The sequence below is a fragment of the Globicephala melas genome, chromosome 11 (genome assembly GCF_963455315.2).
Source record: "Globicephala melas chromosome 11, mGloMel1.2, whole genome shotgun sequence".
NCBI lineage: Eukaryota > Metazoa > Chordata > Mammalia > Artiodactyla > Delphinidae > Globicephala > Globicephala melas.
In genome coordinates, this window is record NC_083324.2 from 46,460,483 (window position 1) to 46,604,661 (window position 144,179).

Here is a 144,179-nt window from a genome sequence, read left to right on the forward strand (position 1 = left end):
TTTAAAACTCATTTTATGAGGGCAGCGTCACACTGGTACCAAAGTCAAAGACACTACAAGACAAGAAAACAAAAAATCCTGAATAGGTAGCCAAAGCAATTTTGAGCAAGCCAGAGACAGCACACTTCCTTATTTTGAAATATATTACAAAGCTACAGTAAACAAAATAGTCAACACTATTGTTGGTACTTGCATAAAAACAGACATATAGACCAATGGAACAGAATAGAGAAACCAGAAAAATAAGCACACACATATATGGTCAACTGATTTTTGACAAAGGTGCCAAGAATACACAATGGGGAAAGAATAGTCTCTTCAATAAATGGTGTTGGGAAAACTGGATATCCACACACAAAGAATGAAATCAGACCCTTACACCATACACAAAATTTAACTCGAAAAGGATTAAAGTGCTTCCCTGGTGGTGCAGTGGTTGAGGGTCTGCCTGCCGATGCAGGGGACACGGGTTTGTGCCCCAGTCCGGGAAGATCCCACGTGCTGCGGAGCGGCTGTGCCCGTGAGCCATGGCCACTGAGCCTGCGTGTCCGGAGCCTGTGCTCCACAACCGGAGAGGCCACAACAGTGAGAGGCCCGTGTACTGCAAAAAAAAAAAAAAAAAAGGATTAAAGAGTTAAACAGGACACCTGAAGCCCTAAAATTCCTAAAAGAAAACATAGGGGAAAAGCTTCTTGACATTGGTCTTGGCAACGATTTCTTTGATATAACACCAAAAGCACAGGTAACAAAAGCAAAAATAGACAAGTAGGACTACATCCAACTAAAGAGCTCCTGCACAGTAAACAATCAACAAAATGAAAAGACAACCTACAAAATGGGAGAAAATATCAATATTTGCAAAACATGTATCTGATAAAGGGTTAGTATCTAAACATATATACTGTATACATCTATTGCCTATAGTTAACAATACAGTGTCATATACTTAAAAATTTGCTAAGAAGGTAGATCTTATTTAAGTGTTCTTATCACAAACTAATAATAAAAAAGAAGGTGGGAAGAAACCTTTAGATGTGATAGATATGTTTATGGCATAGATTGTGGTTGAGAGTGTCATAGGTATATACTTATCTCCAAAGTCATCAAGTTGTATACATTAACTATGCACAACTTTTTGTATGTCAATCATACCTCAATAAAGTGCTTTAAAAAAAATAACTCTCAAAACGTAACAGTAAAAAAACCCCAAAAAACTCTAATTAGAAAATGGGCAAAAAATGTGAACAGACAACACACAAAAAGGGGGATAGAGATGACAAACCAGCATATAAAAAATAATATCATTAGCCATCAAGAAAATGCAAATTAAAACCACAATGAAATATTACTACATTTATCAAAATCACTAAAATAAAAAATAATACCACCACCAAATGCTGTGGAAGATGAGGAGAAACTGAATCCTTCATATATTGCTGTTGGCACAGGCGCTCTGGAAAAGAGTATGGCAGTCTCCTACAAAACTAAAAATATGCTTACCATATGACCCAGCAATTGCCCTCTCAGGCATCTGTCCCAGAGAAATGAAGTTATCTTCACACAAAATCCTGTACACAAATGTTCCTAGGAGTTTTATTTGTAACAGCCCAAATCTGGAAACAACCCAGATGTCCTTCAGCAAATGAAGGGTTAAACGAACTGTTTACCTTTGTGGTAGCTGCATTCCATGGAATACCACCCAGCAATAAAAAGAAGAATCTACTGATACAGTGACTTGAATGAATGTTAAGGGAATGATGCTGAGTGAATAAAACCAGTCCAGAAAGATGACATTACTGTATAGTACCATTTATATGACATTCTTGAAATGACAAAATTATAGAAGAACAGATTAGTGGTTATCAGATACCCCTCCCCCAAGTGTGGTTATAAAAAGGCAACAAGAGGGATCCTGTGTGAGGGAGCGGTTCTGTACCTTGACTGTGATAGTGGATCTGGACCCACACATATGATAAAACTGAATAGAACTAAATACCTACACACACGAGTACGAGTAAAACTGGGCAGATCTAAATAGGATCAGTGGATTTGATCAAAGCCAATATCCTGGTTATGACATTGTACCACAGTTTTGGGAATTGTTACCATTGTAGAAAACTGGGTGAAGGGAGCACAACATCTCTCTATATTGTTTCTTAAGAAACTTCACGTGAATCTACGATAATCTCAAACTACTTTAATATTATTTTAAAAGTGTGAATTCCTCTGGGCTATTTATTTTTTTAAAATAAATTATAATCCTCTTAAAAATGTCATGGCCAGGGGCAGAAATCTATTTCATAATTTTTAAGAAACCACCTAGCTCCTGAGTGCCACTCCCTCACCTTGCTATCGGCTACGTGATGTGCACTGCATAGTGTTGGAATTAGGAGTTGGAGAGCGATCTTGGTCGTGGCCTCGTGGTGTTCAGGTGTGTGTGTCTATAGGTGGGCACGGGTGTGATGGTGAAAAAAGAGAAAGCAGAGGGAGAGCTATGCCTTCCCTACTGTCGGGGAGGGTGGCCAGCTGACGAAGGTGCTGTGCTGAAAGACAGGGAAGGGTTTAAGGAGGGTGCTGGCGCCTCAGGAACGCCTTCGTGCTGCACTCTCCAGGAGGCCGTGGGCGGTGGCTGAACAGCCGGGATGCAGTGACTGAACCCCACCTTGCACAGGAAAAGGTGAGTGCGGGACGCGCGCGGAAGGTGCGGCCTCTGAGTAGCGGCCCGCAGGCGTGCTGGGCAGCCCGGCTGGCAGAGGCGGCGCCCGGTTTTGGAAGCTGCAGCCGAGACGCCAAGGAGACTCCGAACGCAAGGAGCGAAGCGTGGCGGCCGGGGAGGGTGGGGCCGCCCAGAAATCCCGGCGGCGCCAGCCGGGTAGCTTCTGCGGGCCGGGGGCGCGCACACGCGAGGCACGTGGGTGTGGAGCAACCCGCGCAGCTGGGCCTCCTTCCTGCGGCGCCGCGGCGACCGGGTGCCGGCGCTGGAGGAACCGCGGGTGGGGCGCCCGCCCCGTGCAGGCGCCCCCCGCAGCCCCAGCCCGGCACCCAGCTGACAGGCCAGGGGCGGGGACCGCACCGAGGCCCGGCGCCTGGAGGCGCTCTCCGCGCGCCTCTCTTCCCCGTTGCGGGCGGCCTCCTTCCCGCGCCGGTGCGGGAAGCCCGGCGGCTTTGTCCGGGGATGTCTGGGAGCGCTGGCGGGGACGAAAGGGCTTCCCTGCCTGCCACACCCTGGCATGGGGGAAAGACTGGGATGGACAGAGCCTGGTGGGAGCGCCGAGGGGCTCGGAGAACTGCACCCGCAGCCGAGCTCCGGAGACTGGCTCCGGGGACCCGCGAGGGCCGGTGGGTTCTACATGGGTGGACCCCGAGCTGGGGGCAGTGGTGGGGTCGCCGTCGCGTGCGGTTCCCTATGCCAGCACACGAACGCGGGCACACAGCGTCCGGCTGCCATCCGCCGGTGGCGGGGCTGGCGCCGCGAGCGCGCGGGGGAGGGAAGGGGGGCGGGGATGGTTGGGGGCGGTCCGCGACTGAGGTGTGGCCGCGGGGGGGAGGGGGCGGGAGGCACCGGAAGGCTTTGGCCCTGCTGCCGCAGCAGCTCCGCAGTCCCCGCCCGGCGCGGGGGAGGCGGCGGCGGGCCGTGTGGTGCCTGCGGGCCACACTGCGGTCCGTGTCGGCGTTAACCTGTCCTCCGAATAAAAGGAAAAGGCAGAGTCCGTTTAAAGGGGCGTGGGCGGGCAAAGACTTTTGCTGGTTCCGGCCGGCGCGGAGAGGTTGGCCGCGTGGACGTGGGAGTTGCAGGGTACCGCCAGGTGTCATAACGCGGGGAGGTGACCGCCCGCGCAGCGGCGCTCCACTTGGGTTGAGCTTCCGAGAGCGCGACCCAAGATGGGGAGAGCTTTAAATTGGGCATTTCCCATAGTAGTCCTAAACCTAGCATTAACCCCTTCCCGCCCTCACGCCACACACCTCCAAATTCTTAGCAGTCTTCTAAGCGCTCGGTATTACCAGCCTAATTTTATGTGAAAAACCAGGACAAATTCGTCACTCTATTAACCTCTCCGTCCCCAAGACCCCAGAGGCAGCTTTCTATGGCCCTAAGACGTGGTCACTCGAAACCCACAGTCCTCGGCTTTTTGCTACGCAAACCCGGGAGGATGCCACCGGAGGACGCTGAAGGCAATGTCTCAGTGGCCGCCCGGCGCCGGTGAGACGGCCGCGCGAGCCGAGTGGGGACGAGCCTCGCGTCCCCCTCCCCAGGCGAGCGGGTCGGCCCTGCACGGACACTTGGTCTCTCTCTCTCTCTCTCTTTCTCTCTCTCTCTCTCTCTCCACCCCCTCTCTCCCTCTCCCCCCCTCTCCCCCTCTTTCCCTCTCCCCCTTCGGGTATCGCGCATTTTCTCAACAGAGCGTGACCTGGTAGACAATGAATCGAGAACCCGCCTGCCCTTGTCCGAGCTGCCTCCCGACATCTCTGCCCTTCACCGTGGCGGGCGCTGTGTGGGCACTTGGACCGCCCCGGTACCTCGGTCCCCAGCTCCCTACTCCCCGAGCGGCGGGAGAAGGACCTTTCCGAGTTACCTGACTCAGGTTCGAGGCCGTCCCCCTCGCTCTGCTTCCCAAGGGCAGAGTCCATGAAAGTCCGAAGCATCTGTGCCACTCACCTTCCCCCATGCGGGGCGACCCCCTGCGCGCGCGCGCGTATGTGTATGTGTGTGTGTGTGCGCGCGCGCGCGCGCGCGGTAAGCATTTAACAGCACAAAGTAAATTCCCAGACGTGCAAGACAAAGCATTTCAGGCAAAGATGGTCCAGCGTTCTAGTTTAAAAAAACCACCAACAACAACAACAACACAGACACACACGCATCTCGAGGCACTGAGTCAGTGCTCGCCGCCTGCCTCGGCTTCTGGAGCGTCCGCATCCCGGTGAAGGATTTTAACTGCATCTCCGCCAGATCCGCAGATCCGCTTGGAAATTACCTCCTCTGGCGGTGCCGCAACAAGTGGTCCCGCCGCCTACCCTGCGCTACAGCTTCCCGGTCCCCAGTCGGCCGGATGGGGGTGAATGCGAGGAGGAAGACTGCTGATTTTCGATTGTGAAAATGCTGTCTGCGTCCTGTGCGCTGCAATTCTCTTGTCACAATCAACCTTTTAATGTGGTGGTATCATTAACACCTGGAAATGTAAAACTTACCCATCTTCCTATTAAAGAGGTGTTGATTTTTAACCGAGCATTTTTTTTCCCGACGGACTTACACTTTACTGATGCGATTTCCCCAACCTTCTGTGGTTTGGAGAAGCGGGGGGGGGTGGGGGGGTGGGGGGGTGGGGGGGGGACGTAACGGCCGCCAGGCTTTTATTTTTAGAACAGATACTTCTCCCCCTTTCCCTACCCAATTTACAATGATTATATTCTCAGCTTCCTCAAAGGTTCCCTACCTAGGTTTTGTGCCAGAAGCTTTACGGTTAAACCTGCTCACCACTTGTTCCATGCCCAGCGAAGCCCAGGTACCAATGGGTCAAGGTTCCCTGGCTTCCACACTGTCACATTCCTGTTAGAATAGGCCCTCAAGGGCGAAAGACGGGTTGCTAGGCTGACCGAAGTGGCGAACAGAGGCTACAGCTTCCAGAGACAAGGGGCCTCGGTCTTCCTCCCGGCGGTTTCCTGGACTCCGCTGAGAGCCGCGGTGACCTCGGCTAGAAACCGATTCCCCGCCCTAATAGAGTACGAAATTCCTTTGGACAAAAGTTTGAGAGAATCCAATGTAAAGACAGACTTCCTCCAGTCTCGTTATAACACATTATCGTATAATTATACCCACATAACCACCCAAGTGGGGAGCAGGCACCCAGATTCGCGGTCCCCACGTGTTGCAGGAGTTGGCGCAGACGCGTCAGCGGGCACCGTGGGGAACGTGACACCGCATTTTCTCCGAATCCCTGCCTTCTCGGGTGGTGCAGCCGAGTGAGAGGGCCTCAGGGAGGTGGGGAAGAGGCTGCGGAATCCATTCGTTCTGTGGAACCACTGGGGCTTGAGAACAGCGCGCAACTCCGGGGGCTTTCCCACGGCCCCATTCTCCCACGTGAGAAAAGCAATGCTGGTTATGGGTGATTAATAGCCGGGCTTCCCACGACCGTGCGGCGCGTCGCTGCCAGCACCAGGAGCTTAGTCGTTTTAATTTGACCCTTATTATTAGCAACGTTTTCCCAGAGGCTGGAAGCTGGATTCGCACCCCGATGGCCGTCCTCTCCCCCCCTCCACCGGCCTGCTTCCTAGGCAGGGTAAGAGACTTGCAGCTCCTGCGGCGCCCCTTCCTCCTCCAGAGGAAGTAGGCCCCGAGACCCTCTGCGACTAGCTCGGGGGCCATCAGACATCCCCGGGGGTCTCCCGGGCCTCCGAGCTGGGCGGTGTCTGCAATGCCTCGTCGTGGGTTCTCTCTGGCACATTGTGCCGGTGTGCAAAGAGAAAAACACAAAACAAAACACACTCCTAAGTGCCACCGGCATCCATGGAGTGGCGATGGTCTATACCGAGTGCCTGTGCCCGGACTTGTGGGGGAGGGTACTGCGGTCCAGGGCAGCGTGGGAGGACCTTGAAGGCCGGCTGGCCGCACGGGAACCCTTCCTCTCCGGGTTCAGCGGCCGGGAGCACCCCGGGCGGCGGCAAAAAGGGTTGGTAGGCTCTCCTGCACCCCGTGTGCTCCCCCGCCTTCCCTGTGTCCCCCGGCTTTTCCAGGAGGAAGATGGGGTGCCCAGCGTGGGTGGGGCGCGCCGGGCCGCGGGGCCGGGCTGTCACGTGTCCCCCTCCCCCGCCACTGCGGCGGGAGTTCCAATCAGAGCGCGCCAGGGGGCTCCTCCTGGGCAGGAACCACCCGGCTCGGCGGCGGAGGGTGGGCCGCCGTCACCTGACCGCCCGCCCCCGCCCCCCGCGAGTAAGGGGCGGTGGTAGCGTCTGCTCGCTTACAAATGGCCCCTCCCGCCCCGCTCGCCCGCTCGCTCGGGCTCGGCGCGGACCCGCCCGGGCGCACTCCTGCTGCCGGTTCCCAGTGTCCCGCCGCCCTGCCCGGAGCCGGCCGGCGGTCCCCGGCACCCAGCGCGGAAGCTCGCCCGCGGAGGTCGTGACGGGAGGCTGGACCGCGGTGGCGCGCGGCTCGCCTACCGTCAGGTGAGTGTGCGGTGTGGGCGTGGGATGCTGCGGGGAGAGTGCAGGGGGACGTGCGGGTCCTCAGATGAGGACGCGGGTCCGTGCGATGCGCAGGTTAAGTTTGCAGAGCGAGTCCGAGGTCCCTCTCCATCTCGGCCTCCTCTTGCTGCTCCTGCGGGTTGGGGGCTCCAGCGAAAACCTAGATTTGGGGGGAAGGGCTTCGGGAAATTCTTGTCTTGAGATACTTGACAAAGGTTGAAAAGACACATCAGGTGGAGGGTGTAGCTACAGCTGATGGGGGTTAGACAGGTGCATTCGAGTTTGCCTGTGTGTGCGTGGCTCCCGGGCGAGTAGGGTGAGCCCGAGATGGGGCGAAGGCTCTGCGGCGGGTCATTCCGTCCCCCAAAGCCACTTAGATACCCAAGAGGGAAATTGCGCTGCTCCGAGGTGGTCACTGGGTGTTACAGCAGCAAACCGGTGACCTCCGTATTTCTGATATGCTCCTGTAGTAGCAGGAGAGCAGGTGGCTTCAGTAAAGAGTGTATGAGGCTTCAAGGCACCCAGAAAATATTCCATTTACCTTTTAACTTCTTGGCAGGATTGTGTATTAGAAGTGCTGAATCATGCAAAAAGACATGGAACAGGGAAATAATGAAATAATGAAAATAATTCACTTCATTTTTTGGTAAAGTTTTTCAAAGCTAGTGATAATTTTTGAATAAATGCTTCAAGTTTAAGGTGTAGGCACCAGGTATTTTAAAATCACATTCTAAGACTGTGCCCTTTGCTTTCTGGCTGTTGATTGCTTTTCTGTCCTTAGAGTGAGTTGTATCTATTCAGTATCTCTTGCCACCCTCCCCCCTTAAAAAAAAAAAAAAAAAAGCCAACCCAAGTCATGGGCTTTTTTGGTGTGTCCATGATTGTAAGAGGAGTGGAGGAAACCAGTCCTTGGAAATAGAAAACTCCTTCTTCGATGAATGTGATGATGGCCAATTTGATTTGTCATACGCATCTGAAGGGAATGTCAAGCTGATAACATGCAGACTAGAGAGAAAAAGAAACAGGAGTTGCCCATCAAGGAAGAAATGAGCCCAAATGCAATTGTGTTCAGTAAAACAGCTGAAGGGAAGTGATCCCACATGGGAGCCTGAGTCCTTGTAGGTGGAGGTGGAAGGGTGCAGCTTTTGATGCAAGTTCTGCGGTAAGACACCAAGTAGCATAACGACGATTTTTTAAAAAATCAGAGTCAGGATTAGCAAAATGGGTGTGTCCAAAGACAGCTCTTGCCCGTTTACTCTGGGCTGAACTGTCTGAACTGCTCATGGCCTGCTGACTCATAAGGAAACCAGCATGGCTTAGGAGGGTTGGGTTTTACTTATACAATCTAAATAACTATACCTGTAAAAAAAAAAATTTTTTTTTAAGGAAAATAAAATCTTTAACACAGATATCCATAAACAGAAAAACTCGTCTCCTCCTCACATCCTTTCTTCGGGGAGGTTTTTCCCGATTCCTTGACTTGTCACCTTCATTTCAGTACCTGTCATCCATGCTTGTGCACAGAACATTTGGGTTGACACCAGAGATTTGCACCTAAATCTTGACATTAGAAATAGTGGCATTCCTACCAATACGATTATTTCAAAGGTATTTGTGAAGGATGCCGAAAAACTGGACAATGAATGATTAATTGAGTTTTCTTTGCAGCACAGACTCCCTTAACATGGCATGCAGGACCAGGGAGCCCCACCCTGTTTCTGAGCATCTGCATGAAAGGCCAGGAAAGGAATTCAACAATTGCAGTGGTGCACAGAGAGGCAGTTTCTAGACTTGGGTGTTAACGTTTGTTTAAATAATTACTAAAAGGTTGGGGGGGGTTAGGCTTTAATCCATAGGGAGGTCTTGAAAAAGCACCTTGTTATGTGGTTTCACTTGTCAGCTTGTTAAAATATCCATTTAACTTTGAGAGGTTGATTTGGATAGAAAAGGGATCTGAAGTGGGTGCTGCTTCCCAATTTTAAGATGCTGGGGTTAAAAGACGTGCTTGGAAGGACAAATATCAAAGCATTTAGTGAAGCCAAAAAGAGTTATTTTTGCTCTGGTATTCTGAATAGAATTTCTTTATAAAAGTAAGTGTTTTAGAAAGAGAGGTTTCATTTTCAGGCAGTAAACCTGCTTGTGGAATAGACAAGCACTGGGCATCTCAGAACAGAGATGCACAATGGCAGCAGGAAACAGATGAATGAGTTTACCTTCCGCTCCTTGGTCCTTCAGTCGGAAGCCAGTCGTGTCATGTCAGATTAGACGAAGGCCATTTCTGCAACAAGGCGAGGAGATTTCAAACCTTATTTCAAATCTATGGGAAAGACAATGTTTTGAGCTGCTCTGAAGAAAGAGGCATTCATTATAAATTCACAATTCATTATTGTCCTAGCCATGCTAACCCGCATCGTCTACTGCAGACAGCGAGTCTGACCATGAGGAACAGAGATACCAAGACTTTCTTCTTCCCTTTTCTTTAAAAAAAAAAAAAAAAAGAAAAGAAAAAGAAATTTCAAAAGGACGCCCACTTGATGTTACCATTTTTTAAAGGCAAATAAATCATTTAAAGAAGAGAAAATTTTACTTTTTCCCTGATGGCTGGAGTGAATTAATGCACTTCTAAATCTGGATGTGGTGACCATTTATATAACAGAATAACTGTATCAATAGTTATTCCAGTCTGAAGTGAGACTCCAGGTGAAAATTGCATGTTCTGTTTGGAACGAATGTAACTTCAAAGCTGCTGAAACCACCTTCCGCTCTTTACCTTTCTTTCTAATACTATCTTTCCCCTCTTTTAAATCCACAAACCACACCTATCAATCCTAGCACCTAGAAGACTTTGCGATTTCACCAGGAACACACAATCAGGTAAATTGCCTGTGATTGCGGGTCATTCTAAAATCAAAATAGATTTCATCTGCAGCTTCAAGAATCCAATTGCGAGGACGTCTCTGGTGCTTTGCTCAGACACTGGCGCCCTGGTAGCCTGGTTTCAAAGAGGGACTTGTCCTAAGATTTGCAGCGATTATTTTGTGGAAGTTAGCTCTGCCCACTTGCATAGTTAATTGCAGTGCAGGAAGGTTCGAGAACAGTACCTCCTTGAGTTCCGGCAGTAAATGTGTACACAGCATTGTATGAGCAGCATTCCAGCACACCCACCTCCCGGTGAAGTGAATGTGCTGTCTGCATAAACACCTGGGCTTCTCTGGCCCGCCAACAAATCTCACTTTTCACCATACGAGATAGTGTTAATGGACACCAAGCTTGTTTAGGACCCTAGAGAGCCTTAGAGGATGGAGAGAGCTGTCTGATATCTGACTTCCTTTAGAGCTGGCCTCCAAAAATCTACCTGTTTCCCTTTTGAGAATGTGAGGTTATGTGTATTTTTGAAGGAAATAAAAGAGAACACGCTTTGCTAATCCACTTATTACAGGGAGTTGTAAGATTAGTAACCTTAGTAATATCTTTGGCTTTATGTAAAAATGAAAAATTCGTACGTTTGGGGGTACGTGACTGTTGGGTTGGGTTGAGTATTCGTAGGGAGTTGCCTTTAAAAACCATTTGGAAATCGCTGCTCTTAAAATTATGTGACATTAAATACTTGCACATTCATCTCTGCAAAATGAAAGAATACACTTTGGTATGCACAGTTTGCCACATACGCATGCATCCTACACAAACTAGAATTGCTATTTAGAATTATTCAGTTACTTATTTTACAGAGACTTGAGGTAGTGGGGAGAGTTTTTGTTTCTTCCCTAGTGGATGTTGGGCTCTGATTCTGCCTTGCTTGGGTATCTTAGGGCTTAGGACCCTCAAGAAGAGGCAAGGAACACATACAATTGTTCCTATTATGAGTAAAGTATATTTTTTACAATGTGTCTTTCTTTAGGTTGCCAGTTTAAAAGTAGTCATGCTCTAGGTTTTAGAACTAGAAATATCACGAGAAATAGCTTTTGTCCAGATGTAGCTCAGGATGCATCTCCTTTGGTCAAATTATGGTAAATCATCTTTGCTACTAATGGAATGTGGAAACTACCCAGACTGCTAATGATCTAAATATGTTGATCTTACAGGTGTTCCTTTGATACAGTGGATGGTGACTCTGCTCTTCTGCCTGCGAGTGGTTCAAAATGTAAGTTCAGCAAACCAAATAATCAAACATTGGTAATTCTGGAGCTCTATGCAGAACAGTTCTTCCCATTTTCATTCCTTCTGACCAAGACTCTAGCCTCATAAGTAAAAGGCTAGGAGGAGGTGATATCATCCCCTTGGGTAGGTGGAGGGATACCCACCTTAGACCAACATTTGTTCACTGTACAGCAATGTAACTTTATACAACTGCCAAGACAGCCGTCCGTTGGTATTTTTCTCTATTCCTCCTCACCCCATTATTTTCCTGGCAATAGAATAGGTACCTTTGGTGTCTGGGCAATACTGAACTGACACTTCCCCAGATGTCACATCTTTCTGGGTGGCCCTGCCTATTCTAATCTTCTCCTGGCTCAAGCAAACAGATTTTGATACGTAGGTACACACAGGAGCAGCATTCTTTTGTGCCAGAAGAAATCCTATGGCTGCTCTCGAGCTAGCTTTCCCGCCACGTCCATTAAGCAAAATGCTTCTTTAGCTCAGCTGATGAAGGTCACACTGTTGGGATCTGGTACACTTCAGTTATAAAATGGCAAGTGTTAAAATATGCAGGAGGCCATTACTCCTTCCACAAAGACATTGGATGGTGGGGGATTTTACAGATTTCCTAAGGATGGCTCCTTACTCTCTGTTCTCAGAAAGGGATCCAGGGGAAGATCCTTCCTTACCTGCCTCTGTAGAGACCTCCACATGTAATTTAAGCTATTTTGGAAAAATCTTTAGGCATTGAATGCATTTCATCAGCGGTCAGGCTCTAGAAAGCTGATTTTTATTAGGAAAAACATCTCTGCTGCCTTCTCTTCCCCTTGCTTTTCTGCCTCCTATCTCTGTTTCCTTGCCCCAAACATGGATTTCCGTGTAATTCAGTTCACTAAATATTTCTCCATTTTTGGTTTTGCTGCAGAGTTTATTGCTAGAGCGGCTAATAGACTTTTGGCACAAATAGTATATTGATCACTTGAAATCTTGTTTGAGCTTGACTGAATATACATAATGGGGTGTCAATCGGGAAAAAAAATCTCATAATAAATGGCAGGCGACTTATATTCGTGAGAAAAAAAAATGTCTTGGGCAGCACACAAAATATCATGTTTACTGTAGCATGACGGACTGATTCCACCAGTCTCCGCACATTCATGGGGTGGATATTTGATAGCAAAGGCAAGGTTAGAATACCAAGATCCTGGGACCGTTCTTTCTTTGTTTATATGGGGAAGCATTTTTGCACACCCTCTAGAGTATAAACATCTTCTAGAATCGCAGCCAGCGAGAAAGATCTTTTCTACCTGAGGAATTCAGAAATTGCAAACAAATCTGTTTAAGTTGGTGTATATTTAAAATCAGCTCCTGATTTATGCAGTCCATATTTTTTAACTTTTCACCATGTGTGTATCAGTGCATACACTCGCTGTATGCAAATATTTTCAATGTGTACATGGGAGAGCACGGTATATTTAGAGAAAATCCTGCTTTACATAAATTATTTTTAAGAACAACTGAGCAGAGGAGTAGCCATGCGTTAGGAAAGTGAAATCTTTTTTTTTTTTTTCCTTTTTAAATTTCTTATTGAATGATAAGTAAAGGAATCTCAACTTCACAGTTTTAGGGGTAATTCTTCAAATTCTCTTTTCCTGATAGAGCAGTGATTGTGATGGCAAGTATTTCTGGGAAAGTGGTATTTTTGGTTACTTTCTGTAGCTTTTCTCTGACTCTGTTGCCGTTGGTCGTCTGTGTGGAATCTGGCCCCAGAGGGAACATGGGGTATTGTAGGAGCTGTCATCCTGCTTCACCCCAAGACGGTGTGGGGTATATTACACTTTCCCAGTCCACCGGCTGGGGTGCAGCCTACCTGCCGTCGGGAGTTCTTGGTGTCCTATAAGTGAATGAAGTCAATGCGCTTTTTGCTTACCAGGGTTTTTTTTTTTTTTTTTTTTGGCTGTGTTGGGTCTTCATTGCTGTACGCGGGCTTTTTCTCTAGTTGCGGCGAGCGGGGGCTACTCTTAATGGAGGTGCGTGGGCTTCTCATTGCGGTGGCTTCTCTTGTTGTGGAGCATGGGCTCTAGGCACGCAGGCTTCAGTAGTTGTGGCATGTGGACTCAGTAGTTGTGGCTCACGGGCTTAGTTGCTCCACGGCATGTGAGATCTTCCCGGACCAGGGCTCGAACCTGTGTCCCCTGCATTGGCAGGCAGATTCTTAACCACTGTGCCACCAGGGATGTCCTGCTTATCAGGTTTTAGTTTGCTTTTTTATGGCAAAAACTAAATCACGTTCTAGACAAGTGTCTCTTCCAGTTCCTTTACGGTATTCAAGATTTTTAAAAGCATATTATGGCAGAGTTTTCACTTTTTAAATCTCAGGTCTTATCCGACAACTGGAAGAACCTACTTATCACAGAGTGTGTGAAAATAGGACAAGTGAGGCTATTAGGGTATAAAAGACGTGACATCAGGCCCTGATCATATCTGCTATTTTTCTGTAGGGCTTCAAGAACTTTTGCCTATTTTCATCTACTTCATTAAAATGCTTCTGATTTGTTTTTTAAGGTTTCTGATTAGCAGTAAGAGAGCATGCAAAGTTTGCTAAGAAAATGGGATTATCTGAGAACTCACCAGTTGCAGAGATGCAACAGTATATGATTATAGGGGAGCTATAGACTTTAGCAATATCTTGTATGAGTAAAATTTTTTATCTATATAGTCTCTTATATATGTATACTGTTTTATGACAGTTAGAAACTATTTATAGTATGCGGCTTCTTGCACAAAGAGGCAATCACATTCAATAGTTTAAGCTTGGGGAATTATGCTGCTGAAATTTTAGCAAAAACTACGTTACATGAGAACTTTAAACTCGGGAATTAGCTATTCGAATAAATTATTAACTTTTAACCTACAGAGAAATGAATGTCTGCAAATGTTAAAACTTGGACTTATTGGGTGTCACCAACAAAAGGGAAAAATGAAATCGCAGGGCAGAGAGAATGGGAAGGAAAAAATTTCCCAAAGTCTGAAATGTGCTTTTACAGGCCTTGCTGTTGTCTTAAATTTTGGATCATTTTACTGATTTATTTTAATAAAATGAAGGGAGGAAATGAAAGGGACCAAGAAGAAGCTACGCAAGCTGTTTTCTGATTAAAAGATATTCAAGATTATGTGTTGGTAATATAAATACCTAGGTTTAATAGATTGCTTTCTTACCAGTTCCTACCATATTACAGTGAGAATATTTAAAGACAAAACAAGTTAAAGAACATATCTTTTATGTCAGTAGAATTAAAAACAACATCAGTATACTCACCAGGTACTTGGTAAGGCGTTTACATTTTTTTTTTTTTTACATTGCTTTTTAAAAATCGTTATTCAACACAGCTTTTGAAAACCGATTTGAATTGGCAGTCGTTTCACAGAAGGGACATTACAGTTTCTGAGGTTTGATTTCTGCATACGCTAAGTGAACGTTAGGAAGTAACTGGAACTCTTCGATGTTTGTTTTCTTGCAACTGCAACATTTTCAGAAGGCAGAGTCAGAGCTCTCTTCTGTTAGAAGCAGCTCATTTAAAGTTATATTCATTTAAAAGAAGAACAGTAGTGAGACGACTTTTTCTTTCAACAATGATTTAAATAACGAGGCTGATGCGATGGATTAAGGATAATACGCATTTTTAAAAGTTGGTGTTTTTTCACTTTCGTAAAGAACACGTTGAGGCAAAGTAAAGACAGATTACAGTGTATTAATTCAATTATCAGTGAAGTAGTAGTTTGGTATATATTACTTTTAATAAATCTAGTTTTACATTTAATAAAATGTTTATTTTCAGGTTTAATTGCTCATGCTCAAACCACTTGCTTAGGGCATAGAACTTCTGCTGAGCCTTGAGCAAGTTCGGTTCATTAGACCCCCATGTTCCTCTTAAGAATGAAATTTTGCTATTTGCAGCAATGTGGATGGACTTGGAGGACATTATGCTCAGTGAAATAAGTTGGACAGAGAAAGACAAATACTGTATACATCACTTGTATGTGGGATCTAAAAAATACAACAAACTAGTGAACACAACAAAAAAGAAGCAGACTGACAGATATAGAGAACAAGCTAGTGGTTACTAGAGGGGAGAGGGAAGGGAGAAGGGGCAGTATAGGGGACTAAGGGGCACAAACTATTAGGTATAAAATAAGGTACAAGGATATATTGTGCAACACAGGGAATATAGCCAATATTTTGTAATAACTTTAAATGGTGTACAACCTTTAAAAATTATGAATCACTAGATTGTATACCAAAAAAATCCATATCCCCCATATGAGAGGGGATAACTTGGGGCTCACAGTCAGCTGATGACGTCTTATGTGGGGCTGGCCAAAAAGTTCGGGTTTACAGCAGCATCTTGCGGGAAAACCCGAACGAACTTTTTGGCCAGCCCAAATGTTTATTGATATGTTAATAATATATTCTATGTATGTCATGTAAGTATATAATATACTTATTAAAAGTATATTGTTGGGGCTTCCCTGGTGGCGCAGTGGTTGAGAGTCCGCCTGCCGATGCAGGGGACACGGGTTCGTGCCCCGGTCTGGGAAGATCCCACATGCCGCGGGGCGGCTGGGCCCGTGAGCCATGGCCGCTGAGCCTGCGTGTCCGGAGCCTGTGCTCTGCAATGCGAGAGGCCACAGCAGTGAGAGGCCCGCGTACCGCAGGAAAAAAAAAAACACTTATATTGTTATGCTTTATTTATTAATAGTTAAACATATATACCATTTCAAACAAGCCTAAACCTTTCCAGTTTAACTGGAAACAATACTAAGAAATTGACATAACCAAATGTCCTATAACATTAAAGAAATTAGGGTTAACTCTTTCCCCAGGTTAGTGCTGGCTTGAAATAATGCTGTGGCAAAAGTCATTTTCTTACTGATAGGCTGATCCACCACGGTTATGCCTGAATTTGGCGAAAGCGTAATGTGTGATGATGTTTTTGGATTATTTTGGTTTTGGTGTGTGTGCTTTGAGTGGAGGAGGGTAGCTTTAAGGAATGAGAGTCTCATTTTTAAAAATAAAAAAAAAAATCAAGTGAAACCAGTTAATCCCACTTTCAGGTTAAACTTCTTCATCTTGGTGTGCCCTTGCCTCCCTTAAGACTGGGCTTTGGTCACACTGACAAGTGTGGACATGCAGACCCATCGTCTGATGGACTTGATTTTGTCTCGGCCAAATAGAGGGAGTGGCCAGCCTCTGAATTCTATTCCCAAGCCAAGAATTTGAAATTGATGTTATTCCCCAGCAAGCTGGCCACACCCTCTTCAGAATCATTGTTTCATCGCCATGCTTTTCTTATACTCCTGCAAACACACCTATACCGCTCCACAAGTTACTCGAAATCATTTTTCTTTCGTATCGTTAAAAGTAAAAGGTAAGCGTTCAAGATAAGACTTAAAAATATGAAACCTACTAGAGATCCACATTGTCAGGCTTTTCCACTCTCATACAATCTGTGGAAATAACCTGGAGGACGTGAATTTCCAGCCTGGGCAAAGCTCTACCTCAGGCCTTTATGAACGCTCCTTAGGAGATGTATCTTACCCGGGATTTGCAGAGCTGGGATGCTGGAGTAAAGCAGACAGACAGACACTCTTTAGGCAAGGATTTAAGTTGACAGCTAAATAAAAACCAAAACAAAACAAAACAAAACACCAGCACAAAGTGAACATGAGAGTGAGAGTGAGAGGTGAGAGTTCCTGTTTCTTTAGAGATGTCAGTAAAGGCAGGAGAGTCAGCCGAATTCCAGGGTTTTCTGCTTTTTATTCTCTTCTGTGATAGTCCAGGGATGTCGCCACCAGTGACCACGATGACTAATCATTCTTAATTTTTCTAGTTCTGAACATGAGGCTGACTGGATCCCTTATAGAGCAGACTTCTTGAGCAGCATTGTCCGACGGAATTTTCTGTGATGACAGAAACGTTTGCTGTCTGTACTGTCCAGTACAGAGCCACTCGCCACATGTAGCTACTGAGCGCTTAAAGGTGGCTAGTGTGACTCCGAAACTGCATCTTTAAAATCTTACTTAATTTTAATTAAAATGTAAATTTAAAAAGCCACATGTAGCTGGGGGCTGTATATATTGAACAGTGTTGCCTCTGACAGTCAGGAAAGTGAGTCAGCTTTGCATAAAGTCCTCTTTGTGGATGATGTGAGCGAAGGGCCATGCACACTCCGGAAACTGGGGACGGGTCAGTGCTGACCACTGTGCGCTCACCACGTGCAGCTGCCAGGCAAATCATGGCTGTGCTGTTGCTGTCTTATGTTCACATTTTATTTATTTATTTATTTTAAATTCTTATTGGAGTAGAGTTGATTTACAATGTTGTGTTTCAGGTGTACAGCAAAGTGAATCAGTTATACATATACGTGTATCTATTCTTTTTTTTTTTTTTTTTTTTTTTTAAGATTCTTTTCCCCACATTTTTAAATAGAACTGAGTCCTCCCAGTTCGGGGCCCAGTGCATGATATTGTTACTACTCTTTTTTTTAATTGTGATAAGAACGCTTATAATGAGATCTAGCCTCTTCACAGATTTTTCCGTGTACAGTACAGTATTGTTATCTGTAGGTGCCATGCTGCACTGCAGAGCTCTAGAATGTGTTCATCCGGCATAACTGAAATTTCATACCCATTATTAGCAACTTGCCATTCTCCCCCCGCCCCCTTGGCAACCATTGTTCCATTCTTTGCTTCCATGAGTTTGACTTTTGTTGCTTCTCTGAGACCCAGTCCCCAACTGGGCAGTCTCTCTGTTGTCCCAGAATCTCTCTGGGTCCTGGCTACTTTGTTTGGTTGTGACTGTACCTCTGAGGTCCTCTTAGAATTCTGGCTTTAGGATAAGAGGTTTATGGGCAAAAGTCTGGATTTGCCCTTATAGAAGCTTCTTCCACCACTTCTTCCTTGTTTTTTTGTCACTGTATCCTGTTGTCCGTGGTGAGAGCTTCACCGTCTACTTACACTGGGGTCTCTGTGTCTGGAAGGATTTTACCTCCAGTGCGCTTAAGGGTATGGACCCCCTCAGTCAAGGCGAGACCTGTTACGAAGTTATGACAACTCACTCATCCCGCAGACAGGCCTCTTCCTAAAGGCGGTGAAAGCTTCCTCTATAAATGGAGAGGGTCTTCTGACTGAATTGACGGTGACCTTTTCAGAGCCTGTTCTGGGACAGAGTCCTTGGGTGAGTGGACTTGTCCTGGTGGAGCTTGGTCTCTTTGGCTCCCACCATCCTAAGACTTTAGCGGTAGGCCAGTGGGAGGGAAAGGGGGTGAAGTGTGCCTTGCAGCTGTGACCATCCCCTTTGTGCCCCCAGGGGGACCCCATGCTGCCCGGCATACCCAGGAGGCTTCCATCTGTGTGGGGAGAGCCAGCCTGACTGTGGTGGGCACAGGTGGGTGAGCGGCTCTGTCCTCTGGAAGCTCCCAGCCTGCACCCCACCGTCTCCCCCAGACCCAGGATCTTCCAATCTGGTCCTGCCTCAGAATCACCTAGGAGATTCTTCAGGAAAAAAATGTTCATAAGCAAATTCCTGAGCCCCACCCCTCATGTGTAGAATTAGACCGTTTCTTTCGGTTCTCTCAACCCCGTCTTCACGGTGAGGGGGTTTTCAAGACATGCTGCCGTCAGGGTTCCCCACCAGACTGAGTGAGAATCTCTGGGGTGGGGCCTGGACACTGACGAGTGTCAAGCTTCGCTGGCGCTGCTGATGCAGCCTGCCTCTGGCTCCATTGCGGAGGAGTTCAGGATGTGCAGGAGGAGTTTCAGCGGGGTTGCCCCCCTTAGCTTGTATTCACTTGTTGGACACCTGCTATGCGTCCAGCCACCCTCAATGTGATGCTGGCTTTCAGCATCTTCGCCCCTCACCTTTTCCTGCCTTCTTTGCAGTCTCGTCACTTCTGCTCCGCCCATCGAGCAAATGACCTCTGGGCCTGCGGTGACCTTTCCATAGCCTGCTTTGCAGCTCCGGCCGGGTGTGTCCTTCAGTGATGTGGAAGTGGGCCAAGTCCCCTTCCCCATGCCACCCTGCTCCCTGGCAATCAGGGTGCAAACCTCAGCTGCTCCTCCCCCGCCCCCCCACCCCCACCCCAGTGCTGTTCCTGAGTCCTGCAGCCTTGGTCCCCCTGCAACGTCCTCTGGTCACTCTGATGCTGACCGAGTTCAGACCTGCGCCGTCTCATGCCCGGCCTGATCAAAAAGGCTCTGAGTTGGCCTCTGCCTGCTTAGATGGCTCTCCTGTCCAGTTATCCCTCCTCAGCTGTGGAACCATAGGTCAGTTCACAGAACTCACATCAAAGCTCCTAAGGGCTTCTTGATGAGGAAAGGGCTGTCCACACCTCCCTCACCCACCCAACCCTGCCTTCACGGCCCCCGGCCACCCAAGGCTGCTAGCTGGGTCCTCTGTGCCCTGCAGCCCAGGCCTCAGTGCGTGGTCCCCCTGTTCTTCATCCCCCTCCCGTGTTTGCTGATCTATACCTCCCTCAAGGCCTGGTTCACAGGTCACCCGCAAGCTTCCTTCAATGCCTTTGGCCAAACCACTCATTCCCAAAGCCCCACACCTTTGCCTGCACCTCTGGTTCTTGGTTCTCTGCCCGGGCTCATATGCAGCTGCTCACAGGGTCCCCGCTCCCACCGCCAACTCCATCCTGCAGCCACAGTCGGTCCCTACATCCAAGGACAGGCCCCCTGCAAAGCTCTGCCAGCATCACATACTCCCGCCCAGGTGCCTGTGGCATTTTTAAGTGCTCTTGACTAGATGCCCTTGGCAGTGACCAGGCCTTTGGTTTTCCCCTGTGCGTGGACCTGCTGGACCCCTCACCCACTGACCAGACACATACACACAGCGTCATCCTCCCAGCAGGGAACTCTGTTCCCCACGCTGGCCCCCGCCCACCCCCCATCAGAGCTGCTCACTCATCCCTTCGTTCTCAGAGCAGCCTCCCAGCTCCTTGATGGTACTTTGGGAAAACACTTTTCTCCACCCTGGTCTTCTTGGAAGGAATGAGAATTTTGAGACACAGTTGGCATGTCTTTGTAGTAGAGGGAAAAGGATGCCAGGAACCCTCCCACTGTTGCCCCCTCCCTGTGTCATCTGTCCCCACCCCACCTCTACCCCTGTCTCTGCCTTAGCCCACCTGGCTATATCCTGAGCCCCTTTCTTGCGCAGCTGCTTTGAGGGTAGCCTCAAATGGCTGAGCCAGACCCTCGAAGCCATCGCCTCCCCGCTTTTTTGTGGGAGATCCCCCGGGGACCGAGAGGACAGCCAGGCCCCTGCTCTGGACAAATGCATAGAGATGAAGGGTGCTCTCCTGCCACCTGCTGCCGTGGGGAGAAAGGCTGGCAGCCCATCAGGAGGAACATTGGGAGGGGTTGAGCCAAGATGCTGAGGGCCTCATCCAGCCGGGCCAAGTTGGAGAAGCTTCCAGAGCTCAATCTTAGTGAAGGAGGAGGAACTAGAAGGGCATCAGAGGCCACAGATGCACGCAGAGGCCCGAGGGAGGGTGCGAAGGCCGGGCTTATTCGAGGAACTACAAACATGTCAAGTATTTCAGAGTGGGGTGGATGTAAAGGTGGGACAGGCAGAGACGGAGCAGTGGGACTTAAGGCACTGCCGCGGGGCAGAGGGGAGCGGCTGCGCAGCGAGCGCTGCAGATCCCCACGGGCCGTCGTCGGGGACGTTCCCTTCTTGATCCCGCCACACTGGTGCTCCCGGCTGGTGCTCCCCTGGGCCTTGTCATTGTCCCACCCGTCAGCCTCACCCACCGCGTGGAGACCTTTGCGGCAGTGGCTATACCCACAGTCAGGCCAGGGGTCCACTGGGGCTCAGCCCTAGAGGAGAAACCACAGCCGAGCCCCCAGGGGACTGTGGCCCGAGGACGAGGATGAGCTGCTGCACATTCCAAACTTGGCCTTCAGCCAAGAGTCCCTTCGGCAAACTTTTAGGGGAAAGAACACAGGCCGTCTCCCCCTCCCCGCGCAGGTCTCCTCCGCTGCAGCCCCCCCAGGGCCAGGAGCACACGGGCACCCCAGCTTCCCAGGCCACCTCAGGGCCACAGCCTCAAAGGACGTGGGTGACTCTGGGTGGCCCCTCTGGGAACACCTCCCAGAGAACATGGCCAGCGCCTTCTCGGCTCTGCTGTCAATCTCTGGGTGACGATCAAGGCGCTGCAAAAGGACAACTCACAACCAGCCTGCACAGAGAAGTCCTTGTATGTGCGGGGATGGCCCCGTCGTTCACTTTAGCACCATTTATGTCTCTCTTGATAGGTGTTACTGTACCTGAGAATGGTCAAGCGGCATTGCTTTAAGAAGGCTATTCAGCCATTCGATATAAAGCACACCGAGAGGGTTCACTGTCCCCAGGCAGCGCGATGGCCTGGGCCAACAGCCTGGGGTTGGCTCCTGAGTTTGCTGAGTGGGCGGGCGACGCTGGCAGAGCGTCATGGAGTCTGTGGGCTGGCGGAGGTGGTGGGCTGCCTCTTGGACGCAAGCACGTGACGGGCCCAGCCGGCCCAGGGTCCCTCTGCAGGATGACGCGGCAGCCCGTGTGGGCGGTGGGGAGCCGTGCCCACCCACCCAGGCAAATCAGAGAGAAAGCAGGCTGGTTCATGATTTAAGGTCCCAGGATTGGAAACTAGAGCCCCACATGGGAAGGACGATGGTTATTTGTAACCCTGGTCGTTGGCATGAATGCTCCATCAGCCAATGAGGGGATCCCACAGACACCCCCTGAACTGGTCACCCAGGTTGGCCTGAAGGAGGTGTCTTGACTGAGACACAGCACAGTTTTGGAGCTAGTCCAACATGCAGGAAGATCCAACGTCCCTGGAAAGCCTTCTTTACTTGGTTGTATCTACCCCTCAACCCTGCCCTACCACCGAGGCAGGCCACTTCTTCCCGGCCCCCCAGGCCTGCAATACCTGCTCTGACCCGAGGGCCCAGTGAGGAGACGGGGGTCCCATTCAGTTCAGGATCACGCCCCACAGTTGGCTCAAGCTCCAGGGACATCATCTGAATCGGGAATGTCCAAGGTATGTGCTTTCTGTCCCTCGGGGCTGGACCTGAACTGGCCACCTGGGCCCTGAGCACCGTGGTCCAGGACAGAAAGGGATTTACCAGCCTTATTATTACTGCCGTTGTTAGCTCTCCCTTTGCAGTGTTTCCTCAGCCCTTGGTGTGGGTGCTTTCTTTTATCTTCATGGCCACCCATGCAGTAGGTACTGCTGTCACCATTTTGCAAATGAAGAAATTGGCTCAGAGAGGGCAGGCCAGTGGCTGGGGGTCACACAGCTAGGAAGAGGTAGAGGCACTCCTTGTTGCTGTCCTGCATCTCCAAGGCCTGGACTCTGAGCAGCCTGAGCCCAGGCTCCCAGGCCCAGCTCCCCACCTTCCCCAGGTGTTTCTGAATCGTGAGCTGTGGAAGAAGAAAAAGAAGGAACGAGTTAGAAGCTTAGATGTGCTCCAGGGGCCTCATTTCCCAGCTTCCTCCTCCCAGCTGGGCCTCCGGGCTTCTGTAAACCGTCCTCAGGGCCCACTATCTCTCGCCTCCATACACATCAGTGAGTCATTTCCTCAACTTTTTTTTTCCCCCTTAGGTTTTTTTTTTTTTCCTATTAGGAAGAAAAGTTTCCTTCACAATGATTTATGCCTGCCTCTGCAGATCAGTTTTTGAAGTGTTTCAAAGACTTGCAGAATTACTTTTTGTTTCAATATTAGATTTCTGTCTCTGCAAAATTTAGAACCATATGCTCTCAACTATGGGTATTGGCTTCTGAGGAGTATCCACCCTGAATTTTTTTACCCCAGATAATAATCAGACATCTGTCTCAGGGCAGCCTAAACCTTAGCTGGGGAAATGCTGAAAAAATAGGGAATGGGTTCCTGCTCAGGGGCACACTATACCTGTGAGCCCTGATCCCCCCGGGTACCCACATTAGCAAGATGGGAAACCAAGGTAGATGGACACAGGCTTCAGGGCTGGGGGAGAAGAGAGGCAGGGTGAGTGGCTGAAGCCCTCAGCACAGGGCTGAGCTCCTGAGACTGTTCATGAGAACCATGGAGCACAGGCCTGAATTCAGACGGCCTGGCTTCAAATCCCGGCTGTGCCATCGGTCACTGCTGTGTGCCCTTGATCAAGTTCCTTAACCTCTCTGTGTATCAGTTTCTGAATCTGTAAAATAACGGTACTGCCTCCCAGGGTGGATGCAAGGATCGAATTAGTGTGTACGTGTAGCGCCCGGAGAACCACGCCTGGCATGTATTAGGGGCTCAGCCTTGTTGCAGCGAAAACTGACTGGTTTCTGGAAAGCACTCTTTGGAACAGCTGGGGATATTTTGCAACCAATGAAAAGCAGTAGTAATTCCTATTTTATAGAGGCAGAGACGGTTGACAGCTCTAGTGAGGCGCCAACCTAAAATCAGAAGATTCACATCACAGCATTCAGGGAGTTGATGCGATTTACTGTTTATTTAATGCATCTGTGCCACGCCGAGCTCCACCCGGGGTCTGGGCTGTCTTCCGTCAGCTCGCTCTCTGGACGTGCTGTTGCTTCTTGGTGAATAAGATTAGGTCAGGGATTGGCGCCAGTTTGGGAAGAATGACTGTCCTATCAGAGTGACACCATTCTTTGTGTGTCTGTCTCTACTTGGTTCATTGCTTTTGCCTGTGACTCCCTAGGCCAGGGGTGAGGGGAAGGGGAGTGTCACCTGCCATTGTGTACCTCCCTGTATTTTTTGGTTTGTTTTCAAGTTCCATTTACTTAGTTTAAATTTTTATTGGAGTAGAGTTGATTTACGATGTTGTGTTAGTCTCAGGTGTACAGCAAAGTGAATCCGTTATACATATGCATATATCGACTCTTTTCTAGATTCTTTTCCCATATAGGTTATTACAGAGTATTCAGTAGAGTTCCCTGTGCTCTACAGTAGGTCCTTGTCGGTTATCTGTTTTATATACAGTAGAGTGTATATGGCAACCCCAATCTTCCAGTTTACCTCCCTGTCATTTTGAAAGACACATGTTTACATGACTCTTGTCCCATTTGAGAGAACCCCTCCTGTGATCCCAACCTAAGGCTTCATCCAGTGGCGTGGTCCTCTGTAGGCCAGTTGGGGACCTGGGGGCCAACTCAGCTTTCTCACAGGTACTTCTTTCTGGCCCATCCAAGTGCCACGTATGAAGCAGACATCAGATGGTGGCCCAAGGGTTCAGGCCATTATGTACAGTAAGGGGTGTGGTTCAGGGACCCCACCCAACCCTCCCTGCCTCAGATGTTCCCTTGTGGGATATTCTTAGCCTCATGGCCAAGATGTGGGTGCATTTCAGGGGACCGAAAATCTCCCCTGTAGTTGCCAGGCACCAGGAGCCCCAGCAACCTGAGTGCACAAGCCCCAAGCCTGCTGGCACCTTTGTCTCCCTCTCGCCCACACCCACCTCATCCCCAGAGTCACCACCCAAGCAGAGGCCACCACCTCCCTTTTCAGGCTCCTACCCCGGCCTCCGTCTGCATCTGGTCTGCCTGTCCCCAGCTTCTGCTCCATCTCCGGCCATACAGCATCCAGGGTGGGCTTGAGAAACGCGACTCTGATCGTGTTATGTCTCCTGTTCCCCTCTCGCCAGGCACCCGCCCCAGCTTCCTGTGTTTCTTCATAATGCTCTGCAGCTTCCGTGGTCTGCTTTGTCTCTCTCGCCCCCACTAGCTGGTAGGGGCCATACTGGCAGGGTTGTGTGTGTGTTGCTCACCTCTAGGGTGACCTTACAGCCGTGGCTCTGGGTGGACGGAGAGGTAAACCCGAGAGAGTCTAAAGACAGGAATGTCTGGGAATCCATCTGCTAAGAAGCCAGGAGGACCTGGTGGAGGTAACAGGGCTGGTACAGGCAGGTGGAGAAAGAAGCCCCCCTGCCCACCACCCACCTGCCGTTTCTCCCTGACAGCCGGCCAGGGGCTCCCCAAGGCAGCTGTGGCACATGTTTCTGGGGAGCTTGGAGGACAGGTCTCTTCTCACCAGGAAAAAGATGGTGACCACTTCCTGGTGGCCGAAATCCTGGGTAGGTTAGAGAGGATGAACAACGATTTGCCTTCGGTGCCAGATTTCTCACACGTAATCTCAGTTCATCTCTACCCAAACTTTGTGAGGCTGGTTGCACGTTTCCCATGTAACTGATGAGGAAATTGAGGCTCAGAGAAGCTGGATGCTGCCCTCTCCGTTCCATGCCTGGCCTATCAGCCAAGCCTGAGAGGAACTAACTGCTGGAAAGAAGCAAGTGTGCAAACCCTATATGCCATAATGGGATCAAATCCCTTTATCTCCAGTTCACGGCCAAGACGAGGTCCCTCAGTGAGGACGGTTCAGATATGGTGATGGTCTGTGAAGCCAGGTGGACCGTCTTTCCCCCAGAGAATCTGGGGACCGTCTGGGTCTGTCCAGGAAAGTGTTGACTTTCATCAGCATGTAAGTGGCGTGACCAGTCTTCTCATCTGGAGCTCTTGAGGTCTGACAACAGGTCAGGTGTGCTCAGTCTCCAGACAGCGCACTGACAGCAGCAGGAAAACAGAGAGGCGAGGTGGGAAGAAAAGTCAGATCTGTAACCTCCCGCTACAGGACCTGCCCCTGCCCATGTCCGCATCAGCAGCTGAGGGTTTTGAGGTGAGATTGTTACCCGGTCCAAGCTCATACGGCTCACTGCATGACAGGCCAATAGACTGAGAGACGAGTTGTTGGGGCCAGGTATAGTGACTTTATTTGGAAAGCCAGCAGACAAAGAAGAGTGTGGACTCGTGTCCCAAAGAACCATCTTGGCTGGGTTTGGTTGCTAGTTTCTATTATAGAACAAAGAGGGGGAGGTGATAAGTTGTTGCAGATATTTCCTGGTTCTGGCCAGACTCCAGAGAGGATGTGTTCGTTTCTTCTTTCCCTGCAGCCATTCACAGGTGGGCCTGGTCAGGATGTTTCCTGTGAGCTTAAACAAAGGTGTTTTAGCTTAACACCAGGGGCAGGGGAGGCAGGGTTCCCCGAGGTAGGCCATTATGTATGCTTTAAGCTTATAGGCAACATCACTTCAGTGATTAACTTGTAGCAAAAGCAATAGAAAACAAAGGTTCCAGTAAAAGAAACAGATCCAATATGGGGTCAGCTTTATTCTTCCCTGTTACAAGATCTTCACAGATGATGACAGTTGGAGTAAAATGGGGTTTTGGTTGGAGCAGCTGTAATAGCGAGGCCATGATAGAAAGATTGTAAGATGGTAGTCAAAGGGGAAAGACCAAAGAACTCAGAAAACTAGAAGCAGAGGTGGTTCCTGACCTTGACCTTGGCTAAGACCAGTCGCACCCTCATGTCTCAGTTGTTGCTCATGAACAGGCCCCAGTTCTAGATGCTGGTGTTGGTCGGACAGACTCAAGCTCCATTCTCCACACGGATGGAATCCTAGCCAGAGGGTGGCATCACACAGGGGTCACCTTTACCTGCGCTTATGTAAATAAAGGAGTCTCAGATCCAGGCTCCAACTGCAGCACTCCTGATACTGACGGTGCTGGCCTGAGCAGGGGATGGGAGTAGCCTTTAGGGTGAAGGTGAATGGGAATTAGGGTTGAAAGGTGGTAGAGAGTAACAAGAGGCCCTTGCTTCCCAAAAAAACCAGGGGACCATCCCATCCCAGTATTAGCTGGACATTCAGAGCTCAGACTCTTGAGGGAGACACCCTGATTCAGTGGACATAACCCTGGACTGGGACAAGAGCTTCTTGTGTCACTTCGTTCCTGTCGCTTTGCCTCTTCTGCAAAATAGACCAGCCCCCTACCCTCACATGCTGCAGTGCTGCCATGTCAAGTTTGCATACATGCCAGCTACATTCGGGTCTACTACATTTTCCTTTCAAACACTGATACTTCAATGACTTAGGCCACTCTGGCCCCGTAACTCGATGAGGTAGTATTGGTTTTTAGAATTACTATCTTGTGATTCCTCATGAGCAACTCACGAAGCACTCGTGGTCCAACTGGACCACCTCCATGAAAACATGGGGGTCACACACGGCCAATAAAGATTAGCACCAAGGCCAAGGAAAGGGAATCTAGACCAGGAGGAAAGCTCAGTTCATCAGCTGTGAGATGAGCTGTCACAGGTGGTCTGCACTCCTCCAGGCATGCCCCCATGCAGTCGACTATGCTGGTTCTCCATCCTGAAATAATTTGTCCATAGCAAATCAAATGGCTCTTCTCCAGGCTGGGGTGGTCCCGGCGTAGTCCATTTGTTTTAGGGGTATGTATCAATGCTCCCGTAACTTTATATCTGGTATTGTTGGGTGAAAAATAGAGGGGGGACCATTCAGTAGTCCCAGGAAGGAAAATGGAACTTGCCCTGCACTCAGGTGAATAAAACAGTGATTTTGGTCTGAGTAGAGCCAGATCCAGTTGAGACAAAAAGCTCAAAATGTTTAAACAGCTGCAAACCCTATGAGCAGTGGAAATGTCCCTAGCGTCCAAAGAGGGGCTTTTTTTAAACTCCAATCACTACAATAAACATTTTTCTATAGAAGATAAAAAATTCTAAATTTGGACACTGTAGTCTATAGTCTGTGTGATGGTTATGAGAATTCTGGGGTTATTATTTTCTCTTAGAACTTGGGGAAAATTCCTCTACATTCCATCTAAATTTTTTTTTCAATACCAAAGAGGAAATTGTTTATAATTAATATGTATTCTCCCAATGAATAATAATTTAATATAAATGATTCTCTTTTTTCCTGTAAAACAACTTGTCAACATGAGATGGGGTAAGGGCTTTTTTCCCTCCTACTAAGATCAACTTTTCCCTATTTTAAATGATATCACCAGACGGTTGAGCAGTGGTTTCTATATTGGAAATAGAGATGACCCCATCATCCCAGCTGGTTAAAAGTTTATACCCTCTTCAAAATTCTGTTAATTTTTCTCTTAATACTTGGTTCTTGGTGTGCTTCTATGGTGTCTAATAAGAAACTTGATATAGACTTTTAGCAGACCCATACTTAGTTACTTTCTAAATAATGGATTTATTGAGCCCCTTCTCCTGAACGTAGAAAACTGTAATATTGATGCAAATGTTTCATGATAGAAATTTGATGAATATATTACAAATCCCAGCTGAGCTCAAAGGAAGTAGCTCGGTTGGATGTTGAATGCGGGAATAAAAGTCCATGGCTTCTCAAGCTCAAGTTAGAATGCCAGTTGTCCAAAAGAGGGATTTTTAAAAAGGAAGTTTGTTTTTAAACATCGGCAGTCTAACCACGGCAGATTTGGAATTCCACTCCTGACCGAGAGGCAGGGAAAAAGAATCCTCAGATGTACTATTAAGAGGTGGCTGTATATGTGGAGAATACAAATTGATTATAGCGTTAGAATAAACACAACATAAATTTGAAATACCAGTCAACAATACGTACATTGTCTCCCCAGACCTGTTATAGATTTGGTGGATGTACCCTGACATTGCACCTTCTGAAGTGCGTAGGTAAATGAGCAGGGGTGATGTGTGTGCCAGGCCCCCACGTTCACGTTCACGTTCACGTTCACGTTCAGACAGATCCTCGCTGGCAGCCATGTTCGTCTGTGAGCAGTGAAAAATAAAGGAATCTGAAGGTGATCCATCCCATCGTGGGTCTGACAAATTAAAAATTTGCATGTGTGAGACAGTAGTTTTGCAGTCCGAGGAAAGCAAATAAGAAAGTGCAAAGCATTTGAATTGTGTCGCTTCCAACAAAGCTTTTAGAAACAGACAAATATAAATGAGATTGATTTTTTAAAAATCTTTTCTTCTGTGGAGTCAAGAGAGTGACCCAAAGCTTTGGAGGAGCATGGGAGCTGACAGAGGGCTAGTGGCTTGCTGTTTTCTGAGAGCCCAAGCAAGTGAGAACATAAATGTTGCCCGAACAGTTTCTGTTTTCTGGAGACCTGCGCGAGAGAAAACAGCACCCACCCGTCAGTGGGAACAATGAAGCAATCGGCTTTGTCTGCATGTAGGGACTTTGCACGGACACTCCAACTGTTAAATACCAGCAACCTCAGCTTGCTCCGTCCCTCATTTCACCAAATTAATTCTGAAGAACTGTGTCTTGTAGGGGCTCAATCTTTGTGTGTTTTCTGTACAGCAGACATGCTCGTCTCTGCTGATTTTCTGAAACTGACCAATACTTTCCTGGGGATGAAGGAGGGAAATGGTGTGGTCCTGGGTATTTATTTCGTGACACTGCCCACAAGGGCGCACTGGCCAGTAGGCTGGATGCCAGCCACCAGCCCATCATTTCTCAGTGAAAAGAACCTTTCAGCTTGGTTACCTCCTGGAGAGAGCTGATTTTCCAGCAGTCAGGCTTGATCTGGGTAAATAATTAGAGAGCTGGAGAGCGAAGACATCGCCCTAGTGCTGTCTGTGATTCTGCTAATATAGCCAGACCCTGTGATTCCATCGCTGCTATAATCTTACCGCTGCCTTTCTCTAAAGCTGGAGAGAGAGAGAGAGAGAAAGGGAGAGAGGGAGGGAGGGGGAGGGAGGGAGAAAGAGCAACAAAGCCAGTTGCTTGCGTATGTCTTGAAGGAATTAATGACATTTTTCATTCTTTGGGTGAAAACAAGAAAATAGCTGCAGTTCTTTATCTGCATATAAGAAGGTGAATCTCAGTCTACCTCGCTCTCCCTACCACCTTCACCTCCCAGGCCATGCATGCCCAGTGCAATTACTTTGGTATATTGATTGAGTTTTAAAACTGTATTACCCCTCTTTACTGGAATCTGCAGGGCTCTGGGTTGTGTAGGCGGATCACATTTCTCATAAAGCAGACCCTGAAGTAGTTAATAGGTTGTTGAACTTTTGCAGCTGCTCATTAAAAGCCAATTAAAAAAAGAGAAAGAAACGTTGGCTGTTATGAAGTATGTGTGTCTCTCTCAAAATATCCATTATTCTGAAACTTTATCGCGTTTTATCCCGTCCTTCCTCGTGGGGCCCGTGGATGGAGAAGGGCAAGAGAATAAGGAATTGATAAAACTGTTCCAAGGTTCTAGTGAAATTCCCAGTTTTTCTCTCATTTGTGTCTTCAGTTGCAACCTCTATAGTTATTATACCATTAATTCTCACTGATTGAGAGTCATGGTGAAAAGGGAAATCAGATTTACTGAAAAATAGTAATTGTACTAATGGAGTTTTATTACTTTGGAGAAAGTTATATATATAGATGTGAATGAATACTAAGAAGTAGAAAAAGGTAACTTAATTAAAATAATTAAAATTCATAACAGGCATGTTTAATATGCTTCTGTGTTAACTACAAAGGTCCTCTGACGATTTCTGGACCAAGAACTGGAAGACACAATGAAGAAACAAAGGCTGTTAGTTTAGGTGGCCTCCTTTTCCAAGCGTGGAAGATCCTGAGTGTCAAGAAAGTTGGAAGTCAGCTAGTCCCCTACCCACGGCCCACCTCCACAGATTGGTTTATCACAGATTGTAAAATTAGCGAGTTCTTAGCTGAGGTGAACGACATACTTTTCTGGCAAATACCAGCTGAATTGGTAACATGGGTTGCTTCAGTCACCAATATGGCAGGCCTTGCTGGGTGTTTGGTATGTGACAAACCTAGATGGTCTGGCTCATCTGGGGGTTAAGTAACACAGCCAAAGGGGCAGACACAACAGTGCATTGTATGTCGGCCGCTAAAGTGCATTCAGACCAAATCTCACCGGATACTTTTTTTTCTTTTTTAATTTTTCACCTATTCAGTACCATAGTTTGTCTTGGAACTAAAACCAGCAAAAGTTGATTGATATTAACTATGACACCTCTGAATGAACTAAACCTAATTCCTTCCTTCCTTCTTTTCCTCCTTTTTTCCTCCCCGCTTTTCACCCTCCCTCCCTCCCTCCCTCCCCTCTCCCTCCCTCCCTCCCCTCTCCCTCCCTCCCTCCCTCTCCCTCCCTCCCTCCCTCCCTCTCCCTCCCTCCTCCTCCCCTCTCCCTCCCCAAACCCAAGGGACCCTAGAAGGCTGTTCCTGGGCAAGAGAGGAAGGTCCTTGGGGACTGGATGCCAGTAGGGTGGGTGTGTCAGGAAAGAACACAGGGTGTCAGGAGTATGGGGGCCGGGAGACTGCCAAGTGCTTTCTGGCCTCACACAAAGGGGACTGGGAATTTTTTTTTGGAAGGTCATGGGACGTGATTGTCCCACAGTAAAGGGACAGCGTCCGGGACGGTGTCAGGAGTATTTTTGGATGTCATAGAAGAATCCTCTGGAGAAAAACAACGTGTAGGACCCCTCTCTGTAATGCCACTGGCAAGGTTACTGCTTTCAAAGCAAAGCCAGACTCCGGCCCTGCCCGAGGTGAAGTCTTTGTCTGCCTGCGCGCCCGATCGCTCCGGCTTCGGATTGATTTTTGGCCGCCGATGCAGCAAGTTGGGGGCCGGCTCGGAGGGTGGAGGCGGCTGGGGGCGGAATGCGGACTGGCATCCACGGCACCAGGGAGCCGACTGCTGCTTTGGGATTTTTTTTTTTTTAACCTTGGAATTTCCAGATAACAAAAAGAAAGAGGTTTCTCCTGGATCTGAGGGAGCCATTAACATCTATTAATAACGCCGACGGGGTGAGTAGTGGAGTGGCGCTCGGCGCGGCAGCTGGGTGCGCGGTCCTCGCCCGGCTCGGGCCGGGTGCGCTCCGGGCCGGCGGAACCCAGCCGGCTGCCCGCCTGCTCCGACCCCTGTCCAAGGTAAGGGGTCTTCACCGGGGCGCCTGCGGGCTGAGCACGTCCCCTCCCCCCGACTTCTTGGCAGGGCATTTTCTCTGGCGGGTAAAATTACGTGTCATTTCTCACGGGGCATCGCCGGCCGCCTTCCTGGAACCGTCCTTTTAGATTTTGTGATCCGCCCTGGCACAGAAGCTTTCCTAGGAGGTGGTGCTTATGCATATTCATTTTGTCTAGTAACCGACTACCGGTCTTGCCATTGCAGGTTGATTTATTGATTTATGTGTAAAGTGTGTTTTATTTTAGTAATTAGGCAATCCTGAAGTCGTGGAGACGTCTGCGCGTCCCAGACATGTTCATTGCTAAGGATGAAAGACAAAGGTGGTCGTCCCACCTCGCCCCACCCCTTCATTTTGTACCTAGTGACCACTGACTTTTGTTGTTTTATGGAAAGCTAGTTAGGCATGGCATTTTTGCCCCCCAGAGGAATCACTGAATTCAATATTAGTGTTTGTAAGTAAAGCATGCAGTTATTTTTAAAAGCCCAACATTTGAGAAGTAACTTCTTCTGGGGTGTGTGGTCAAGACTGGACAGTGTGGTGTGTTATTTCAGTTTGGGGATGATTCCAGGGTTGCTGTTACTTCTGGGAAACGGTCAACAGCATGTTCCCATCAAGGTACATGAAAAGAAATGTTGCCTTTCATTACAAAGGAGACTGCAGTGAAAAGGGAGACATCACGTCAACTCTTCAACTGTGGTTTTCATCTTTCCATGCTCCCAGCCCTCTACTCATCCATACATAACCCCATCATTTAAAAAAACAAAATTATCTCCACAGACCTGCTTATATTTTTCAGGAACTCTATTATGCCTATAAACTTGACCTGGATTGTGTTACTAATTTGGTAGGTTCTGTCATACAGGAAATCACAGTCTGTGGGTCAATATGTTCATGTGAACCCGCCAGTCAAATTAGCTAAATTGTTCTAAAAGATATTTTTAGGCCAGTGAACACTTAGCAAAAATGTCTCTACAGATCCCTGATAGAACTGTTTTTAGATTCAGTACTTTAAAAGCCTGTTCAACCCAAGGAGTTCTAATCAATGTAAAATGTGCTTCTAACAAAAGATGTTTGTATTGTTAGTGATTAAATCATTATACATTTCCTTAATGGAAATAACTGATCTAACAGCAATAAAAATTTCACCCCGTGAAATAGTATTCTGATTTTAAACTCTAGAAAAAAGTATGCGTTTATTGTATTTTAGGGGGAAGGAATCGTGTAAGAATGAATAACTAAAGTATAGGAACACTTGTTTGGGGTTTATATTTTCTACAGACTCATTGTATATTCTGTTTGATGTACCTATTTTAATCTTTTAAAAATGATCTAAATTTTCAATCTACTGCCAATTCATATTATACATAAAATAGATGAATGTACTGTGCAATACACACGTATGATTTAATCCATGGGTAGAAACGACAGCCATTAGGTGAGACGAATGAAGCATCTGCCTCTATGAGAGAGAGCAAGAAAGAAACCACCCCAGATCAATAACTTATAAGTAACCAGCATGAAAAGGGGCCCCAAAGCTTTTCTTCTGCTTCAATTCTTAAACAGGCTTTTCCTGGTGGCATCATATTCATGTTGGAGGGGTTCAGTAAAAATGAGAAGACCAAATGTTAACTAGGCAATATAAGTGTTTCTATCTTATATCTTTACTACAAACATTTTTTTTCGAATTTTATTTTTTTATACAGCAGGTTCTTATTATTTATCCATTTTACAAACATTTTTGACATGCGTTGATTGCTGAAAAGTAATTATAGACTTGATATTCTGAAGATGGCGTGAGGCTGCATTTTTACGAGTAACAGCAGAGATGAGTTGGGATGTGACTGTTAAGCTTACGGGAGCGACTCTAGCAAGTAGGCGTGAGCGTGTTTGGTGTGTCTTTGTGCCTGTTTTACAGGAGGCACGTTACCATTGTCTGTGAGCCCCGGCTCTGGTGTTATCGAACGCAGAATGAATATGTAACAACTTAATACATTTAGTCCCCTAAGCAGTACATGGATCTTTCTGAGGTCTTGGGGGCAGTAGAAACTTATCACCGAGAATGTAAAGAAGGAAAGAATTAAAGTGAGCTGGGTTGACTCCCCCTGAGCAAAGAGATACTCCGCCTTGAAATAATAACCACCACAGTAATAACCACCACCCCCCTTTCGTGGCACTGTCTGCGTGGCCTTTTGTTCATTGTATGTGGAGTTGGCACTAAATCCCTGGGGATGGTGATGGTGTATAAAATCTTTTACTGATGGTCTGAATCTTCTTGTGCTTCTGTGAGATACACACATACAAGCACACGTTTATTAGATAGTAACACATGCAAACAAGTGTGCAGTCTTCTTTCAATTCACTGGAAAGACTACAGGGAACTTTTTCAAGCTCCATTCAAGACCATTACCATCAGATCGCTAGTTGTGATTTTTTTTTAACCTGGAAAGTGACCTTTTCCCTACCAGAAACTCTTGATGAATAGAAAGAGTACTTTCAAAAGCCCTCAGTACTTCCGTGGTGGTCCAGTGGTTAAGAATGCGCCTTCCAATGCAGGGGATGAGGGTTCAATCCCTGGTCAGGGAACGAAGATCCCACATGCCACAGGGCAACTGAGCACGCGCACTGCAGCCAGCTACTGAGCTCGTGTGCCTCAACTAGAGAGTCCACGTGCCACAACTAAGACCCGAGCAACCAAAAATAAATAAAATATTAAAAAATAATAATAAAAAATAAAAGTTAAAAAAAAAAGAAAGGTTTTTTTTTCTGGTTTGTTTAGTTGTTTAGGCTTCTGTCCCAAGAAAGAACAGCAAATGGAATATTCCTCAGTATCAGAAACATTTGAGGCAAACCTATTTGATTGATTCAAGGATTCACATATGTATTTTTCCCTTTATTTTGGTGAATAATTGAAAGGGAACTGTTTAATATAAAAGCCTGTACCTGGACAAAATGATACTGTATTGGTCTGTCGTGATTGAATCAGAAGCAGGGGAAAGGTCATTTCCACTTTGCAGATACCATTGGTCATCTCTTGTTTATCAAGGGTGATGTCGGGAATGAAATGACTGGGGAGTATTAGAGATTATGTGTGTCGATATTTACTGACACACAAATCTATTCTTTGTTTTTAAAATGTAGCTCAGAGTAGGGTGGAATTCTTTGGCTGTCGGTGTTGATCTCCTGTGCACTGGGGTAACTGGGATGTCCCAATTACCCCACTAGGATGTGTTGAATTCCCCTGAGAAATTAGATGTAATGAAAAAGCCTGCCTGTGCTGGTAGAGTTGGCCTCCCTTTGTAGCCAGTATTTGACTTCTAACCACCTTTGGGACAAAGCTGTCTCTAGGCTCCCTTTAACATTATCATTTTGGGGTCATTATGATCCCCTCCAAAAAACCACGTCTTCTGTGTACTTGAAAAGGACTTGATTTTGGTGTACTTTTGCAGAACTCAGTTCCAGGGAGACAGTAAAATACCTTAGTGGTTTCATCTTTATATAATTTACATATTTTAAGCTCTCTGTTTCAGGTCAGTGGCCTATTTTGCTATTCTAGATGATTGACCAGTGTTAACAAACCCAACGGATCTTAGAATAAATTAAGAATGACTCTGGGCAGGCCCCAGAGGCCCTCAGTAACCAATTTCTAATAGATTCAAAGAGAAAGTACTTGCCCTTTCTTCAAACTTTATCCCCAACACAGCGCCCTCCTGGCTGATAATCAATAATGATTCACGTGGGATTTGATTTACGGTGAAGTTTCATTGTCTCTGCCCCAGAGGATTTCTCCATAACAGTCTCCAGATGGCTGAGGGGTTAAATAAGCACGTTCCCTCTGTGCTTCAAGGATAAAAACAGAAAAACCAAAGTGTACAGTAACGTCAAGGTATTGTTTGATTACTAGACGGCTGATGGTCGTGGAAATGAAGAGTGGTAACGGTAGCCTCATGAAATTTCTTAAAATGCATGGCAATTACTGGATACTAGATATCCGTTACACAGCCCCAAGATAAACTTTGGTGCCATCTTCTCACACAGAATTTAAAGCATCACCTTCATACCACTGTGGAAGTGAGCGTCCCAGGCACCAAAGTAAAAGGTGGATGCACAGAAGCATAGGAATGTGTTAATCTGGTCCAGGTGCTAAATCAGGCTTGGCGGTTCACCAGTCTGCAGTTTGCTTAACCACAAAATCCTTAAGCCTGGGACCTGTTCAAGATGCAGATGGAGGCTTGTCACTGTACGGAACAGATACGCTCATCAGTGGTTGTGGTCACCCCTTACCCAGACCCCTCTCTCCTGCTCTGAAGAATTTCCCTTCTTCCAAAAAAAAAACTATAAATAAAACAGGTATCTAATAAGGACTTACTGTATAGCACAGGGAAGTCTACTCAATATTCTGTGATAACCTATATGGGAAAGAATCTGAAAAAGAATGGATATATATATATATATATAATGTATAAGTGATTCACTTTGCTGTACGCCTGAAACTAACACAACCTTATAAATCAACTATACTCAAATAAAAATTAAAAAAAAAAAGCAGGGCTTCTCTGGTGGCGCAGTGGTTGAGAGTCCGCCTGCCGATGCAGGGGGACACGGGTTCGTGCCCCAGTCCGGGAGGATCCCACATGCCACGGAGCGGCTGGGCCCGTGAGCCATGGCCGCTGAGCCTGTGCGTCCGGAGCCTGTGCTCCGCAACGGGAGAGGCCACAGCAGTGAGAAGCCCGCATACCGCAAAAAAGAAAGAAAGAAAAAACAGCAGCAGCTAGAGGCAGTAGGAGGAATAAGAACCAGGGAGGAGCGCCATGGCTCAGGCCCTCCCTTCTGTGTGTCTGTGATTGAGCAGATAAGCACAGGTGGTCAAGGGCATCCGTGGTGAGCGTGCTGTGTGTTGGCAGAGCATAAATAACTCAGTACCTGGGAAGATGGTAGAACAGAAACAGTAACGGATCATTTCCTGTGCACTGTGTGGGTTGCAGGGACACAGCGAGACCCCTCTGCTGTGCTTCCACCTCCAGCCACCTGGGAGGTTCAGTTCCTCTTCCTGGTTCAGGGCCATTGTCCCTGGTACTCCCATGGAAGACTTCATGGCGGTAGCGGCCACCAGAGCCTGATTAAGACACTGCTCTTGTTCTCAATGACAATCTAACAGGGCAGGAATCAGGGTGAACCAGATGAAATTGCCAGCATTCAGCCACTTCTGACCTACAAAACCAGCAGTTACTCATTTCCCAGTTTCTTATCTTGCTCTCCTTCTTCACACAGCAACCAGATCACGGAATTCCCCTGCCTACAAAATGTTCCACTGGCTTCTCAGTGGGCTCAGAATAAAATCCAGGCTCTACACCTTGGCCTCCTCCGAGGTCCTTCAGGACCCAGCCCCTGCCTGCCCTTCCCCCACCTCCCAGCTGTCCCCCCAGCTCACTCTTCCTCCCAGCAGGCCTCCAGGGATTCCTGGAACTCACCTCAGGATCTTTGCATTGGCCCTTTGCATTCTGTCTGGCTCCTTCTTGCTACTGGAGCCTCAGCTCAAATTTCACCTCCTCAGAGAGGCCATTCCTGGTCTTTCTGTCTAAAGGAAGCCTTCCTCCTCATCCTGTTAGCCCGTTTTATTTTCTTCCAAGTACTTTATCCCTATCTAAAATTACTAATTTTCCTTGCTTCTTTTTTTTTAATTGAAGTATATTTGATTTACAATGTTGTGCCAGTCTCTGATTCTTTTTTCATATTCTTTTCCATTATGGTTTATCCCAGGATATTGAATATAGTTCCCTGTGCTATACAGTAGGACCTTGTTTATCCATTCTAAATGTATTAGTTTGCGTCTACCGACCCCAAACCCCGCCTCAGACATAGAGAACAGACTTGTGGTTTCCTCGCTTCTTGTCATCTCCTTCACGTCAGTGGAAGAGGAAACAAACACCTCGCCTGGCTTGTTCTTTGCTGTGTTCTCCCTGCCTGGTACGCAGCGGGGACTTAGTATGGATTTGCTGACTGAACACGTTGGACACGTTATGCACCATTCTGAACCCTCTTAGCCGCAGCCACTGCAGAGCCTGGTCCCAAGCAGCTGTGGGCAGCTTCCTGCTGGAGCAGCCAGGGATGCCCTGTCCGAGGGGTCTCTGCCTCTCCAGCCCCCTGATAGCACGTTGTCCACGAGGGTGAGGGCTGGCGGAGGTCTCTTTCCCCATTCCTTCATCCTCTGCCAGTGTTTCTTGAGGTTCCCTGGACTGTCCTTGTAAGATCCAGCCAACCCGGTACTTTCTTGACCTCTTGTCCCACTCCTGCTAAACCGTCTTCCTGCGAAGTCCTGTCGCAGGCAATGGTCTTGGGGGAAACTCAGGCTGATGAAGGTGCCATCGATTTGGTGATCTTTTCCTAAGCTAAAATCTTGTTCAGTGAGTTGCTGTACTACCCAGGTGATTTGGTAACAGCTAACAGTGAATAAGGACTTACAGGTTTTTTTGTTTTTGTTTTTGTTTTTGTTTTTGCGGTACGCGGGCCTCTCACTGTTGTGGCCTCTCCCGTTGCGGAGCACAGGCTCCGGACGCTCAGGCCCAGCGGCCATGGCTCACGGGCCCAGCCGGTCCGCGGCATGTGGGATCTTCCCGGACCGGGTCACGAACCCGTGTCCCCTGCATCAGCGGGCGGACTCTCAACCACTGCGCCACCAGGGAAGCCCAGGACTTACAGTTTTAAATCTAAACATTTAACCCTCCCAGCAACCCTATGAGGTATCATCCCCATTGAACAGATGAGGAAACTGAGGCACGATGACATTGAATAGCTGGCTCAAGGTCACAGCAGTCAGTGGCAGAGCTGAGTGCAGGTGAACCACATCCAGGCTGGCTCTCTGAACCTCCCCTCGTGACCACACTCTCCTGGCTCTTGACTCAGGCCTTTGCCAACAGCTTCAGTCCCTCCTCTGAGTCCCTCTGTCCTGGCCTTTTCTTCTTTCCCTGAATTCTTAACGTCTCCCAAAGTGACCTGGGCACCCAAGGGTGCCGGGAGGCTATGACCAGGTGTTACTAATTCATTTTGCTCTGTTGACTACAGGCATTGCCTGTGACGCTGGCCCTGGCATTTAGGCCAGCTACGTGGACTTCCTTCTGTCCTCAGGATTCCACCTCTGTGGTCCAGTGCCACAGAGGCACTAGAGATGGAACTTCTACACCGCCCTGTCCAGCCCTGTGAGCAGGACAAATGCTCCTGCCCCTCTCAGCCCCGTTTCCCTTCTGTCATCATAGTGCCCACCTCCCAGGGGTATTCTAAGGATTAAACAAGATAGCGTTTTAAAGTGCCGAGACCTCCCAGCCCCCAGTAAGCGCTCAGCAGATATCAAGTGTAATTATTCTTTTCATAGCAGTCGTTAGGACAGGAGGACAGGACCCGCGGTGGGGTAGATCCAGGGGAGGGCCCATCTTCTCTATTGCACCTTTTTAAAAAAAAATGTTATTGGATTATAGTTGATTTACAATGTTGTGTTAGTTTCAGGTGTACAGCAAAGTGATTCCGTGGTACATATACATATATTCATTCTTTTTCAGATTCTTTTCTCATATAGGTTATCATCGAATATTGAATAGAGGTCCCTGTGCTATACAATAGGTCCTTGTTGTTTATGTATTTTATATATAGTAGTGCGTGTATGTTAATCCCAAGCTCCTGATTTATTCCCCCTGCCCCGCATTTCCCCTTTGGTAACCATAAGTTTGTTTTCGATATCTGTAAGTCTGTTTGTTTTGTAAATAAGTTCATTTGTATCATTTAAAAAAATTAGATTCAACATATAAGTGATATGATATTTGTCTTTCTCTGACTTACTTCAGTTAGTATGATCATCTCTAGGTCCATCCATGTTGCTGCAAATGGCATTATTTCGTTCTTTTTAATGGCTGAGTAATATTCCATTGTCTATATGTACCACATCTTTATGCATTCATCTGCCGATGGGCATTTAGGTTGCTTCCATGTCTTGGCTATTGTATTGCACCTTTGAATAGAGGAAATTGCCATTTTGTTTTCTCCCTGCCTCTATTAAGTCAGAGACTATGGAGGCACTATTGTCTTTCCTTTCCTTCTCTCCCTTAACTCCCACTGCCCTCCCTAGGCCTGACATGGGTTTCCCTTTGTTCTGGGCATCTACAATCATGGGCATTAGCCCATCTCTTCTTAAAGTCCATTGCATCGCTGCAGAACAGTTGGAACTGGAGGGTGATGTTAGCTTTGAGAAATGCTGAGTGACTTCTCCTGCCCCGGGCGCTCCAGGTAGGCGGTGAGCGACCGAGAAGCCAGTGGTTATGACAGATTGGCGCACCTCAGAGTTTCCCGTTTCAGCATTCACTTGGGGGGACTGCCAGTGTCCTTCAATGGGTAGGACCCCTAACTTGCTAGATAATGCTCTTCCTGTCCACACAGAGCCCAGATGCATCAGAATAAAGAACACTTCAGAGGTAGCTTTAAATTATATGCTGTTGATGGTATTTACAAAACCAAGGAATAAAAACATCAGGCAAAATAATTGACATTGAAAATAAAGTATTGCTTCTTTCCAGGTCCTTCCTTTGCAGAAGGTAGAACCTTTGACTAGGCGAGGGATAGATCATCCTGGTATCTCTTCTGACTTTGGATTTCTAATGCAAAACAAAGTCACACTTTTTTTTTTAAGTTTACAGAGCACTTTTTTTTTTTAAATTTTTTTTAATTTTTATTTTTGGCTGTGTTGGGTCTCCGCTTCTGTGCGAGGGCTTTCTCCAGTTACGGCAAGCGGGGGCCACTCTTCATCGCGGCGTGCGGGCCTCTCACTGTCGCGGCCTCTCTTGTTGCGGAGCACAGGCTCCAAACGCGCAGGCTCAGTAGTTGTGGCTCACGGGCCTAATTGCTCCACGGCATGTGGGATCCTCCCAGACCAGGGCTCGAACCCGTGTCCCGTGCATCGGCAGGCAGACTCTCAACCACTGTGCCACCAGGGAAGCCCCAGAGTCACACTTTGAGAAACACATCTCCCAACTTTTGTCCTCGACTCTGATGGAAGGTACCAGGGTCTTTATTGGGGCATGAGTGACCAGAACAGTCATTCTTCTCCTAGGCATACCATCATGCCCAGAAGAGAGGACTATAAAATCACATTGTTTTTTCCATTTGGGCCTCTTTCAATCCTATAGATCTGAATATCCCACTACCCCGTATTTTGGAGGAATTTGACTCTATTGGCTATCTTCTGAGGTTTTTTTTCTTTAACATTACCTTTAAGATCTTGCTCACAATTCTGTTATTCTCTTGCTTATTAACATATCAAGTCAGATTTTGCAAAAGCAGGTCTTTCTTCTCCCTCTCCTTCTGCCAAGGCATGTACATCACTTTTACAGCACTGTGTTGTGTTTCTGCCGAAAATTAGCAGTCGACATCTTTTGAATAAAAATCTGGAAGTAGGCTAACGATCATTTGTAGATCAGGCCAACTCTTCATCTTTTCTAGACTTTATAGCCCCAGTTTATTTGTGACTCTATCCTCCATGTTATTTGAGGAAATGTCCCTGTGTTTTCTATGTCAAGTGTTTTCACCTTTTGCTTTGTTTTCTTAACCATATTTTCTAAAAACCTAGAAGTGAGAAGGAGAAGCAAGCATGTGGAAAGGTGTCTGTTAACTGGTCCTCAAACCAGAAGTGCATAATTACCAATAACATAACACATAGGTGTAAATACATAGACCGGACCACCACACTGAGAAATTCATTCAAATGCATTCTCCGTTATTCCCAGTCACTTTCAACAGAAGGAGGCAGGTTGGCCCTGGGCACTGTTGAGAGGCCCTTTGCATGTGAAATGGTTGACTTCCTTGCCCCTCTTCCATTTGATCGTTTGGCCATGCGCGATCTAAAATCCATTCTAAAATCCATCAGTACCACTCTAAAATCCATCACTTCTTCTCGGTTATCATTTAAAAATTCACACCGATATCAGTGTAATTGAATGAAATACCTTACGAATTTGCATTATGTGAGGAGAAAAAGATAGGCTGGCTTAGGTTGCCCCATACAGACTCTATGAGTCCATCTGCTGGCTTGGTTCCCAGGATGGTGGTCTAAAATCTGGCCCAGATAGAGTTAGCAGATGAGAATAGTTCGTGGTCCGTCGAGGGACAGGACACTGGGAGATGAACGGGAAGACACAGGAGGAGAGTATCAGGTGGGGCTCCCAGCACTGTGATCACCCAGGGACCTAGTGGTTCCTGAATTGAGCTGCACTGAGAACACCAGGGGTGATTATTATAAATTCAGATCCCCAGGCCACTCCCTCCCCAGATCTGAGGTTCTGATTCAGTAGGTCTGAGGCTGGGGCTTGGGATTCTGCATCTTAACAGCTGCTCTAGGGGCTGGGACTAGCACCGTGGTTTGAGTACTTTTCTCAGCTTCAGTTTTCACGTCCCTAAAAAGAAGGTAATAACATCTATTTCTCAGAGTTGTTCCAGAAACTGAAAGAACATGTGGGAAAGGGCCCTGTGAGCCATGAAATGAGACAGACTAGAATGTTGAATTAGTGGGTTTAACTCTCAGCCTCCTTCTGAAAGTCTGAAGATTGAGGTGGACCCTGCCCACACATCCCAGGATGCTAAAAAATTACTGTTCCCAGTAGAATCCCCTTCTCAGGCTTCATTTTCCCACATCAAAATGCCAGGAAAGATTTTCTAACCCCCAACTCCTTCCTTCCTTTAACAAATATCTATGGAACACCCACTGTTCTAGGTGCTTGGGACACATCCAAGACTGATTTTCCTGTCTTTCTTGACCAAAGTGGGTAGAGAAGCATTGTGGTTTGGTCCATGGAGAGAATAATGCCTGACTGATTTCTGCCACTTTTCAGATGACCCTTAAAATAATATTGGTCCGAAATGTCTACAGAAGATACTTCCCAAGAGATAACTGGTGGCTCAGGGCCCATCTAACCCAGCAAGTAGCAAGGATGGGCTTTCCCTGGTCACATCATACAGCAGTGGCTCCCGGAAAACCCCAAGAGAGACTGCTACGTGTTGCCTGTAGCTGAGCCCCAAGTTGGGGATTTCATCATGCCTCCCTCATCCAGAATGCCCAGAAAACTTTGACCAACACCAGTCCCTGAAAAAGAATATCCCCAATTATTTTCACCTACTGGAGACTGTAACTTAGCCTTGAACACAGACTAAGAAGATAGGAGTGCAGTTCTAGCTCACATGACACGGGAAGTCCTTCCTCAAATACTATTTGATGATAATAATATAGTAGTACATGCCCAGTCAACAGATTAAGCATGTGGCAAACTCCTTATACGAATTATTGATTGGGGTTGTTGGAAGAAGTAAGTAGGTAATGATGTTAAGTATTGCAGTAGCTGAGACATGAAGGTTAAGTGGCTTGCCCAAGGTCATGCAGCTTGTGAGCCGGAGTTGGGATTTCAACCCAAGTGTATGTGACCAGTAGGCTCTTCTGTCTGCCCCAGGATGAATGGAGGTTTGCCTAAAGCAGATTCAGCCTTAGAGCCCCGAATGAGGGGTATGGTTACTAAAATAACAAAAGGAGTTTACTGAAATACAGTCTGACGCAGCCTTTCTCAATCAGTTCCTTGAAAGTATTAGCCCTTAAGGCATCTATAACGTAATAAATTAACTGTTCTCTGGTGCATCTAGGATGGTACAAATCATAAACTATTCTTGGGAGAATTGAGCCAGCAGTCTCTTCAAAGCTTTCCATTACCTTAAAAAGGAAAGCCAAAATCTTTTACCCTGCTCCCAGGGCCTTGGACCATTGGACCTCTGCCCACTTTCTTTCATTTCCTTGGATGAACCCTGCTTCTCCCCAAGGACATCTTGCCTTGAAATCCTGCCCCTCTTTTCTCATTCTTCAGATCTCAACTTGAAAGACACTTCTTTTTTTTGTCTTGTTTTCCCAGCTTTATTGAGATATTATTGACAGGGAATAAGTACCCCAGTCCAGCTTGTTAACTGTGAAAAGATCAAAAGCCTTTGGCTAAAATCCACACTCTGTTACCTGCACAGGTACTGTCTGGAGAGTCAGCGGGCATAGCTGGCCCTTTTTACTGGGGTCCCTTTCCTGCCCTGTCCTTGGAATTTTGAGGTGTCCCCCTTGCCTTTTGCCCAGCTGTGCTCGCTTTCCCACCCTCATCTTGGGATCCCTGCCCGTTTCCTGGGGTGTATGCAGTCTACTCTCAAGCCCATGGCAGCTCCTGGCCGGGTCTCAGTCTGACCTGACATCTGGGTGAAGGCAGGGTGGGCACAGCATCACTGGCAGTGCCCTCGAGGAGAGCTGGTGGACAGGGGTGGCCGAGCGCTGCACGCTGAGCTTTGTCCCAGGAGTTCAGGAGGTTTTAGGGACCGGGATGCCCATCCCCTGGCAGTGCCCTTGGTTCTCCTCAATCCACCCTCCCTTTGAAACCACTCCACCTCAATAATTAAATAACCCCCCTCCCCCAGTGTCATATGGAGCACTTGCTGGGATAAGAGGGAATTCACTTTCTGGCCTCCTTTCATGTTATCCCTTCAGGAATATTAGACACGTTGAGATAAAGACCAAAAATCAAAGATGATATTCTGTTTTACATCTTTTTTTAAAAGAGGAAGGATGCAAGTGTAAAAACCCACACAGCAAAAGTCCTCATTGTTGCAGAGATTTAATAATCTTTTTCTTTGGAGATAAACTCCGATTTCTCATCTTTTCAATTCCAAAATGGAAGGCCATCCTCACATGTCAGACAGTTTACTGTTTTACAAAATAATATGACAATCGTAATAATGATAATAAAACAGTAAGATGATTCCCGACTGAGTCTCCGTGTCACCGAAAAATAATTGTTTAGAAACAAGGTCTTTCTCATTGAGAAACTTCTCTTGTGTCTTAAGGCTTGAAGTTCTGAAATAATCCTCAAGGTTTTTCTCTCTTTCCCTGTTGTCCCTGATTTCCCAATCAGAGTGCTTAAGCGAAGCCTTGGGCTTTTGGTTAATCATCTTAAAACCCAGTTTCCAGCTTTTCTGCCTGGATTTGGAGTCAAAGGCTCTATTTTCTCAGGTGATGAGAACGCACGAAGTTTTTCTGTTCTGCAACAACCTCCGCGCCCATTTGGGAGTGCAGTACCTTCGTGGAAGCCTTATCTCCATAATGTCACCGCTTATAAGTGCTCTATGGCATGCATTTATCTCTTACTGTGGTTTTTTTCTCGGATTCTAAAAGTAATATATGTTCACTTTAGACAATTTAGAAAATACAGAAAATGAGGAAGGAAAAATAAATACCAGCCACAGTTGTACCCCCAGGGATGACAACTGATAACACCTTCATCGGTTTCGTTAGCCTTGGTTTGTGCAGATATAAGCTATAAATTGGAATTCTATTTTACACACAACTTTCTTTTTTTTTTTTTTTTTTACACACAGCTTTCATATCCTGTTTTCTTCCCACTTTTCATTTTATTTTGAGAATGTTCTCATGACATTAAACAATCTCTGAAAACATAATTTTAATAGACAAACAGTATTCTACCATGTGGAAGTACCTGAATTTATTTCATTGTTCACCTACGGCTGGATGTTTGTTTCCAGTTTTCACTAGCATGCAGACTGGTTCTGTAAATGTCATTATTAATGGCCCTTTTCTTCTCCTGTAACTTTTAAAATTGAGGTATATTATACGTACAGTAAAACACACAGATCTATAGTGTACATTTTTACATGTGGACATCCTGTGCATTAGGTCATGTTTAAAGGCTCCTTTTATAGTTCTCTCAAAATTAATTTTGCTCTAGGTTGGTTGTGAGTATTCAAACACAAACACACATTTACTGGGGACTTGTTATGTATGATTTAATTGAATGCTCGTGGGCATCCTGTGATGGAGATGCTGCTGTTTCCAGCTGAGAAAATTGAGACTCTGAGCACCCGAGTTGGTTGCCCGTCTCGCAGAGAGTCAGGGCGGACTCAGGATTGGATCCCAGGCTTGCCTGCACCCAGAGCTTTGGCTGTTTGTGATATTTTCTCTTAGATAATTAAAAGGAAGAGCTGCCAACATCGTTCGATAGAACACAGAGCCACTGGGTTCGGTTTTGTCTGTGCCTCCCTTTTTTTTTTTCTTTTTGTGGTATGCGGGCCTCTCACTGTTGTGGCCTCTCCCGTTGCGGAGCACAGGCTCCGGACGCGCAGGCTCAGCGGCCATGGCTCACGGGCCCAGCCGCTCCGCGGCATGTGGGATCTTCCCAGTCCGGGGCACGAACCTGTGTCCCCTGCATCGGCAGGCGGACTCTCAACCACTGCGCCACCAGGGAAGCCCTGTTCCTCCCTTTTAAACTAAGATTAGGGATCAATAACCGACAGCACTGGCTCTGCCGGTTAGAGCTTGCGTTTAAAGTCGGCAGAGAACTGTCACTGCTGCTTTGGGTTTGGGTTGTGTTTCGCTCTTACATTTTGCTCAGGGCTAGAGAGCACTATGGGCTGTCATCCGTTACAAGCCATAACCCACCCACTCATGCCCCCCATCCCCCCACTCTGGCTTTCTCCAGTTCTGTTACCAAGAAGAGGAGCAATCCTGAAGACAGAGGCTTATGAAAACCGGCGAACAAGTTTCAGGCTTGGCTGCCAAAGCGCGGAGAGAGAAGGCCTCAGTTAAGGTGTACAGTTGAGATTTGGGACGTGAGGGGGAAGCTTCTGGGCCATCTTGTCCAACCTGCTGAGTTTACGAAGCTGAAATTAAGCCCTGCGTCGTCTCCCTGGGGAGATGGCCTGTTAAAGGCAGGCCTGAGACTGGAACCAAGGACATCTGCTTCGGGACTAGGTTGCATCTCATCGGGTCAGTGGACACACACATGGGGTGGACGGGTGAGGCCAGAGTCGCTGCCTTCTCCCCCCCGACACAGCCAGATAAGGGCAGTCAGGTTGGATGGCCCCCCAAGTGCATTCCCACTGTAGGGAAATTTAACAAGATGGAAAGAAATGTCCTCTGTGTATGTGGTGGGAAGGAATTCTAGAATATGCCATTTGGGGTATGCTGAGGTGAGGACCCCCAGATCTCTCAAAGAGCAGGCTAGGTTCACAACAGATAGCCAATGAACTGCTGTCCAGAGCGCGAGAGGCCAGTTAATCGCAGGGCTCTGGTTTGCTGTGCGGGGCGTGCAGGTTTGAGGCCAGAGTTGCATGGCAGTGAGGCCTCCCACACCTAGTCATTCGGACAGAGCAGCCAGGTTCGAGCCCTGGTCGTGTACGTCTGGGTGAGTTGCTTCACCTCCCAGGGCCTCATCAGCAAAATGGGCCTGATAACAGTACATACTCGCTTCCAAGCTTGGTGAGCGTGAATGTTAAATGCCAGAGCAGCGCCTGGCACAGGGAAAGCGCTCAGTCTGTATGAGGGTCACTGATGATGGTGAGGAGGACGGCAACCACCACCTGCTGCTCCCGGGGACCCTCAAGGAGACGCTGATCTCTGCCACTGCCATCCTCTGCAAAACTCCCTCGGGGCTGCAGGGAACCTTGCCTCTAAGAAATGCTCAACACTATTTAAAGCCTGGATTTAAACCGGTGGCAGTTCATCGACTTGCCCTGGGCACCGACACAGCTCAATCTGCAGCTGGACACGCAGACACTCTTTCTAGACCAGCTCCCTCATTCCAACCCAAGGGACCCACGCGTCTCTGGGAAAATGTCGCTTTCCGAGGGTTCTTTCTGAGGAAGTAGAGCTGGTGGCTGAGAGGTCACCAAGCTGAAGGGGGTTGCTTAACCCTTTGTGCCTCTCAGCCACTTCCCACCTTCTCCGTGGAGCTGACAGGGATGATCATAGCACCTCAGGGAGGCTGTGGGTAGATGAGTGAATGGATGCAAAGCATTTACAGTGGTGCCCAACGCCATGGGGGATAACTGTTGGGTTTTACTTTCCTCTTCCTGTTTCTATTTCATTCCATTTTTTTCCTTCCTTCTCTCTCCCTCACAACTTCCACAGTATTAGACATTTTTGCCCACGTTCTTGACAGAAGACTTCAACCATGCTGCTCTGTGAAATTCATTTGGATTCATTTTATCTAGAGATAAGCCTCTTCCCTTTTTTTTTTTTGTTTTATCCTATGTGTGGTTTTTCATACTACTCTGCAGTTTTCTGTTCGAGGACTTAAAACCTTGGCTTAAATGGTGGAATCTCTCAGTAGACTCTACGCTCCTGGAAGGCAGGGCCTGCCGATCCCCAGTGCTTAGCCAAGCTTCTGGCCCGGAGCAAGTGCTAGCAAATGTTTTCTGAGTCCATCATTTTCCTTACAAAGAAACTGTAGAGAGAGAAGGTCACTCGTGGCGGATGGATGTCCTTGGGTAGTCCACAGAGACGCTTGGTGGTGGTGTCGTATTCTTACTCCCAGCAGCCACTCCAGCCTTGCCGTCCTTCTAAGTCCTTTTCTTAGGATAAGTGACTTCCCTCTGGAGCCAGTGAAAAAAATTAAGTTCTTCCATCTCCAGTGTTCCTCTGCTGTAAAAACGAGGAGAAGAGAAGATGCCAGGAGCAAATGGGTCCACTCCTCAGTGTTCTGTGTTTCCTGCCTGGGGCTTGGAGTTGATGAGAAACCAGCTCAGGGTTTTTCCCTCTTGGCTTGTGGCATCTCTGAGAAGTGGATAAAATGTCAACATTTCTTATCTGTTGAACTGGCTGCTAGAATACAGACCCTGGGGTGCTGCGGGGTCAGTGTGGAACATGCCCACCTAAGCCCCTTCCAGCTCCTACTATGGCCCCTGCCCTTGCCCTGCAGGTGTGAGCCATCCAACTGGCAAATACTGTTACGGTATCTGAGCTGTTTGGCTTCAATGAGGGTAATTTCTGACACGCACGTAATGTTTTCAGATGAAATCAAATAAATGTGTCTTTCCCGGGCATCTTTTGTAATAGTCTACTATGAAAATAATCTTTAAACTTTTTCTCACTCCATAAATACAATTGACTCTAAAAATCTCTGATGCTAGAGAAGAGTATTAAAAAAAATGTTACACAGGGCTTCCCTGATGGCGCAGTGGTTGAGAGTCCGCCTGCCGATGCAGGGGACACGGGTTCATGCCCCGGTCCGGGAAGATCCCACATGCCGCGGAGCGGCTAGGCCCGTGAGCCATGGCCGCTGAGCCTGCGCGTCCGGAGCCTGTGCTCCACAAAGGGAGAGTCCACAACAGTGAGAGGCCCGTGGACCGCAAAAACAAAACAAAACAAAACAAAAAAATGTTACACAAAGGGAATCATATCATACGTTCTGTGTGGTCTTTTTCATTGTGGACATATTTTTTTTAAACAACCCTTCTCTCCTCTCCCTTATCTGCCACTCCCAAGACAACCAGCATTAAGAGCCTGGACGTTCTCTTCCATACTTTTCTCCACAGATATATAGTCACATATGCATAACATAGAGAAAACATAATTTGGTCATTGAGGCAAGTGAAGTCATCCTATATGTGCTTCTCTGCGTTTTACTTTCGTCGCTTCGTGAAGTGGGCTGATCCCTACAGTGAATTACTAACCCTAACCCGTCCTTGTCGGTGGCGGCAGATTCCACGGGAATGGGTGTATCACAGCACAGGCAGCGTGTTTCCCTGAGCAGCCTCTGCTGTGGTAGACGTGCGTGTGCTTATAGCAGTGCCCACCGGCTTTCATTTCAGTGGGATTGTGCCAGCTAGAGCCCTTTCTGCTGTAAGGAAGAGGAGACCTGACTCAAACTGGCTCGAAAAGGAAGAGCTTAATAAACGCAGTAAAAGTGATACAATAATCCCAGGTAATACGTAAGTGAAATGGATGCCGCAACTTATTAGTAAAGAATACATCGACACAAGAAAATGCAAGGATCGCTTTACATTTGAAAGTCTATTAGAATCGACCACAGTCACAGATCCAAGGAGAAAAAGAGTTCAAGCATTTCAATTAAGGCATAAAAATCAAAAATTCTACTCTCATTCCCAATGTTTGAAAATGTTTTGACCCATGTGAATAGACGGCCTGATAAAGGGCATCTGTCAAAAACCTGCAGTAAACACCCTGTAGAAATGTTACATGCGGAAACACAGCAAAGAGGCTGTACCACTTTGCTGGCCCACAGAGTGGCTGGATCACTTCTCTTTGACATCTCTACTAGCAGTCCTGGCCACTAAGATGCAACCGAAGAGAAATAAGGGCTATTCAGGATTGAAATGAGAACAAGTGTATCAGTTTTTGGAAATCCTTAAGGTAGTCAATTTAGAAAATCCAAGAAAATCTATGCAATTAGAACTATTCCATGAATTCGGAAACTTTTCTGAATACAAATTCAGTAGCATGCCTGAGCACTTGCAACTTCTAAGTAGGGAGTGAAATTTAGAAGATTCTATTAACTCCAAAAACTCAGAAGCTCAGAAATAAATCTAATAACATATGAGATGTGTATGCAAATAATTTTAAAACTATCAAAGGACAAGGACATGGCTAAATAGACCAACTAATTAACATATCCATTTCCCCAAATTAATATATTAATTCAGTACAATTTCAATAAAAGCTTCGATAAAATTTTGCACGGAATTTAATGAGCTGATCCTAAAATTCATGTGGAAGGGTAAAGGGCTAAGAAAAACCCAAGACAAAGAATAGAGAAGGCAGCCTTGCGCAATGAGAGAGGTTTTTTTGGAAAGATACAGTTATTAAAATAACGTGGTATTTGCAGAGATGTATTTGTGTTCTCTAGTTTGTCCCTTTGGTCTAAGTGTGTATCAGGGTTACAGTTCAGAGGTGGAGCTATTAATCAGTGGGAAAGGAAGCCAAGTCAATATACTGCACTAGGATGACTGATTTCTCATGCAGGGAAATGTAAACTGAGGTCGCTTTCTCACATCTCACACAAAAATAAATTCCAGATGGATCTAAGACCTAAATATGAAAGACAAAGTTTTTCAGTGTTTAGAAGAAAACCAGGCAAATTATCTTTATGACCTCAGGGCAGTCTTTTTCTGTTTCTTTCTTAAAACTTTCCACCATAGCTAAAACAGCTGAGAACCAGCCCTAGCAACAGTGTAACAAAGTATTATCCTTAAATCCAAGAACGCTTGGCTTTGAAAGCTGGAGGGATGCTGGAGACAACCTCATCTCACATTCTTTTTTTTATTACCATTGAGATATTTAAACTATATTAGTTTCAGGTGTACAATGGAATGATTCAATATCTGTATATATTGTGAAATGGCCACCGCAATAAGTCTAGTTCACATCTGGCACCATACATAGCTACAATGTTTTTCTTTCTTAGGATGAGGACGTTTAAGATCTACCCTCTTAGCAACTTTCAAATATGCAATACAATATAGTCGCCATTCCACACGTTGCATGCCCAGGACTTATTTATTTTATAACTGGAAGGTTGTACCTTTTGACTTCCTTCATCCATTTCTCCCACCCCTCCCCCCAACCTCTGGCAACCACCAATCTGTTCTCTGCATCTATGAGCTCAGTTTTTTTGGGGGCGGGGGTTTGTGGGGGTTTCGTTTTTTTTAGATTCCACATGTAAGAGAGATCATATGGTATTTGTCTTTCTTTGTCTGACTTACTTCACTTAGCATAATGCTCTTAAGGTCCATCTGTGTTGCCACAAATGGCAAGATTTCATTTTTTATGGCTGAATAATATTCCATTGTGTGTGAGAGTGTGTATATGTATATATACATACCATGTTTTCTTTATTCATTCACCCATCAGTGGACATTTAGGTTATTTTCATGTCCTGCCTATTTTAAGTAATGCTGCAGTGAACATGGGGGTATCTTTTCAAGTTAGTGTTCTCATTTCTTGAGATAAATACCCAGAAGTGGAATTGCTGGATTATATGGTAGTTCTATTTTTAACTTTTTGAGGAACCTCTATACTGTTTTCCATGATGGCTGTGCAATTTACATTCCCACCAACAGTGTTCAAGTGTTCCCTTTTCTCTACATCCTCACCAATACTTGTTACTTCTTGTCTTCATTTATGTGTGTGTGTGTATATGTACATATATAGCCATTCTAACAGGGGTGAGGTGATATCTCATTGTGATTTTGATTTGCATTTGAAATCCAATGCATTAGTGATTAGTGATGTTGAGCACCTTTTCTTGTACCCCTTGGCTATCTGGGAAAATGTATATTCAGATCCTCTGCTCATGTTTTAATCAGATTGTTTGGTTTTTTACTGTTGAGTTGCATGAGTTCTTTATATATCTTAGATATTAACCTCTTATTACGTAAATGATTTGCAAATGTTCTCTCCCATTCAGTGGGTTGCCTTTACACTTTGTTGATGGTTTCCTTTGCTGTGCATAAGCTTTTTAGTTTGATGTAGTCCCACTGGTTTATTTTTGTTTTTGTTTCCTTTGCTTTCAGTGTCAAGTCCAAAAGATCATCGCTAAGACAGATGTCAAAGAGTTTACCACCTTATATTTTCTTCTAGGAGTTTTATGGTTTCAGATCTTACGTTCAAGTCTTTAATCTATTTTGAGTTAATTTGTGTGTGTGGTATAAAATAGTAGTCCAGTTTTATTCTTTTGCATGTGGCTGTTCAGCTTTCCCAACACCATTTATCAAAAACACTGCCCTTTCCCAATTGTATATTCTTGGCTCCTTTACCATAAATTAATTGACCATATGTGTGTGGGTTTATTTTGGGGCACTTTATGCTGTTCCATTGATCTCGTGTCTGTATTTATGCCAATACCATATTATTTTGATTACCATAGTTTTGTGATACAGTTCGAAATTAGGGAGCGTGACGCCTCTAGCTTTGTTCTTCTTTTTAAGATTACTTTGGCTATTTGAGATCTTTTGTGGTTCCATACAGATTTTATGATTGTTCTGTTTCTGTGAAAATGCCATTTGAATTTGATAGGGATTGAAATGCATCTGTAGATTGCTTTGGGTCGTTTGGACATTTTAACAGTATTAATTCTTCCAATCTATGAACATAGAATATCCATTTATTTGTGTCTTCTTTAATTTCTTTCTTTAGTGTCTTACAGTTTTCAGTGTACAAGTCTTTCATCTCCTTTGTTAAATTTATTCCTAGGTATTTATTCTTTTTATGTAATTGTAAAGGGGATTGTTTTCTTTATTTCTCTTTCTGATAGTTCATTATTAGCATATAGAAATGCAGCAGAGTTTTTTATATTGATTTTGTATCCTGCAACTTTACTGAGTTCGTTTATTAGTTTAACAGTTTTTTGGTAGAGTCTTTAGTGTTTTCTATATGTAATATCATGTCACCTGCAAATGATGACAGTTTTACTTCTTCCTTTACAATTTGGATGCCTTTTATTTCTTTTCCTTGCCTAATTGCTCTGGCTACGATTTCAAAACTGTGTTGAATAAGAGTGGTGAGAGTGGGCATCCTTGTCTTATTCCTGATCTTAGAGGGAAGCTTCCAGATTTTCACCTTTGGGTATGACGTTAGCTGTGGGCTTGTCATATATGGCCTTTACTGTGTTGAGGTGAGGGGAGGATTTCTTAAACAAGACACAGAAAAGCACAAACGAAGAAAGGAAATAATTGATAAATCTCACAGCACAAAAATTCAAACTCATGAATGACAGCAGTAACCATTTTTAGAAGGGGGAAGAACAAACCTCTCATTGGGAGATATTTGCAATGCATAACAAGGAACTAATTCAGCCTACCCAAAGAACTCCTGGCATTCAATAAGAAAACCACTAACAAGCCAATAGAGAGATGGTCAAAGTGTAGGGAGAAGCTCTTTGCAGAAAGGGGAAAACTGATAGTCCATAAACATATGAAAAGATGCTCAATTAGTAATGAGGGAAATGCACATTAAAACCTCAAAAGGCAACCGTTCCACAGCCAACAGATTAGCTCAAATGTTGAAGGCTGGCCAAAAGGAGCAAGCTTTGGAGAGGAAGCTTTGAAGTAGGACCTGTCTTACTGGATGGCAGGGCTGGAAATGCAGACAGCACCTAGTAAATCTCGAGATCCTGCCCCTCCCCAGCAGCTCCACTTCAGTGTTCTGCCCTCAAGAGACTCCCCGTGAGCACCAGGAGATGCAGCACCTGTGAAAGAAAAAAAGAAAAGAAAAGGAGAACAAGTTAAACACCCATCTGTAAAAGACGAAAACGACTTTATGACGCATGCAGTCAGTGCACTTCTGAGTGGCAGTTAAAGTGACAGGGATCAACATGGATACATTTCAAAAGTATGTTGGTGACTAGAGTTGCTAAATTATGTATACAGTGATGCCATTTCTTAAAAAATGTATTAGGTTGAGCTATATAAAATAGGTATATGTAGATAAAATATCAATACATAGGTAAAAATGGTTCATATTGACCAATTCATGTAGTTCAATCTACTACATACCTAATGTAAAGATTAAAAGGTGAAGGGAAGGATAGCTGCTAACTTCAGAATAGTGATTGCTTTTAGAGAGGGAGACAGAGGAACTGAGTCAGGGAAACCTACAAAGGGAACTTCGAATGTGTCTAAAGTTTGATTTAACACGCAGAACGGGAGCATATGGCAAAATGTGAACGTTTGTGAAATCGGAGCTATGGGCACTTGGATGTATTCTCCCTTATCCTCTGCATACCTTTCTCTGTGTTTAAAGTACTTCATAAATTGCAAAGAAAACCAACAGAAGAGATTCATTGGCAAGAAAGGTCAGTGGCAGATGTGGTTCAGGCAGGCCCCTGTCCTCCTCCATGTTCGTGATTTATTCTTAGACTGAAAGCGAGATGGGTGCCGTCAGTTCTGGCCCGCCACTGCATGTAACAACAGCCAAAGGAAGAGAGAGGCTTCCGGTATGTCTCCAAAGAGTAAGGAATCCTCTTTTCCAGAAGACCCTAGAAAACTCTGGCTTCAGTCCCATTGGCCCAGAGTAGGTTACATTGTCCAGTCCTGGACCAAGCCGTGGGACCAGGAGAATGCCAAGAGTTGATGTGGCCTAGGCCTGTGTCCTGGAGCCGCTCACAGGCAAGGAAGATGGGATTACTCTTGGACCTCATGGGTCCTTGAAAGGAGCTATGGGTGGGGATTGGGTGAGTTGAATGGGGGCAGGAAGCCTGGCATTCTGTTAGAAAGAGGAAGGAAGAAGCGAGTGCTGAGTAGGAAACCAACCCAACAGTGTCTACCAAAGAAAAGATTGCCAGGAGTGAGATTTGAGCCTTAAGTGTGAGGGAATGTGTTCTTTAAGCTGGAATCTGTCGGATTGCTTTCTAAGCGGATTGAATTACTTTGCATTTCCACCAGTGATTTTGCAGCCACGCCCCTCCTGACCCAGGGGATTTCTCACCTATCAGATTGGTAAAAATTCAAGAGTGATAAGTGACAGCTGAGTGTTGCCGTGATTTGCATTTCCCTGACAGCTCCTAAGGTTGAGCGTCTCTTCCTGTGTTTATTGGCTATTTGAATGAGCTCTTTTATGAACCGTCTCTCCACATCGCTTGCCAAAATCAGAGTCTTGTCATCAAGCTTTTAGACTGCATACGATTTGAATGTGTTTTAAGGCATTCTCTGAGCTGGGAGGTGAAAAGTGATTATCCGTTTCTGGAAGCAGCTTGGTGGGTTGGGAACAAGAATCACTTAGTAAGCAGGACACCCCAAGATTCTTGTGCCCAGTACTCTGCCCCGATCGCTCGCTTATGGTGTCACATTAGGGAAACGGAGGCCCAGAGTAGGAGGCAACTTACCTATCTATAAAATGAAGGGGCTGCCTGTTTATTCGTAAGGGGCTTTCCAGTTGTGGTACTCAGCTGCTGCTTTGGTCAGGTTGGAGAACCTTTGTAGGCCCTTGACTCACAGAGTTCAAGTCTCCCCCTTTTACCTACCCCTCCTACCATGTGGGGATCCCTCCCTGGATAAGGTGGCCTCTGGGACTAGCGTCTACCTTTCCGGGCAGGTCAGGATCCTCAATTCAATCCGTGGCCCTCCGCTGGGCCTTTGTCCCATCCTGATTCCTCAGCCAGATGGCAAGCCCTTGCCTGTGTCAACCTTCTGTAGCCGCTCTGAGTTGCTTCTTACAGGGCACAGGTGGGAGCTTCGGTTCCGGCGGTAGATCAGACCTTTATTTCTTCACAAAGCAGCTCTGTAAAAGCAAAGCCTGACCTCAGGGCCAGTGTTTGATGGCAAAGCAGCAAGGCATCGGTGACATATCACAAGCAGGAAAGGTTGGGGAAGGCCAGGAGAGGTCAGCCAAGAAGGGAATCAAGCAGGTTGTTCCCAGTCATGTGTGTCTCTGCTCATTCAGATCAAAATTGCTCCTCCGAAGAGCACCTTTCGCTAACGAACACCGTCTCGCAATAACAATGACGATGTTAATGGTCCGAGCCTCACGGAGAAAGCGGGGTTCTCTGCGATTGCAGGTCTGCCTCAGCACCTTTGGCGTGGAGGGGGGCAGGTCCCAAGACGCGTGCAGGAAAGAGGGGGTGTGCAGTGCTAGGAGATGTTTCCTGCCCGCCCACCCCTGAGGGTGCCGGGGTGCTCCTCTGGTGAGCAAAGGCTGCTCTGCATCCCGAGGGCGGGTGGCGCGATGATCCTCTGGCTTTGCGACGTTGGTTTCTCAGCTGTGTAGAGAGGCGGCGCGCTCAGCTCCACACGGGCCACCGTGCGTCTCTCTTTCTGTGATACCGGCATAACCTTCGTGCCCCTGTGGCCGTGTGCCCACCGCACATGAAATGATGGGGGTGATCCCGCCATGGGCGGCCCCTCCCTTCTGGCCTCCCCACAAGCCCTAGATGCTGTGCCCCTCTTGGTGTAGGGACTTCACAGAACTGGGCCCTTTCTGTAGCTTGGAGAACACCATCTTCAAGGTCCCTACCTGTTACCCTCCTACCTTCTACAGGCTGGAGCTCGTTTTGACTTCCAGTCATGCCCAACCTGCCAGCCTCACCCACCCCGAGTCCAACACACCAACCTCCTTTCGTAGCGTCATGAGATCGTGCTGCTTGGGATGGCTGAGGGCAGTTTCTTCCAGCCAATAGGCATCAGCATTTCCGTACCACGCTCTCTCCTGAGCATCTTCCTCCCTTCTCCTGGGTGCCTGTAAAGGACAGAGGCAGCCAGAGACATCGTTTTTGTGGTACGTCGTGGATGTGCATAAAGTTCTTTCTTATTTTTCTGGGTTTTAACGTAGCAAGACTGGTCACCTTACATCTTTATTGTATCCTTCTGGATAAAACTCAGTCGTCATTTGCATACAGTTGTTTCCATTGAAACATTGTCCAGCACACATTTCTAGGCGGCCGTAGTTTCTCAAGGGGATGCTCCGTTATAACATGTATAAAAAATGGGACCCCTTTCACTTGGTTCCACCTGAATCTTAAGCTTATCTCGTTCAACATAACAGACATCCACGGGATGTACACCGCATACAGGTTGCTCTGCTCAGCTCTGCTCCGTGAAGCAGGCCCCCTTCTGATCAGTCAAAAGGTACTCTGCCCCCATTATTAATGATTTGGAATTGAGGGGTCTTAATACAGAAGAACAAAAGTGATATTTTAACATATCTGAGCTCAGGCATTATTTTTGGATATTTTCACATTGTTAGAGCGCTCTCTCTTTTTTTTTTTTTGGTTCAAATTCAGTCATGTTTTCAAAAAATACCAAAGAAGTCTGTGTCCTACTTAAAATCAGCTTGTTTCCTCATTGCCTGCAGGATAAAATGAAAATGCCTTCTACTGCAGGGTGCTTCCCAGGCAGTCAGCCGCCTTCTCCAGGCCTCAGCATCTTGACCTTGGCACCATTCCCCAGTGACACCCTCTGCCCTGCCTCCCCGCGTCCGCAGGAGCTGCTTCCTGTGCTGGGAGCCTCCCTCCCTCACCACCTTCCTTGTTGTCCAGCTCCGCTCACCCACCGCCACCAGCCCAAGGGCAGCTTCAAGCCAAAGGCTTTCTGCTCATCCACGACCTCCTGCAGTTCAGACTCTTAAGAGAGCACACAAAATTGACCTTCTGTGCTGATCGTCTTTCATCCTCACTGTTCCCCGAGCTCTTGGAGGCCAGGAGTCTCTATTTCACCTGTGTTCTCAGTATGTAGTTTAAGAAAGAAAAAAAATTAGCCTCCGGAAGGCTACCGTGTCTGTAAAACAAATCAGTAGAGTATACAGGCTGAGACCTACACCTCGGTGATGTACTTCACAGTGTTGGGGGATTGTTTATTCATTCATGATTCATTCATTCATTCCTCAGCAGAGGTATTGCATTCCTGCTTTCTGCTAATTTTGGATGTTAGACCAGGTGGTCCAAATCCTGGAGACCGTTCAGAGCCTCCACCTAGCAAAGATGGAATTGAGGTTAGCAAACATTTTATGAGACTTTGTTTTGGGTTCACATAGTTCGGGGTTGATTTTTTTTTTTTAACTTCTAATCTCCATCACTCCTCCCCCAGATCTGAACTTGAAAGAACTCTCCCATTGCCACTCAGAACTTGTGTGGAGGAAATAGAAAACCACACACATTCTCAGCATTTCTTATTGACTATTTTAAAGACAGATCTGGATGCAGCACTGCACCAGGGTTTTTTGACTTTCCATAATGTGCTAATTAACATCAGAGCTCTTTAAAAACATTCCAAAACCTCTGATATGACTACTCTTGACAGCTATCTATTTGTATTTATAGCTTTCTGAGCAGAAAAAGAATCACTGAAGCTTTTCTATTTCATCATCTTGTAGACAAGCCATCTGAAAAAAATAGGGAAATGCTTCATTCTCAGAAGTTCCTTGGGCCTCAGCCAGCTGCATTGAGGTCCCCAGGCAGAGCTTTCTGTGAATGTTGCTGTGGGAAGGGACTTTTCAGCCCATGGAAAAATGAGTTCCTGCTGGTGACCTACCAGGTACAGGTGGTCGAGGCTCATCTCGTTGGGGGTGTTCAGTGCATGGCTGGGCTGCGTGTGAGAGGCCTGAGTGGCAGGTTTATGGAGCTTCCCAGGTGGCAAATTAACATCAGCCGTGTCATGCTGACCACTTTCTTCTCATTTGTCTACACTTTAGCTCTCCAGAGTGGGAACACACAAGATATAACCCACTGTGGTGCAGGAAAAATGCAGATCAGTAGACTAGAAAAGTTCTGTTCTCATACAGTTGTTCATGGGCCCAGTATGTTAGGATAGTAGTGCATATGCCTGCTTCATGAATATGCATCTATCCGTGGCAGGATCACAGGGGTTTTTTGGGGGTTTTTTGTTTGTTTTTTCACTCTTGGGGTTGTGTGCTCAACAGAGTTTGGAGGCTACTGTGTTAGCTAACTCCCATTAATCTAGAACAAAGAGTGTCCGTTTTCACTTGAGTGGATAAAAATGATAAGAGATTTCAAAGTAAGCATCAGTTGTGGAAATCCAGTACGGTAATTTCCCTCACAGCATTGTATGGTGTGTTGGTGGGCCCTTAATAACACTTGGGTTATTTCCTGCAAAAATCTAGGTGTGAGCGGTCATATTTTAAATACTCTATTGTTAGCCTCTGTATGCGCATAACAGAATGAAGAACTTTCTAGGGGGAGTACAACACAGTCAATGCCATGATTGTACATGATGCAGAACTTCAGAGGAAGGTGGTAAAGGGGACCACCATTAATATGTTGCTGCATGTTTCAGAAATTTGTCTATTAAGTGTATGCCTCATTTTTGGTTTCCCAAGTTATGGGTATGTTGAACAGTGTTTTATAACCCCAATGTTTTCGCTTCATTTGTATTTTTTTTCCTTGTCAGAGAGGTGAGAATAAGACAATGGGCGCAGGGTAATGATCATGAAGGTCATTGGTGGTGGTTTGGCTTCTCAGCTCTGAGACTCAGACCCTGGAAAGTACGCCCTTGTTGCTTACATTTCTCTATAAATCCAAAAACCCATCACATGCTTTGCAGTGAGAAATACAGCCTCCACACACACCATGATAGACCAGGAAATGCCTTCTTTTTCCAGCACTAATAACACCCTGGAAAACCATATTGAGGTGAGAAGCCTTTGGAAGATGCATAGACTTGACTGAACCTGGAATTCCTCCCAGCCAGGTGGGACGTTGGGCTCCCTGGGCTGAGCTATAAACAGCTGCTCCAAGCAGCAGCTTCCTCTGTCCAGTTCCAAGTTCTCCATCAAGATATTATTTCCGACTGCTTCAGAGGAAATTTTTTTTTTTTTTTTTTTTTGGCCGCACAGTGCGGCTTGCAGGATCTCAGTTTCCTGACCAGGGATTGAACCCGTGCCCCCTGCAGTGGAAGCTCAGAGTCTTAAGCCACTGGACCACCAGGAAAGTCCTGCTTCAGAGGAAATTCTTGCTCCTCTCCCCCCACCCCAATCACAGGCACAGTAACATTGACAAGTGAAGTATATTTCTGTGGGTATCCTTAGATTCCAGCAGAGAGAACTGTAAAATCTTAGGCAGGGGAGTAAAGCACAAAGGTACTTGGTAATTGCCGTCACTATTAACAGGACAAGGTTCATGGGTACTCCCTGTGGGCGATGGCATAGACAAAGCAGGCTGCCGGCTCCACGAAGTTCCCTGGCAGTCACCAAAAGTCACCCCCTCTCTCCCACTCCAACACTTCATCGGGATGCAAGGGATGTGATTATATGGATAGACCTGACAATGCTATTTTTAAAAGCAAATCGGATTCTTGAAATGTTAACATTTGATGAACTCTTATTAGTTTCAAGGCACTGCCCGATATAGCGCCGTGCCTCGGAAGCTTAGCTGTGGATCGTCCCCTTCTGATCGTCCGTCTTCTCTGCCGATTTTCTCTAACCAGCAGAACCCCCTCCACCTCTGCAGGGGAGGGCTTAGGAACTATAGGGACCTCTCCGGATTTTGGTAACCACGTTTCTTGTCCACTGGTTAGTTAAGAGCGCAGACATGTTTGTGGACAGCCATGGATTCCTACCCCTCTGTTAAGCGTCTAGTTCCCAGGATTAAAGAGGCAGCAGGGTTTTCTTCCATCGTTACAGAGGTCTCTGGGTTCCACCTTTATGAGCCAACAGAGGCTTGTGATGGAGGTTGAACAGGTGATCCAGCCATCACATAAGCGACTTTACAGCCTCCGTGACTTGGTTATCGTTGGAATGCAGTTTGACAGGAAGACTCTGGCTTCCAGATAATTCCCGTGTCATCAGTCCTCGGTCGTGGCCGACCCTCCATTGCTAATCAGTTCAGAGCAACCCAAGGCGTCTTTGGTGAATGGTCATTTCAGCTCTTTATAAATCCTTCGGAATTGGGACATTCCTCTACGAACAGCCCAGATAAACAAAGGGCCCAGTGTATTGGGTTTAGCTGGTATTTTTACCAAGTTTGTTGAGCTAGCCTTCTTCATACCAGTCCATTCTTGGAATTCTAGACGTGGCTGCTGGGAGCCATCTGAATGCTGTCTTTAAGCATAAGACTTTTGTTATCAATTTCCTTAGCAGCTCTACCTTGAGTTCCGGGTCTGAAAGCTATAGATGAAGAAATTGCTTTCTGGGTTTGGGCTGGGGGATTTTCCTTGTCACGGTAGGGGGACCTTACTGAGGTAAGTTGCTGCCTGAGTGTTGAGAGGTATGAGGTTGCATGAGATTGACTAGTAATGTCTTCCATGGGCGCAGATGAGGAGTGAACTAGTAATGTCTTCCGTGGGTGATACCTGCCGTCAGTCTGTCACCCCAGAGCTACCACCAGGATATACTACCTACCCCACCAACACCTGAAGCCAGCCGTTGGGGCTTTTACAACACCTGGGTGAGGCGTCCTGTTAATGAAGGACTCACCTGAGAACACCAGGAATCAGCCTCTGAATTCAGCAGTGTCTGACCCTAGGTTTCCCTCTCTCCCAAATGAAAGGTAGCTTTTCTACCATCTACTCTGTTCATCCTGCATGTTTAAAGTTTTTTCAGTAGCGCAGACTCTGGTTCTGTGAAGGATCTTCCAGATTGGCATCTGAGTTGATTGCTGTTCTGTAGGCAGAGCTGTCTAGTTTGATCAGGACTTCCCCCACAAATCTCTCCATTGGAGATAAGAACTTTGAATACAGATGAAACCCCACAGTGCCAAACTCCTGGAGATCGTCTGGGTTCGTCGCTTACGCTAAAACATGAAGGCATCACAGTACTGACTGAGGCTTAGCACTGCTAAACGGAGATCTTCTGGTAATCGTTTTTATAAGAGGATTTGATTTGGGGATAAAATTTCACTTATGATTTTGGCCCACTTGTGCCTTTGCATAAAATTCTGAACCAGAGTAAACAGGTAGATACTTTCATTGACTTCTTTTGCCACGGCTATTTTTACACATCATTGTGCAAAGACCCTTTTGGCTCATGGCAGAAAGCTTTTTCCTCCGTTTAAGGGAATTTTATCTACAAACCCATTAGATATCATTTTTTAGTCTTCACATTTCAAGGATGGTTTAACTCGCAAGTGTTGAAATGCTTAATCCAATTTCAAAGATCATCTTCAGTTCCACTCGGAAATCAACATATCGTTAAGCCGCTGAGATACACGTGTGAAAATACAAGGGCGGTTGGGGAGAGTGTCACTGGGTGCTCTGTGGACCGTGCTAAGTGAGATTGCAGGAGTGTAGGGGAGAAAGCATTGGGCGGGGACGTTGGCACCCCCTGGGTGCCACCTGCAGAGGGGCAGTCAGTCACCTCGAGCTGCTGTAGAACGGACTGTCCCGAGCGGAAAGCAAAAGCGTGCCCATTTATTCCTCAGCGACTCTGAGTCCCCAGCTCCCCCGACTCGGGTGAGCAGTTCGACGTGCGGGGACAATGGGTGCAAAGATCCCCACTGTTCAATCGGTGCAGCTCGATGCCAGGGGCTCGACTGACTGCAGCCCTGACACCACGGTCTGTCTTCTGTCCCTCTCGGCCGGCCTCTCCCCAGGCTGAGCGCAGTGCCTTGCACCTGGTGGGACCTCAGTACATTCTTGTTGAATTGAAATGGGTCCTTCATGCCTGGTCCTTACATCCCAGCCCCTGGGGAGGGGCCCATCACAAAGGGCTTTCCATCGAGCCATTGCCGGCTTTGAATTAGTCCTTAGCATACCCCCAGACATCTCCAGCATTGATGGGGCTGCTCTCCCCACCCGTCGCCAGTCAGCACATCTGCACTGTCGCTGGCACAAAGGACAGAGCTGGGTGGGGGGCAGGGGGGCCCCCGGTTGGAGTCTGATATAACTTTGCCCAACAAATCCCCACTGTCTGCGCGATGCTGCTGGTGCAAGAAGGCCTGTGCATCTGCGGCTGCGGAAGCGTGTTTAGTCTCGAGCTTGGGGTCAGTTTTATATATTTTTTTTCTTTCATCAGCTTCTGTAGCGTGTGGGGTGTGCAGTCAATTTGAGGACTATAGGGGAGCTTATAGACTTGCATGGATCTTATTTTGCAGAGAAGCAAACGGAAGCATGATCTAAAATGCAATTAGATTTTTCTTTACAGGGTAGAGACTGTATGTCTTCTGAGCTGCAAAGAAACCAGGCAAATGCAGCCCGGTTTCCTAGATAACACGCTCTAAATCTGTTTATCGGGCTCCTCCTTGCTTTGGGGAATAAGAGGAGGAAGGAGAGCCTGCAGGTCTAAGGGGATGTGGAGTGAGGGGAAGCTGGGTGTCTCGGTCCCCCAGCACAGGTTTCAGAAGAGGCCTCGTGGGGTGAAGACAGGAGGAGGAGGGGCCAGGAGCCAGAGAGAAGCCCACACAGGAGAATGGTACGGGCTCCCCTCTCCCAGGACTTAGGTCTGAGTTCCACTGGTGGCAACCCTTGGTGTTAATTTATCAGTGCGTTCCTAATCCCCTCAAGGAGAGCGGAGGAAATGGTGACCACAGGACACCCACAGAGGGAGAAACTGGAGACCTCTGTTTATCCAAACGAGTTCAGTCTGCTATTAAACGCTCTCAGGCCAAAACGTTTGCGTTTGTGGTCCAGGGTGCCTGGAGCCCAGGGAGAGCTCTGGGTTTAGGACGGGCTCCGAGCAGCAGCCCTTCCTCCACCCACGCCTTGGGCCACCATTCCCATGCCCAGAGCAGCGTCTGCCCAGCAAGGACCCATTCTCTCACCCAAGATGCAGAGTGTACAGGGCAGATGCCATGCCGCCCGCCAGCCTGGGGGAGAATCAAAACCTCATCCTTCCTAGGCCCACCCACCCCAGGCCACTTGACCAGCTTCCCCAGTGGCGAGACTGGGACCGCACTGGGAGGTTCGCAGATCCATTCTGCCTGAGCCGGGTGCTGATTCTGTGCGCTGACCCCTGCCCTCCCAAGGGTCCCTGCCTGTCTCCAACTCACCCCCCTGCAAGGCCAGGACCACCAGCCTCCCTGGCAGTGATGCTGCCTCTGGGTGGCCCTGCTTCTCCTTTCGTTCACACCCCTTTCCCCGAGCACAGCCGCAGTCAGCCTGCCGCATCTAAACCCAGGTCAGCAGTTCAGAGACTTGGAACAGGGAAAAGGAAAAGTGGGCCCTGGATAGGCACCAGACACCATCCCTCCACAGGCGCCACTCACTGGGCACCCCGCCAGCTCCCAAAAGACGGAGGAGGCCTGTCTTCCTTTCTCCCCCATGCAGGACCTCCCCCAGCCCGAGGGCCCACCCTTCCAGTCCTCTCCCTGCACCCTGGAGGCATGGGGTCACAGTCCCCTCCAAGAAACCCCGAAGTTACGTACACCACGCTGGCTCTGTCCTCTCTCCCTCACTGGGACAGTGCCACCAGCACACAGCGTATTGCTGTAGGAAGGACCTTTTAGCCCAAGACTCGCCCATCAACCTCATTGACTGTCACTTTCTAATCCTCCCCTTGTAAGGACGTCTTCGCTCTCAGGTGGCCAGTGCATCCCCCCAGTCCAGGACATTTAGCCATTTGATCTAGGAGAACAGGAACAAAGGGCAACGCAAGGAGAGTCAGCTAGATTATCACACACAGTTCTGTTTAAACAGAGTGAGGTAGGCTATCGAGGGGGAAAGATCAGCACACGAAGGAAGAAGGGGTTTAAAAATAAAGAAGTGACCTTAAGACCAGAGAAATGTTTGTTTTTCTAGTAAAGTGATGCTTTAAAAAATCTGGATCTAACAAAGAGAAGGCAAATAGATCTGTCACTACATGGCGCTTAGGGTGGCTACTGCAATTGATTGGGTTTGGCATCCACGATGAAATCTGAGATCTAATCAACGCTCAGCAGAGAGTCTGTAATTGATTATTAGTGTCTGCCAAGGGCACGAGGAGGAGGAATGGCTCAAGTGTCATGCGTTTGCCATCTTTCCTGACCAGTCTTTTCCAAATCCACCCATCCGTTCCCCCTGCCCCCAACCTGAGAAGATGTTCATTCACGTAAAACAGGGAACAGCATAGCTGGTCCTAACAAAGCTGCAGTAAACTGACTCGGCCGCTCATTCAGTTGTGCGTTGTTCATTCAGAAACTCACTCCGTGGTACGAAAGGCCAGCGTGTGGGAGATTGTGGAAAGGAAAGACTCCCTTGCTGCTTCAAATCCCTTACCATCTAATTCCAGAGATAGAACATGAAATGTAACTGATTACAATACAAGCAATCACTAGTTCCAAGACACCCTAAAATAAAACAAGCGTGGCACTGAGATTGCTTGGTATTGTAGATATTTGTTCAGTACCCGATGAGCAGTTTATAAGTATTGTTTGTTTTCTTTTGTGTTTGTTTGTTTTGTAAGCAGCTAGATGTTTTCCCTCAAAAAGCACCAAAAGTGATGTTTTGGGTAAAGGATGAGGGTAGAGAAAAGTCCCAGATGGGTCACCAGATTAAGCAAATATATAGATCTTTGGAGAAGGTTTCAAATAGACCCATAGGATAAGTGGGTTGTTTTTCCTGAAACTGTGAGTTGTTTTGAGACATCAGGATTCTGCGCACTGTAGCCTTGGGGAGAGACTGTCTCTCTGCACTCTTTCAGCTTTCATTTCATTTCTTAAGACAAGCGGGATTTACCTAATTGCAGTTAACGTAAGATAGAATACCCCGCAGTCATGGAATTGATGACATGTTGCGCTCAGAAGTACGTGTTTATGTAAGTAAACCAAGTCTCTTTGTGAAGTGCAGTTGTGGTCTTTCCTCACTTTTCCTCCCTTCCCTCTGTGGCAAAGAAGACAGGCAGGGTGAGTCAGGCAGAAGCTCCGCCAGTGCCAGGAAGAGCGCGTTTGGAAGATGTCTTGCGTTTCCCCCTTTTTAAGTACAATTTGTAACGCGAGGTAAAAAGCTGGGTCGTTTTATCTTGTATAATCCCCTCACATCATGGCCCTGGGTTCTTTTGAGAAGGTCGTGTGCCTCGGGGTCCACTGTGGAGGTTCTGGGGATTGATGGGGGTTAGGGAGTTGGGGACCCAGGGCTGTGGCTCGGGACCCCTGCAGGATGCCTTGTGGAGCTGTGGCTTCAACATGGAGGAGTAAGGACCATCTGTGGGAGGGCGGCAGAGGTGAGAGAGAGAAAACGGACGGGGAGTACGCGAGCTTGGACAGACCCGTCCTGCTGGGAATCAGTGCTAGTGATAGCATCCGTGTGTTAATCTGAAAATAAGGCTTGTAAAGTGCTTGGTATTTCCTGGAGAGAGACCCCATTTCCTTAATCCTCCCTGGTCTTTCCGGGACCAGAGCAACACAGCAGTGCCTCTGCCTGCTGACGAGAGAACCGGCATTCCTAGACCTCTGAACTGCCCTCCCGTCGGCAGTGCCGAAGTGTCAGCCTTCCGAGGCAGGAAGGTGACAGGGCCCCTCAGTTTTCTTGGGCTTTTACAGTGGTCTCTCGTGCCCCCGTTTCATCTTCGACCGCACATAGGTCCCTGTTCCAACCTCACGTTTAGCCTGTATTTTTCGGCCCCGTCCCATTGGATGATGCTGTGTTGTTTGTAACGGCTGGTGTTGGCCTCTCGCCGTACTTGACCCTTGCCTCACTGAGGTGTGCAGGGCGCAGCAAAGAAGGCAGCTGTCTCCTGACAGGGGGCTCCAAAACGGGAAGACACAAGATGCTTCTCTTTTCTCTGTGTATTTCCCGCCCTGGTTCCTCCCCCTGCCCTCAGAGTCTGTGGTACCCTGAATCCCAGCCCCCTACCTCTGCCTCTCACTGGCAGACGCATCTTTTTGTCTCCTTCGTCCCTCAAGCCCCTGGTCGGTGAATTCTGCCTTCACAATGAGTCTCAGCTCTGAACATTCCCTTCCACCTCCTCTCCCCTCCCCCCATAGCCCCCTCCCACACTGCAGGCGTCATCTCACTCCAGGAAGCACCTGACCACCATCCACTCCCACGGGGTCTCAGGAAGGCACACCAGCCCCATTTCCAGTCTCAGGTGACTGCCCCACGCCTGCCTGTCGTGGGCTGCCTGGTGGTCCCAGATCTCTGGAGGCCCTCGCCAGCACTCCCCTCTGCCTTCCCCTGCCAGGCCCTTCTGTGAGGCCCAAGTGCCACCTCCCTGGGCTTTCTCTCCCTGGTTCCCTTGTCAAACATAGTTTATCATATGTGTTCCATCACGTCTTCTGGGCACCACTCTTACATCGGTGACTTTTTTGAGGGGGGGCCTCGCCGCGCAGCACGCGGGATCTTGATTCTCTGACCAGGCATCGAACCCGTGCCCCCTGTAGTGGGAACGTGGAGTCTTAACCACTGGACCGCCAGGCAAGTCCCTTATATCAGTTACCTTATTCTGCGGTTTCGTATACAGATGGTTCGCAACTTACAATGGTTAGACTTACGGTTTTTTGACTTTACATTGGGTTGGAAGCCATACGCATTCAGTAGTAACCGGACCTCAGGTTTTGAATTTTGATCTTTTCTAGGCTAGTAATAGGTGGTACGATCTTCTCTCGTGATGCTGGGCAGGGGCATCGAGCCGCAGTCCCCAGTCAGCCACCCGCTCGTGTGGGTGAACAACCAGTCCACTTATAACCGTTCTGTACCCAGACAACCCATCTCTTTTTCACTTTCAGTGCAGTATTCGATCAAGTACATGAGAGATTCAATGCTCGATTATAAAACAGGCTTTGTGTTAGATGATTTTGCCCAACTGTAGGCTTCTGGAAGTGTTCTGAGCATGTCTAAGCCCGGCTGGGCTAAGCTGTGATGTTCGGTAGGTTAGGTGGATTAAATGGCTTTTCACCTTACAATATTTTCAACTTAACCATGGGCCTATAGGGAGGTAACCCCATCGTAAGTCGAGAAGGATCTATACTTGCCTTCCTTCCTCCCGAAGCCATCAGCTTCCCAAGGGCCGTTCCTTATTCTTCTCAGAGGGTTTGTGGAGTGGAGTTGGATCTGTTCGTTTGCTTGGGGTCCTAGAAGGTGACGACTTCAGGCTTTTCAGATGAGATGGCCTTCTCAGAGTATCTTAAACGTGACTTGAAAATTTGGGAAACCACCTTACGTGATCAATTGTTAAAGGCGAGGGAGGGAATAGAGAGCGTTGGAATCACATTTTGCTTTCACTGACATTCTCGCTCTCGCCTCACCGTTTCTGCAGAGAATTCCAGCTCTCCCTGCCCCCGCTGCCCCAGTGGTCCTGCATCAGGCCGGCCCTGATGCCCGGGCTTTAGGTAGGGCAGCATCAGCAACATCTGCTCAGCCCCGCATGTCTGCTGTCCTGTCCTCATTTCTGTCCTCCCCGCTTTGCCACCTCCCTGCCGCCAGTGTACCTGCTCCAGTGGGATGTGGGGCTAGGCCTAAGGTGTTGCTTTCCTTTTGAGGAGAAAGTTGCTCATCCCTTTCGAGGCAGTGAAACGGGAGCTCAGAAGTCAGAGCCGGGCTGTCCATTCCCAGAGAAGTCCTTTAAGGCAGGCAGGTGTGTCGTTTTTGTTTGTTTTTAAGTGAGACAAATGTGCTTTTCAGAAGATGGCGTGTGTGTGTGTGTGTGTGTGTGTACGTGTACGTGTGTGTGCTCACACCCCTGAGTCTGCTTGAACATCTAACACCTACCAGCTCCCTGATGAGAACATTTGGGGCAGATAAAAGACATTAAGAAGTCCTGAGAGTGAAGCGGCATGAGTCATGGGGAAAGAGAGCCTGCCAGCGCCATGTGGAGCTGGTTGCAAAGCTCCGCTCTCCAGTTCCCTTTGCTCAGACCTCGTGCACGGCGGGGGCCCAGGGGTAGGCGTGATTGTCTCCCTCCCTTGGGCCCCTCCCACCACCTCCCAGCAGACACAGGCCCCCTGCATACCCTGCTGGGCTCATCTGAGTCCCGGAGGTTTTATTTGCCAGCTGGGGCTGCAGGAACCAGCCGTGGGCTGCTTTTGCCCCAGGTGCCGAGACTGAGCCGTGAGTGGCTGTGTGTCACTCTGCCTCTTTCATCACAGCCCTGGGGAAGCCGCAGGAGGGTGTGGCCCTGCCGAGCCAGGCTGTAGAGCTTAGAAAAGTGCCTGCAGAACGGCTGAGAAGATTTGCAACTGGGGATCACAGGAAAAGGTGGGCTCAGAGTGCCACCGGGCAGGCAGTGTCTGTTCTCTTTATGGTCCCCATGCAGCCTCTCCAGTCCTTGGCACCATGGTCATGTCCTCCAGCCACACCGTCCTTGCTTTCAGCATTGCTTGTCTTGCACCCCAGAGGAGTGGGAAGGAGACTTGTGCACAGTCCTTTGTGGGGCTGGGGCCTAGGGCATCCCTGTGGCAGAAGCTGGGGACTTTTGTAGAGCCTGCTGTTTTTTTTTTTTTTTTTTGCGGAACGCGGGCCTCTCACTGTTGTGGCCTCTCCCGTTGCGGAGCACAGGCTCCGGACGTGCAGGCCCAGCGGCCATGGCTCGCAGGCCCAGCCGCTCCGTGGCATGTGGGATCCTCCCGGACTGGGGCACAAACCCGTGTCCCTTGCATCGGCAGGCGGGCTCTCAACCACTGCGCCACCAGGGAAGCCCGAGCCTGCTGTTTTTGAGGTGTGTTCAGGCAGGCTCACAGCTGGTTTAGGAAGTGTGGGACTCATCAGGGAGATTGGAATGAGAGGGGAGACCATCACTGATGGGAGGGGAGAATACCTAGACGTTTGGTGGGAGATGGGTTTGGAGAGCAATGAAAATGAGTGACTTGATGGGGAACTGGGGATTGGAGCAGCTGGGGAGAGTTCTTAAAACGCCTCCACATGCCTGGGGGAGCTGCTGCCCAAGCCTGAGTGTGTGTATCCATATCTCTTTAGAAGCCACGGCCAGTTCCTCAGGGGCCTTCACTGAAGGGGGACTCTGAGCCACAGGCTTGCCTTTCCCCAGAGTCTAATGAGAACCCACCGTCACAGCCACACGGACACACCTGTGCCCACCCGGGGGCCTGGGAAGAGATGATGCTGGCATAGCCCTTCAGTTCAGCGTGCCCCGCTCCTGTTTCTGAAGCGAGTTAGGTGATAGGACCAGCCCGCACCTTGATGTGAAACTGCTTTGGGAGCGCCTCCTGCCTGTGTTCGGGGCACACCTGGGTCTGCCAGGTGCAGCCGTGCTCCAAAGGCTATCTTGTAGTCTGAGGTCAAGCTCTTCCACAGAACCACTGACGCCTTTGGCCAGGTTTTAGGAAATTCAGTCACTGGCAGGCTGTTGACCTCTGTGGTTACGGGAACTCCAAGGCTCTGGACCAGCCCAGTGTGCCCCACACCGTGGTTCAGAAATTCAGTCAAATACAGTAAGCAGATGTTTTCAACCTTGGAGTCACAATGTGACTCTTGTAAAGAAATGTACAAATAAAAATGTGTTTTCACTTTTATTTATGCAGAAGGAGGAGACAGCAAAATTTTAAACCCCAACTGTAATCAAACGTGGAAGAAAACTCACAAGATTTGAGCAACTAGTTGGAACCTTGCCTCTGTCTTTGTTTCTGTGTAGGTCTGGTTCTTCATAATTACTAGACTCGCTAACAGAACTCAGTGTATTTAGTCACTGCATAGAGTTCCCATTATTTGTGAGACCACAATGGCCCCAGTGGAAATTCAGAAATGGAACTTGTTTTATTAGAAAATTTGAAAGGGCCTTCCCTGGTGGCGCAGTGGTTGAGAGTCCGCGCGCCGATGCAGGGGACACGGGTTCGTGCCCCGGTCCGGGAAGATCCCACATGCCGCGGAGCGGCTGGGCCCGTGAGCCATGGCCGCTGAGCCTGCGCGTCCGGAGCCTGTGCTCCGCAGTGGGAGAGGCCACAGCAGTGAGAGGCCCGCGTACCGCAAAAAAAAAAAGAAAATTTGAAAGAAGTTATCAAAAGGGGAGGAAAAGAAAGAAAAGCAAAGAAACTAGCCACAGATCTGCTTCAGCAACCACTCCAGTCACTGTGCCCAGCAGCATAAAAACAGCACATTGCTGTGGCCAGCTGGCGGCAGATCGGGGTGCAGACTCCTTCTCCGTTGTTCATTTCATAGGAGCCTTGGGACCTGCATTCATCATTTTGGTCTTAAGCAAGGGATGTCGTTTGTAGAAAAGGTTTTCTTTTTTAACCACTTTTTCAGGTATGGTGTTTTTCCCACCATACTGCAATTTACCCAGGAAGTTAATTGCCTTATTCTTTTACATTGACCTTGAGAGTATATCATATCTGAGAAAAGTGACATTTTGGTTTTCTAATTTAGAAACACAAAGGAGGTTGAGAGAGATAGTGTATGAACCTGATTCACACTTTGGGGAAAAGTGCTCAGGTTAAATTATAGGCTTCTGGAACTGGGAGCAAAGATAATACTATTAGACGCATGCATTAAGTATGATTAATGGGACAACAGGGATAACATCGATGCCCCTTTGCCAAGACGATGATGGCTTGCACTTCATCTGTGAAAACGTGCGCAGGTTGAAGGATGTGAGTCCACACCAGTGAAGGTCTGAGCTCACTTAAGCTTCTCGCTTCCCTGGCAGGAATATAGCAATCCTAGAAACCCGTTGCCTGCAGTTTCGAAGGATGCTGTTTCAGAAGAGGGAGGGATACTTTCCCCAAGAAGCACACGAGGAGAAATGCCAGCCCTTGGGTGGAGGGTCACTGTGAGAAGAGTTAATGGAAAGAAAAGAGAAAACCAGCAATAATTGGTGGCCTGGGAAGGTGGGGGGTTTAAGCTTGCCTGAATCAATTATCATGCTACTTGACAGGTGTAAAGGACGGTCAGTTTGGTTTTGCCTGTAAAGTGAAAGAGCTGGGTCTTGCCGGATCCCGGTGCACCCCGGAGCCGGGCAAGGGCTGCTCATTTGTGCTGCCAGCAGAGGCTTCTGGACCACATTTTGGTGATTCTTTGGGTAGCCTCATCTCTCAGTGGGGAGAATCGAACTTCTCATTCAGCTGACAGAGAAGGCCACGTTTAAAATGCAGTCATTTTGAAACGATAACGACGGCGGGGCAAGGGCAAAACGGAGCTGTCACCTCGTGCTCTGGGGAATTTGTGATGTCTTAGTCTCTTCAAAGATGAATAAAATATAAGGCGGAGGTAGGACTTTTCTTATATATTTTTTTTTATTTTTTATTTCAAAGAATTTTTTTTCTTTTCTGGCTGCACCAACGTGGCACGCGGGATCTTAGTGCCCTCACCAGGGATCGAATCCAAGCCCCCTGCATTGGAAGCACAGAGTCTTAACCACTGGACCACCACGGAAGTCCCAGGGGTAGGACTTTTCCTGGGTGTTAGGGTGGTGGTAGATGCCACCCCTTATACCCTGCAAATTGTTCAGGGGCTTATGCAACAATCTGAAAGGCAACACGAACTTGAAATAATTTGTCTTTTCCACATCGAGATCAGAGTAACTTTTTTGTGTTCTTGTACACTTGAAGTAAAAATTAAAAGAGTAAGTTAGCCCTTACGGGGAATTTTAATTCTTCTGCTTAAAAAAAAAAAAACTTTGTTTACCTTTTCCTTTGGAAATGGAATAGTCACAAATGACTATTTGCTTTAGATTCTCTCCTAGATTCTACTTTATCTTCGAATCATTAAAATAGGAATATAGTTAATATTCATCTGACTTTTCAAAGTGAAATTTATTGGTTTAACCTTCATTCTTTCCGTGTTATTATCATTGCCAGCACCCATGGCTCATTTATTGGGGTGTGAAAAACAAAATGGATGGAAATTAGTTTTTCTCTCCATATGCAGACATACCCTCTCTATTCGCCAGTTCCGTCAGCTAAAACACTTTGGGTAGGTCTTGTTTGTGTCTGTTTCAGTCCTTTCAAACGGCTGGTTCCTGCCCAGTAACTCCCAGGCTGGCCCTCAGGCACTTGTTTGCTAAAATATGACGACTGCATCCCTGAAAGTGGATGGTGTGTTGAGAGCTGCCTAGGGGCTCAGCTGGATCTGGGGTCAGGTTGTCACAGTCAGGATGGTGGCAGGGCTGCCCCCTGGACAGACAGCTCTATACTGGACACAGGGGCCTGTCCACTTAGGCAAGATGGGAATGGAGGTCTGAGACAGGGCAAGTGTGCCAAACAGGCAGTGAGAGAATTGGAAGGAGCAGAGGTGGGAGACACAGGGGGCGTGTGAGCAGTGGGGACAGGGTCCCTGTCATAGAGAATATGAGTAGAAATGTAGAAAAGAAGAAGCAACCAGCCAGGAAGACGGCTGATGGGATGCTGACAAGCAGACATGCTTTTAAAAGCCTATTTCCCAAAAATAAATGTAGGGGAAACTGGGAAATGGGGACACAAGGCATGATCTATCTGCAGAGGCCTGGAAGGGTGGGCAGACACAGAGGGCAGCCACCGCTGTCTGAGAGAGAGGGTCAGTCCCGGAAGCCGAGGGAAGCTAGGACGGAAGAGGTGAGCAGGATAGACTTGGGGGTGACAGTCCAGAGAGGGCTGGCCATTCCTTTACATGGAGCTGCGTTTTTATGATATGTTATATTTTTATTGTTGGATTCAAGTTGTTAAAATTTAAAGAAAATTTATTGAAGTATAGTTGACTGGCAATGTTGGGTTAGTTTCTGGTGTACAGCAAAGTGATTCAGTTATATATATATTATATATAGTATATATATATAACGAGCAGTAGCTTGTTAGTTCCGTGTTCCTTACCAGGACCTCGTGTTAAGATAACTCATATATTTTATATATATATATTTTTTCCAGATTCTTTTCCATTATGGGTTATTACAAGATATTGAATAGAGTTCCCTGTGCTATACAGTAGGACCTCGTTTATCATTTTATATATAGCAGTGCGTATCTGCTAATCCCAAACTCCTAATTTATCCCTCCCTCACCTTTCCCCTTTGGTAACCGTAAGTTTTTTTCCTATGTCTGTGAGTCTGTTTCTATTTTGTAACTAAGTTTGTTGCAGGAAGGGGACCCCTTCTAGTGCCCGAGAGTGGGCTCTTGTCTAACACTCAGAAATGAATTGTCCTGGGAGACACACCTGCTGACAAAGCAGGAGACTTTACTGGGAGGAGCTCCCAGGTGGAGAGCAGGAGGGGAAGGGAACCCAGGCTCACGTGGCTCGCAGTCTCGGGCTTTATGGTGATGGGGTTAATTTCCGGGTTGTCTCTGGCCAATCATTCTGACTCAGAGTCCTTCGTGGTGGTGTGCACATCGCTCAGGCAAGAGAAGGATTCTGGGAGGTTGGTAGGACTTACGGGCTGGCGTGTCCTCTCTCCTTTTGAACTTTCCCAAATTCTTCTGGTTGGTGGTAGCTTTTTAGTTCCGCGTTCCTTATCAGGACCTCCCGTTGTTAAGATAACTCATGCAAGTGGCTACTATCTTGCGTGGCCAGGGTGGGCAGTTTCGGTCAGTGTTTCCCCTAACAAGTTCGTTTGTATTGTTTTTTTTTTTTAGATTCCACATACAAGTGATATCATATATTTGTCTCTGTCTGACTCACTTCACTTACGATGATAATCTCTAGGTCCATTCATGTTATCGCAAATAGCATTATTTCGTTCTTTTTTATGGCTGAGTAGTATTCCTCTGTGTGTGTGTGTGTGTGTGTGTGTGTACGTGTACACATACAGTGCATCTGCCGTTTTTAGCTGACCTGACAGAGTGCCTGCAGCCCGACCTCTGAGGAGTCACCCTGCACACTGTCTCCAGCCCACTTTTTGACAGTGCCATCGCCTGTTTCTGGCCCTCCAGGGTCTCACTTCCCTCCAGGGATACAGTCAAGAAGGCGATGGCTGCATCAGTGTGTAAGTGATGGGAACTTACACAGTAAGGAAGGCAGAGGCTTCGATCCAGCCTTTGAGGTTGGGGAACCACTGTTCACACTGATACTTGGAAAGGGAGAGCTCTTAGACTGGGTGAAAGAACCTGAGGCCGTAAACGCTTGTCTAGAACTGAAGGAGGGTGTGCCAAGGAGGCTGTGGAATCTCAGAATCTAGAAAATTCTAAGGAGTAGGAGCCCATCTTTGCTATGGGGCATAATCTGGTTTAAAAAAAATCCAGGGGCTTCCCTGGTGGCGCAGTGGTTAAGAATCTGCCTACCAATGCAGGGCACACGGGTTAGAGCCCTGGTCCGAGAAGATCCCACATGGCGCGGAGCAGCTAAGCCCATGTGCCACAACTCCTGAGCCTGCGCCCTAGAGCCCATGAGCCGCAACTACTGAGCCCATGAGCCACAACTGTGAAGCCCGCATGCCTAGAGCCCGTGCTCCACAACAAGAGAAGCCACCGCAGTGAGAAGAAGCCCGCGCACCGCAGCGAAGAGTAGCCTCTGCTCACCGCAACTATAGAAAGCCCGCATGCAGCTACGAAGACCCAATGCAGCCAAAAATTTAAAAATAAATAAATTTATAAGAAAATTTTTAAAATCCAACTTTTTTCAGTAGGTACTGGGCATACTGTATGTTCCTAGACAAGCGGCAGCCAGACGGAGTTGAGAAGAATCAGGAAACCAGTTTTGTTCTAGTGGCTCTTCAGCTGTTCTTTGGCCCCCGCAGCCTCAGGCTGGAGGAGCTCAGAGAGGTCTGAGCATCTGGGCTCGTGTGGGCGCCGAGCGCGGGTCTCTCCACGTGGTCACTTCCTTTGACTCTAAAATAGGAACGATCGAATCCCGGGTCACAGCAGGATAAAACAAAAGTGGAAGGCGTTCTCCCATTGCGTGAGGACTCCAGGAATGGTGCACCCTTGGGACATGGCTCAGAGAGGCGCCCCAGCAGACGTGAGCCATTGTTACCACACTGTCGTACCTCAGCAGTGGCCGAGGGGGTGCCAGACATCTGTGTGGCAGGCACAGTCTCATGCTTCTCGTGAATTAACCCACAGTGCGGGTTATCAATATGCTCCCTATAATTAGAGATCTGAAAGGCACATTTTCATAGCTGCCACCAAAGAGGAAGGATGGAGGGAGAGGTGAAAGGAAGCATAAAAGAAAAAGAAGCAAAAATGGATGGATGGATAGATGGTAGATGAAGGGATGATGGCTGGATGAATGTATAGAGGTTGGATTGATGATGGATGGACGGAGAATAGATGGATGATGGGTGAATGGATGGAGGACGGATGGAGGATGGATGGATGGACGGAAGGATGGACAGATGGTGGATGAATGGATGATGCCTGGATGGATGGATAGAGGTTAGATTGATGGATGGAGGGATGGATGATGGAAAGAAGGAAAATGTTGTATCCACAGTCCAACTTCTATTGGACCTTTCTATCCTCCTCCCGTAGCAGTTTAGAGAATCAGTAAGACTTTGTTTGTTTTTCTTAAAAACAAAAGTTTGTTGAGCACCGACTATATCCCTGGTCCGTACTCATACTCCTACAAAGCTCGCTACTAAGAAGGGACAGTGGAAATAGATGCCCAGCAGAAGTGGTAAGGGCCCTGTGCAAGGGGCACATAAAGGAGGTGTGATGCCTGCCCACTGGTGCAGGCAGTCCTGATGCAGACAGGACTCGGCTGAAATGCCGCCCCTCCCTTGTAGGAAACTGCAGGTGGGTTCTCTGGTTTGAGTATAGTTTCCATGGAGGTGGTAGGGGGGACCTGAGGGAAATAAAGTAGAAAATGTAGGTCGAGACCTTATTATGAACAGCCTAAGAAACATGGATGTTTTTGCCATCGAACATGGAATAATTGTATGCGTATTTTGGAATATTATGCTGTGGTTAGCATACGTACCAACATGAATCAGTTTCCAAGACTTGTCATTTAATGAAAAATGCAAGTTGCAGGAAAATATGCCCAGTGTGCTATCACCAGTGGAAAAATCCTACACAGAACACCTCTGTTTGTTGGTGTTCTCTGTGGGTCTGAGGACCACACCAGACTGCTAACAGAGGTTACCTTTGGGGCAAAAAGAAAGAACTAGGGTTTGGGTGGGGTGGGGAGTGTTGAAGGGGGACTTCAGCATTTTTTGGTAATCTTTCAGTTTTATTTTAACAAGGAAAATGTTATCTTGCCGTTAAAATGTAATTTCACTTTTTTTTTATCGGAGTAAAATTGCTTTACAATGTTGTGCTAGTTTCTTATATACAGTGAAGTGAATCAGCTATATGTATACCTATTTCCCTTCCCTCTTGGACCTCCCTCCCACTGCCCGCCTCCCCACCATCTCACCCATCTATGTCGTCAGAGAGCACCGAGCTGAGCTCCCTGTGCTATACAGCAGGTTCCCACTAACTATCTATTTTACACATAGTAGTGTGTTAATGTCAAACCTAATCTCCCAATTCATTCCACCCTCCCCTTCCCCCCCATGTCCATGCAAATGGAAATCAAAAGAAAGCTGGAGTAGCAATACTCATATCAGATAAAATAGACTTTAAAGACTGTTACAAGAGATCAGGAAGGACACTACATAATGATCAAGGGATCAATCCAAGAAGAAGATACAACAATTATAAATATTTATGTACCCAACATAGGAGCATCTCAATACATGAAAATGTAATTTTAACATTCAAAAGATAATGGAGTCGTTGGCTTACGTCCTAGCTCAGCAGTTTTCAATTAGAGCCTGCGCATTCCGAGAATTGGGAAGATATTCTCTGAAACCCAACAAAATCCAGGGGTTTAAAAAAAAGCCCCCATCCCCTCAAAGCCTGTAGAGAGGAGGAGCTCCTCAGGCCACTTTCTCACAGGCCCAAGCAGCATCATTGGTTTGGTTCATCGATGGTCAGTTTCAGGTGATGAAGGATGCTTTGCACCCACACTGACCTTGCAGAATCATTCAGCTTTCCTGCCCGTGACTGGATTCAATGCCATTGGCGGTGGCTGGCTCCGGGCAGCAGTGGCAAGTATGTTTTTCTCTTTCCTGGCACCAGGATCGTTTTCTTGGAGAGTCTCTGTGGACATTGGCAAATAGTTTTGGTCTTCTTCCAAGAGATTGGGTTTATACCAGTCTAAATGAGGCAGGCATTTAATCAGTCACCCAGGGAACAGGCTTGAGGCCCTCTGGTGTCTTCTTTATAATTAATTTTTAACATTTGTTTTCAGTATAAAATTTGGGCCTTTATCCTCTCTGAAATAAAAACATAGCATGCATATTAGGTTGCATTGGCACTACACTTCACACACCATTCTTTTATCCCCTTCCAACTATTAATTCCTATTAAGCGAGACAGAGAGATAATAAGATCCCCCCGCGGTCCCCCGACTCGCTGGCCTGCGCGAGATGTCTCATCCTCTGTAATTGCCTTTGGTGGCCGAGCTCTGTCCTGTCATTAGTGTGCATCAGAGGCTACTGGTCAGAGATCCACCTCCCAAGCTGCCCCCTCTGCCGTGCATCCCCTTCCGTGCCCCAACCTCTGGGAGGTCCTGGCTGACCGAAACCTTTGTTAACAAGACACAGGGGTTAATTCTGCATTTTTAACTCTGAGATTTAAACGCGAACTGCTGGAGATTATTTCTTGTTTGTTTGTTTGTTTGACCTGTTCCTGGCTCCTGGGAGCCCAGGCCTGGACCAAGGGGACCAGAAACCTTACAGTGAACCTTGGTGTGTGCAGATACCTGGGACTTGGACTAAAAATACAGATTGCAAGGCCTTTCTCCAGACCTACTCAATCAAAATCTCCAGGGTGAAGGCAAAAATCAATTGACTTTTTTTTTTTTTTCTTTTTTAAGTTCTGTAAGTATTTGCAAGTTACCCAGTTAGGTGATCGTTTTTTTCACGGTCTTTCAGAGAAGTTTCAGCACAAACATAGCTTTAAGTACACTGAGCTTGCCCTCACGGCTGCCATAGAGCCTTTGTGCAGATTATAAGCAGGGACCCTTTTTCCCTGACAGGTACAGACCACACAGGAGACAAGACATGGCCTGCAGAGCCCAGGATGGATTTCAGCCCCCTGTCCCTCCTTGGCTGGGAGTTTTTGCGCAGTTAACAACCTATGCAATGGCACATTGCAACCCTGCTTTAACTCTGTGCTCTGACAAAGAAACTAGCTACCCTTGAGTACCTACTTGTGTAATCATAAGGCCAGGAATGTTTTCTTACATAGTTATTATCTAAAACCCTGACAGCAGCTCTTAAGGTTTTATGCTGAGGAAACCGAGGCTCTGAAAATTTGATTTTCCTAAGTTAACACAGTCAGAAAGAAAGTAAGCCGGATTAAGACCCAAGCCAGGCTCTGACATGGCAAGCAGTTGGATGGATAGGAAATTATTTACAGTCAATGCCTTCCTTCTCCAACAAGGCTGTGGGTAATTCCTCATCCTTCTTCTTCCCTCTGAGAAACCTATTAACCCAGGAGCCTGGGAACTGTCCCCGAGGCCAGGAGTTAGCTGCCTCTCCTTGCTGCCAGAAGCCTCAGGCCTCCAGACGCTGAATGACCAAGTGTTTATGGCGCACCAAGGGACCTGGGCGGAAGGTGTGTGACACGGTAAAGCGTTAACCATCGCGTGTTTATTATTAGCAAAAGTGTCACACTTTCCAGCCAACCACCATGATTAAAAGTCCAGTTTCTCCTTTATTACGTGTAGGGATCTGAGCAAAGGGCTGAAACTCAGGGGATCACGAAATCGGAGCCAGCGATGACCGTTAGTGGCACTGTCCTGTCCCCTCCATTGGTGGCTCAGTGATTTATCCTCCAGAGCAAGGAGTTGCCCTGCAGAGCACTGACTTGGCAGGATGTACGTTGGCTGCCTGTTGCCTGTCTCCTTGGTCATCTAGGGCTGCACGAGGACCCGCCCCAGAAACTATCAGCTTCAGCAACACTCGTGTTATCCTGTGTCTGCAGGGTTGCAGGGGCTCAGCTGATGCAGGGGTGGCTCGGCGGGGCCCCTGTGCTTCAAGATGTGGCAGCTGGGAGGCCGTGCTCTGCACATCTCTAGTTCTCTGTGGACCAGTCGGGTGGCCAGGCAAGCTCTGCTCGTGGCAAAGGCAGAGGAGAGAGAGGGCAAGTGGAAACACGTCAGACCCCCCGTGATCTAAGCTCCGGACTGCACACCGTCACTCCGCCTCGGTCTCCTGGCCGAAGCAAGTCGCACGGCCATGCTCCCCTCCCCTCTTTAGTGGAAGGAGTCGGCCAATTCACGTGGCAAAGCGCAGGGCTGGAGGGTCAGAACCAGGTCCATAATGCCCCCTACCCCTCCCTGGAGGCTCATTTGCTGGAATCTTCTTTCACTGCCCTTTCCCCCTCGCAGGCAGTGGGGGAGCCTGGAGGGCCACGCCCCTCCCCAATACGCCATCCCCATAACCATGCTATCCCCCAGCACAGGATTCACCCAGCAAGCAGCTCCCATTTTCAGAGGAGATCTGTCGCACGTCAGATGTTTTTCATTCGATTCTCAAGAGCTTTTCAAAGGCACGTCTTTTCTAGAAGCGCCTCCCTGGACACTTTGAGATCACAGCCTCGGTTTTGCTCCCTTTCTTCTCTGAGAAATTCAGAGCTATCCAGATCGCCCTTCTCTCACAATGATGGCAGCTCATCAGTGGCCCTTCTTTATCTTGGGTGGCTTTGGTCCTTTTCAAACAGAGGCAGAGGGCAGGGACCCAAGCCCCACCCCCCATTACTCCTTTGTTAATAATGGGAAGGGGCCCTTCTCCCCCTCCTCGCCGGGTGGCACACGAGCCACCTGGTCTCAGCCCTGGTTTCAGGTGGTTGCACCATCCCAGGCTGAAAGGCAGTTTGAGGGGTCAGCTAAGGTGCTCTTCCCCCAAACTGGTCGGGCGTTAGAATCCGCTGCGGAGTTGCTGCACGTTTAGGTTCCTGGATGACTGGTGCGTGGAGCTAGAGGCCAGCTCATTTGGGAACCACTGGTCTCAGTCCCTTCACCTACCCGTCCTTCCTCCACTTGAGGGACACTCAGAGTATTCCAGATGCTGATACTTGCTAACCCTCTGATTATTTGTGACCCAGATCAGGAAGACGCGGTCGCATTAAAGCGTGTGCAGAGTGTTATCAAATGTCTTCTTATTAAGGCGGGAGCCTCGCATTCCTGCAGAATCTGAGAATTTCTTGTTACTGTGTGACCTCAGGGGACGGGAGACAGCTCCTTTTCTATGGCCCTGAGAGCACTGTACTTGATAAAATCAGCCCTCCTTGGTTCCTTCCAGAGCCCCAACAAAGACATAGGTTCAGCACAGAGAAGTCAGTTACTCTGAAGTTCGTATTTCCCACTTTAGGCTTTCACTTACCACGATCCAAAACTCAGCGACATAGCCAAGTAAAATGCTACCTAAGACTGAATACGAGGGGAGGGCAGGCCACTCACCCCTGTTGTGTCCCTGTTTACTTAAGTGATTCCTTTGAAAGGGCGCAAGGCTAGGAATCACAGGCCCAGATTTTAGACTCAACTCATTTCTTTCTCTAACCATCTTTCTCCAAGTCATTGCCGCATTCTGGACCTCAGTGTCGTCACCTGAAAATGAGAGGGTTGAATTAGGTTACCTAGAATCTTGCAAAGTGTGGTCCGTAGGGGCTGGTTAGAAACACAGAACCTGAGACACCAGACCTGCCAAAGCAGGATCTGCAGGGAGTTCGTGTGCACAGTAAATTTTGAGAAGCACGGTTCTGTAAGGTTCTAGAAAGTACCTACTAGGGTGAAACCAAAGCGAGACCTTTGCACAGTGCCCCCAGAAGGTGGGGAAACTAGCTGCTCGCTCTACCCTTCCTCTCCTGGTGGGTGTGGGAACGCTTTCTGGCTGGGACATCCCCTCTTGGGGCCGGCTTCGGGGGATGGGATGCCGCAGGCAGAAGGAAGCTCTCTTTTTTGCCTTTTGTGTGGTTCTCCTCAGGGTTTTTGTTGCACTGTGTTGTTAAAATTTCTCAAATGGACTCTGGACTCTCCCAGAGCTGTTTTGTTCATGGCTAGCTGTCTAACTGTTGATCTTGTCGGGGGACAGAGAAGCCGGGTTCTCCTCCATCACCATGTTTCTGTAGGTTTTATTAAGGTACCTTCTAGGAGCCTCGCATTCAGTGCCTTCGAAACCACGGTTACTCTCCTGTACCTTCCCTGTCATTCTCCCCCCAGTTCCTTTTGTGAAAGCCTGTCTCGAGGACGGTTCTGGTCCCTAGTCCCGCCAGAGTCAAGGCCACTGCTCATTCATACTTGCCGCCTTCTGGGTTCTTTCGTGCCAAGGACCAGAGGCCAGGAACACTGAAAAAACAGATAAGCCAGGAAGAGTCAAGAAGAGAACTGTAGTTAAAATTCTAAGCAAGCCTCATGCAAGTCTGGGTCACTAGACATGTCAGCATCACAAAATAGATTGAATGTTACCAGAGCAGGGAGAGGCAGAAAGCAAGTCAGAGAACCAACAGCCATGAGAATAGGAGCATGCAGTAAGCCTATTTTCCATTACCACTTGTCAGAAATATAGGCGGATATATGCCCAGGAAAAAAAGATCATAAATTTCCCTCGCTCCTTTCCTGCGCCGTTTGGAAGAGGACTTTGCCGTGGACCTGGAGCTGTGTTGATTGGCAATTTATTTGTGGATTGTTTTCTTGCAACAGGGGCTCCTCTTCGGGGTTTTCTGCAGTTCACTACAATTAACTGTCGGTTTGGTGGAAATTTCTTTCTCCCTCAAGCCAAGCTCCCCATCCTATTCCAACGCACGGTACCTCCCGCAAAGCATATGACCATTTAAATAACGAGCTCTGTCGGAGCCTGCTGAATTTCCCCTCCTGTTCATGGTAGCATGTCAGCTATTATGTACTCTCATGTATTATTCTGCCAGGAAGCATGGTACAGGAAGACGAAAGAGTCATCTTTTATTGATGTCTCAAGACCCAGATCGGGAGCCCAGAATGCTGCAGAACTCCGAGACACTGGATTAGGGGCACTGCCCAGCCTTCGCTAGATCAAAGTGACATTGTCGTGGTTGAAAATAAACAGTGACTTGTACGTGAACCATTCTAATAAGCAGGTGATTGAACAGGTACGGGGCTGGCTAAGGATGGTAGTGAGGATTAAATGAGATGGTGTGTGCAGTCAGCATTCTGCAGGTGAGGAGACACGTGGAGTAATTGCTCAAGGTCCCAGGCCCAGCAGGTTGGGGCAGGGGTCCAGATCGAGGCCTCTAAGCTCCTTAGCTCACACCCTGAGCTTCTGCCTTCACATCCCTGACTAGGAAATGCCCCTTCCTCATTAGCGCATTGCTTTGCATCCTTTTCTCTTTTTTTATTAACTATAAATTACTGCTACTTCATGTTCAAGACCCCACCATCAGTCTCCTTCTGGGGGGCCCCTCCCTGACTCCCAGTCGCCCCCGCCCCACTCCTGGCAGGATCAGTGGCCCCTCTCCCTACGCTATCATGATACCCAGTGCCCTCATCATAGCATCTTAAAGCAAATTCTCTGGTGGTCTCTCTTTCTCATTAGATTCTGAGATCCTCAAGTCGGAAACCATTGCATCCTTCCGACTACCTGGCACAGTGCCCCGTGTGAACGTCCGTGTCTTTTCTGCCTCTCATGAGAGATGTGTAGATTCTTTGAAACAATCCAAATGCAAGGCGTGAGTGTAGGGGCTTGCATACGTGCATGGATATTTCTCTACACATATTCTGTTGTGGCCATTTTATCGCGATCGTCATTACTTTGAAACATTGGTAACTTGGCAAAGGAGATGGGGTAAGGCTATTTCAGTGACTCATGAAAGCAAGATGGCAGGGCCTTGTCAAGGGGCTGCCCTCGGCATCCAGGAAGGCCTCCATCAAAACTCAGAGCCCTGACGTCCCGATTAACGTTTCATAAGAGGTCTGTGGTTTGTTTCTCTCCATCAAAACCCCGACTTCAGCCATTATTCATGCAGAGTTGCTCTGAACAGGGGTCAGAAGAGCCTGGCCCGTTCAAAAAGGTGAGCAGACGTCTGTTTTTCCATGTGGGTTCCCTGTGGCAGTGAGACAGCTCTGTCCTGAGGCTCAGAAGGGAGACAACAGATGCAGAGACAGTGACCGTGCAAAAGGCAAAGATCACCCCTCGACTGGGCTTCTGGGACGCCATGTGACACAGAGGTTGAGAGTGTGGTGCTGGGACCTGCTGTCTGGGTGGGACCCTGCCTTGACCCTGGACAGCCAGGTGACCCCGGGTGAATTGAAACAGTGGAGTCCCGTCGCTTCCTCACTCCTGATGTGAAGACGGCTGCTGGAGGGTGGAACAGACGGAAGCGTCTGGAAGAGCTGTGACACATTGTCAGCGCTCGCTGCTGTGGGTCCTGACGGGTCCACCGCTCACTGTACTGGACGCTCTGGAGGGCACGCCCCTCCCTGTATCAGGCTTCCCTGTGCGCTCCCAGACCCAGTACCATAGGTCAGAGAGAGGGTATTTGATAAATACCTGTTGAATAAATGGGGACTGCTCCTGGCCTTGGTGGGCAGGGTGGAGTAAGTCGTCCATGGATAAAGAAGTAGAGGAACTAGAGGAACGTGTGGGCTTTGTGGAATTTAGTAAGTTCCGTTTTATAATCAGTGGTGGTTTCTTAAACGAAGCAGCCAGGAGCCCTGCAACCACGCGGGTCCATCCCAGCTGAATCTGCGAAAAGCCGTCATGTTCCCACAGGCAGACACTGAATCAGAATGGCGGGGAGCGTGATTTGTGACCTCAGTAACGCCAGGACGTCCACTTACAATTATAAAGGCGACTGGAGCTGGGCCCGGGGTGGGGGTGGGGGTGGCTGCTGCTTTAAAAGCCCCGCCCCCCGGCTCTTGCCTTTTTTGGCGTCTCCAGAGCCCAGGGGCTATGTCACTGAATCTTCTGTTTGCAGGCAAGGGTTAGTGGGGCAGAACGAGCCTTGCTGCTGAAAAGAGAGAGGAAGGCAGCCAGGAGGCTTCGATGACCCAAAGGAAAACCCAGTCCTCTGCCCTTGCGGTGGGCGAGGCTTGGTGTTTGGTCTGGACCCATACCTCCGCCCGGCCAGCCCCTCCCCCGGCTGCCTGGACACATCCTGGCATCGGCACAGAGCGTGTGACGAGCCCCCAAAGGAAGGCGGGCTCCCGACTGCAGGAGTGAGATGTGCTTGGGGCCGGACTGCCCTTGAGTCTCTCCCTGTGCAGGGGAGACATTACTCAGCATGTTGGGTGGGGACGTCATGAACCCGAGCGCAGCTTGGCTGGTCTCCGCCGGAGCAGACAGCCGCTGTCGTGAGCCTGGGGCAGGCAGAAAGGGCCCCCCTCACTCGTTTCCCAGGAGGCTTTCCGGGGTGATTTTGGTCAGGATCCCTCTCCTGAGATGCCGCTGGGGGGCAGGGCAGGGACCGTTGCCCCTGTGGGTGAAAATGGGGTTCTCCATCCGCAGAGTACACATTGTGTGTCCGGCGTCTCCTCCATCGTGGCCTCTGTGCATGAGTGAGACCTTAATTTGGGTTCCCCCAGGGGTGGATACTGAGGGCAGATTCGGGAGCAATTGCTTTATCTGGGAGGTGAGCCCAGGCAGCGCTGCTTGTGCGGGGAGGAGAGAGGAGACGGGCAGAGAAGGGAGCCAGGACAGCGGGCATTCATTCGAGAGCAGGTATGTACAGCCACCGAGGGCGAGGGTGCTGGTGGGGCATTCACCCACCAACTCCCAGGGTCATGAGGGCTGCTCCTGGGGCTGTGAATGTACCAGCACGTCCAGCCTGTCCCCTGCAGCCTCAGGCAGGGGATCCAGGGCAAGAAGCCTTGGGAGGCACCAGCGAGTGCCAAGGTATATGGGCAGCATAGCAGCAGCACTTGCTACATTTCGCCGGGGGAAGGGTTGAAGCCACCCAGTTGTCCCTGAACTGATGAATTGGATAAGCAAAATGAGGTCTGTCCGTACAATGGAATAGATTATTCAGCCTTAAAAAAGAAGGAACATGGGCTTCCCTGGTGGCGCAGTGGTTGAGAGTGCGCCTGCCGATGCAGGGGACGCAGGTTCGTGCCCCGGTCCGGGAAGATCCCACATGCCGCGGAGCGGCTGGGCCCGTGAGCCATGGCCACTGAGCCTGCGCATCCGGAGCCTGTGCTCCACAGCGGGAGAGGCCACAGCGGTGAGAGGCCCGCGTACCGCAAAAAAAAAAAAAAAAAAGAACATGCTACAACATGGATGAGCATTGAGGTCGTCCTCCTAAGTGAAATAAGCCTGTCATAAAAGGACAAATGCTGTACAATTATTCTTGTATACGGTGCCTAGAGTAGACAAAATCATAGAAACAGAAAGTAGAATGGTGCTTGCCAGGAGCTGAGGGGAGAAGAGGAAACGGGTTTAATGGGTTCAAAGTTTCACTTTGGCGAGATGAAAAAGTCCTGGAGGTGGATGTCGGGGATGATTGCATAGAGATGAGAATGCACAGAAGTGTGCATTTAGAAATGGTTAAAATAACATGACATCGAACTAGAAGGAATTGAAATAAAGCGAAAGGAATCACACACACAAAAAGCAATAGTTAAAATAGTCAATTTTATGTTATATATATATGTATATATTTTACTACCATTTTTAAAAAGAGGAGGAAAACCAAGGCCCAGTATCTGGGTGACTTCTCCAAGGCTGCTCAGTGGTTAGGTGTCCTCGGTGAGGCCAGTAAAAGCCTGAGGAGAGGTGTCTGCTGCCACTGCAGGTGCCAGGAGCCCTCACTCAGCCTGTCACCTCCTCGCCAGCTGAGGATTCCACGGCAGGGTCAGAGCAGGTTTTCCTGCTATTATAGCTGAGATGAATTTGAGACAAGAATGAACTTTTCGGCACGTGGAATGGCTGCCTCATTGTGAATTCCGCCGTGTTACAGTTTTATCTTGAGGCAAGTGAAACAGGCACGTTGAGGACCTACTATGTGCAGGAACTTCCAGATGCTGAGAGAATTGTACCAAAGTCTCTGCCGCTTAGTTTATGTCTTGTGAGCAGGAGGGCCTGTAGACAGGTACTAAGTGACATTTACGAAAAAATCTGAAGGATGGGTTAATGAGGCTGCTAGGTAGAGGGGTGCTGCAAAGGAGTTGGGGGAGGGGTGAGCCATCCTGACAGGGGACAGCGGGGTGGGGGGCGGGGGCTGGCCTCGAGGAACTGAAGGGTCAAGGTGATAGAGAATGACGCAGTCAGTCTTGCTGCAGCGTGGAGCTGGTTAGCCTGGGCGATAGTAAGGAGAGGCAGCCAATGGGCAGCGTGGGGGGCCGGGGCCTGTACCTGAGCAGGGTTAGTGTTACTGGTCTCACGTGAGGGTCTCACATGACAGTCAGAATATAGAAACATTTCAGCATCTTTGGATGAGCAAAACATCTGGATGTCATAACCTCTATTTAAGTAGAGTTTGCAATATATTTAATGAGCTGTAACGAGGCCAGATTTATATAAAACACAGAAACTGGAGACCTCATTTTAGATGGTTTGGAGGACAGCAGGAGTTGAATGACTGTCACTGTACCTTCTCTGGTTCCCAGGGCACTCAGAGTCTCCCCGAGGGCTTTACCATCTTTTATTCATCTATGCTCCTGTCATGAAGTGGAGGAGGGTGGCATGCTGTCTTTCTGGCCCCTTCCGTTTGTATCCCACTCTGCTAGATGGTAAGAGAGATGTAGAGATACACAACGATAAGAGCACTGCGGATCTAGTTGGAATCATTAGGTAGCGGCAGCTGAAGAGTTAAACGTGTGTCTTTCATAGCCGATCAAGGCAGCCAGAAGTAGGACATGACTAATTGTTTAATGATAAATGGGACAGAAAATAAGAGACTGTAGGAAATGAGAGAAAGAGAGAACCCTCTAGGGTTTCCCAAGCCAGATCTGAACACCAGAAGGATGCTGGGCTTGGGACAAGAGCGTGAACAGGAGTAGGGGGCAGGATGGGTGTGGTGGAATGGGTGGCAGTGTGCACGCCCTGGAGCCTCGGTGGAGGACTTATTTCCACAGGAGAGAGGAGGTGGCGGGCTGTCCTAGGGCTGGAAAGGTGACAGAACACCAAACTGTGTGCCCGGGCAAGCTGGGAAGCCAGGAGCTTTTAGGAGCTGGTGGGTGATATGTTCAAAATGGTATTTTTCAGACGACTTAATTGTCCCAGTGGGTGGAATGACTTAGAGTGAAAGAGGCTGGGCTGGAGAAACAAACCATCAAGGAGCTGATGAAGGATGTTTCGGGAGAATCAAGAACTTGAGATGGGAATGAGCAGAGGTGCCCGTCACCCTGAAGCACCCATGTCAGGAAAGGGGAGGCAGGGAGATGGAAAGAGCCTGAACCTTTCATCTGAGGACCGACATCCTAAAACAGCCAGGTCAGATTTGGGCAGCTTGGTCACCAAGCTTCAGTGTCCCATTGGGATGGACCAGGAAGTCTCAGGTCTCCCCCAGCTTGATGATTCTGAAACTCCCTGACAGAGGTAGGGAAGGGTAGTGGAGGTGATGGTAGGGTAGAAGCCTGGGTCAGGCAAGTCGCGATGCCCCCAGAAGGGGGTAGGGGGAACACATTTGGGGAGCAAAATGAGTTATTTCAGACATCCTGAATGTGATGTATGGGTGGGGGCTGGATCCAAGGGGAACCATCTCTCAGATGCAGCAGCAAGAGAATGAAGGTGAAAGAAGGCACTATTGGCTTTGTCTTTCAGAGGGCCGTGGGGACCTTTGAGAATGCAGGATGCGTAGGGTAGCAGAGGTGTGTATCGGGTCAGGGGCATGGGAGGAGACAGATGGTCTACTCAAGCTGGGTCCTTTGAGGAGAGTTTAATGAAGGGATGGTGTGCAGAGGTGTGGGCAGGGTGTAGGAGAACCACGGAGATGGTGCAGACTCAGGGTCTGTAGCAGCGGCAGCCAGCCTGCCAGGACCAGAGCAGGGAGCTGCTCCCAGAACCTGAGACAGAGAGTGGTGTGGCAAGGGACCCGGCAGAGGCTGAGCCCAGGGCATCGATATCTTGCCCTCCCTCGCCTTCCCTTCAGGAGGGAAGGGAGCCGTTGATGAAGTTCCCACTCTGTGTCAGCCTCCCAGATCCCAGAGCTGGATAACAAAGGGAGGAGAGGGGATCCAGAGGGGCAAGGAAAAGACATGGCATGCCCACAGCCAACCTGCAGGGTAAGGGAGACGGGAGATGATGCGGACACAGTGGTAGGTTAATGGAGATGGTAAGAGCCGAAGTGGAGGGGAGCAGGGAGGCTGAACAGCCTAAGCAGATGATGATTGTTGGCTAAGAGCTGAGCTGTGCACACCCAGGAGCAGGGGAGGAGTAGAAGATGACAGGAGAGCAACCAAATTGGGAAAGGGGTGGGTTGGAGTCCAATAATCAGGCACAGGGATGCGTCCCTGGTCAGTCCTCCCTCCAGAAAAAGCGTCATTAAAGAGAAGAGAAGCAATGGATGTGTAACCCACGAAGACTGAGTAACAGCGATGAAAAATACAAAGTGAGCTCCCAGCAACTGATGAGCGAAATTAGCAGAAACCAGCATTTCCAAACTCTACCTGCACTTAATTGCTTTTCCCTGAAAGTCTGACCCAACTGGTGCTTGAGAATATATTTTTGAACAAACAGCCTGATAGGAGGCAGCCTGTCTCCCGCTCTTCACTTCATCAGAATCTGCCCTCGAGCCGGGCTCCTTCCGCTTTCTTGTGCTCACCGGGGAGTTAAGTGCAGATTCCAATCCGGCAGGCCAGGGGTGGGCCCGAGGATCTGCATTTCTACCAACTCCTCAGTGAGATGCTGATGGTCTCTGGAGCCACTGTGGGTACTGAGGTCCCGGGAGGCCTTTTCAGTGATTAGTAGCAGTGAGTTCATCACAGGTATGAGAACCAGATTGCAAACATCCATACCAAAAAAAAAAAAAAGCAGTGAGCTCACCTGTACCCTCCGCCACCTTTCTGAACATATAAAGCCCTGCATCTCCAGGAGATATTCTCCACTGTGTACACATTGCCTACTGCTTAAAAGCAGGTGCTTCTGGAGGCAGAACCTCTCCTGCACATTGTAAATTACCTGTTAATTGCAGTGGCACCTTAAATAGATTGGCCACAGTGGTTTGCCGCACTTCCTTCTTCTTGAAATGATTCTCTAGTCCCTAAGCTTGATGACTTTTCACCACCACCCCTCTCCCCCTGGTCCCCTGCACACACTAAAAGTGGTTTTCTTCCATTTCTTGAGCTGATCTGCATCCGTGGATGGAGACAGATAGTTCATGAGCTCCTTTGAACACCTTCTAAACACCACTGTGCAAGGCTGGCCTCCTGCCCCTCTGACTGTACCAATAAATCTCAGAAAAGGCAGCTCCCCAGCATCCGTTTCACACAGTAACTGAAGGAGGCTGTTGTAGTCCTACTGGATTTAAAAAGCACAGGGCATTTGAGGATGCAGATTTCTCAGACCCTCACTTAGGGCCCTCCTTGGCTAAGAGTAAGCCCATCCCAGGACAACAGGTGTTCACTTGTTATCTGTTATTATTTAGTTCTAATCTTTGGATGATGAGCTGAGAGCTAGGATGTACTTATTGTCATGAAACAATAAGTTTATTTTGAAAATTAAGGTCAGTGAGGTAGAAAAACCCATTCAAATGGCTCCCTCAAGCCCTGCTCTCACCCCCACCCCATTCCACTGCCTCTTCTTGAACTGTCTTTTTAAAAAGCAGATTTCAGCATCTGCGGGCAGCCGTGGTCTGGATACACCTGGGTCCAATCGTCATTTTCTTCTCTCTTTCCTGATTTCTTCATACCCGTTCAAACTCACCAAGCAAAACAGGTTCACCCGTAATCTCTGGTTCACACTAGATTATAGAAAATTAACTCACTCCAAGTGGAATTGTTTCCTCACTGCAGCAATATTTCACTAACAGTGATCATTACTCAGCACTTACCGTGTGCTATACCAAGGCTTTCCATGCAGTAGCTCATTGATGTGGCAGACAACTCCGTGAGGTGGGGTATGTCACTTTCCCCACTTCACAGAGAAGCCCAGGACATACCTGGATCAGTACCTTTGATCAGGGGCACTCAGTTGGGAACGGCGGTATTAGGCCTGCCCGGCCCCAGAAGCCGGGTTCCCAACACTCCTGTCTAGTGTCAATGGCAGCCTGAGCAGCTTTCACCCTCATCAGATATGCTCGGCGGAAATACAGGAGGCGCTCCTGGAAGTTCAGGAGACCCAAATTTGAACAGCCCCTTAGTTAGAACATTGCACACTAACAGTGTCTGCAGTGTGCCGCGGGAGAACTAGCTATTTGTGCCTTCCCCTGTGTGCTTCACAAACGTCTACCTCCAGGGCTTTTGTCTAGCTGTTATGAAGTCCAGGCTCATACTGCTTGCCACACAACAGGTCGATCAGTAAATGAAGGGACAGTTCGTTGGGGCAAGGAATAGCGACTTTATTCGAAAAGGCAGCAGACCGAGAAGATGGTGGACTCGTGTCCCAAAGAACCATCTTCCCGGAGTTAGAATTCAGGCTTCTTTTACTCTAAAAGGGCAGGGGGTGTGAGTGGTTGCTGTAAACTTCTTAGTGCTGGATTCCTTTGCTCTTGCAGCTGTCCACTAGGTCCAGTCACAATGCCCCTGTAAACCTCCAACAAGACAAATGCTATTTTCTGTTCTGCAACTTTTTATCTCTGTATGAAAGGGAAAGTGTTATACCTTTAAAGGTCAGAGCCTGAAGAATGGGCTATCCTGCATATTTCAGGCTGTAGGCAACTTCTTTTACAAAAGGTGCAGAGTCAGCATGACTAAGCACAGGCGACAGAACACAAAGGTTAGAGCTAAAGGAATAGAGTCAATATGGAATCAGCTTTGTTCTTCTCTATGACATAGACACATTCCTACCATGAAAAGTCCCATTCCTGCCCCGGGCCACTGTGCACCCTTGCAGAGACACCGAGGGATTCTCGGTCAGGCATCCTTCCCAGTGCCCGCGGCAGCAGGGCTCTTGTCAGGTTCTGGGAGGGGCTGGATCTGGTGCATTTGTTTATGTCTGAGTGAGTTGGGCACCTGCTACATAAACTGTCAGACCCTGAGTCGGGGATCTCGGAAAGATGGGTTGCTGAGTTCAGGTGAGCAAACTTCCAGTTCAGCCGGAGCATGGGGTATACCTGTTAAGTGCAAGCCATGGATGGGGTGAAGTGGAAAGGCCAGAGGGATAAATAAGACACAATCCCTGTGTCTGGGGCCCATGATGACACGTGTCCATCCATAACGCACGCCACGTGGCTTCATAATGTACGACAGGAGGCCAGGAAAGGAAGGGGAGAGAGCTGGCTGGCAGGCAACCTGGGAAGCCTCAAGGAGGAGGTGGCATTTGAGAAAAGACTGGAATGAGGCAGTAGCACTCAGACGGGCAAAGCCTCCAGGGGGTGGGATATTGCCGGTAGAAGCAGGGAGTCTCCCCCTGTAAGACTTTGAAGAGTGTCAGTCAGTCCAGGGGCATCTGAGGGCCTGCAGCTGTGTGGCCACGTGGCCTTGGAGAGGACTAGACATCTAAATCCTCTAACATCAGAGCCAATATCTAGTCTTAAACCACGAAGCACTTCGGAGGCATCCTCAATTCAGTTCCTCTCCTCACCCTCGAAGGTAGGTTTTATTACCTCCATTTCACAGATGGACAAACTGAGACCCAGAGAGGCTAAGGGACTTGCCCAAGGCCAAGTGAGGAGTGAAACCCCAGCAGGTACCCTTGGGAGACCCTGCTCCTCACCTGGGCTTTCTGCCACACCGTTGTTGACCCCTGTCCTGGGGACCCGAAACCAGTCCCCAAACCACAGAGGCTGGAAGCAGTGAGAGTTGCCCTCACCACGTGGGAACCAAGGCGAGTCCAGGCCAGATGCAGCGCTGAGCCCACACCTGCATGGTGTTGGAGGTGGAGGTGCTTTCGGGACCTTCAGGAGCCCCTGCCTGGGTGGCATGAGCCTCCAGGGTAGAACATCCCCAGGAGGCCAGCGGCACAGTCACAGCGGCCCTCGCTCTCCCCTCCGGCCCTTGCATAAGCACGCGGAGCCCCAGGCGCCAGGGAGCTTCTGTCTCTTGCGATCCCCGCTGAGGCAGAGGGAGAGAAAGCCTAGCAAATTAAAACAATTGAAGTCACATCACTTGTGCCTCTTTGAGCTACCCATAAATACACACATACTCAAGCCTGCTAATCGGACTCCAGCTAATATGTTTTAACCACAGTCTGTGGGCTCTGGAAAGCAGCTGTGAGCAGAGCAAGAAATTGGATCGTAAAAGTGCAGGATAGAAAAATGATTGCAGCATTTTGACAATTACCTGGTGTTCCTCGGTCCGCAGAGGCGAGAGTGCTTTCTCTCTGTACTTCGGCGGTTAAAAAATGTATCCAGGGGCTTCCCTGGTGGCGCAGTGGTTGAGAGTCCGCCTGCCGATGCAGGGGACACGGGTTCGTGCCCCGGCCCGGGAGGATCCCACATGCCGCGGAGCGGCTGGGCCCGTGAGCCATGGCCGCTGGGCCTGCGCGTCCAGAGCCTGTGCTCCTCAACGGGAGAGGCCACGGCAGTGGGAGGCCCACGTACCGCAAAAAAAAAAAAATGTATCCAGGTTAAGTCCGTTTCATTACTATACCATTATAATCCAGCCTGTATTGATTGCTCACCGCTCAGCAAGACACAGGGCGCTGTCACATGTCACCCCGACAGCTACCCACCCACAGGGGCTCCTAGCACTTCTGCTTTCCGGAGGCGTCAGCCGAGGAGCTGAGAAGCCAAGCAATGTTCCAAGTTGACGGGCTGGTGACTGTGGACCAGGATCCTAACCCACGGCATCGAACACCAGAGCCCACTCCTCCCAAGGGTGAAAGTTTTGCTTTTCGCTCTGTTACTGCGAGGGGAAGGGAAATATAGGTCAATCTCCATGTTTCGATTGCGTGTTCTTTTCACACCTAAGGGGTCGGAACAGCCTTATACTTGGTAGAGTGGATCGAAGTTCACTTTTGTGAGGTTCTTAATAATGTGAGGTGCCCCCTCTGACGGGAGCGGCCAGATCCCCTCTTTGCGTCCAAGCACATGGCTGTTTTCCCGGTCTCCCTCCACATTATTAAGAATCTCACGAAAGTGAACTTAGAGCCATTGTACTGCAGACAAGCCGCTTTCTATTTTTTGCTCTTCTGCTTAAATTTTCAAAGAATCTAAAATAGCACATGCTATTTTTTACCATGTTCTCTTCTGAAATATTTAATTCTTCCTTGGGCAGTTTAACATTGCTTCGCCCAAGGATTAACTTCCATCTCTGAAGAGTCTATTAGCTGAGAGAGGCAGAAAACGTATTTCATAGAGCGGCAGAGATGGGGGGCTGACAGCGTAAGCAGAGAAAAGCGGGGAGGCCCGCGGCTTGCCTCTATAGAGCTGCCTGCCCATCAGCAAAGCCGGGACCCACTCCCTTGATTAAACACATACTGATCTTTAAAAAGCAAAGTTTCCCTGCAAAGACCACTTTTAAGGGGATTAATGCTCAATGAATAATGAATCGGGAAAAGAACTACAACAGTAATACTTAATTGGAAGAGGTAAAATCAGCCGTGGTGAAGTGCTTCCATCACCTTGTAGATGCAAAGCAAGTTCTAGAGGGCTCCGTGGGTCTTCAGCCAATCAGACAGACGCGAGGGCAGCTCCCAAGTCGAGTGGCCAGCCGGAATGGTGCCGGTCAGGATCGCAGCATTTCTCTGCTTATCTGTTTCTTAATAAAGGCCCGAGAAGAGGGGAGGAAAAAAAGCACGGGAGAGATGAAAGCTTTGGTGATTTCTGCCTTTGTATTTGAAGGCCCTAATCAAAAGCTTAATTGCTCCCTCTTGCATAATTAAGCCGTATGATGCCGACGTTATGTGACTCGCCGTGCTCTTGCTGCAGTTGGGTCCTTGGTCTTCATCTCCTGTTCCTCCTTGGGCCAGGCCTAAAAAGTTTGCCTCTCGAGGCACATTTTTCCAGCAGCCTTTTATGCATAGCTGTGATGGTTTAACTGCCTTTCTCCGTGTGTCTTTCTGTTCAGCAAACTGTACCTTATTTAGTCTGGGGTGTTCACAGTGTTTTGCTTCTTGGACCAAAAGTGTCAGAATTCACTCCCAGTGGTAGCAAGAGAAAGGGATGGTTTCCTCCCTTAATCCTGAGTCACTTTTTTTTTTTTTTTTTAAAGAAAGGTGTCTAAGCTGTGACGCTGGAAATGTTCTTGCCAGTCAACGTGGGAAAATGTGATTCTTGGCCGAGTAATTATAAGGCTGATTTTCCCAAATCCAGATTGGGTAGTGATGAATTACTAACCCTTGTCAACGGTCATGTTCTTTTTTTTTTTTTTTCTTACAAAGGAAGATGAAAGGGGGGGGGTCTCTAAAAATTAAAAAGAAACCACAAGGATCCCACTTTTAGCACATTTCCCACCCTGCAGCTGGCCGCTCACGAGACACAGTGGACATCACCTGGTTTCCACTTTGCTTCAAGATCACGGAGTTATAACCCAGAGATACGAGAGGCACGCTGAACCCCAGGGAGTGTGCGGGGCTCCCCAAGCTGCTTCACAGTGCATTTTGCTCCTCCTGGGAAGCCTGGCCCTCCGGCTCCCATGTTGTCAACTCTCCAGGGGCCCCAGGTTTGCAGTCACCTCAGGGCCAGGCACAGGGCGGAGGCGTATGGAAAAGACGCGCAATCAGTAGTGTCTAGAGGCGAGGGCTTTTATAAAACCCTCTCCCAGGACCAGCCCCACACTAATTAAACCGACTAACTGGCAGAGGGACAGAGGCAGCTGTGCATTTTCAAACACGCCCCTGGAATCCGCCGTGCAGCCGAGTTTGAGAGCCACTGATCTCGGGGCACCTCCCGAGACAGCTCTGGGGAAGGTGTCTTTCAGAATAACGCCTGCCCTGCCTCCTAGTCCCACTTATTTAGCAGAATCTCCAGATTTGCTATAGTTTCACCACTGATTTTTGTATGTGTGACACATGTCATTTTGCCAGCTCCATTTTTCCTCCACGGCTGACACAACCTTTAATAGTCACGTTTCTCACCAAGAAGATCGTTTAAAGCTTGAAGCAGTATGTGACCTTTACACTTTTGTCCAGCTTAGTAAATCTGCTGGCTTTTTTTTTTTTTTTTTACATCTTTATTGGGGTATAATCGCTTTACAATGGTGTCTTAGTTTCTGCTTTATAACAAAGCGATTCAGTTATACATATACGTATGTTCCCATAGCTCTTCCCTCTTGCGTCTCCCTCCCTCCCACCCTCCCCATCCCACCCCTCTAGGTGGTCACAAAGTACGGAGCTGATCTCCCTGTGCTATGCGGCTGCTTGACAGTAGTCACTAAGACATCACAATTTCATTGTAGTTATTTTGTTGTACTTCACCAGATTTTTTTCTAAAAGCAAGGATGTGCTCTGGCTTTGCTTTTGAAAAGATTGTAATTTTTAAAAATTAAAGATGCGGGGGCATGGGAGAAGATTCCTTTATTCTAGGATTTTCCCAGCAGTATTTCTATAGAAAGTGAGTTGAGCCCTTCTACCACTAGAATATTGGGTCTCTAAATTCTTACAAGTAGGGCTTTAATAAATGTCTGCCAGTTTTTAAAATTTACATCTGAGGAGAGAAGAACAGGTGTAAAGTCGAGGCATTGTGTGAAACAGGAAGAACAAAGTGAAACAGTCATTGCAATTAGGCATTCCTTTTTCATAAGGCTGTAACAAATAATGTGTTTATTTCCCCACCAGTACGCCTTCTAGAACACATAAAAGCTTGGGATAATGGGAGGCCGAGATCTCTGGCTCAGTTTCTGACTCATGCACTCTCTGAACGTGAAATGTTAGGTATAATATTTCATTTCTTGAAATTGTTTTATACTGCCTACCTCACAGGGCTATTATGTGGTTTCAAAGAGACGTAGGTGAATACACGCTGAAAAGCCTGAAGTACTATATGATATAATGTAAAATTAAAATGTTATTTAATTAAGGGTTCACTGTCTGCTGCGGCCTTTTTGTACTTGGGTACGAGGCTGCCCGAAAATAGGCACATTTAAGCCATGATCTAGCAGAAGAACAGAAGTTAAAAGGGAAATTCATAATATAACAAATAACATTTCAGTGCTTCTTCCCTGATGGTAAGGGGAATTTACATCACCCCCTGCAGAGGGCAATTAATTGGTTGAAAGACCACTATCACTCAAGTCGGTGCTTTAAAAATGCCTTGCGCTGTGCGTCAAGACAGAAAGGCAAGGGGTGTTGGGAAGAGAGAAGGATTCTCAAATGGGTAGATATTATTTACATAATATAATTTTTCTATTCTAAGAATTCATGAATATTTTAAGTTACCTGGACTTGTTTCATATGTAACGTGCATTTTCCACCCTGAATTTGACCAGTGTGTATTCAGAGACAGCCTGGAAAGCAGGGAGATAACTATAGCTGGAAAACACTATGGTGCCCCCTGGCCTGGTTGCTGCCGTAACTCACTCACTGTCCTGTGTTTTTGCCACAAGACTACTCCACTTGCCGTCTGTCAGGACAGTAGAAGGAAGACATGGGGAATATTTCTTTATGTATGTATTTATTTGCTTTTTTAGAATAAGCACATATTACAGTTTTTAAAAATCGTTAAGATGAGAAAGATCCTCTTTTAGAATGATGGAGGTAGAAATGAGTGGAAAACGGACTTCTACTCTGTGTTTTTCTGCATTGTTTAGAAGATCTCCCTTTCCTCACGTCCTCCCTGCTTCATCTCTCCCCATCTCTGGAAATAACCACCATTTGCCATTTATAATCATGTGCCTTTACAAACAGAAACCAAAGATGGGACTCTCATAAATGAGTATTCAGCCAGTTCCCCAATATTAATTGAGCACCTACTATAGACAAGGCAATGTTTAGGTGCTTAAGATACAACATGCAAGAATTGTCGCAGTCCCTGGTTTTGGATAGCTTATATTTTAACCTTTAGTGATTTTTTTAAAACCCCTCTTTTTTTCAGAATAATTATAGATTCACAGAAAGTTGCAAAGCTAGTATAGAGAGGTCCTGTACATCCTTTATCCAGTTTCCCCCAATATCATAGGACGTTATCTAAACCAACCATATGGAATTGCATTTGTAGATTTGTGTAACCGTCACCACACTTAAGACGAAGACTTGTTCATCGTTATGAAGATCTTCATGCTACCCCTATATAGTCACACACACCCCTCTCCCCTCACCCTCTCTAACTTTGGCAACCTGTTCTCTATCTCTGCAATTTTGTCATTTTGAGGACATTATATAAATGGAGTCATATTGTATGTGACTTTTTCTAATTGGCTTTTTTTTTCACTCAGCATCATGTCCTTGAGATCTATCCAAGTTGTTGTATCAATAGCTAGTTCCTTTTTTTTTTAAACATCTTTATTGGAGTATAATTGCTTTACAATGTTGTGTTAGTTTCTGCTGTATAACAGAGTGAATCAGCTATATGTACACATACATCCCCATATCCCCTCCTTCTTGCATCTCCCTCCCACCCTCCCTATCCCACCCCTCTAGGTGGTCACAAAGCACCGAGCTGATCTCCCTGTGCAGTGCAGCTGCTTCCCACTAGCTACCTATTTTACATTTGGTAGTGTATACATGTCAGTGCCGTGCTCTCACTTCGTCCCAGCTTATGCTTCCCCCTCCCTGTGTCCTCAAGTCCATTCTCTGTGTCTGCATCTTTATTCCTGTCCTGTCCCTAGGTTCATCAGAATCTTTTTTTTTTTTTTTTTTTTTAGATTCCATATGCATGTGTTAGCCTACGGTATTTGTTTTTCTAACTTACTTCAGTCTGTATGACAGACTCTAGGTCCATCCACCTCACTACAAATAACTCAATTTCGTTTCTTTTTATGGCTGAGTAATATTCCATTGTATATACGTGCCACATCTTCTTTATCCATTCATCTGTCGATGGACACTTAGGTTGCTTCCGTGTCCTGGCTATTGTAAATAGTGCTGCAATGAACATTGTGATACATGACTCTTTTTGAATTATGGTTTTCTCAGGGTATATGCCCAGTAGTGGGATTGCTGGGTCATACGGTAGTTCTATTTTTAGTTCTTTAAGGAACCTCCGTACTGTTCTCCGTAGTGGCTGTATCCATTTACATTCCCACCAACAGTGCAAGAGGGTTCCCTTTTCTCCACACCCTCTCCAGCACTTACTGTTTGTAGGTTTCTTGATGATGGCCATTCTGACCAGTGTGAGGTGATACCTCATGGTAGTTTTGATTAGCTAGTTCCTTTTTACTGTGGAGTGGTGTTCCATGGTATGGATGGGCCAGAGTTTGTCTAGCCATTTACCTATGTGGCGACATTCTGGTTGTTTCCAGTTCAGGGTTATTGTAAGTAAAGCTGTTACGAACAATTGTGTGTACAGGTTTTCGTGTGAACATAAGTTTTAATTTTTCCGGGACAAATGCCCAGGAGTACAATTGCTGGGTCATACAGCAAACATGTGTTTATTTTTTGAAGGAACCACCAAACTGTTTTCCAAAGCATCTGTACCGTTTCACATTCCCATAGGCAATGTATGAGCGACGTCCCCATACCCTCTCCAGCATCTTGTGCTGTCACAAGTTTTAATTTCATCTGGACTAATAGGTGTGTAGTGATAGCTCATCATGGTCTCAATTTGCATTTCTCTAATGGATGGTTGAGTTGAACGTTTTTTCCTGTGCTTATTTGCTATCTTTGCATCCTCTTCAGTGAAATGTCTGTCTGTTCATGTCTCTTGCCCACCTTCTAATTGGATTGTTTGAGATTTTAATATTGAGTTTAGATTTCCTTGTATATTCTAGATAATGCTCCTTTGTGGAATATGTGGCTTCCAGATATTTTCTCCCAGCCTATATAACACAAGGTTTTTATTTTGTTAAAGTCCGATCATCAACTTTTTTTTTCTTTTATGGTGTCACGTCATATCTAAGGATTCTTTGCCTAGCCCTAGATCCCAAAGATTTTCTCCCATGTTTTTTTCTAAGTTTGATAGTTTTACATTTTATATTTAAGTCTGTCATTCCTTTTGAGTTAATTATTGTATAAGATGTGAGGTTTAAGTTCAGGGGGTTGATTATTTTAGCTGTGGGTGTCCAGCTGTTCCAGCATCATTTGCTAAAAAAGCCATCCTTCCTCCACTGAATTACTTTTGCACCTTTGTCAAAAATCAGTAAGGCAGTAATGTAGAATTATTTCTGGGTTCTCTATTCTTTCCATTGCTCTCTGTGTCTCTCCTTCTGCCAATACCATAGAATAGCTCTACAGTAAGTCCTGAAATCAGGCAGAGTGATCCTTACTTTATTCTTTTTCACAATTGTTTTAGCTATTCTACTACCTTTGCCTTTATATAAAAATTTTAGGATAATCTTGTCTAGAGCTACAAAGTAGAGGGATTTTGTAAAGAATTACATTAAACCTATATCAACTTGGGCAGAATTTGACATCTTCACTATGTTGAATTTTCAAATTCATAAACATAGTATGTCTCTCCATTTATTTAGATCTTTGATTTCTTTCATTAGCATTTTGTGGTATTCAGCACGCAAGTTCTGTACAGGTTTTGTTAGATTAATATGTATTTCTCTTTTTTTTTTGAGCAATTGTAAATGGTATTATATTTTTAAATTTGGTGTTCACATGTTCATTGCTAGCATATAATAATACAATTGATTTTTGTATATTTATTATATTTATCTAGTATTCTGTGACCTTGCTGAAATTCCTTATGGGTTCCAGGAGTTATTTGTTCATTTTTCTTTTGTTTTGTTTTTAGATTGATTGGGATTTTGTGCGTAATCTCATGTTACCTAGAAATAGAGTTTTATTTCTTACCTTCTGTTCTTTATAAATTTCTTTTTTCTTGCCTTAGTGCACTGGCTAGAACTTCCAGTGCTGTGTTGAACAGGAGTTGTGAAAGCAGACATCCTTGCCTTGTTTCATGTCTGTGGAAAGCATTCAGTCTTTCACCATGAAGTATGTTAACTCTACGACAATCTGTAGATGCTTTTTTTCAAGTTGAGGAAGTTCCCCTCTGTTCCTATTTTTCCAAGTGTTTCTATCTTGAATGGGTGTTGAATTTTGACAGATACTTTTTATGCACTAATTGATATGATCTTGTAATTTTCTTCTTTAGCCTGTTAATATGGTGGATTACGTTGATTGATATTTGAATGTTGAACTGGCTTGTACCCCTAGAATAAGCCCCCACTTGGTCATGGTGTATAATTACTTTATATATTGTTGAATTCTATTTGCTAATATTTTGTTAAGGAGTTTTGCATCTATTTCTGTGAAGGCTATTGATCTCTAGTTTTCTTTTTCATATTGTCCCTGCCTGGTTTTGGTATTAGGATAATATTGGCTTCATAAGATGAGAAATGTTTCCTCCTCTTCTATTTACTGGAAGAGAATATATACAGTTGTTGTTAATTCTTCCTTGGTAGACTTCTCCTAGGAAACTACGTGGACCAGGAAATTTCTTCTTTGGGAGATTTAAAATTACAAATTCAATTTCTTTAATACTTATACGGCCATTCAAATGATCTACTTTATATTGGGTGAGTTTGTGGTAGTTTGTATTTTTTGAGGAATTGGTTCATTTTATCTAAGTTGTCAAATTTATGTGTGTAGATTTATTCATAGTAATTCCTTATCCTTTTGATATCTTCAGGGTATGTAGTAATAGCCTCTGTTTTAATTCATGATATTTGTAGTTTGTGTTTTCTTTCTTTTTTGTTTTATCAGTGTTGTTAGAGATTTGTCAGCGTTACTAAGTTTTTTCAAAGAATCAGACTTTTGTTTCTCATTTCTTTATTTTTCTATTTTCAATTTCACTGGTTTCTGCTCTTTATTATGTCCTTTATTCTTCTTGCTTTGGGTTTATTTTGCTCTTTTTCTAGGTTCTTGAGGTAGAAGCTTAGATTATTTGAGACTTTTCCTCTTTTCTAAAATAAGCATTTAGTGCTAAAAAATTTTCTTTTGGCACTGCTTTAGCTGTGTCTCACAGATTTTAATATGTTGTATTTCCATTTTAATTAAGTTCTATGTATTTTATTTCCCTTGAGGCTTCCTCTTTCAACCATGGATCGCTTAGAAGTCTTTAGTTTCTAAGTGTTTAGAGAACTTTCGGTTATCTTTTTGTTATCTACAATATTTCTAGTTTGATTCCATTGTGGTCAGAAACATACTCTGTATGGTTTCTGTTTTGTTTTGTTTTTTCAGTTTGTTGACGTTTGGCTCTAGGTATTGTTTTTCTTTGAATACTTCCGTGAGCATTTGAAAAGAATGCGCATTCTGCTGCTGTCAGGTGGAGTGTTCTGGAAACGTTGATTAGTTCCTATTGGTAGATGATGATGTTGAGTTCCTCTATACGCTTGCTTATTTCTGTCTAGTTTTTCTATCAACTTTTGAGAAAGGGATGTTGAAGTCTCCAACTCTGATGGTGGATTTCTCTGTATCTCCTTTCAGTTCTGTCAGGTTTTGGTTATCATATTTGCAGCTCTGTTGTTTGGTGCACACATATTTAAGATTTTCTGTTTTTTTGATTGATTGGCCCTTGTGATGTTATGTAGTATTCATCTCTGTCTCTGGTAATCTGAAGCCTACTTTACCTGATATCAGTATAACTACTCCTGCTAGCTTTCGATTAATGATTGCATAATATATCTTTTTCCATCCTTTTACTATTAACCTGTCTTTAACATTATATTTGAAGGGAGTTCCTTGTAGACAGCATATAGTTGGGTCATGTTCTTTTATCCACTCAGCCAATCTTTGACTTTCAATTGGTATATTTAGATCATTTACATTTAATGTAATTATTGATATGTTAGGGCTCAAGTTGGCCATTTTGTTTCCTTTCTGCTTGTACTTTCTCCCTCTCTTTTTCATCTCTATTTTCTTTTTCTTGTCTTCCTGTGGGTTACTTGAACATTTTTTTAGAATTCCATTTGATTTATCTATAGTGTTTGTGAGTGTGTTTTTGTATAGATTTTTTAGTGGATTGTCTAGGTATTACAAGCTTGTATGTATGTATGTATATGTGTGTACTTGTGTATATATGTAATTTATCATCTGTTGGTATCAGCATTTTACCAGTCTGAGTGATGTATAAAAACCTTACTTCCCTTTATATCCTTTCACCCTCCCCTATTTATAATTGTCTTAATTATTTCCTCTACCTACATTTAGAACCCATCAGACAGTGCTATAATTTTTTCAACCATCAAACATAATTTGGAACATTCAAGAGGAGAGGGATAATGTATTTACCCATATTTTTACTTCCTTTTTTTTATCCTAATTCCAAGTTTCCTTCATTTTCATTTCTTACGTGTTTAGAGAACTTCCTTTATCCATCCTTATAGGATCGGTAACAGATTCTCTTAGTTTTCCTTCATCTGAGAATGCTTTGATTTGCCCTTAATTCCTGAAGAATATTTTCACTGGTATAGCATTTGGGGTTGGCAGTTCTTTGAAACGCACTTGAAAAATGTTGTGCCGCTGTCTACTTGACCTCCCTGGTTTCAGATGAGAAATTCTTTCCTCTGTCCCCTCCATTCTGCTGTTGAGCCCATCCACTGAGCTTTCTATTTCAATTAATGTATTGTGCAGTTCTAAAATTTCCATTAGGTTATTATTCTTTATAGGTTTGTTCCTTTACTGAGGCTGTTGTTTTTTTGTTTCAAGAGTGTTCCTAATTGCTCATTGAAGCATTTTTACGATGGCTGCTTTAAAATCTTTATTAGATAATCCTAACATCTCTGTTATCTCAGTGTTGGCATTGATCTATCTATCTATCTATCTATCTATTCAAATTGAAATTTTCCTGCTTCTTGGTATAAGTGAGTTTAGATTGAGACCAGGACACTTTGGGTTTTATGAGACTCAGAATCTTATTCAAAGCTTTTTCTGTTTTAGGTGACTACTTTTAACACTGCTCCAGCAGGGGAAGGAATGGCATCACCTCGCTACTGCCAGGTGATTGTAGAAGTCCAGGTTTCCCTTTCAGCCTCTGTTGTTGATACCCAAAGGAAGAAGGAGCTCCTTCTGGGCAGCAGTGGAGGTGTCAACTCCCCACTAAACCTGATATCACCTGTCTGGGAAGGATATGAGTGCCTTTTGTTGCTCTTCATATGGCCAGCACTGGCACCTCAGTTTGGGGAGAGTAGCTTGCCTCATTACCCCTGCTGAAAGTCCTTGCCTTCCCCTGACTCCACCCCAGCATGGAGGAAGAGGTGTACTTCATTATTAATGGGTGGTAATGAAAGTTCAGGCTCCCTACTCAGCCTCTTCTGACACCGCTCTAGCAGGGGTGGAGGTGGGGTATATTGGGGGTACCTAGCACAGCCTGGCCTGGTTGAAAGTCTAGGTTTCCCACTTGGTCTTTGCTGGTTGGAGTGGGGTCCCAGTTTTTTCTGCAATGTTTGGCTAGAGTAGATCGGTTACTGTCTAAAAGTTTTCTGTCTTGCTAGGATACCCCTTTCTGGTCCTTTGGCTGTAAAGAGCAGCTTTTTTTATAATATGTTTGTCTGTACCTATTGACATTTCCAAGTTGTTGGCTTCTTCACCTCCAAGTCTGGAATATATGAGGCAAAAAGACAACCCGGGAAACTCACCACCATGTCATTCTTTGGCACCCAACGTCCCTAGCCAGTCTCCTTTCTTCTCTCCACTTTTCATATCTCTATCTCCATGATGTAGAGATATAGAGATACAGATAAAGAGATCCTTACTGAACAATGTTAATAGTTCTAGTCATTTTCAAATGATGGTTTTGGATTTTGGAGGGTAACAGTCACATACTTTGAAAAGAACTATGTTTTCTTCTCTTCTTTTCCAAAATTTACACCTCACTTCCTATTCCATCACTGCCTTGCCCAAGACCAGCGGTGTAATGTGGAAGAGCAGTGACAATGACAGGCATCCGTCCTTCTTGCTTCTAATCTTTCAGTGTTAAGTAGATTGTTTTGTAGGTTTCTGTTTATATCCTTTATCAATGTTTTCTCTGAACTTATTAAGAATTTTTATTAAGAATGGATGTGCAGTTTTATTAAATGCTTTTACTGAATTTACCAAGATGATCATGTGATTTTCTCCTCCGATCTATTAATAATAGAATTATAATAAATTTTTCTGATGTTGAGTCTTCCTTGCATTCATAGGACAAACACTGCTAGGTCATGGTGTATTACTCTTTTAAGACACTAATTTTTCTTTTTTTTACTTTTTTTTTGTCACTACTAATTTTGATTGGTTACCGTATTTAGGATTTTTGCTCACGTATGCATTAATAAGATTGTGCTTCTAATCCCTACTACGTTTCCTATTAAATATTAAATTTCTTTTTATTCAATGTCCTGTCTGACTTTCATAGGCACTTTGAGTTGCTGGTCTGTACTTTGCTACGTTAGTGCCATCCTATCCATTTTTGGTATCTAGGTTATACTAGGTTTGTAGAAGAAATTGAGAATCTTTACATATTTTCGACATTCCACAGCAGTCTAGCACAGGAATTAACATGTACTTTAAACTTTAAAGGTGTTAAAAGTGAGAAAAAAGAAGGAGTGAGTAGTAAAACCATCTGGTCCTGGGACCTGGTTGATGGGGTTGGAGGTGGAAGAGGTAAACTTTGACTACCTTTTCAATTTTCTTTTCCTATAGTTACTGGTCTTTTCAGGTTTCCTGCCTCTTACTGAGTCATTGTAGTCATTTATATGTTCTAGAAAATCATTTTATTTCTATTTTCAAATTTATTTTTTTAATCTATTGGAATTTGCATATATATTCTCTAATAATTTTGAAATGAAATCCACATCTATAGTTATATCCTCTTTATTAGTTCTCATTTTATTTTGTTTACTTTTTTTTTCCCCCCACAGTCTGGTCTCTTTGGTTGGTCTTTATAAACATCTTTTGGTTTTAATGATGAAACTGACTTGTTTGTTTTCTGTTTCATCAGTTTCTGTTTTTATCTTTATTGATTCCCTTTCTTCTACTTTGTTGAGCTCTTTTTAAACAATTTCTTGAGATGATTGTTCAGTGCAGTTTTAATCTTTCTTGTTTTCCAAATGCACGTGAAACATGGAGTCCCTCTTTGATTTTGAGCTGAGTGCTGTCATGATCATTCATTGCTACGTGGTCTCCAATTTATTTTTATTTCTTTTTTTTAAATACATCTTTATGGGAGCGTATTGCTTCACAATGCTGTGCTAGTTTCTGCTGTACAACAAAGTGAATCAGCCATATGCATACATATATCCCCATTTCCCCTCCCTCTTGCGTCTCCCTCCCACCCTCCCTATCCCACCCCTCTAGGTGGTCACAAAGCATGGAGCTGATCTCCCTGTGCTATGCGGCTGCTTCCCACTAGCTAGCTATTTTACATTCGGCAGTGTCTATATGTTGATGTTACTCTCACTTTGCCCCAACTTTCCCTTCCCCCTCTGCTTGATTTTCTTTTATAAATTAATTCTTGGGTTAGAGTTCCAAGAGGCCTGTACTCTTTCTCTTCCAGGAGTTTTATTGAGATTTTATTTGTGGCCAAATAATTGGTCAGCTTTTTTAACTGCTCCATGAAAATTTAAACATACGCTGTCTGTTAGTTGGGAACTGAGTTTAAATTTGAAATTCATCTAGCTTGATGATTGTGTATTCAGATCATCTGTATCCTTACCTATTTTTTTTGTCTACTTGATCTATCACTTTCTGAGAAGGACCTGCTAAAGTTTCCCACCATGATCATGGATTTAATAGTTTCTGCTTGCATTTCTAACCCTTGTTACATAATTCCATGCTGTGGTGTTCAGTGATAAAGCTTTGTGACTATTATCTTCTAGATTGTATCTTTAATCCATGTAAAATAGTCCCTTTGCTTTTGACCTTGAATTCTATTTTTATCTAATATTAAGACTGAATTTTTTGGCTTTCTTTTTGATAACATATATTAGGTTTATCTCCAGTCATTCTGTTTTGTGCCATTTTAAGTCTTTTGTAAATAACATAAAGCTCAGTTCTAAGTACTTCCCATCACAAAGTCTGTCTTTTAATAGGAAAATTAAACTGTTTGTAGTTATTATAAATATTGGTATGTTTGAACTTATCCCTGTCATTTATTTTCATTTCCTACTTAACATGCCTCCCTTTTCGATATTGTTGTACTCATAATGTTTTTTCTTTTTTTTTCCTCCTTTGGTGTTTTGGAATTTCTACGTCCTATTCTTCTTTAGTTGTTGAAAGCAGAGCGTCAAACTCTCATCACTTATAGGAAAATGTAATTTAAATCAGAATTTGTAACCTACCCTTCCCACGAGACAAAATCTTGAGCAAATTTTTACCTGTTTTTAGCTTCCAAGGACTGTTTCTTGCTCTCAATGGCTCCATTTTCACAACAGCCTACTCTGGGTTTTCTCAGTGCAGTATCCTTCTGAAGATGACAATTTTGTGTGTGTGTGTGTGTGTGTGTGTGTGTGTGTGTGTGTGTTCTATTCTCTGCATTGGAGTCCAGTTCAGGTTGTTTTCGTCTTTCTCTATTATGGAAAATATTTCCTCAAATGTCTCCTAGTTCTTTAATATGCAGAAAGTTGTGGATTGATGTTGGTAACCGTCACGTGTTTCCTCAGCAGTCATATGCTTGGTTTCCACTGCAGATCCCTCTTCTGAATGGGAGGGATGGCTAAGACCGTAAGTCAGTTTGTGGGGGGCGTAACAGCAGATTTCCCTTTAAGGCATTTAGGAAGAGAGCAGGCCGGCCAGCTGGGAACCCTCATGGGGCCCCGCAGGGAAGCTTTGCCTTGAGGTGAAGCAGTTTCCCATAGCTGACTTCTGTGCAGCTCATGTTTCTATTTTCCTCTCCTTACCCTCGACTCTGCCTGCTGAGGAGCTTCGTACTCCCTACCTGATGTTCTAGACTCAGAATCCAGGAGGGTAGCCCCTACCCTGGCCAATTCCCAGCCTTCTTTAAGAGCTACGTTCACAACACACTGCATCCAGCCTTCTACACACTGGGGGAAGGGGGAGGACATGTTGGTCCAGGTTATTTAGAGCCTATCTTGTAACTCATTTCCCTCCTAAGTGCCCCCGTGGTCTGCCCTCTCCCTGAATTTGGAGGGGTTCAACACAGCCTTGAGAAGACTCCACCGAGCCTGCTGCTGTGCTGGGCTTGTTTGGGGTAGCAGTTTTCCCCACTCTAGGTTTTCTATCAACCTGTCCCACCTACCAGTATGTCTGTGTCACTGATGGTGCCCTTTCAGTGCTACTAAGGATTGATTTTCCTTCTTGCTGAGGGGAAGAAAACATATGTGCTCAGTCTGCCATCTTGAACCAGAAATCTAAAAGAGGGTTTATTTAGGATGCCAGAAACAGGTAGCTTGTTTTTTTCTTTAATGGCTTGTTGGGTTTTTTTTAAATTTTATTGAAGTATAGTTGATTTACAGTGCTGTGTTGATTCCTGTTGTACAGCAAAGTGACTCAGTTTTTTATATATATATATATATATATATATTTATATATATATATATACACACACATACACACACACGTATATATATATACTTTTGCATGTTCTTTCCAGTATGGTTTATCACAGGATATTAAATATAGTTCTCTGTGCTATACAGGAGGACCTTGTTGTTTATCCATTTTATAGACAGTAGTTTGCATCTGCTAATCCCAAACTCCCAGTCCATCCCTCCCCCACTCCCCCTTGGCAACCACAAGTCTGTTCTCTATGTCTGCGAGTCAAACAGGTAGCTTTTTGAGTGAGGAAAACAAATCACTTAAAATATCCTTTCTATAAAGAATTCCAAAATAGACATCCCTGTTCCTGTACTTAAAAGTCAAATAAGTAAAAGGCAAGAATACGAGTAGTGTTTTTGTCTGCAACCAGAATCAAGGGGTGCGTACTACTGCCCGACAAGGCTGGAGCCGGGGCTGTGTTTGTATTGGCAGCGTCGGTCATGTAGGCTAGCTGCCTCTATTAAAATGTAACTATTAGCAAATGAAATTAAATACTTCAGTTGCCTAGTAACTAATCCAATTTGAGAAAGAAGCAAAAATAGAATACATAAATTTAGAACTTTTAGGCCGTGTGCCAGGCAAAATATTCTTGCTTGTATCCTTTTGATCATCTGCCATTTGAATGGAAGAAAGGATGTTTTAGCGTCAGATCCGCAACATTTGTGTTGACCTTGCTTGCTAAAAGTGAATATCCCTTGATGACTAGACATAAATGAGAGGTAGGGTGGCTTCCCAAAGACATCCAGCCCCCCTAGCTCCGGAAATTGCCAGGTAGGGGCAGGGGCAGGAAGACGCTTTGAGTGACTACTAGGAATTATTTTTTTTGACTTAAATCACATAATGCCCTTCCTTTTTAATTAAGCCACACGATACTAAGGGGAAAAATGTATAAACCATCTGTTTTATCTATTTCCATACAAAAGTAAAATATATTTCCTCCCAAAGCAGCTTTTCAACAAGATGGAAAATTAAGAAACAGTTTAAGATTGTGTAGTACATGAAGTAATTACTGGGGTTATATAATATTGGAGTTTAAAGAAATACCGTGACGTTCAATGTGATGTCAGTTACTTCAGGTATGACGTTTTTCCGCCTCCTTGAAAATATTGAGAAGAAACGCCCCACAGTTGCCTGTATTTACAGATGACATATTTCCAAAGAGAAGGTGAAAAAGAAAATGAAAAATTATTCCCTCCAAAATAAAATAATTTAAACTTAAGAAAGAGTTGTAAGAATAGTACAATGAATTCTATATAGTCTGGACCCAGATTAGTAATTGCTTTATCACTTTTCTCCCTCCCTCTCTCTTACACACACACACACACATACACACACACACTCACAGACATTTATATATGCACACACATATACACGTACTTATATACACAGACATTTTTCTCCTAAACGATTTGAGAGTTAGTTTATCTTTAAATATTTCAGCTTGTATTTCCTGACAACATAATCAAATACAATATCCAATTCAGGAGATTTAACATTGATATAATAGTATTGTATTGATGCTGCTGTATTAGTACTGTGTTGATTGCATTGACGGAGTATCACAGTCCATGTTCAGATTTTGCCATCTGTCTCACTAATATCCTTGAAAGCAATTTCTTTCTCAGTGCATCCAGGATCCAGTCCAGTAGCGCCATTGCATTTGGGTGTCATGTCTCTTTGCTCTTATGTAATCTGAAACAGCTCCTCAGCCTTTCTTTTGTCACATTTGACACATTAAGAGAGAACAGAGAATGTCCCTCATTGGGGGTTTTTCTGACGTTTCCTCATGATTAGATGAGGACCTATTTTTCCATCATTAATTGCGATACTCTTTTAAATAGTCTAAATTCGTAAGAGGATCATGCAGCGGAAGATGGTTAGCAAACCTCAGAGCCCTGTCACCCCAAATTGTGGCTGGGTCGACCGTGGCTTGTGGTTGGGCGTGGCCGGCAGCCCTGCCATGTGCCAAGGGCTCTGACCTCAGCCCTCTGGCGTGTCCCCACTCAGCACACAGTAGGCATTTCCTAACAAAGTATCCAGGGACTCATTCCAAAATAGGAAAGCAACCCTTTCGGCCCAAAACCTATTTTTTTCCCTCCCCTTTCTAAGTGTTTTAGAGATGTAAGAGCTCATGAAAGAAAAGGCCACATACATGACCAAAAGTATTTCAGCTAGGTAATGTTCTTCTATTACTAGTAGTTATTAGCAAGTTACGTTTTTAAACTGATAACCAACTTTAGCTGCTTAACTATAGAAAGGTTGGCTGATAAATGGAAGGGCTGGGAATCACAAGCAGACATCACTGGCAAGGCAGAGAAACCAGTGAATAAGACTTACAAGGGATGTTCACATTCAGGCCAGTGAATTAAATCTAGAGCCTACTTGTCTGCAAGTCAAAACTTACGCCACACCCAGGTTTTGAATGATGGGTTAGGTTAAGAGAAATTTTTGTGGGAAATAACGTGACATGCGTGTGAGAGTTTATGTTTACCCGTGGTCGGATCTGGAAGAAGAAATAGGCAAAGGTCTGTTTCTTGTCCTTGAAACTGAAGAGGTTCGTGTCTGAGTCCTCCAGGGCCTTCACTGGGGTGGGCCAGTTTCACCCACACCCAAAGGCACACGCACATTTTAAATCCTGGACAGAATCACACGGTTCTTCTGGGCTTTGCTATGTGACTCTTTGCTTGGTGCCTCACCTTTGTTGTTTTCTACAACTCTTTCCCTTCCTGTTTTTCTGCACTTATTTCCGGTCTTAAAAATGCAGACTGGAAGCATCACAGCAATCGTCCCTAGGCCGTGATACCCGGGTCTTGAGGTTTTTAACCATGGCAACTTGGTGCCTCTCCTTGATTTATAGCTCTTAGCTTAATTAGTTCAGAGCTTAGGTTCTCCCCTGCTCTCCTTCAGCTTCCATGAGACTCTCCTGGACTGCTTCCTCAGCCCCGCTCTGTGCAAAGCCAGGGGGACTGCAAAGATCAAGGGGAGCGTGGTCAGCTCTGTGGAACAGTACCGCTGCTTCTCATTCATTCATTCATTCATTCAACAAGCACGCTTTGAGCATCTACTCTAGGCCAGGCACTGCTCTTGGAGTTGGAGATAGAGGTGACAGGTCTGACCAGATTCCCACCCTCACGGGGCTTATGCTCCAGCGGAGAGTCACGTGATGTACTAGTGAGTAAAGCCAGGAAGACGTAGTTCCGGATGGCAGGAAGCACCGTGATGAGAATCAAACAGGCCAGTATGAAAGGCGGTGGGAAATGGGGAGGGTGATCACCCGGCTTCCCCAGTCGTCGTCTCAGTTGGATGCCCTCATCTTACAGGCAGGGGTCAAGGAACTGGACAAGACTCCATTTGATAATCTGCGGAATTACCTTCCTGAAGAAAAAGACTTTCCGTTTGTTCCAAGGGAAGCTAATAGAGCATTATTATTTGTTTAATGTACTTCTTTTTTTTTTTTTTTTTGGCCGCACGCGGGCCTCTCACTGTTGTGGCCTCTCCCGTTGCGGAGCACAGGCTCCGGATGCGCAGGCTCAGTGGCCGTGGCTCACGGGCCCAGCCGCTCCGCAGCAATGTGGGGTCTTCCCGGACCGGGTCACGAACCCGTGTCCCCCGCATCGGCAGGCGGACTCTCAACCACTGCGCCACCAGGGAAGCCCTAATGTACTTTTTATATGACAAAGAATCAAAGCTATGCACAACAAATTTAGTAGAATAAGCGTTGTCTTGTTTATGCTTTCTAGACACGATGTGACTACGCCGCATGGTTAATTCCAGTGATTCTCTGTGACTCTTAGCAAGTAATTACCATTCCATTCACATCTGCCCTTAAAAACGGGCCATATGCAAGTCTCTTATAGTATTTATCTTGCAAATCCAAAGGTAACAGACTGAAATGATGACTTAAAGCGGGGTGGGTGTTATTCTTCTCAGATCTTTTCAAAAGGTCACATCTTTGAGCTGCAAAGGTATGAATTTTTCAGGTGCATCATAGTAACCTGGATGGGGCATGAGAGGAAAGAAGGGCTGGATCTGTTCAGGGCGTGACTGGTACCAAGCCTCCAAGCCCTCATAAAAAAATGGATTCTTCTCTTGGGGTGTCAGCCTGAGATAGTCGCGTTATGAATTCAGCAGTGAGCAGCTCTATCTTGTCTATGATGGGAAAGCACACAAACACTGCAAAAAACGTATACGCTTTCACCAAAACTTGACCGAAGATGCTTACTTGGGGGCGAGGTAGCAAGGCAGGTCTGATGCCTGTGGTGGGATAGGACCACGGCATCCAGGCCACAGGCTTTCACCCAGGTGGGCGGCTTCTCCATCACTCTGAAGTGGTTTCCCCTGGTGCCGCTCCTCCCCGCCGCCCCACGCACACACCTCGGGATTCCTGTGGTCTTCACTCCATCACGAGAACCGCGCGGGCAGCCCTGGCCAGACCCACCTAGGGCTCACAGTTTGAAGGGATGGGGGAGCGCCCTCCAGGGGAGCACTGGCTGAGGCCTTGACGCCCGTACCTTCCCTGGGGGAGGACATGAAGCACCTGTCTCCTCTCCTTTCCTCTGCTCTGATCGCCTGATTCCCCAAATCCTGGAAATGGCAAAGGCCCAATGAAAGGGCTGAAATGAACACCTCTGATGTATTTCCAGCCAAGGTGGAGAACAACAGAGGCCTCCCTGGAGAGACCATGGCCCGCATAACCCTCACCAAGGTCAACAAAGCAAGGCCAAAATGTCAAACTTCCTGCCTGGGGGAGCTTGTGACACTTCAAAGCTTGGAAATCCAAAATTCTTCCAAAAGCAGAACTCCGGAATGGCCCAGGGTACAGATTTCATCACAGTAAAACACATAAGACAGGATTTCTGCACCCCACCCATGCTCTGGCAGCACCAGTTGGCACCATCAGTAGACCCCTGAGCAAAGAGGGCATAAAACGGGCAAAGCCCAGGTGTCCCTGCGGTCCCCTGCTGACCTATAATAGCCCCCCACCCTCTGTGCCATAGGTCTGCCATCGTTTCTCTTCGTCCTGGGTCCCTGGGTCTGAACTTGGCCAGCCACAGCAATAGAAAATGTGGACCACTCACCTTGTGCCTTACCCCGAGAACAGCCTCCTCATCTAGAAAGAGACCCGAAAAAGAAGGAAAAATAAACAGGCTTCCACACCTGAGAGACTTTAATTACTTTTGTTTTTCAATACCGTGCGAAATTACCATGAACGATAAAAGTGTAAACTTGAGGGTCCCCAGAAAATGCGCTAGCATGGCGAGCACTGTACGTACACTGTTGCATTCGGCAACCGTCGGATGCAGCAGGGGGAATCAGGGTCCCTTGGTAATTATGCGCATCCATTAGCATGGCATCCATTCCTTGTCAGAGGTGTTTGGTGACAGTCTCTCTCCGGAGAAGCACACAGCCTTGTGGTCTGCAGCTACGTGGCCACAGGGTAGCACGCCGAGGGAGATGCCACCGATAACACCCTATTAAAGGCAGAGTTTGTTGGGGTTTTGTTGTTGTTGTTGTTTTTAATCTCAGATGCTGGTTGCAGAGGCACAGGGTGTTGATTACAGTTTTACAGGCACTGCTAACAAAAGCTGCACTCGCCAAGGAAAATTCAGTGTTAAGGTTTCGTGGATGATGATGGCGGGGTAGGGGCAGGTAAGCTGTAGAAGGTAGGGAAGGATGGGGGAAGTGTCGTTGCCGTTCCTTTAGCAGAGGAAGATGGGGGCAGGCCATAAACATAGCTTCACTCCCAAGCCGGCAATTCTTACACTTAATATGTTTTGTCAGGCAAGTCTTCAATACAGATTAAAATGAAATGCCAAGTAATTTCCACCTCTCGGCCGCTCATGTCTGCGAACAATGGAGAGTGTTTTGATGAATGTCAGTTAATGGCACTTGCACGCTTGTAGATTTAGTCCCAGCAGCAAGGACTAGGGATGGGGGAAGGGTGGGAGGCTCTGTGTGCGTGGAGAGGGCTGGGGAAGTGTTCCGTAATCCCTTCCCAATGGATTCGGTTCACGACAACCCAAATTGAAAGTAAACCCAAAACAAAATCAGCCTGCCACGTTGAGATGACCTGTTGTCGTTAATTAGGCTCAAAGCAGCCTCCACCTGGAGGAGGGTTTCTTTGCATGTAGGTTGCATTGTCGAGCAGATGCAATTTCCGTGGAAGGCAAGTGAGCAGCTGCGCTGCGGCGTCTAAGGCTGCGGTTCAGCTGGGATGTTGAAACCGAGTCTCAGTAGCTGTACTTTTAGAGTCTGTCCCCCTTCCCGCTGGGTTCCATCCCGACAGAAACCAGACACTGCTGACCCACAGGCCGAGCTGTGATTTCTCATTTCCCCGTACAACCCTGCCTTTGCAACTTTGCATTGTAAACTCCCAGTGTGGGATGTATCAGAAGAGCAGGATAAAGACAGAAACACCGGCAGAATTCTGTCCCCCAGGGATTTAAATCCTCACCTTCCTCATGACTGACATATGCCGTGTCCTTAGTTCTCATCTGTTCTTCAGCCTGATTGGGAGGATTTAGTTTCTGCTAATTCTCTCATTGTTTGGCATAGGAGCTTAACTGGAAGTTGCTGACTAATTTTACGGTTGTGTAGGTAACAATTAACACTCTGTCCAGCAATCATCGTGAAGGAAGCCTCCGTGTTCAAAGTCTAGTAGATTAAATTGGTTTTCCCTTCAAGTACCAAGGACCAGGCTGTTAACTTGACTTTGGTGCTTACCTGTGTTTTGCTTGTTTTTTTGAATCACTGGTTACCAAATGGTTTTGTGTCCAAGGCAGTTTTTTTAAGACATTGAATCAGAAGGAAACTCTTGCAGGAATGCTTAGGACATGTGCGAAAATTCTCTTGCTGTGACCAGAGTGAGAGTCCCAGGGGCAAAGAGAATAAAAGCTGAGGTGTGTTGGGCTCAACTGTTCTCACTGTTAGTTAATAACATTTGTACCCCATACTTACCTAGTTTGATCCCTACAACAGCCCTCTGAAGGGGTTACCATCCTCATTATATGATGAGGAGACTGAACTCTCATGGTTTTCCCAAGACACCACACAGTGAAGGATCACACGTACGGGGTCTGTCTGACCTAAAGTCCCAGCTCTCTCACCAAAGCCTTATCTTTGAGAAATTTTCCAACTATTTGGAACTATTTCCAACAATTTTCAAATAATTATTTAGAATTGAAGTTACTTGCTAAAAGATGATTGGACAAAGAAGTAGTTCTTATTACACTTATATACTGGTGTTGAATTGTTCTAAAAATTTTTTTAACTTAGTGTCCTTCTGGTCAGTAATTAGTCTGAAAGCATCTAACATGGCGGCCGAGAGCCCGAGACCGAGTCTGTTCGACAGAGGGTTGCTTTGCATCTAGAAGTTCATGTACTTCCTCGTGTACATTTCAGAAGCAGCATGAGTTTTTCAACTCTTAGATAATCGGAAAGATCCATGTTGCTGCCAATTCTAGGCTTTTCAAAGCTAACATTTAAGGAGGTGCTTCTGAAGTAGGAGTAAAATTGGAATGGCTTGAGTTGGTCTCCCTTCTGCATCCTGGGAATTTGGAAAAGCAATAGAGAGTAGGCAACCTGCCAGTCTGTGAGAAGAGGCAGAGCGACACTTCCTGCCAGTGTCTGGGGGCTGGAGGACCATGGCCAGAGCACAAGTCATATCCCCCCAGACTGACCCAGAAGCCCCACTCTCTCTTCTCACCTCACCTCACCCCCCTCCACCATCCAGCTTTGTTGTCTTGTCATCTGGGGAGGACAGAACCAACCTCCCTGCCTTGTCATCACTGCCATTGGGAGCACATATGGATGTCGGGGAAGCACGTGGGTGAGACCCAGTCTCCACTTCCTGATCCATAAGAGGGGGCGATACCTCCCTCCCTGGGTTACTGGGAGGCTTGGACAGGAAATGTGTGGAGCCACTGGGCCACCCGGGCCACCCGGCACAGTCAGGCTTGGTGAAACGTGGTTACGGCCGCAGAAGCATTTCCAGAAGCCCGCAGCTGGTCCAGAACATCGCTACCTTCCTCAGCAGACCTGAGCTCACAGTCTGTCTCTGATAACAATTCCAGGTCTTCGGCATCTGGAGGGAGTACCAAGGTGGGAGTTTTACAGTAAATATTGAAACCCCGCAAAGCAGCCCTGTCTGGCCAGAGAGCTTCTGGGCATTTCCTAAGACTCAGTCTTCTGGGACTTCTTCCTGATCGAAAGGATTCTTCAGTTTCAAAATCAAAGTAAAATCTCTGGCAAAAAACACCGAAATCGAGTTGAGCATCTCTGTCAGCAAATTCCGCTTCCCAGAGAACCGTCTCTACAGGCAGAAACACAGGTGGTAAGTGGGGGAGCAGAAAGATTTGGGGCCCAGGAGTCCTGCCTCAGCCTAGACCTTCAGGAGGTGGACAGGGTAGCGTCTAGTCCCCAGAGCACGGCCGCCAGAGCACAGACGTGGGGAGAGGCCAGAAGGGGCGTTCCCCCAAAAGAACTGCAAGATTTTGCTAATTTAGAAAACCTGAAGAACACAGGTAGGAATGGATTCTAAGGAAATTAGATTAAGGAGGATGGAATGTGTTCGCTCAAGCAGCTGGAAGTGGCTCTAAGAGATTGCTTTGTTGGTTGGCTGAAAGTTGGCCTTCATGGTTCTACATTCAGTGGGGCTCTAGAATGTCCCTGGCACAGCATAGAAGGAAGGCATCCAAGGCTTAGCGAGGTCGGCGGGTTGGAGTGCATTTATCATATGTGCCCTGCACACCCACTTCCTCACCTTGTCCCCAAAACAGGCTCAGAAGACACCCCCCGCTCAGGCCCTGTGAAGCACGTTACTGAGGGGGCACCAGCCACTCCTACTCCAAAGAGCTCTGGGGAGGCTGAACTCTGTAGGCTGGGCATGCCAGGGGAATGCAGCCATTGAGATGTTTCAGTAGGGATGATGGGGTCACTGCGTGGCAGAAGACACGGACAGGGATGCTGAACCAAAGCTTGGGTCCACTCACTTGCACGCAGTAAATCCTACCTACTGACACGCGGTTTGCTGAGAGAAAGTGCAGCGTTTCTTGCAAGGCTCCAGACGAGGAGCCTGGGACAGTTAATGCGCGAGAAGCCCGAACTCCCCGATGGGTTTCAGCAGAGCCTTTTTAAAGGCCAGGCAAGGGAGGGGAGTCCCAGGATATGTAATCAGCTCATGCACGAGTCTCTGATTGGCTGATGGTGAGGTGAAGTAAAAAGGCACTGCGTTGTTTCACATATTTCCTGGCTTCTGCCAGGCTCCGGAGGGGATGTGTTCATTTCTTCCATTTCGTGAGGGTTTCCGCATCTGCAAAACGACTCAGGAAACGTGTAGCAGATACTGTTACCTAGGTACTTCAAAAAGGAGCTACAGCAGAGGATATGGGGGCGGGGTCTGTCCCAAGAAGGCCCCATAGGGTCCTGCTCGCTTATAGGGACAAGGTGGCACCCTGACCTAATGACCATCAAAATGTTTTCTCAGTGTTGCTGACCGGCTCTCCTACCAACATTATTTGTATAATGTTTCCTTACTCCATTATTTTTCTTTGCTTTTACTATAGCTAAACACTGTGTAGCCTGTCTTGGCTATAAATCAACTGGATGCCTCTACTTTGATCCTTTTTTCTCTCTCTTCCTAATCTTTGATATTGGAGAAGAACACTTCCAAAACCATCAATGGGTCTACCCAACATGTCATCTTTGGCGTAATGAACTCTGAGCGCAGAGGCATTATTTAGAAGGAGTGTGCCAAGCGTACAGCACTCCCCCAGGGCTCCCTGAGCAGAGCCGGCTGTAGGAACTGCCCACTGCGGTATTTGGGCCTCTCTCTGTAGGGTTAGGGGCACCAACGGGTGAGCTGCCCGATGCTGTTCATGATGATGGCTGTGTGTGTTTGTTAAGCCCAAGGATTCTCTCTTTTATCCCCTCTAGTGGCCAAGGAGGAGAATTGCCGTTGTCACCATTTTACGGATGAGGAAACTGTCGGCTAATCATTGGAAGTCTGTCTCACTGACATTTACCCTTCCACCCCAGGTACCCAGGAGGTCTCTGGGTGAGTTCCCCCGGGCCTCCAGCCACACTGCCCTCTATTTGATGAGTACAAGGTGGTCAGACACTCAGAACCAGCCACAAAAGGTGGGCAGTGTTTCATAGCTAAACGTGCTTGGGAGAGGATGCGGGGGAGCATTTCGCAAATGGCAAAGCATTACTTGCACATCTTGCCTTGCTCAGACATGATAACCCAGTTTCCTGTCCTACGTGATGCAGCTGAAGCTTGGGGTAAATGAGTAAGTGGCCAGGGTCACGTGAGGGTAAGTGACGGCAATTCTTGCCTTCTGACTCCAGGGCTCCCCCTGAAGAAGCAAGTCATGATCTCATATCCTCCCGTAAGCCATCCACCATCATCCTATTAACAGGGGATTCAAACTGAAAAAGGCAGTAGAAGTGATATTGGGAAACGTCTGTCGGCACTCTGGGTATCACTGTGACGAGCCTTCCCTCCAAGTCCTTCTGGAGGGCAGCCCTCTGCCCCGAACTTCCCGCTGACTCAGTCTGGATAAATGCTGTGGCCCAGACGAGCCACCTCGTTTTTTTATCTCCTCTTCACTTTGCTAGTCTGAAGTCATCATAAGAGTAAAGAAAATGAGAAACATTAACTATGAAATGAAAGTTGCTTCGAAGAAAAGTTAAAGACACTTACAAAATATGTATGGCCCCCACCAACCTGTGATTTTCATAAAGGTTGATAGGCTGCCCTCCCACCGAAAAGTTTGCTTTAGGCCCCATTGCCTCAGTTTTCCCCATCTGCAAAATGGGCATAAACCGTGGTCCATTCCCCTTCTCCCATTTTGGTACCTGTTGAAGACAAGGGGAACGGAGGTCAGGTGTATGTATCTTCAGCTGAAAAAACAAACTTTGCAAAGGGTCTTCTCATTTCCCCCATTCTCTTCCTCTTCCCTTGAAAGCCACCCCCCTACCCCCCACCCCCGCCTTCTCCAGAGCCTCCCTGGAAAGCCCCACCCCGCCTTCTCCAGAGCCTCCAGGTCTACAGCTATTGCTTCTGGGAGTCAGAGGACAAAGGAATGGCATCAGCTAGGTTGCAGGCTTGGTACTTTGTCTAAAGAGTATTGCATCATCGTCCCGCCTGCTTTTTTTCCCTTAATAATGTGGAATAGGGGTGAGGGGAGGTGGGGTGGATGAGAGCGCCTGGGCCCTAAAACGGGAAACTCTTCGTCCGTTTGCTCCCTATGCTTAAAAGACCCATGGAAGCACGTCACTAGAAGCATTGCGTCAAGCAAGAGCTAAGAGGCACTTAAGGGTGCTGTGATAATGTTAGCTGTGCCCTGTCACTTTGTCTTTAAAAATATGCAAGTGCAGAAGAGAATCCGGCAGTGAGTTCCCAGGCTGGCAGGATTCCCCACCTTCATGCACACCCACGTCCACCCGCAGTTGTTCAGCCCAGAGTTAAGACAGCAGGTCAATGATAAAGGTGCATCTTCTTTGGGCCACAATAGTCCCTATGAAATTCAGCTGAGCCCTAAGGTTGCCTTTGCTGAGTCTGAAGTTAGAGTATCTATGAGGGTGACCATTTTCTGGACATTTCTTGCAGAATGAAGGAGGCTGGACATCCTGTTTTGTATCCAGAATAAGGACGGAGAGGCTCAACAGTGCCTACAGGTCAGTAGGGTTTTTTCTGGGCCTCATGATAAGGGTTCTGAGTTGGCTGTAGCCGTGGCCGTGGGCAAGGCACATGATGTCTGACCGTGAGGTTCAAGGGTTTTGTTATTCCCGCTTTAGCGAGAAGGAAACTGAGGCACAGAGTAAAGCCAGAGCATGTGGACAGTATTACCAGACTGTCTGAATGCAGCAAGGTCAGGTGGCGGCAGCAGCTGAGGGTGAGGCTGCGTCTTTACATCCATGCTGATCTCCACCCTCCCAAGGCATCCACATCCTTAGGGGGAAGGGGTCCTTGATCTTTTCTGTGTCGTGGACCCCTTCTCACCATACTGTCTTTAAATGCTTACGATACCTATGGTTTCAATACCTTTACTTTGAGCAAGGTCTCAGGAATATTTGTCTAAGTAGTCCTCATTTAATTTCACCAATAAATAATTACACAAGGAAGTTTTTTAAATAGTATTTCCAAGAAAGCTGCATGGACCCCACCCCACCCTTGAATTCTACCCTCTGCCTTGGTCTACACCACCTTCCTGCTCCTCTGAATAACCCCCTACCCCCTACCGTTCCTCATCATCTTTTCCTGAGTATTTTTTGGTGTCGTAGCGGTAAATCGTTCTGTTCAGAAGCAGAACCTCCCTTTGCTACTGTGTTAAACCGTTTCATTCAAAGGGCTCCTTAGGACATTAGTTGCTGCATTTTTTTTTTATTGGAATGTAGTTGATTTACAATGTTGTGTTAGTTTCAGGTATACAGCAAAGTGAATCAGTTATTTTTATATATATATCTCCATTCTTTGTCAGATTCTTTTCCCATATAGGTTATTACAGAATATCGAGTAGAGTTCCCTGTGCTATACAGTAGGTTCTTGTTGCTTATCTATTTTATATATAGTAGTGTGTATACGTTAATCCCAACCTCCTAATTTATCACTTCCCCCCATGTTTCCCCTTTGGTAACCACACGTTTGAAGATCTGTGAGTCTGCTTCTGTTTTGTAAAAAAGTTCATTTGTACCATTTTTTTATTAGATTCCACCTATAGGTGATATCATATGATATTTGTCTTTCTCTGTCTGAATTTCTTCACTTAGCATGATCATCTCTAGGTCCATCCATGTTGCTACAAATGGCATTATTTTGTTCTTTTTTATGGAGAGAGGAGAATGCAGACCCGTGGTGACAGAGGCCTTTAGAACCTTGCAGGGGAATGTCCCCGGAGCTCCACGGCCAGGAAGTGAAGGAGGAAACAGGACTTTCAAAACAGAAAAAGTAGGTCTGCTGAGAACCAGAGCTGCCCAGTCAGGCCTCTGAGGTCTCAATGCCAGTTTAAGGTTTTCAAACAACAACTTCTTTTCTTCCCTGAGAAAAACTGCTTGGGCAAGCTTCCCCAGTGTGCATTTTTGTCTGACAAGAAAGCATTTTGTCCTCTGTCAATGGAAATGCCAAGAACAAAGCAAGAGGGGCGTTGCCGGGAGGCAGTCAAAGCAGCTTCCCTGACCCAGGCGCTGGAGGCCCGGGCCCCCGGGTCTCAGATGCGCCCAGAAGGACCCTCCCTGGGGCCTGGGCAGGCGGCAGGACAGGAAACGTCAGTGACCGCATGGACGCCTCGGCTCTGGTCAGTGGGTGAGGGGGCTTTGGGAGAAAATGGAGACAGGTCTGTCTTGTTCATTTATTAATAGGCATTTGTCACACACCAGGTTAGGAAATAATCCTCCCATTGTCAGCGTGGCTTAATCCTGCTCTTGTCAATATGTCTTCCGGGGTCTTGCAGGGAAGGGAGGTGCTTTCTCAAAAGAAATCCTTTTCAGAGATAAATGCAGATGTGCCTCTCTTGATACAGTGGGCCTGTCCATGCAAGGAAGTATGTGCGTCTCCCACGTGATATTCAAGGCATCAAGGAAACGTGCTTTGTAACGGAGTCCTCGATCTCTTGAAGAAGTCACTCCTTAGGTGGTTTCTGTATAAACAGAGGCTTCCGCCTACTGGGTTTCTTTAAAACAAGGGTTTTTTTTTTTCCTGCATTTCGCTTGGTTCCTAAAATAGTAACAAACAGCATTATTCAGGGAAGGTCAAGAAGCTGGCAACCCTTTTGGAAGCTTTTAGTGCCGCAAGCCTTAGCCTCCTCTGATGAATGCCTGTGGAATTGTCACCTATCATCATCCCTCACCCCCACACACACCCTCACAAGAAACCCAGGAACTGAGATGACCACAGTGTTTTTAAAAATTCAACAACCCTCAAGCGTTTTCAATTTCAGCGAAGAATTAGAAAAGCAGAGTCCAGAGAGCAGAGTCAAAAGCAGGTCTCTGTCGGTTGTATGAAATTGTCACGGTGAAATCCTTTCGAGTAAAGAAACCCAAGTACTTTCTATTCCTCTGACAGGATATGAGTGCTGAGTGCAACCCTAGAACCACCAAAGAGGCAGGAATTAGCCAACTTTTTTCGGTCTTTTTTTTTTTTTTTATTAATTGACGTTAGAGTAGGGTTGCTTTACAATAGCCAACTTTGATTTGGCTAAAAAAGAACAGGAAACACACACACTCACACACCCCTAACTAAGGCACCAGATTCACGCAGTAGGAAAGAAGAAATCATAAACTTCCTCCATGATGCTAAATAGCATTCACGGCAAAAGCGAATTTTCTGACAGTGAATCAACCACTGAAAAAAGCTTCCTGCAGCACATGGCACAGAGCAGCCTCCTCAGACGTCGGGCGCTTATTATTCTGTTCCCAGCCTTTATTTTCCTCCCACCCCTCCCCGCAGAAGACCGCACTCAGATACAGCAATCCATCCCAAGGAGAAGCTTCGCCACTGAGAGATTAATCATGAGCGGGGATGTGTGATTGAGCCTGCCGCCCGAAAAGCAGTGGGAAGCGGAGGCTGCCTTTTAGCCAGTAAGCAAAGTTCAGAGCTGTTTGCATTCTGCTGGGTAAGCAGGGGTCTCTCAAGACCTGAGCTGGATGGGCTGCGCTCGGCAGGAATTCTCGCTAAGGCAGTGCACAGGTGTGCCTGGGTGGACTCACCTGAGCCCCAGAGGCCAGAGGGTCAGAACTGCTCATTTTTGCAAATAGCCTGATTCCATCATGTTTCAATTAGCGTGAAGTATTGCAGACCCATTCTGTTCAAGCTGTTGGCAAGTGAAAACCAGATTAAGATCTATGCAGTAAGCTTAGGATATATAGGGTTTTCCTAATCACTAGAGAAATGCCAGAGGCTGGAATTTCCTAATTTTTGCAGAAAAGGAGTCGAGGGGTTTTTTTGGCCATATCCCGCCCCCCCCCAAAAAAAAACCTAATTACAGGATTTATAAAGAATAAAAATAAAAGGAAGGGGAAAATACTGCATTTGGCATAGCTGTACATTGGAACAAATAAATGCTAAAGGGAGTTGGTAATTCAGGAGGTCCACCGTGGACTCAGATGCTCGGCAGAAGCAACGGCATCACAGCAAAGATGGATGATGTAGCCTAGTGGCCTGGAGAGCCAGCAGCCCTGTGCTCAGACCACAGCTCTGCAGCCACTTTCTAGCTGCAACTCTCGGTAAGTTCATTGTCATTTCCGAGCCTCTACTTTCCTTTTCCTTTTTCTTTTTTTTTTTTTTAAGTCGTTTAGCACTTACATTTCTCCATTTCCTTAAAGTGGGAAATCAGTAAACAGTACCGTCTCACCTCAACTGGAATTCAACGAGACAATGAATGTGGAGTATCAAGCCTGATAACAACGACAAAGTAAGTTCTCAACTTACTTTATTATTAGACTTTATTAGAAGATCTAGCAGGATCCAGGAGTGTGTTCAGTGGCTGGGTTGCCAAGGAAAGCATATAATACAGCTCCTCCCAGTTGGAAAGTTCTCTTCACATCCGGGGCAAAAATCCTGTCCTGACACATCCAGTATCAAATAGGTTTAATTCTCCACCCTCGAGGTCATCACGAAAATGTCTAAGCGCTCATGTCAGAATGCGCAGTCAGCGCTGTCCAAATACCAGGGCAGTTTTAAACCTACACGTGCACACTGTCATTTACAAACCACTCACACGTCTTAGCAGGGCTCAGACTAAAGGCTAATGCACAGACTAATGCTAAAAGGGCTATGCGGAGCTGAGGACGTTTGGGGTAAGAAATGAACCAGGGAGAACTACGGTTTAACAACAGTGAACGTGGCCTCATCTCCTGAGCTTGTGTTGGAAGCCAGACCCTATGCTACTTTCCGTGCATGATCCCACGTGATTCTCACGACATCTCCATGCAAGCTGAGGGGCGACGAGGAGGCAGATGGATAGAGAATGAAGAGGGAAACCTGGCACCTTGCGGGAGACTCCGTAACCATAATGGCCATTACGGGGCCATTACTGTGTTCTTAGCAGTGTGCCAAGCACCTCCCACGTGCTTATTCACTTAGTCCTCACCTGCCATGTAGAACCAAGTCCCCCCGTTTCTAGTGTCAGGATTGTAAGTCTCAAAGGTTGACTACCTTGCCCAGAGTCGCATAGTAACAGGCTAGGACTCAGTCCCTGGGAATCTAATCACAGATCCTGTGCTTGTCCACCTAGAACCCCTCTTCCTGCCCACCAGTGCTGCCAGGGGTAACACAGAGACCAGTGGCATGGGGGACAGGAAAGGGCTCCTCAAAGCCAGTTTCCTGTACTAGCCGGCAAAAGAGTGGAGTTTACATCTGAAGACCCTAAAAGACAGGTCCATGTGGAATTTGACCGTGTACTTCACATGTGTGCTACAGTAAGCTGTAAATGACAGAGTTTTGACAAATTTCAGTCTGTGATCATATTAGCTTCCATTTACCCAGTGCCTGCTCTGCGTGTGCCGGCACCTTTCTGAGTGATTAGCGTGTATTAAGTCCCTGAACCCTCAAAGCGATCGTATGCGGCAGGTTCTGCCCATTCTACAGATGAGGAAAGGACTTTGCCTGAGGTTGCAGAGGTAGAAGTGGTCCAGCCGGGGTTTGAACCTGGGCGAATCTGGCTACAAGGCCACAGACTAGAAGAGCGATACACCGTGGGGCCTGAGATGCTTCTCTTCCCTGTGGCAGGTGGATACCTGGCAAAGGTGTTTGCAGGTAAGGATGCACCTCTTCTAATAATTCATGTGAATGATTCCACTGGACTCTGTAAGCGGTGACACCAGAAATACCGGCTGAGACGGATGCCCTCTATTCCGTCATCTTCAAGGCCCAGGAAAAAGCAGTCTTGAGCGGATTTTCCTGTTTTGACCCTTCCCGTTTAGCACAGTCAGCTGACGGCTGGGTGAGGCTGCTGTGAAGAGTTTGGAGGCCCGCTGAGAGCCCTGACACCCTTGTCTGAAAGACACTGGCATTGGCAGCTGTCCAAGCACTGTGGCTGACTTTCAGACCATTTAATTGAAACCATATTTTTTAAAAAAGGGAAGGGGTGGGTGCCAGAGCAGGAGAAAGATCTTGGCAGAAAACCTCGTGTGTGCCGTTTCCACCATCGGATTGAGCAGACAGGGCCACAAAGCTGATAAAACAGGATTAGCAAAATTGTATTGTTGGCCATAGGCACGGCGTGACATGTGCTACAGCGAAGGCATTTGGCAGGATTAACCTGCCAGGGATAAAGATACAGCAGACAAGGGGCAGAATTAGTGGACTGGCATGACCAAAGCGGGGAAATCTATTTGCATGCAATATTAACTGTGCTAATAAACTCCGGGCTAGGCTCGGCAGGCCCAGCAGTCCTCTCTGAACCAGGATTTTTTAATTTTAAAGCCCACCTGGAGTCTTCCAGCGACGATGGGCTAACGCAAGCGGGCTTCCCAGGTTGCCTTTAGGCTGACGTTTGCCATCATCCTAGAAGAGTTGTGCCGTCTTACATCACCGTAGCAGCCTTCTGACCGTGCAGAATGAGCCTAATGCCTCAGGGTTTTGGTGCTAAAGGGTCCTCCATTTAGAGGGTGACTGTCTCTGAAAAACAATGAAGAAACATTCAGTACAACACACTCTACAAAATACCTACTTGGAATGGCTGGTTTTGCCTGATGTGTGTATTCTGATTGCCTGAAAGTCGGGGCGGGACGAGGGTGAGCAAGGAGGACAGCCCAGGACATAAATTTTCAGAAGGTGCTCGTGGGTCCCGCTCCTATAAGAGCAGGTTCAGCCTCTGAGAGTGAGTGCCTCACGCCCCTCACCCTGGTCCTGCTGAAAGTGACCGTGGGGACAATGTAAGGTACACCCATTCAAAATGCACGTGGGCTTAAATACACTCACACGGTCACTAATGCACAGCTGAGTGTCGAGGGGAGGGCAGGGCAAGGAAGAGGCTGGGCAGGTGAGAGGGAAGGGAACCAATAAAGATGGAGTTATCCTCTGGGTTACTGCTGTGGGCAGGTGGGGACCTCTGCCAGCCTATGTGGGGCAGGAGAGCAGGTATTTTTCCACCAGCTCCCATGCATCACTGATGAGGGATGTTGACTTTTTTTTTTTTTTTTGCTGTACGCGGGCCTCTCACTGTTGTGGCCTCTCCCGTTGCGGAGCACAGGCTCCGGACGCGCAGGCTCAGCGGCCATGGCTCACGGGCCCAGCCGCTCCGCCGCATGTGGGATCCTCCCGAACCGGGGCACGAACCCGTGTCCCCTGCATCGGCAGGCGGACTCTCAACCACTGCGCCACCAGGGAAGCCCTGTTAACTCCTTTTTAACCCAGCAGGTTGACCACACACGCCTGCTCCTTCTCCTGACCTAAGGAAGCCCCCCGGCCGAGGGTACCGCGTGAACAGTGGTGCTGGATACCACCAGCACTTGCCACGTGAGTGAGATTTCATATTCCTCTGAAGATGTGTCATTAGAAGTGTCCGTTTTTAACAGGGCCCTAGATTTAGAGCAGCAGTCCCCAAATCTGGTTTATCAGAATCCCTGGGGTGGGGGGAGGGTGGGGATTCCTGGCCTTTGCTTTCAAACCTACTGAAGCAGAATCTTAGAGTGGTGGGGATGGAGCCCTGAATCCCACCTTCCCATCCTGAGCCAGCTAGCCAGGCTGGGGGGGGGGGGGGGGATGTCAGCCGCTTCAGGGAATCTGCAGCGACCCGTGGTCAGCGTGGGAGGTGGTTGATGAGGAAACCCGCCCTGTTTCTATGGCTGTCAACTTTTCCCCAAAGTAACAGGCGGGAAAATAGTTTGTTGGTTTGAGACCGCTGATGTTACAAAGCTTAGATAATTGTCACGCCCTTCCGATCGCCTTCACCAAGTGATCGTTATGTGACATTTAAAAAAATGAATTAATAGGATTAGCTGGCTTGACCTTACCAGGCAAAGAAGAAGAAGGACTAACAAACATAAACAGGCCAAAGTGTGAAATAAAGAGATAAAAGGTTTTGGTTAAAATGGGTGCAGAATTTTGGAACACCAGAAATCTTAACATTCTCTTCAAATGCCCCCGGGGTAGCTGAGGTGCTTAATGAGGCAACAGCAGGTAAAAGGGCCCTGAGGTGGGAGGAAACCAGGTAGTTCCAGCAGGGCCACTCTGTGTGGCTCAGTGATGCAAGCGCCCCCTGTCTGGGGGCTGGGGTCCAGCCCAAGGCCACCCACCAGGTCACATGCCCTGTTCTAGGGCTGCATCTGCCCAGGAAAAGGGGGAGCTTCTTGAGCTCACAAAGGGCTCCATCCACAGGAAAGGTCTGATTTTTTACATGGTAGAAGGTACCATATGGCCTAGCTCCGTGTTTCAAGATCTGAAAGAAAAACAGCGCGGCTGAGTGCACGGAAAGGGGGAGGTGTTGGTAGACAGGTAGGCAGGGCTGGACGACCGGGACGCGTGTGCTTTCGCGGGGATCTTATCCTGGGTGGGATGGGAACCGGGGTTGAAGCAGGAGAATGACACGCTTTGAGTCATATTCTAGAAGGATCACTCAGGCTGCAGCACGAAGAGTGAATCAGAGGGACAAGTTAGACACTTAGAGCATCGTCCAGGTGAGAGGCAGGGCAGGGCAGGGCAGAGCAGGGGCGGGAGCGCTGGGCTGGTGGTGTAGGGTGGCCATGGAGATGGAGAAATGTACTTCAGTGGCGAAATATTGACCATTCTGATGACTCCTAGGGGACATTAAGGACAAAAATTTGTTTTGTGTCTGCACCTCCCCCAACTTCGCAGGACTTCCTTCACTGATTGAGAGCACAGCCAAGCTGCAGGTCCTGCTGTTACAGCTACTGTGCAGTACTGGGCTGCCAGGGGACTCCATGACGGCCTCTGTCCTTGGGATCACTGTCTCCTGTGACAGACTGACGAGTGGAACAGTAATGGAAGCACACAAAAGGTAGAAGAATCCTAGATACCAGGCCCAGAGCTCAGGCTGAGCAGGGAGCCGGGGGGCCTTCTTGGTGGCTGACCCTGGAGCCCTCCTGCATGAGCAGGAGTGTGTTGGGTAGAAAGGGGCAGGGGTATTCAGATCCACAGAAGCAGGCAGACGTGGGGTCCTGGGGGGAGGCCTGCTCCCTAAGAGGGGAGGAGCAGGCAGGGAGTGAGGAACCATAGGATCTGGAACTCATGGGCATGACGAGGAACCTTAGAGAGGTTAAGCCAGATCAGACTGACCCTCTGGAAGAATCCGTCTGATTTCCCTGTGCATCAGGGTACCGCTAGCCTAGAGGCAGGGAGATGAGTTAGGAGATCTGGCAGTCAGCTACTGACGTAAAATTATTCGTTACAAAACGGCACGTGTATGTCCTTAAGATACTTGGTGCCTTTTTTATTTTTCCTTTTCCAAACGCGTAGATAAGAGTAGTTGGGCCACACACGCCTTAGTTTAAACCATGCGTTCATTCGACCAGTATTTATCAAGCACCCCCCACGTGGCCAACGCTGGGGAGGTTAGAGTTTAGTGGAGACAGCTCTATGCGCACTGTACGGTAAGTGCCCTAAGGAAGGGGACCAGATGCCTGGAGAGCACGTTACGGAGGAGTCAGGTCTGGTCTGGGGGATGGGTGTCCAGGAAGTCATTTTGGAGTTGAAATCTGAAGGAGGAGTTGGTGTTAAACTATGCGAAATGGGGAGTGAGGCATTCCAGGCAGAGGAAGCAGCTTGTGCAAAGGCCCTGTGGTGGAAAGAACTATGGCATATTTGAGAAGTTAGAAAAGCAGATAAAAGCCCACGGAGTGCAGACACATGGGGAGATGAAATGTCGAAGCTGCTTGCACTCTGCTTCTAACCCATGGCTGCTGTCTGTCCCCCCCTCCCCCCGCCGCTCCAGACTCCAGAGGCAGCACGGAGGAAGGGACCCCACGACCATCGATCGGCCTCCCCGGCACGGTGCGGTGGGGCAGCTGGTGTTGTGAATCAGGCCGTCGCCAATCAGAGAACGGCTACTTCACAACACCAGGGTCACACCCCACCACAGGCAGCACTCCAGGCACCGGCCCCCATCACATCCGCACCTCGGCCATCGATGGGGCACCACCAAGCCCCCCAGAACCACAGCAGGTGACTTTCTGGTTCATTGTGCGTATGCTGTGCGGACACCACCGCAAACACAGCGGCCCGGAGGCTGTTTCTGCCCCAACACAGACAGCTCCACTTTTAAAGAAAAAAGCTACTCCTGGCAGCATCTATTTCCTAGGTGGTCCCGGGTGCCTTTGAGGGTGAGAGTCCCACTGCCCGCCATCAGCACGTGCCCCCACGCTGGATGAGAGCCACGTACAGGAGGACCCTTCCTAGGGCATCAGTGTGTCACACACTCGAGTCCTAGGTAACGTGATCTGTCACCTGTGCTGACAGGCGGGCTTCCTTTCCCTGGGACCCCACAGCCAGGGACCTGGCAGGGTTGAAAAACTGATGGGGGTCTCCAGCGTTGAAGTGTTTTCATGTTTAAGTACCTAAGGTAAATCTTACATGTGAAACTGCTGTGTTTTAAAGCCAAGGGAGGAGTTTAAAGACAGGGTGGCTGGTTGGCTAGAATCCCTTCTCGAAGCACTAAGAAAAAGGAGGATGCCCATCTCTCTGGCTTTCTTTCTGTGGCACAGAGAAGGAGAACCAGGGCCACTGCGATGAACCCGGGCTCTGTCTGTGTAACCTCGGTGCTGTGCTGCCGTCCGCGAGGAAGCCAGAGGGATGGACAAAAACAAGCCCAGTGCCAATACTACACAGAATGAGGTTACGTAGACCTTGGGTTAATCAGAGCGGCCCTGGGTCTCTGTCCCCTTGAAGTTCTGGGAGGTGAGTCTACTGCTGCTGCAACGTTCTGCCCCTCACCCCAAACTACGAAGGCATCTCTGAAATGTTACGTAAGTTATGCTTGCGGACAAGTATCTTTAAAGTTAAAGGAGTCCCAGTTTTTCAGAACAGTCTTCCCACCTTCTCCTTAAAGCATATAAACGGCATATCTCTGAGCATCTATCCACTAACTGGTTCCCCTGCCACCACCAGAGTCCAGGTGGGTACCGTTCACAGTGTGGTCCATGGTGGTGGCATCAGCACGCTGGAAAGGCAGCGTCCCAGGCCCCACCGCACGCCTGCTGCATCACAATCTCAGGGCCACAGCCTGGGTTCGGGGACTGGGTGTTAACAGGCCCTCAAGGGGATTCTTCAGAATCGTGACCACTCCCTTTTTGGTCTCCCCACATCCTCTCCAGGTTCCATTCCAACCCTGTCTCTTCCGCATGTTCCAGCCAGAATGGGCTTTTCCAAACACACACCTACATCGCGTGAATTCCTCCACCCTCTGCCTTAAAACTGCTGGAAGAGTTGTCCTCACCCTAACACTGGCACCCCGAGTAGCGTGCACCCCCAGCCCTTCCTCCCTCTGGCACACCTGCCCCAGGACCCCTTTCCAGACCCTCACACCTTCCCAAGCTCCCTCCTGCCCCAGGGCCTTTGTGCAGCTCAGCCCTGTCCGGAGTGCTCCCAGCCCTGAGCATCCTCCCACGATTGGTGCCTACCTATCCTCCAGATTTCAGCCAGCACCGACTCTCCAACCCGGAAGGCCAGGCCAGGTAAGGAAGCTGATGTTCAGAGCAAGCTGAATTCTGCCCCTTCAGAGCACACGTCCCATTTTGTCATTACGCCTTCACGGGTGGGAATCTTTGCTGAATGTGTGTCTTCCCCACTGGCTGGACGCTTCCTGAGGGCAGGGACCCTTCGGCTCCATTCACTGTTGCGCCCCTAGCCGAGCTCAGTGTCTGGCATGGAGTAGTGGCTCGATAATGTATTTGTTCACAGCCTGAGCTCTGAGTGTCCTTCAAAGTCAAACGCTCTCTCTGGCCCATGGGAGCGCTGCGTCTGTTTCCTTCCAGTGGCATCGTAATAACAGCAGCAGGCACTTACAGCGTAGAAACGGGGGCATGCACCGCTCTGAGCCCGTTGCATAGCCGTGTACCCAGTCGGTTTCCTCCTAGTGGCAGGTCGTGCAACCACCCGTCGTGTAAGTAGTGGGACCACACCATCCATACTGTGGGTAATTGGCGTAACCCTACCCCAGGCTGTCTGGCTCCATGCTGCTGAGAGGAGCCGAAGGGGACAGCGCTGGAACCCTCCTTCACTGTGGGTGGGAATGGCCATTGGAGCAGCCACTATGGAAAACAGTAGGTAGGTGCCTCAAAAAGCTAAAAGTAGAATTACCATATGACCCAGCAATCCCACTCCTGGGCATCTATCCAGACAAAACTCTAATTCAGAAAGATACACGCACCCCAGTGTTCATTGCGGCACTGTTCACAATAGCCAAGACACAAAAGCAATCTCAATGCCCACCGACAGATGAATGGATAAAGATGTGGTCCACATAGACCATGAAATACTACTCAGCCGCAAAAAAGAATGAAATAGCCATTTGCAGCAACGTGGATGGACTTAGAAAGAGAAAGAAATACCATATGATATCACTTACACGTAGAATCTAAAATACGACACAAACAAACCAATCTACAAAACAGAAACAGCCTCACTGACGTGGAGAACAGACTTGTGGTTGCCAAGGGGCAAGGGGGAGCTGGGCGAGGGATCGACTGGAAATTTGCGGTTAGCAGATGCAAACTATTATATATAGAACAGATAAACAACAAGGTCCTACCGTATAGCGCAGGGAACCATAATCAATATCCTGTGATAAACCATAATGGAAAAGAATATTAAAAAGAATGTGTGTAGATACACATATATATAACTGAATCAGTAGGCCATACAGCAGAAATTAACACACTGTAAATCAACTATACTTTTTAAAAAAGGGGGGACAAAGCTGGACATGGAGATCCCCAGGGCTTGCTCCCAGGGACCCAGAAAAACCCCCTCCATTCTCAGAGGCTTCCCTCTGGTCTCTGAAACCTGGTAGACCGGGCAGTATTCTTCCTGTTTGAACCTTTCGAAAAGGTTAAATTCTAATCTTGTTTAAAGCACTTCATAATGGAACCTGATTATAAACCTAATGAAATATAAAATAGGGTCAAGTCCAGAGAGAGAAAAAACTGTTTAAGAACCAGAGGAAACTCTACTTAATTTTGTTGTTAAGTTGGTGAATTCATCCGAGGTGTTCCTCAGTTACCTTCAGAGGTCAGCGCTTCTGGGAAGAGCTGGGTTTGGAAAGGAGGTTTCCTGAATAAATATTTAATATCAAATAGAGCCACGGTTCTCAAAGTGGGGGTCCCCTGACCAGCAGCATCTGCACCTGGGAACTCGTTTGACACACATCTTCCAGGTCCGCACAGCCCTGCTGAATCAGAAACCCTGGGGGAGGAGGTCCAGCAATCTGTGTGCTTTTTTGTTTTTGTTTTATTTTTTAACATCTTTATTGGAGTATAATTGCTTTACAATGGTGTGTTAGTTTCTGCTTTACAACAAAATTAATCCAGCTATACATATATGTTCCCATATCTCTTCCCTCTTGCATCTCCCTCCCTCCCACCCGCCCCATCCCACCCCTCCAGGCGTCACAAAGCACCGAGCTGATCTCCCCGTGCTCTGCGGCTGCTTCCCACTATCTATTTTACATTTGGTAGTGTATATATGTCCATGCCACTCTCTCGCTTTGTCACAGCTTACCCTTCCCCTCCCCATATCCTCAAATCCATTCTCTAGTAGGTCTGTGTCTTTATTCCTGTCTTACCCCTAGGTTCTTCATGACAATTTTTTCCCCAGCAATCCCACTACTGGGCATATACCCTGAGAAAACCATAATTCAAAAAGAGTCATGTACCAAAATGTTCATTGCAGCTCTATTTACAATAGGCCGGAGATGGCAACAACAACATCAGATGTCCAACATCAGATGAATGGATAAAGAAGATGTGGCACATATATACAATGGAATGTTACTCGGCCGTAAGAATAAACGAAATTGAGCTATTTGTAGTGAGGTGGATGGACCTAGAGTCTGTCATACAGAGTGAAGTAAGTCAGAAAGAGAGAGACAAATACCGTATGCTAACACATATATATGAAATCTAAGAATCTGTGTGTTAATAAGCCCTCCCGGGGATTCTGAAGTGCCTCAAGTTTGAGAACCACTAAAATAGGGTAAAAAAGGAAAAAGAACCGTCTTCATTACCACATGTGGAAAGGGCAAGGTCATGAGGTGCTCACGCAGGCCATTCGAAGCAGTGTGGAAAGTTTAGGGCATTTACTGTACGTTGAATAATAATTTTTCTTAAACCTACTTTAAAGTAAATCCCCTGGTGTTCTGGGCTGCGGAAACCTGACCCTTGCCTTCTTCACCTAGACCTGAAAAAAACATCCCCAGAGCGTCTTTTTATCCCTCACAGCGGGGACACTGGAAGATAAAATTACTTTCCACCAGTTTAAAGGCTTAGATTTTTATTCCCTATTGATTGAATTATTAATACAGGACAAGGCACATTTTCATGGCTTTATATGCCTTTAATCAATCAGAGCTCCCAACAACCCCATTTTAAGAAGAGGAACCACAGGCAGAGAGGTTAAGGAACCTGCCCCTGGGAATGACAGGCATCTACCTGCAGGAACAGAGGCTGGAGCCCCGTGGTACCCCCCAGACCCACACTCGGACCTGCCTTTGATTGGCTACCTCTGTAAGGAGCAACTGGGGACCAGGAGAGTCAGCCTTGCCAGCTCAGGGCACCCTGTGTCTGTCTAAACAATTAGAAGCCGTTTAGGACTTGGCAGCCAACTTGGGGAAACCCTGACTCTAAAACGTAACGCCGTAAAGATGAAACACTGGACAGCCGTTTCATTTAAACTTGAAAATTTTTGTTATTTACCTTGAGGTAGGTTTCCTTCTTGATGGGGAAGGGGGAGGGTAGATTTCCTTGTTTACTTGTAGTCATCACTAGACATTTACTTTTAGCCCCATGGGTGGCCTTTTATGCATTCCTTGTGCAAGCTACGGCCAAGGACATTTTCAGCCCCGTGCACCTGTCTCTTGATACAGACCCCAGGGCCGTGGCTTCTCCCAAATAGATAATTTGAGGGTTCCTATTCGTTGTGCTGCTACAAAGCAAGAGTTCCCACGTATCACATCTTCTCTATGGCAGTAAGGCCGCAGGGAAAGCTGTGCACACACGAGCTACTGAAATGTCAGGAAGGGTCCATGGGCCCCACAGACAGAGTTGAAGTGGAAGGTTTTCACCATAGTGTTGATTGTTGATGTAGCTTGGGAAAGAGGAGGGGCAGTCAAAATCCATTCCATCATTCGCTCTGTCCCCAAAACTCATAAAGAACCTCACACGGGCCAAAGAGAGAGTTTGAAATTGCTATTTTAAAAGACACAGCAGACCACCCCCAAGGTTCACTGCAGCACTGTTCACAGTAGCCAAGACATGGAAGTAACCAAAATGTCCATCGCCAAAGGAATGGATAAAGAAGATGTGGTACGCATACATAGTGGAATATTACTCAGCCATGAAAAAGAATGAAATAACGCCATCTGCAGCCACATGGATGGACCCAGAGGTGACCATACTAAGTCCGAAAGAGAAGGATAAATATCATATGATATTGCTTAAATGTGGAATCTAAAAAAAAATGGTACAAATGAACTTATTTACAAAACAAATAGAGTCACAAATGTAGAAAACAAACGTGGTTACCGAGGGGGGAGGGATAAATTGGGAGATTGGGATTGACATATACACACTACTGTATATAAAATAGATAACTAATAAGGACCTACTGTAGAGCACAGGGAACTCAATACTCTGTAATGGCCTATATGGGAAAAGAATCTAAAAAAGAGTGCATATATGTGTAACTGCTTCACTTTGCTGTACACCTGAAACTAACACAACATTGTAAAGCAACTATACTCCAAGCATAAAAGAGTTTTGGTAGAAAAATGGATCAAAGTAAATAAGCAGTGAAACCTAATTCTGACATTCCCTCCGGCTTCCCGCGTACTGGGGCGGTTCGGGGGACTTGGGCCACTGTTCTTCATTTCCAAGGGGGGGCACAGGGGCCAGAAGCAAGGAGACCTAAGGCTGAGGCCCAGCAGAAGGTGAAAGTTGCGAGCGGCCTCAGATCTGGGAAGCTCCGTCATCTTAGCCGAGCAGAGGGGCTGCTGTCATGGCTTCAAGGGGTACCTGTGACTGGAAAGGCCTCCCCTGGCCTTGTCCCATTGCAACTCATTTTGCAATTGAGGAAGCGGAGGCCCAGAAAGGTCAAGTAACCTGCCTTAGGCCACACAGCCCGGCCCTCAGTTTCCAGAGCCACAGGTCTCTGTGATTCAGAACCAAGACAGTGACCACCCCCCCTCCCCTGCTGGTATTTACCGTGTCCTGGCACTTGGCCAGCGTCATCTCACAGCAGCTCGGAGCAGCGCTGGGAAGGGAAGCAGTGGTATCATTCCCATTTCTCAGGTGAGGAACCGGCTCAGGTCAAGAAAGGCTTTCTTGCTCAAAGCCTCCCAGCTGGTGAGTGGGCTATCAGGACCCCAAAAGTCTGCTTCCAACCCTGCTGAGGGGCTTCATCCCCTCCCTCCTTCCCGGGCAGCGCCCTCCTCACCTGCCAGCAGCCTACACCCGTGTGACTGACTGCCTTCAAGATTTTCTAGCCGTTTTCTGCTTGAAACACTGGAGCTCGGGGAGAGAAAGCCCTGGACATCGGGGGAGAAAAGCCACGCCCTCCTGAAGTGAGCCTCCAAGGCTGTTCCCTCGGGCCCTGACAAGTGCAAGAGGGGGTGTGTGTGTGTGTGTGTGTGTGTGTGTGTGTGTGTGTGTGTGTGTGTGTGTGTGTGTGTGTGTGTGTGTGTGTGTGTGTGTGTGTGTGTGTGTGTGTGTGTGTGTGTGTGTGTGTAATTGACTTTACAACTGAAGTACAGTCAATTCTCTTCTATCTTTGCACCATTTCTTTTTGTACGTTGCCTAGAGGAGCATCCCTCAATGTTTAGAGCCACGAAACAAATAACGGGGGAAAAAAGAAGACATTATTCCAGGACCAGACCGCTCAAATAGCAAAAGGATTACAGAGGTGCAGGATAGCCTGTGAGAGTCCCTTATCATTCTATCCCCAGAGATAACCACTTTAAAAAAAAAAAACAATTTGAATATTTTTTTATGATTACAAAAGCCAGATGCATTTAAAGATACAGCAAAATGAAAGTAAATAAATGCTTCACTGCTCAGGCGTTCTTGGGAGGCACAGTGTCTGAGGCCACAGCCGCCGATGCAGCTCACCACCTGGGTTACCAGGGCTCCCCGCCACTGACCCTCTTAATTTTTGATTCAGAATAAATCGAACAGGCAAGGACTGACCTGCAATCCTTTGGAAACACAAGTCAGACCACAGGGCTCTGACCTCCATTGCCCATTGCCATGTGGGATCCACCACCAACTCCCACTTCTGCTGTTCGCTGCGCTGTCTTCCCCCAAGGCCCCACACACACTGTTCCCTGCAGGGGCTTCTCTTCCCCCAGGTGTCAGCTTGACCCCTCTTCCCCCCACTGAAAGCCACCCTGACCTTCCAGTTGACTGCGCGCCACCGTCCACAGCACGACCCCTCCCTCCCATCCCTGGACCCTGCCCTGCCTCGTCTCCACAGCACGCATCACCTTCAGGGTCCTACGTGATCTACTTGTGATCTGGTCTCCTCCACCTCTAGACCATGAGCCTCCCGAGGGCAGGCATTATTGCCTGCTGTGATCACTGATGTATCCGCAGCGCTCAGCAAACAGTAGGTGTCCAATACATGTTTGCTGAGAGACCATGGGCCCCATCCTTGCTGAGTCCGGGAAGCAAACAGCACTTCTAAGCCCAGCTTCACCACCCCAGCCTGCATCTGCACGGTTCCTGGGGGCGGCTTCCTCCAAGCTGTGTTCATATGTCACTCAAGCTCTGGGAAGCTGAAGGTTCATCGAATATGGACAATAGAGTGCGCAGGTGAGAGCTCTCGCCAAGGGAAGAAGGCTTTCCCTGGGGCACTGTGATGAGAGGCCGTCAGAGACAAGCCCAGGAGGTTTGGGGCATCTTACTGAGCTTAAGGACAGAAGAAACGGCTTCTAGGCTGCCTTCCCTGAGCTCCAGACCAGGTGAGGCTCCCCCGTTACTCACACGGCACGCTGTACTTCAAAAACAAGCGAACAACTATGACTTTGCAATATCCTATTTCTCCATCAGGCAGTAAGCTTCAGGAACACAGCACCAAGGTCTGTTTTGCTCTTTCGGCCTCCCCAAAACCTGGCACAGTGCCTGGCACATAGGTGTTTTGAGGGATAGCTGAGCCACTTGTTCGCACGGTGCCCTGCCCTGTTCTGGCAGATGGGAATGTTTACTGCGTTTCCCATCCTACAGAAGACATTCAGTGCCCCTCTGCTCCCAGAGCCACCAGACACATCCAGAGACTAGTGCCAAATAGATGGCATCACCAGCTTAGGAAGAAAGTGTCTTGGTGAAGACACCCCCGTTTCCACGGAGTCAGTGTGGAGTGGCAGGAGTAATCTAGGACCTGGAGGAGAGACTTAAACTTTGTTACTTGTAGCCAACAGCATTCATAGCCAGTCTAACCAGAACCGTTGTATCAGAATTATCACCCATAACAAGAAGCTTGGAGGTGAGGAGTCCAGAAGGATGAAATGATTCAAGGATACCATCAAAAGCCCAGGCTTTACCCTTCTGCTCCACCACCCTTATCACCTCACAGTCACAAGAGGGCTGCTGCTGTTCAAGGCATCACCTCTACCTTCCAGGAAGAGGAAAGGGGACGTGGAGGAGCCAGTACTATCCCCCTCCTTTCATCAGGAGATATAGCCTTCCTAGAAACCTCCACCTCCACCCAGCAGACTTCCACTTAAATATCACTGGCCAGAACCCCATCACTTGGCCACCCTAGCAGTCAGGGACATTCGAAAGATGAGAATTCAATGATAAAGATTGGAAAAGCTGAAGTAGCAAGGGAGGAGTGAGTCAGTAATAGCTATAGAGTTAGCCAGCCTGCAATATCTTCCAAAACGAAACTATTTTTTAATATAACTTTTTGTGGGTTTTATTATAAAAGCGATGAATATACACTGTTACTTTAGAAAATAAAGATTTTTAAATCTCTACAATCCCATCATACAGAAGTAACCACTGTTTATTCCTGCTTTATGATCCTAGAACTTCATATTTTTTTAACACGGATGAAATCATACTATGGGTGGTTCTGTAATTACCCTTTCCATTTGATATGATGAAACATCTTTCAAATCATTAAATGTTCTTTGCAGAATCATGTTTTATGTCCGTGTATTCCACTGAATAGTGTACCATGATTTGTTTCTTTGGTCCCTTGGTGTTGGGCATATTGATATTTATAACAGAAGAGTGAAAAATCAACACTAGTGACTCCCCCCTCGTAGCTAAAATGTGGCCCAGCAGTTCCCCACCTAAGAGTGTTTCATAAGGGATGTGCACATTCTTTAGAGCTTCTGAAGTATCCTAGCAAATCGCCTTCCCAGTTGGATTATTCCAATGTATAATCCCTCCAGCAGATACAAGTGCCCACCTCCCCCACGAAATTTTCACCCACCCTTAAAAAAAAAAAAAGATAGACTAGGGGAACAGGAATGGCAGCCTAACCCAGCCCACTCCGTTCCCAGATGAGGGGACAGAGGGAAGAAGTTCTTGCACAAGGCCACACAGCCCGGCCAGCCTGGGAGCTGGGCCTCAATATTGAGAGCCAGGCCCCTTGGTACTGCATCCTGACCCCTCCTGGAGCACCCGTCAGGGAAGGAGAAGCACCAGGGTGCAGGAGAGTCTGGGGAGCCATGAACAGGTGCCAGGGGTTCCCAAGGAGAGAGGACCAAGGCCAGGAGACCTCGGGAGCATGATGGCCTGAAGGCCTTGGATATGAGCAGTCCTTGGTCTGGGAGTCACCCCAGGCAGACAGATTTGCTTCTGACTCAGCACTCCATTGCCACTCAAGCTGTGGGGCCCTAAGCTTCTCACTTCCCTGTCTCTGGGACCAGTATAGCGAGGCAATACAGCTCAGACCCAGGTCCTGCCAGCCATTCATGCCTGTTAGGAACTGAACTGTGTCCCCCTAAAATTCATAGGTTAAAGCCCTAATCCCCAGTGCCTTAGAATGTGACCATATTTGGAGATAGGACCTTTAGGGAGGTAATGAACTTTAGATGAGGTCATAAGGGTGGGCCCTAATCCGCTGGTACTGGTGTCCCTATAAGAGGAGGAAGAGACACCAGGAAGGCGTGCACACAGAGGAAAGACCACGTAAGGACACGGCAAGAAGGCAGCTTCCTGCAAGCCAAGGAATGAGGCCTCAGAAGAAACTAAGCCTGTCATCCATCACCTTGATCCTAGACTTCCAGCCTCCAGAACCACAAGAAGAACAATTTCTGTTGTTTAAAGCACCCAGTCTGTCGTATTTCGTTTTAGCAGCTTGAACTGACCTAATAAGATGCTCCCATAAGTGTGGGGATCATTGCTGTTTCCGCTGCATCCTGAGCTTCAGGACTCAGATACCCTGAAACTGGAGGCAGGTTCTTTCCACAAGCCTTGAGTACTCACTGTGGACACCCACCCATTGTCTGGGCCACCTCTGGTTCCCTGTGGCCGTGCTGAACAGTTCCCTGCACGTTGACTGCATCCCCTCTCAAGCTGCGCACCTGAGGCTCTTCCTGGTACCACTGGAGTCCCTGGGCCCCCGTGCTGGCCACATCCTCCAGGAGGTGCCAGGAAGCCAGTGCCACCAATGAGGAATGGAAGTCAAAACCATCCCGACATTCTGCACGGCTTCTCACACAGTCCCCAGCAGGTGCGAGCCCCACTTGCCCTTGAAGATCAATTCACTGATGCCTCTTCATTGGCTCAGACTCCTCCCCTCTCTAATTCCTCTCCTCAAAGCCTGCTTCCTGGGATCTCCTCTCTATCAAACTATTTTTCTCAGCAACTGCCTTTGCGAGAACCCAAACTAAGACACATGGAGAAGAGAGCTGTGTTTCGAACCCAAGACAGACCCAAGTGCACATACAGTCCTCCCTCAGGATCCAGCATCTACGGGGGATTGGTTCCAGGATGCACCCCTCCCACACACACCCACAGATACCCAAATCCAAGGATGCTCAGGTCCCTCATGTAAAATCATGTTGGCATATAACTTCACGCATATCCTCCCGTATACTCTAAATCGGATTACTTATAATACCTAATCAATGTAAATGCTATGTAAATAGTTGTAAATACAATGTAAATGCTATGTAAAGAGTTGCCGGGGTGCACGGCAAATTCAAATTATGCTTTTTTGGAACTTTCTGGAAGCTTTGTCCCCGAATACTTTCAACAGGATGCAGAACCCACAGATACAGAGGGCCAACTGTACAAACGTACCCGCCCAGACACAAAATATGCTTTGGGGTCAACGAGCCGCTGCAGAGCCCAAGTCCTTCACAGCGGACGATGGCAGCTGAAGCCGGCGGACTCTGCCATACAACATTGAAGTGGGAGCCTTCAAGCCAGACAGAGGCGGGTTCAAATTTCAGTTCTGCCAGCCGCCGGCACGGCAACCTCAGGGTAAATAACTTGCTGGGTCTCCACTTCATCAGCTCTGAGTGTGGAAATAACACTGACCTCCCAGGGCTGGTGGGAGGCCTCAGGAAGATAAAATGGAGAAAGCGCCTGACTCGGTGAGCGCTCGGCAGAAGGCACCCGCCCTTTCTTTCCGAGGCAGCCGTGGAGCTGTGATGCTGTGATCTCCCTTCAAGAAAGAACTTGCCGTTCAGCTGCCAGGAGTGCAGTGAGCTGACAGACTCCAGACACGGCGCCTTCAGATGTGCCCCAGCCTTTGAGCAGAGGCTATGCTCCTCCCGGCAGCCCCCAGCCGGTGCTGAGGCTCGGCCACTTCTTGCCACCGCGGAACTTCTCTGAGAGGAAATCTTTGCTCAGGAGTGCCCCACGGACCTGGCTGAGACATCATCAGACCTACCTGGCAGCCTGAGGTTCTTCCCGCCCAACCCACTCCCCCACCCCCCTGCCCCCAAAAACATCCTCTTCCACTCCTGTTTCCCTCGCAGTTCAGTCCTCTGGGAAGATGGGGCTAAGACATCCTTCCCTTCCTCTCTTCTTTCTGGAGAGACCTCCCGCACGAAGTAACAGCAACAGAGAAGTTTTCACAGGACTTCGTCTGAGAGCCTCTATGGTATTCATCCCAGTGGGATTCCTCCAAAGGAATCAGAATCAGGACTCTTCCCATGGCAAGCATAGAAACAGGTCCTCATGAATTTCATAGGAAAAGGAACGAGAATTTATTGGAACGCTATGGGATACCCAGAGAATTTCAGGAAAGGCTACAGAACTTGGCTCCAAAAGGATAGGGCCCCAAGAGCTCACAATCTCCCAGAATTAGTCAACTTTGTTTCTTCAGGACTGTGCTGTTGACATCAATAAGCTCCAGTCTGATTTTAGCCCTTGTAACATCCCACTCAGGATTCGGATTCCAGGAAGAAGGTGTCTCATTGGCCCAAGAGGTGGTGGGGCACTTTGGGAAGCAACTTTCCTTCCACTGATGGACAGACCCACTGACTCTGCGTCTAAAGATCAAGGTGCCTGTCACTCAAAGATGAACGGATCTGTCAAGATGGCTGTTAGTTTCAATAGAACCTAACAAGAGAGGGAAAAATACACCCTGCCCCAATTCTTGCCAAGAGTTCAAAGCGATGTATCTCCCATGCATTTCCACCTGCTCACTCTTTGCCTAAAGCACCGTCCATTCCTCCCCAAGGGTTTGAGTTTCTTGGGTTCAATGTCACTGTGCCTAATCTTAACACTTTTCAACCCCCCCAAAGGACCAGAATCGGAGTCAAGAAGGACGTACTCAAACTTTTTCAAAAACACTTGTTTGGGATATAGTAAGCTGCCTCCCCAGCAGGAGGACAACTCCCCCACTCTCCACTGTGACAGAGGCCAATGGGCCTTGGCCTTGACTGTACCAATTTCATCTCCAGCCTCTCTGGAACCTCTGGTAACCTCTCAAAGGTCTGTTTTATATTAGTATCTTTATTTTACATTCCTTCAACTTTTCAGATGGAGCTCCTTAGCCCAACCCTAAAGCACTGTGGAGAGTTGAGGAAATTCACTGATACGCAGAGGGCCGACAGCTCAGCCAGGAGGCCCAGCGCAGGTGATGTGGTACCCTTCCCGTGTGCACCTTCAAATGCTGAAGGCTGCCGCCTGCCAACACCTGCAACTCTGCCTCAGGACTTTTGGTGGCGTTATGTTTGTTTTTATCCCGATTTCTCGCAGGTCAAGCTGGGAATGTAGAGAGTTAATGCCTCTGGGAGGAGACCTCATTGAAGAACAGAGGGAGATGGGCTAGATAAATCCACCAGCTTCCTTGCCCCTTGGGGGGATAACGTGGCTCCCACATTTCCTCCGGGGCTGAGCTCCCCTTGTGCACAGCAGTCTCTTTTGAAAATGCACTTCTACCAGCTGCCTTCCCTTCCCTGCCTCTCTTCCCTGCTCTGCTGGAGTTCCCTTGGATCCCCTCCCAATTAAATTACTTGCCCATAAATCCTTGTCTCAGTTTTTGTTCCCTCAGAAGGAGACCTCAAGACGAAGCCCATTTTGAATTAAAGTTTTTCGCCAGAAACACTTTGAGAACAGCAGTGGCCATCCGCTGCTGGCAGAGGTCCAGGAAGGAAGCGCCAGGCCTTGGCCAGGTGGGGAAACTGCGCAAGTTACCTGCCTCCTCCCCAAAGGACCCAGGAGCCCCGCCCTGTGTACACAGCTGCAGGTTCTGCCCTCTAGGCGCCGGGGGTTGCCAGGAGGCTGCTGCTGGGAACTGAAGGGATGCAGATCCCAACAGCCTCTCACTGCCTATCGGCTCATTTCACACTGACAGGCTACCGGGGGTGTAGGACTATTTTTATTTAAAACATTGGTTGCCATAGTAACATCCACATGACCGAATACTTATTCTAAGTCACATAGAAAACACCCTTGGGAAGGGAGAGAGAGAAGAGAAGGCCCGTGCAGCCCTGGGAATCAGACAGCAAGAGGCAGTCGCTAGAAAAGAGAAACCCACACCAGCCCAGGGGTCTGGGCTCTCCTCCGTCGCCCGCCTGAGTCTTTCAGGGGTTTCGATTTGCAGTCACTGAAAAGGTTTAAAGGGCACTGTGGGAGGGCTGTGATCTGCCCAGGTGGACTTGTGAGTTGTAGCTCTTCCCGGGAGACCAGAAGTTTCCCTTGGTGTGATCTACTCCACGGGTCAAGACAGGGTGATGTGCTAACAACTGGGCCCTGGCACAGGGTGCTGATGGTGAAGGAGGACCCGCTTCCAGCCCCGCCCAGCTTTCCACAGCACGCTCGGGACAAAGGGAGTCTATGGGGGCCTGTGAGGCCCCCCATCCACACAGCCCTGCCGCAGAGGACCAAGCCACCT

At 47.3% G+C, this 144,179-nt stretch overlaps 1 long non-coding RNA gene across 1 annotated transcript; it reads left to right on the top strand.

Annotated features, from left to right (window-relative positions):
* Positions 1-7,045: 7,045 nt before the first annotated feature.
* On the top strand, positions 7,046-120,440 carry LOC132598179 (uncharacterized). The gene is made up of 5 exons (XR_009566045.1): positions 7,046-7,158; positions 11,259-11,317; positions 116,782-117,041; positions 118,643-118,763; positions 120,321-120,440. It is a non-coding gene; the product is annotated as an uncharacterized lncRNA (long non-coding RNA).
* The last annotated feature ends 23,739 nt before the right edge of the window (positions 120,441-144,179 follow it).